The sequence below is a fragment of the Ornithorhynchus anatinus genome, chromosome X1 (assembly GCF_004115215.2).
Source record: "Ornithorhynchus anatinus isolate Pmale09 chromosome X1, mOrnAna1.pri.v4, whole genome shotgun sequence".
Lineage (NCBI taxonomy): Eukaryota > Metazoa > Chordata > Mammalia > Monotremata > Ornithorhynchidae > Ornithorhynchus > Ornithorhynchus anatinus.
Window position 1 is genome coordinate 116,744,920 of NC_041749.1, and position 138,276 is coordinate 116,883,195.

Sequence of the window (138,276 nt, forward strand, 5' to 3'; positions counted from 1 at the left end):
AGTCTTTAGCAAATTGGGAAGGGGAAGAAAACAGAACACTCCGGTGGAATAACAAAGGAGGCGAAACCAGCATGCGCTGTGTGGAAAGGCGACCGGTGAGTGTGTGTTGCTGTGATTGTGGGCCAAGGCGTCACTCCAAGAACACGTTTGCCAACTTTTCAGAAACCTAGAGTTGAGTTGCCTGGCTAGAGAGAGATCAGCTTTATAAAATGGAAAATAGGGTCATGTAGTTGCTCCTGAAGGAATTCTAAGGATACTGGCAGGGGAGGGGGATGCTTAAATATAAGTCGATCCCTAAGGAGTGGGAGGCACCTGATGTAAAGCAGGGAAATTTAACAGGAAAAAAAAATGCCTCGTCCCTCCGGACACACATTGGGTAGGCTCCTGGGCTGAACCGGACCAATCCTGGGGAGTTTTGCCTACCCAGTAATAGTGGTATTTGTTAAGTGCTTACTATGTGCCTAGCACTATTCTAGAAGCTGGAGTAGATACAGTGAGTGTCGATCGGACACAGTCCCCGTCCCACATGGGGTTCACAGTCTAACACACATGCCTTTCCACACAGTGCATCCTGGTTTCGCCTCCTTTGTTATTCCACCGGAGTGTTTTATTTTCTTCCCCTTCCCAATTTGCTAAAGAGTAATAGTTCTCCAATTAGTTTGTGTTGTGTTTTGGTTTGTTTCTTATCGAGCCTGGATAAGTAGTCTAAGTAGGAGGGAGAGGAGGTAATGAATCCCCATTTTACAGGTGAGGAAACTGAGTTCCAGAGAAGTGAAGTGGCTTGCCTAAGGTCACCCAACAGACTGGTGGCAGAGCAGGGATTAGAAGATGGTTTCTCTGACTCCCAGGCCTGTGCTCTTTCCACTAGACCACGCCGCTACCTGCATGCTCCCACTTGGAAAGAATATACAATTTGCTATCTTGAAATGATCTTTAAAAGAGGGGAATCCTTTTAAGAAGAGGACAACTGGTCACACTATCCATTTGCTCTCTTTCACCGAAGAAAGGCATCTTTACAAATGCCCCTGACAAACACAGCAACCAGGACTTGAGGTAGAAGGGTGGGAGATCTCAAAAGAGCTTCATAACTTCTTCTCTGGGGTGAGTTTTCTGTTAGGATTTAACCTAGCCAAATGATGTCCCCAACCTTAACTTGAAGGGGCTGATTTTCAGTGGTTTGGGAAAGTTATTGATCATGTTTTATGAGAGGGCAAGGTGAAATTTTAGCTGGCTGGGCTGCCTCCTCCCCCGCAGGGGAATTTAATATTTTAAAACCTCATTTTTCGCTCCTGCATCTGGCACAGAGAGACCTGGGGCCGAGGCCTCTGAAGTGACCGAGGCGTTCACGTGAGGGAGGAGATTGTTTTTTGTGGGGTCTTTTCCTTTTTGTTCTGAGACCCTCCTAAACCTTGGGTCACTTCTGGCCGTCCAACCAGCCGACTGTTGGGGATTCATCTTTTTAAAAACTCTTCTCCTTTCTCTTCTTCAGCAAACCAACTGTGCCCTTTTCTGAGGGGCAACGGAGGGATGGGGACCCCCCAGCCCTACTTTCAGGCATTTTGGGCTGAGGTAATGTGGTACACTGGGAAGGGGTCTGAGGCGTTGGAGGGCCCAGGTTCTAATATCCTCCTTTGTAAAATGGGGAAAATAATGCCCATCTGTCCCCATTACATCACAGGGATATTGTGAGGACAGAAAACGAGCTAAGGAATGTGAAATTCCCTTTCCTCTCCACCCAAACGGCTACCTTACTGCTACAGGCTCTTGTTATATCCCGGCTAGACTACCGTGTCAGCCTTCTCTCTAACCTTCCTTCCTCCTCTCTCGCCCCGCTCCGGTCTATTCTTCACTCCGCTGCCCGGCTCATCTTCCTGCAGAAACGATCTGGGCGTGTCACTCCCCTTCTTAAACACCTCCGGTGGTTGCCTATCAACCTCCGCTCCAAACAAAAACTCCTCACTCTAGGCTTCGAGGCTGTCCATCACCTTGCCCCTTCCTACCTCTCCTCCCTTCTCTCTTTCTACCGCCCACCCCGTAGGCTCCGCTCCTCCGCCGCCCACCTCCTCACCGTCCCTCGGTCTCGCCCATCCCGCCGTCGACCCCTGGGCCACGCCCTCCCGAGGTCCTGGAACGCCCTCCCTCCTCACCTCAGACAATCTAATTCTCTTCCCCTCTTCAAATCCCTACTTAAAACTCACCTCCTCCAAGAGGCCTTCCCAGACTGAGCTCCCCCCTTTTTCCCTCTGCTCCCTCTACTCCCCCTTCACCTCTCCACAGCTGAACCCTCTTCTCCCCCCTCTCCCTCTCCTCCTCCCCCCTCCCGTCCCACCGCCTCAGCACTGTACTCGTCCGCTCGACCGTATATATCTCTATCACCCTATTTATTTTGTTTAATGAGATGTACATCACCCTGATTCTATTTAGTTGCCATTGTTTTTATGAGATGTTCTTCCCCTCGACTCTATTTATTGCCACTGTTCTTGTCTGCCCGTCTCCCCGGATTAGACTGTAAGCCCGTCAAAGGGCAGGGACCGTCTCTATCTGTTGCCGACTTGTTCATTCCAAGCGCTTAGTACAGTGCTCTGCACATAGTAAGCGCTCAATAAATACCATCGAATGAATGAATGAAAGGGCTTCGGGCATAAAAGCAATATGCGAAGAAAAGCAGTGTGGCCTAGCGGAAAGAGCCTGGGCCTGGGAGTCAGAGCACCTGAGTTTTAAATCCGGCTCTGCCCAGGGTCTGCTGGACCAATCTCTTAACTTCTCCATGCCTCAATTACCTCATCTCAAATGGGGATTAGGACTGTGAGCCCCATGCGGGCCACGGACTGTGCCCAACCCGATTATCTGCTATCCACCCCGGCATTTAATACAGTGCCTGGCACATAATCAGCACTTTACAAAGGCCATCAAGAGAAATCAAAGGATTATCGGGATCTTAAACTCGAAATGGTAGGTGCGGTTCCACAATGCGGAGTAAACCCTGACCCGCCACCGGCGCGTCGGGGAGAACAGGCGCGGGGCCAGAGGCTGCAATGAGTGTTAATCTATCACGTGATCCCGACCTCGCTTTGGGCCCCGCTCCCCCCCCCCCCACCCCGTCCGTCCCTGGTGGAGGCGGGTGCGTGCACGTACGCACGCGCACCCTTACGTCCCTCCCACCGCCTTGTGCGTGCTCGTTTCCGCCGCTCCGGTCAGTTGGTTCTTATATCGACGACGGAGGCGGGAGCGGGCTGAAACGGTCGGGGACCTGGCAAGATGGGGGCTGCGTTGTTGTGGTTGCTAGGGGCCGTTCTGCTCTGCCGGAGCGGTGCCCATGGAGCCGGTAAGGGGAAGTGGCCCCGGGCGGGATGGCGGTGGGGCAGGAGGGCGGCCGGAGGCCCCCTGCCGTTCGGGAGGCGGGGAGGGGTAGAAAGAAGTGGGAGGGGGGGCGCGAGGGAGAAGCAGGCTGGAGGGTTCGGTGGGTCGTGGGGGGCGTTTGTGGTAGGGGCGCCGGGGATGTGCGGGCCACCCGAGGCCTATCTGAGGGAAGGGCCTGCGTCCGGGGGGCGAGGGGGGCGGTGAATCCCGGCTGGCTGGGCGACAGTTTTGGAGAGCTGGGTTTGAGACTCGTTCGTGGGTCTCCCCGCCTCTCCGACTGGGCCCAGGCCGGGGGTTTGAAGTGCCGATGAGGGTCGGGGCGGCGCCTCGAACGGCCCCGTTTCCCTGGAAGAGGGGCACGGGGATCGGGGTTCAAGTACCCCTCCTTTCCATTACGCTCTCCCTCCGCCCTGAAGCCTGCTTCCTGCTTCACTATAAGCAAACGAAAGTCGGAGGCTCCTTTGAGCCCTTGCTCTTCTTTCGGGGGGGAGGGAGGACGAGAAGGGGATTGCATTTTAAAATAACTTTCAGTTGCATTTCAGCCGCCTGTCAAGTAAGTGGCCAACATTCTGGTTTTGATGTAGGATCCGGAGACCCCTAAGGGGAAAAAACAGCTTGGGTTTAATAAAATTTATCTTTCGGGGAATAGGTGGTTGGTCCCCCGCCCCCCACCGCCACTTTCCCTCTGTGTAAAAGAGAATTTCCATCCGTCTATCTAGAGCGTGCTCGTTCGGTTCGGAGTTAAAGATTCATGGCAACTGAAATGTTAAACATTGCACAGACCCGAATGTGTTCTGAGGTCTGCCTTCAGCGTTTGGAGGCACTTCGGGGACTGAGCCCTGGTAAAATGGTATCGTTTAACTCCAACACTGAGGGATCCCGATTAGCGTTTTTGACTAACATTTGTGGGGTCTGTGGGGAGAGGAGTGCCTTGTTTTGTGAGGTGTGGGGTTCTCTTTCTTCAAGTGTGGAAATAAAAACGAATTAGTAATACAGAAATAAAATGAGAAGTAACCAGCAATGCGTGTTGGGATGGTTCCACAACAAGAGAGCATTTATTGATGTAAAATGGTTTGTGACCTGACAGTATCTTAGATCTGTGGTTTTGAATGCAATCCACTTTACTGCTTTATTCCTTTCTTCCTCATCATCAGATATTTATTCATTCCTCCTTAAGGAGATGTCACAGTCCTAGGCATTCTGCTTCTTCTTCTAAGAATTAGTAGGTTAAATTCATAGAGTAAACACATTTGCTTCTCCCTACAAAGACATTCTTCATTCATCTCCCTAAGATAGTTTGATCTCTTCAAGGATATACGTGATCCAGTGACTAACCTATCTGACTAATCTATAACTTTTTCAAGCACTCTAAATTTCCTTACTTGAGCCAATTTGGGAGCTGAAAATGCAAAGTGAGGACTTCAGTTCCGATTTTGGGAAAGGGCTCAAAATCAATCGTGCACTTGTTTTAGGGAACATGGGTGGCCCTGACCCTCTGGTTTTCTCACTCATATGCCCCAAGGGAAGGGCCTTTTGCTTTTGTCTATTGTACATTTTACTTCTGGGTTTATTTGACATGATCCGTTATGAAATTTTCCCGTCGGGATAGATCAAGGGAAGAGTCAGCCTGTCATAAACGACGGCTTGACCCCTGGTATTTTCTAAATTCTCCTTGAAGAGCATCACTGCTTTGGATTTGCCGAAATGGAGGCCCCATGTCATTTTCCAACCGGCTTGTTGGCTGATTTAGGGGCAGCACGGGAGGATTACAAGGAGCATTCCTCCTGGATTTTTTCATTAGGATGGTATCTGCTTTCCCGTCGCTGACTGATTCGGTGGCAGATAAAGTTTCTTTATAATGGTATCGGGATGTGAGAAGAAAGGATGGCAGTGGGCCATCTTTCACTGAACCAGCAGCACGGCCTAGTGGAAAGAGCACGGGCCTGGGAGTCAGAGGACCTGGGTTCTAATCCCGGCTCTGCCACTGGTCCGCCGTGTCACCTTGAACAAGTCACTCAACTTCTCTGTGCCTCAGTTACCTCACCTGTAAAATGGTGATTAAAGCTGTGAGCCCCCATGTGGGACTTGGACTGCGTCTAACCTGGTTATCTTGTATCTATCCCAGCACTTAGTATGGTGCCTGGCACATAGTAAGAGTTTAACAAATATCATTTAAAAAAAACCCCAACAAAACAGGTGGCTATCTCTGGTAAACACTGTTTACAGTGCAGTGGCCCTCTGGCCCCCTCTGCCTCCGCTCAGGGGAGGCCGTCTGTTTTTAGATGAAGGTGACTTTACTTGAGAGAACATTGCTTGGTCAATCACGTGGCTTTCTTGGGGCGGAAGGGCCTGCTGGCCCTAATGGAGTTCTAACTGCTCCAAGGCCGCAGCTCAGGAGAGGTATTTTACAAGTTCTCGAGCCCTCTCGGCCCTGTCGCCACACCGGTTTGTTGGATTGGGGCCCCCGGTTGTCTGGGTTGGCATCGGAGGCGCACCCTGGGTGGCACCTGCAAAGCCAGGCTTGAATCGGTGTGAATTCCTGCTTAGCGCTGAAGGCTCCAGTGTGCTTGTGGGCCGCTGTCTCTGGTTGCCTTGGGTTTTGATCCGTTCTTAATCTTCCAGTTCAAGGATGATTTTTATTTAACTGGTGCTAGGCGTGCATTTGTCTGCGATGCTGGGGGAAGCTATTTTGTGAGCGACAGCAGGCTTTTTGGACTTAGGGAATGAAGCCGACCGATTGGCTTAGCCTGGGCGGAGAGCGAATGAGGGGGTCTAAGGACTTCCCGCAAATGGACTGTACTGGGCTTTTAAAGTCCCTCTGCCCCGACCCCCACCGGAACTCGCCACTCTCAGTCCCCACCTCGGACAAGAGAAGACTTCGACAGAGCGGTCCGTTGTGTTTTTGACTTGCTGCACTTTCTTCAGACCAAAGAGGCTGAGAATGTTCAGAGCCAGTCCATCGGTGGTATTTATTGAGTGCTTACTTTGTGCAGAGCACTGTACTAAGTGCTTGGGGGAGTACAGTACAGTTGGTAGACATGATCCTTGCCCACCCGGAAGAGGTGTTTTGAGTCTTCCCCACTGCCTTTACCCGGGGTAGGGGGAGGAGGGCTTTTCGACCTAGAAGAAGCTTAAATGGTAGATTATCTTGCCCTCTTGGGAATTAGTCTTCCAGAAATGCAGTCTATATGCCACCCCTCATTCCTCCATGAGCATCTAGGATTTCTGTCCTTTCCTGCCTTGGCTCAGTCTCTATAAGGGTGAATGTCACGGACATTTTGCCGCTTGAATTTGATCTCTCTTCTAGTTCACAGAGGGTCAATGGAGCCATAGGCCAAATCAGCAAAGATCAGTTTGCAGGGCTGAAGCCTGGGAGAACTCCGTTTTTATAGGAATTGCTTGCCTTTTCGGGGCCTGAGGGGAAGGCTGCTGAAATGCTGTTCAGTCCAGATGACGAATCATTCACTTGAAAGTAGAACTTATGATTTTCTACCACATTGAAGGGAGCAGGCCTCGGGGCAGCCGGGTTGCAGGGGATCGATTGGCCGACCGCGTGAGTGGGTAAAGCGAGCGAGCCGGTCGTGTGGGCGGAAGGCGGCTCGCTCTCCATCAGCGGCTGGGAAGACGGCACCTTCTTCGGTGACTCACGCCACCGGGGTGTGGGCCGTGTCCGCCCCTGGTCTGACGATCTCTTCCCATCCTAGCTGGTGAGGCTTTCGGCTTTTAAGGTGCCAGCAGCAGCCCAGATCTCCACCACCGCAGTCGCTCTCTGGCGTTCGTTCAGCAATATTGGCTCCAGAGCCACTCGGCCTGCTTCTGAATTAAGGTCGGCTCCCGACCACAAATAGCTTGCTGCCGTTTGGAGCCGTTGGAAGGCCTACTGATCTTGGCGGGGAAGTGGCAGGCGGTGATGCTTTTCATTTATCATTAAGCAGGCACAGTTGGTTAGGATCTGGCCGGCTCATATCCCGTAAGTAGGTGTGAGACTTCTGAGGACTCTTCCACCCATGCTGGGCCATCTCTCCCCATGCCAGGACACTGGCCTACTGGACTGCGTTCCTTCTCCTTCTCCCTGAGCGCACCCCCCCCCCCCCGACTTTGTAAAGTTCAGCCAAACCATGCCCGGCTTAGGCCTCACCTTGCCCTTTGGGTGCTAAAGTTCCAGTGGGGCCCGAGATGGGATGCCTGGAGTCGTCATCTTTTTCTTTTTCTTTTTTTTCCTTTTCCGGGGTGGGGGCGCGAGGGGGCGGGACACACCTAGGATTCACAGTAGTTCTAGATCCACAGTAGTTTACAGGAAGAAGTTTTTCATCAATTTTTAACCGCCATTTTGGGAGGATTATTTGGCAATTCCAGGCTGTAGGATAATGTGCTGAAGTTGCTAAATACCTCAGGGGTAAAAAGGGAAAGGACAGCCTGGAAGGTTATGAAATTTAAAAGGGGGGGAAAAAACTGTTTCATGCCCTTTCCCCTTGTCTGAAGTTGGTTCTCTTCATCCTCCTCCCTTCCCCCCACCCCTCCCTCTCAGAGAGGGAGGTGGGGGAAGAGAGAATGAGAGAATATGAATCTGCACTAATCCAAAGGAAGCCTGGCTGGCCTCTTCTGAGCAGTGTTCTCATACTTCAGTGTGGAAGTCCCTGGTGCCAGCCTGTCATCCTGTTGAACAAAATGGTGGCCACCCTGAACATGACTGCAGCATATGGCTAGGGAAAGGGAATTTGGGATGACTCGCTAAGTAGCAGTGGCAGCTGTGTAACCTGCCTAGGAGATGATCCGGGGGAGAAACCAGTCTTCGGGGCTTCCACTGCCTCCATCTTACAAACCAGAGTCATTCGGGAGAGAAGGGTCATCGCTCCTGAAGCCCTTATGAGCTTTGAGATGGGGAAATCTGGGAGCGCAGAGTCCGGTTAACTCGGACTTTGAGGGTATCGCCGGGGTGGGGCGGGAGCAAGTGTGACTCCCATCCGTGGGGCCGAGGGTGAGTGGGACGCCAGGCCCACGACCGGTCTCAACTCCGCTCCGGCCCCTGCGGGGGACTGACTATTTGGGGCCAGGCGGCCCTCTGCCGCGAGTTGCCACCCGCTCCTGGACCCCTGGCTTTGAAGAGGCCGCACTGCGGTGTTGGGTGGGGAGAGAGCAGGCACTCTCTTCTCTTGCGTGGTCGTGTTTCATTTAAACACTAACATTTGCACTGATACCTCTCCGACTCCTAGCTGGCTTTATCAAATCACCACTGTCCAAAAAGAAATTGGTGGAGGACAGTGTGGATTTGCACTGCGAAGCAGTTGGCAATCCCATCCCAGAGATTCAGTGGTGGTTTGAAGGCGTCGACCCCAACGAGACCTACTCCCAGCTCTGGGATGGCGCCCGGCAGGCCCGGGTCCAAATCAACGCCACGTACAAGCAGCATTCCACCAGCACCATCTCCATCTCCCGCCTGGAGCTCCTCGACTCTGGCACCTACGAGTGCCGGGCCAGCAACGACCCCGACCGCAATCACTTGTCGAAGCGTCCCAAGGTCAAGTGGGTCCGGTCCCAGGCTAACGTTATTGTCATCGAACGTGAGTGGCCAGGCCGGAGCCTCGGGCACCGAGCGGTGTCTGGATGTCCTCCCCCACCTGTGTCCCGTGGCTTTCCGACAGCTCACCGCTCCTCTCCCCTCCCCTCCACCCGGCCGTTAGTCCCGAGAGACTCCTTCCCGCCTGTGAGCCCGCCCTCTGCTCCCTCACCCCCTGTGAGTGCTTCACCACAGCCGGCCCCGCTCAAAAAGGGTTGTGTGACTGACCGACCGGCCAGAATGCCGTCTGACTGTCCCGCGGCTCTCTATCCCAAGGCCCCAGTGTGGGCCTCTTGGCTCGAGAGGGTATGGGGTGCCGTGCTCGTCTGGGGACTTTCTGCCGCGCTCCAGCCGGCGACTCCCCTCTTAGCGCTGCTGGAGAGGCCCGGCCCTTTCCTGCGATCCCCTCCCCCTGGGAACCCGCTCTGCCTGGGGCTTTTCCAGGCCAGCAGCCCAAGCTGTGTTGGGATCAAATTCAGGGTTCCAGGCGATACAACCGTTTTTGAAATGGCCGCATGTGTGTGTTGCCGTTCGTAGACCCTAGCGCTCTGTGTTTTCGCAAAGCAACAACCTTGCATACAGAGCTGAAAGGTCAGGATTTGAGTGGGCCCCCAGTGTCTTAGAAATCGGTGGGCTGGAAGCTTTGGCCCACCCCCCGAATTGTCAACCGATCGTGTGAGCGGGAATTTTGACACTTGAAGCCATTGGAAGGACCCGGGCATTCTCCAATTGGATCGGACGTAGACCGGTACGCTCATCACAGTGATGAAGTGCTTCTGGCCTCTTCCTGGGATGGCCCAAACCAAGAGCATCTTTCAGCCCTGTATGAAAAGTTCCTCAATCGGTCTAGCGAGCCCTGGCTGCCTTGGTGATACAAGAGGGTGGTCGTGGTTTCGGCGATGGCGCCAGTTTCTCGTGGGCTGGGGAGGGAAGCTTTTAGGTCTGGTGGTTTAGGCTCCTAGAGGAGCTGGCGTGGGGTGGGACATCTCTTCCTCAGGGGGTTCTGTGGGTTTCTCTGTCGCTGTCAAACAGCCAGACGAGCCTTTTGCTTGGCCACCGCCACCATCCAACCAGGTGGGTCCGGCCTGCAGCTCTGCAGCCTGGCATTCTTCAGGACCCAGCTCCTGATTTGGGCCATGGCGGCCCTCCGGGACCTCGTCTCGCCCCATGGCCGACTAGGCGGCCCGGGGCAGCCAGCGTACCAGGGCCTAGTTGGGAAGTCGGGGGTGCCGGGCTTTCAGACCAGAGATGGTTTCTGGTTCGTCCCAGGGATTGGAAGTGGGGGCAGGTGAAATCCTTCAAGGGCGACGTGACCTTCTCAGGCTATCTTGGTACGGGGCCGGTTTTCTCCACTTTTTTTTTTTTGTCTTCTCTTCCACCTCCTCATTCTATATGTTCAGGGTAATTTCAAAACTTCACAGATTCAAATGAGCAGGGTGCGGGGGGGCGGATCTCTAACGGGGAAAATATCCGGTCCTTTTAATGCTGGTGAGAGTGTGTTTCTGCCTGCGGCAAGGACCCGAATGCCACCTGTCCGGTTGCTTCTCTCCCAGAGGCTTTAAGAGGTGATGAGGAATTCTCTCCCAGAGGCTTTAGGAGTTGACAAGGAATGGGTTCCGGCTACTCTCTTGACTCCCTACAGCCGACTTCTCACCTCCTGCTGCCGGGGATCGGGGTGTGGAAGTGAGGGTGGGCGTCTGGGTCATCGAAGATTTTGCTCGTAAGTGGGAAGCTGCAAAGGAGCCCACCTCAGATTTGGGAAAGGAATGGTGGAATTCGTGTGGATTTTATTGCTTGGACATTGGATTACTATGGTTTAATTTTCCAACCCACCCACTGCGCATGTTCTATACTAATCTCTGTGTCTTCTTTTGTGACGATTCAGGGGGTGTAGTCATACACCACATAGTACCTGCTGGCACCAAGATGCAACTGATCTGTAACGTGACCCAGCCTTCGATCTCCATTGAAGGCCACCGTTGGATGAAGGAAGGCAAAGTGCTGAAGGAGGATTCTAGCAATTCTCTTTTCACCCAATTTGAGTAGGTTTTGGGGGTGGGGTTTTGTGTGTGTGTGTGTGTGTGTGTGTGTGTGTGTTTTCATCCCTTACACTTCTCCAGTTCCTTGCGCTACCGTGCACACAGTCGTAGAACGAGTGAACCGCACAGATGCGAAAGCAAGCTGTCACGGAGTAGGGAAAAGAACCCCAAACAACCCAAATCTCCTGTCAAATGAATCATCCACTCTAAACAGAGGTTGGGGAGAGAGCCAGCCCCCTGACTCGAGGGGATAGGGCGGTTCCTTCCAAATCAGAAAGAGCAAGGCCGAGGTCAGGGGTAGCCTCATTCCATCCAAAAGCAGGCCTGGCCGTCAAGCCATTGCCCATCGATTCCGTAGAGTGGCGGTGGTAGCATTTTATTCGTGCGGGGCACTGTGCTAGGTGCTTGGGAAGTTCAGAATCCCAAAGTGACCCTTTCCCTGCTCACAAGGAGCTTCCAGTCTTAACTGGGGAGACAGGCAGAAAGGGTATTGGCAGCCAGAGTGGCCTTGTCTGAGCAGGAAAGTTTAGCCAGCCATTCCTGGAGTTTCCCCACTGGATATTGCGGTGGAGTGGATTTTGGGAAGAGCTGGAAGCAATCCCTTATTGCCAGTGTCCTGGAAAGAGGACATGTGACTGTCAGCGGGTCCCCACAGAGGGCGACGTGCTCTTGGGGACGCCCAGACTGTTTGGATTCCGCTCCACTAGCGAGTGCTTAATGAGTGTCATAATTATTCATTATTCTTACACTATGGGAACCTGTGAGGGGGTTTTGTCTCTGTGTCTCTCCCAAGAGGCCCGCAGCCTCTCCTCTGCCAGACCTACATGGCTGTCCATCGAACTGGAACAACGCAGACCCCCTTCCCACTTTCTTCCCAATCCTCAGTTGGCGCCCAGCCCCCCGGGGTCGGGAAGACGAGGCCTCTGTAATGGTGCAGTGAGCTTTCTGTTTTCATTCTCCTCAGTGCAGGCTGGCGCTAGCCCAGCCAGCCTCTGAGGCATCACGTCCTTTGTGTAGAGGAGCCAACGTGCCTCTCTCCCCATAGCAACGGGGGCCTGATTGAGGATTAACGTATTTATAACCCAGCGCGCTCTTGTGTGACCTCAATTCCTTAGCCTGGTGGCTTTTGGGGGGGGGGGGGGGGAAGCAATATCAGACCCGTCCCGTCGCCCTAACGAACGAGTCGTCGTTGCCGGGGAGGATCTGGGAGTTTGCCTCCGACACCGGTCACGAAGTAGAAAACGACGGGATGGCTTTTCCGTTTGACTGCAGACTGGATAACCCGCCCCGACTTCCGGGCTTGTTAAATTCTGCACGGCACGTGCCGAAGCCACTGGTTTTCCGGGCATCGGGGAGCAGCCCCCTACCCCCGTCTGGCCATCTGCTTGAATATTAATAATGATGGTAGTGGTATTTAAGAGCTTGCTGTGTCCAAAGCACTGTACTAAGCGCTGGGGTGGAGACGATAATCAGGTCAGAAATAGTCCCCGTCCCACGTGGGGCCTGGGGGCCTAAGGAGAGAGAACGGGTATTGCATCCCCATTTTACAGATGAGGAAACTGAGGGCCAAAGAAGTGACTTGCCCCAGGTCGTGCAGCAGGCAAGTGGTAGAGCCAGGATTAGAACCCGGCTCCTCTGACTCCCAGGCCCGGGCTCTTTCCGTTAAGCCCCACTGTTTCTCGATGGGAGTTGTGCCTTCCAGAAAGTACGGAGACTCACAGCCCTGGAAATTTCCCCTGGGTTTAAGCCTCCAGCAAGGGCAGCGTAGTATTTACTGAGCGCATGCCGTGTGCCGAGTGCAGTACTGGCCTCTCGGGAGGGAATGATACGGTAGAGTTCCTTGAACTTCGGATGGTGGGTTGGCCACGGCCCACTCTTCCCCTCCCTCGGAAAAGAGGTGAAAGCGCCAAGCGGTGCTTCGCACCGATCATGTGGCTCGACTTAATGTTTAATCCGGCTCAGGGTTTAAAGGAATTGCTCTTCCCGGATAATGGGGCAGCCCCGCTCCCAGACCGGTCCCACTGGCCAACGGCATCGACTGGGCATCCGTCGCGGCCAGAGCCCCGGCAGTACTGAGCGTCGAAATCCCCTGGCTCTAAGTCTGGAGCCTGTCTGTTGGTCGAACTGCTCGTGTGGCTGACCGCATTGCTTTGTGCTTCTTGCTGCAGGGTCAGTTTAGAGGACGCCCCCGGAGAATACCACTGCATCTTCCTCCCAGAGGTGGTCGGGAGGGCCGTGGTCCAAGTGAAAGGTAACATTTGGCCTTTGGGTCCTCGCCCAGAGGGTGGCGTGGTGGAGCACGGTGCAAGTAGAGATGATGATGATGGTGGTGGTATCTCTTAAATGCTTACTGTGTGCCAAGCACTGTACTAACCGCTGGGGTAGATACAGAATCACCAGGTCAGACACAGTCCTTGTCCCACCTGGGGCTCGCGGTCTCAAGTAGGAGGGGGAGCATTTATCGAATCCCCTCTTTGCAGATGAGGAAACTGAGGCCCAGAGAAATTCAGTGACCTATCCAAGGTCACACAGGAGGTCGGTGGCAGGGCCGGGACTCGAACCCAGGTCCCGTGGCTCTCAGGCCAGGGATCTTTCCGCTAATCATCCCACTGATCATCATCGCTGGTATTTACTGAGTGCTTACTATGTGTAGAGCCCTGTACTAAGCGGTTGGGAGAACACGATACAGAGGTCGGTAGACACGTTCCCTGCCCACAACGGGCTTACGGGCTCTAGAGAGCTGGTCTCAGCCTTTGCTCATTCGGGCCGCCCCCGAAGCCCATTCCCTAGGGCAAACCTCCCGGCAAGGCCGTGGGCCACCGGAGACCCCTAGCCCGGCTCTCCAAAGTATAGGACCGAGTCTAGGAGAGTCTGCGGCCGTCATTGTGATTGACCGAGCACTCACTCTGGGCAGGAGGCTTTCCTCGGGGCATCAGGGAGTTCAAGGAAGCTGAAGACTCTCCTTCCCCCGGACAAGCTTCCCACCTCCATGCTCCAAGGGGAGCCGCTTTTGGGGGCCGGGGGGGCACCGACTTTTACTCGGGCCTCTTGATGCCGTTCCCGGCGGAAAGGGCACCTCGAGTCAGTCGTCTTTGTTGAGCGCTTACCGTGTGCAGAGCGCTATACTAAGCACTTGGGAGAGTACGATATAACAATCAACAGACATACGCTCTGCCCACAACGAGCTTACGCTCTGGACGGGGAGGTAGACGTTAGTGTCGATAAATTACAGATATGTACATGAGTACTGTGGGGCTGGGAGGGGGGGATGAGTAAAGGGAGCGAGTCAGGGCGAGGATGCAGAAGGGAGCGGGAGAAGAGGAAAGGAGGGAAGAGTGTGCCCTGCTCTTCTGGAGCCATTTTCAGGCCTTTTGTTTGTCCTGCCCCCTCCTCCTCCCCTCTCTCCTCCTGAGCAAAGTTGGCTCCAAAAGTGAGATGAGGTGGCAGGTGAGCGCTCTTGCTTGCTTGGCCAGCTCCCTCTCTGGACAGTCATTTTAGGGAACCCATCGATCCATCAGGGGTATTTATTGAACACTTACTGGGTACAGAGCAGTGTGTACTAAGCGCTTGGAAGAATACAGTGCAACAGAGTTGGTAGGCCCAATTTCTGCCCACCAGGAGCTTCCCGTCTAAAGGGGGAGACAAATGAAAATAATTATGGATATGGACACTAGGGCCGTGGGTCTGAGTGTGGGGTGAATATCAAGTGCTTCAAGGGGACAGATCCAAGTGCATGGGTGACACAGAAGGGAGAGGGAGAAGGGCAAGTGAAAGCCCTCTTGAAAGAGATGTGATTTGAAAAAGGACTTGTAAAGAGGACTGCCAGAATATAATAATAATGGTACTTAAGCATTGTGCCAGGCACTGGGGTGGATACAAGCAAATCGAGTTGGACAGAGTCCCTGTCCCACGTGGGCTCACAGTCTCAATCCTCATTTTCCAGATGAGGTAACTTGAGGTCCAGAGAAGTGAAGTGACTTGCCCGAGGTCACACGGCAGACAAGTGGCAGAGCCAGGATTAGAACTCATGACCTTCTGACTCCCGGGCCCATGATCTCTCCATTCCGCCATGCTGCTTCAGTCATTTCTAATGGAGCCTGGAGGCCAACGTCGCCTCGACTAGAGAAGCAGCGTGGCTTAGCGGAAAGAGTTCGGGCTTGGGAGTCAGAGGTTGTGGGTTCTAATCCCGGCTGCGCCGCTTGTCAGCTGTGTGACCTTGGGCGAGTCACTTAACTTCTCGGTGCCTCAGTTACCGCACCTGTAAAATGGGGATTAAGACTGTGAGTCCCACGTGGGACGACCTGATGACCCTATATCTACCCCAGCCCTTACAACAGGGCTCAGCACATAGTAAGCGCTTAATACCAACATTATCATTAGACTGAAGTCCGGAGTTCTGCAGAATAATAATAATTATGGTACTTGTTAAGCGCTTACTACGCGCCAGGCGCTGGGGTAGATACGAGTTAATCAGAATTGGACTCCTCCGGGGCTTTTGACCGGGCTTCCGCTCGGCCTCTCGGCTGACTTCTCTCGCCCTCCCCAGGTTCTCCGCGGGTGATGACTGTAAAGAAATCCGAGCATGGGAACGAGGGGGACTCGATTACTCTCATGTGCAAGAGCAGCTTGTATCCCCCTGTAGAAGAGTGGAACTGGTACAAGGAGACCAAGGAGGGGATTCAGGTGAGTGCCTTAGCCGACTCTTTCTTTCACACTTGGTGGGGCGGGAGGGGTGGCGACAAGGCTTGAGGTGGCTCCAGCGTGACGGGCAGCAAACCCCGATCCCCTCAACTGAGTGCCACCCCCGGCTCTCTCTTCAGTCCATCGTGAACGGCACCGAAGATAGAATCTTCATGCAGCACATGGTGAACAAGTCGGAGCTGCATATCCTCAAGCTGGACCTCGAGTTAGACCCCGGGAAGTACTACTGCAACGCTAGCAACACCGAAGGGACCTCGGGCCTCATCCTGACTCTGCGGGTCCGCAGCCGCCTGGCCGCCCTCTGGCCCTTCCTGGGCATCGTGGCCGAGGTGCTCATTCTGGTCACCATCATCTTCATCTATGAAAAGAGGAGAAAGCCGGACGAGGTCCTGGACGGTAAGAGTTGGGCTCGGGCGCGTTCTGCCAGGAACAGAGCCGTTGCTCGGTTCGGGTCTTCGTCGCAGTACCCGTGTCTCCCCTTTCCCCCTCCAACCGCCGTTCCCAGGCCTTCTTTCCAGAGGCCTCTCCTCTCTCTCCCACCCCAAGGGATGTTGCTTCCCGTCTCTTCTCTCCGGTCTCCCGTCGACTCAGAACATCGTTCTAAACCCTGGATAGATGCAAGTTGATCAGATTGGACACAGTCCCTCTCCCACATGGGGCTCACAGTCTGTGGAGGAGCGTAGGATTTAATCCCCGTTTTTACAGATGAGGTAACCGAAGCACAGAGAAGTTAAGCGACCTGCCCAGGCATTCAGGAGACACGTACCGGAGCTGGGATTGGAACCCAGATCCTCTGACCCGCTGGCCTCTTTCCCTGGACCACATTGCTCCCCGCATGTACTTAAATTGCTTTTCTGGACATTTTGATGGGAAACAGTGAGCCATCCTGCCTGACCCCACTGTGACTATCAACCTTCCTTGTGAGACAGCTGGGTCCTTCTCACCCAGACGCAGGGAATAGCAAAACCGAAGGGTGAATACAGCGAATTGGTAGTGCATCTTTGGAAGCTAGAAATAGTTTGTCTACCACTTGTCTGCTGTGTGACCTTGGGCAAGTCACCTCACTTCTTTGTGCCTCAGTTCCCTCATCTGTAAAATGGGGATTGAGACTACGAGCCCCACGTGTGACAGGGATTATGTCCAACCGAGTTTGCTTGTCTCCACCCCAGTGCTTAGTACATTGCCTGGCACAGAAGTGCTTAATACATACCATTATTATTATAAATATCAAGAATTTGTCACGCTCTTACTCTAGGCCGAGAAACGTGCTGAACCTTGTGGTTAAATCAGCTCAGACACAGTCCCTGTTTCACATAGGGCACACAGTCTGAGAGAGGGGGAGAACAGGTATTCAGTCCCCTTTTACAGAAGAGGAAACTTAAGCACAGAGAGGTTAACTGACTTGCCCAAGGTCATTTCGCAGGCCAGGCGCAGAGCTGGGCCTAGAGCCCAGGTCTCCCGGCTCCCAGGCCCATGCACTCTCCACTAGGCCGTGCTGCCTCTAGTTTCCGGTTTGGCTTCCGGCCAAGAGGTACTGAGGTCTACTGGCAGGTAGGGTTTGAAGCCATGGGGGCAAGGTACCTCTGTGGTGGCTGGAGAAACGTTTCATCTGCCCACGTTGCTTCATCTTTTCTTTTTCTCCTCCCCCTCCTCCCCTCTTCTGCTGCTAACGGGTACCTCACGTGGTAAGTGGATGCCCCTTCCAGCTGTCATTCTCCTTCAGCCTTTTCGTCAGCTGCTCGCCCCCCGTCCCAGCACGGCCCCCTGAGGTTTGCGGCTCGACTGGCGGGGAGGCCTTGCCTTCTCTTCTCCCTCGGGGTCCGAGCCGAGGCAGTGGTTGCTGGCCTGCTTCTCTGCTTGGCCCCCTGAAACTGTGATGATCTTGGGGCCTGAAGGAGATCACGGTTGGCTGCTTCCCGCGATCGAGCCCCGGGTGGGCAACTCGCATTCTCCGTTGGCACCTCCCCACTTGTGCTGGCCTGATGGAGTGTGCACCAGCTGGATCGAGGTCTCTCCCTCTTCTCCCCCCGCACCTCCAACCAGAGATCTCTGTCGTAAGCAGCCGCCTGCGTTGGGCCATCCTCCAGCTTGGCAGTGGCACCCTTGAGCGACCAGCTTACCGCTCTGGGGTAGACGCCAGGTTATCGCATTGAGCACAGTCCCTGCCTCAGGCTGGGCTCACGGTCCACCTCCCCCCCCCCCCCCCCCATTTTACTGCTGAGGCAACTGAGGCCCAGTGAGGTGAAAGGACTTGCCCAAGGTAACACAATAGGCCAGTGGCAAAACTGGAACTAGACCCCAGGGCTCCGGGCCGGGGGGGGTGGTTGAAGAGACACTTCAGCCCTGTAACAGGGACAGCCACCCCGACCTGGCTCCTAGGGGGGGAGTACCAGTCGGGCACAGGCTTTAGAAGTAAAAGGGCTCACTCAAGCTACAACAAAAGCTAAGCTGCCGCAGGGGCGTGCAGAGGCCAGAGGAGAGATTCCCGAGAACCAGAGCGCATCCAGGGCTGGACCTGGGCAGTCAGGCTGACCCCCACGGGAGCCGGTGGGCGTTTTAAGAACCAAACTGGGAGCCTGGGGACCGTTCCAGACCGCTGCCCCCCCCGCCCCCCGCCCACTCCAGCTCCTAAGGCATCTCACAGTCGAACCCTCATCCAAAAGCATTTGCCACTGGGGGGCCAGGCCATACACCGAGCATGCTCCATGCCTTTGGGGCCCTGCCCGTCGCAGCCTTTCCCTGGGCCGAGCACCAGCTCACTCTGCTTACTGGCCCGGGGGCTCCCATGCCTGTCTTCTGAGCTATCCTGGGTCATAGTTGTTGAAAGAGGACACAGACCTCTGCAGGAATTTCTTCTGATGTGTCTTGTCTCTGTCTCTTTCCATGTCCACCTGTGCTTGAAGATGATGATGGAGGATCTGCCCCGCTGTAAGTATTTTGTTGGCCCGAACCACCTCCCAAGCAGCTGGGGTGCACCATGGAAGGCCCTGGGGGTCGGCTGCGACCCTGAGACAGACAGGGATGAGCTAAGAAGCTGTGGGCTCGTTGTTTTCCCTTAACCTCGAGCTGGAGCCCTCGAGGAGTAATCCGCCTCAGGGATCCTGTCCCAGGGGTTGGGGGCTGAGCGGGGAGGGAGTCCAACCAGTTTCATCAGGTTCCTGGGCCTGATTGACTTGGCCAGCCCAAATCCCCTGGGGCCTTGGGTTTAGAGACCCCCAGAACCACCCCCAGAACCAGTCCCTTTTCTGATCCCTCGAACCGGCCAGAGCGGCTTCGGCTACCTCTTGCCACCTCCCGGGGCAGGGAATGGGGCTTGATCCAATTGAGCTCCTCTGGGAAGGGACTAAACTGGTGGACGGTGGCATGGGCGGGCACACGTGCACCTCGCTACGACTGTCAGATGGCTTTTTCTGGGCCCTGTCTTTGTGGGGGAGCGTCCTGGCTTGCGCCAGTCATAATGGCCCTGGGGGACGGCCTGGCCTCGAGGGGCTGTCTCGGACCCCCACGGTGTGGGGTGGGGAGCCTGTTGCCTGCCTGCACTTCCCGCTTTTCCCCCAGTCCGTAGCCTCCTGACGGTGCCTAGGAGATCTCCTCATGCCTTGTGAATTTCTCCTCCCAGGAAAAGCAGCGTGTCTGCAAATGACAAGGACAAAAGCGTACGTCAGAGAAATGCCACCTAGGCAAGAGGTGAGAGACAAGCCTCCCCCTCGTCTCCCCAACCCACTTCTTCCTCAGAGACCGGGATTGGCTGGACCTGCTCTCCAGCCAACTTGGGTCCAGAGGGAAATGGGGCCGGAGCTCCAGCTGCTGCTCCCTCTTGGCATCCCGTCTTGTCCTCCTCCTCCTTCTCCTCCTCCTCGTGGCCATCAAAGTGCCAAGTCCCCGCATGTGGCCCATTGCCGCTCGGATGTCATTCGAAGGCAGTCGAACTCCCGTTTGGAGCTTCCGGCTGAAAACCCTCTCTCCCCCCACGTGACGTCGGTTGGAGGCAGAGAACGACTCCATTTATGCTGCATTGCCTGGGCCTGGGTGGAAGTGTTTGGCGGGGAGCGTGGACCCCAAAACTTGCTTTCCAAATCCTGAAGCGTTCCTTCCCGGCCGACTGGGAAGAAGTGGAGCCACAGCTGGTCTGAAAGGCCTCTTCCACCTGACCTCTTGACCCATGAGGTCGTTGGGCTCCAGGACTGACCCATCCTGGGCTTCACCCAATCCCTCTCTCCCTCCCGAAGAGGAGGAGGAGGAGGAATCGGTGAGCCTAGGGGAGGCGGAAAGAACATAAACCACACAGGTTCCGCGCCTCCGCCCAGGCGTTGCGTGTGGATGGTCGGAGCGTTCCTTCGTGTCCATCGGGCGCCTCCTGCTTCCCGACTGAGTTGCAGGCCCCTCCGGGACCGGGACCCGAGTCTTTAGGCGGTACGACCGCCCTCTGCGACTCCCCACGAGGCTCAGGACCATAGAGCGGCCCCGAGGGCCCCAGAAGTTCACCGCAAGTCGATGGAGTTGGACGGCTCTTCCCGCTCTTCACTGCTGTCCCCTCTTTCTTTCCAGGTGACTTCAGCTGAAGAGCTCACCCAGAGGGATGCGTATGTGTGTGTGGGTCTGTGTGTTTGGGTGTTGGTTTGCAATGTAGCACAGAAAATACACCAGTGTACCTTGCGAAATGTGAGTTCTCTTCACCTTTTTAAGAAAGACAAAAGCAAAATAAGTCGAATTCAAATGATACTTTTTTCCTTGTTTTTTAAGCTTTGGGAGGGAGTTTTCTATATGCAGATTTCCACCCCTTGGCTGCCATTTTTGGTCTTTGTGTATCTTTTATATTTAAGAGATCCTCAGTGATGTGGGCTAAGAGGAACGTGCTCTGCTTGTCCTCTTCTGGATTTGCACCACTCCACGTTCTTGGCAGGGAGGCTCCGAGCCAGGGCGGGAGACGCCTCTGCTGGTGACACGTTCCTTTTTTTAGCTGGCGTCCCCCCCACCTCCAATTCCCCCCCAGGTTCTTCCCCTCACCCGCTGCTCCTCAGTGGCAGCACATCCTGAAAGCAAAACCAACTGCTGGGTGTAACCAACCCATTCTCACTTTCCCCAGCTTAAATCTTGTGAAAAGGGGTGCTCTCATTTGCCCTGTGAGCCTGCCTGTCCAAAGCAAATGATGCTGTGTCTTTCTCTCTGTCCCTCTCCCCCTGTCTGTGTGTGTGCCGGCCATGAGTGTGGTTCAAGTGACCTCTTGATGTGATCTGAACGAGAAAGTGGGGGCTCAGCTAGTAAAGAAAGGATATGCAGGCAGCATGTGGGTCCCCGCTCTCCCTTTTGCTGACTGTGTGCCGTAATTACCACCCCTGACTGCCCCAACTCACTCTGCCGTGGTCTTTCTCCCTGGGAATGTTTTTCTGCCACAGACCCTTCCAGCGGGCCTGGGCTTGATTGTAGTGTTAACTTATTGCGCAGGTAATTTTTCTTCTCAAGTGTCACTGTAATACCATTGTTCACTGGGAGTTGTGTATTAGATGACAGAACTCTGTTCTTTTTTCCCCCCCGACCGCGTGTGTACGTCTGTCCAGCAGTGAGTCTCTGACACCTACCCCGGGAGCCGCGGAACCTCTTTACTCCTCTCTCCCCGTGAGATGGAGGCGCTTGTGGGTGGCCAGTATTGTTCCAATCATCTGTGATACCCCACCTATCGACACTTTGCAAATAAAGGCTTCTCCCTCCCAGTTTTCTGTTTGTTGTCAATTCCCAGTCCCCGTGCGCCGGCGCCTGCTGGTGAAGATGGGGCTCAGCGGTGACCTGCTTGTGCTTTCTGGAGGATGGGCTGAGCCAATATCCACTCGATTGGGCCCGAGAAGTGTCATCTTTCTCCCCCACCTCTCCCGCGGAGCATCTGCTGCAAGCAGAAGCTCAGCTGCTCCCACCTTTCTGCGATCACTCCATCAATAGTATTTATTGAGCTCTTACTCTACGCAGCTGGACTGGACCAAGCAGAGACGAGTATGAGAGCATCAGTGGACATGATACCTGTCCTTTAGGAGCTTACAGTCTAGCAAAGGGAAACAAATGGGTGCTAAAATAAATTGTACATTAGGGAGGTTACGGTTTAAATACATGCCGTGGAAGTTGGGGGGAGGACTCCTGTGTAGAGGTGTTGCCTGAGTGCTCTGTCCTAGCAGAGATGAAGCCGCTTTAGAAGCGGGGTAGGCCGAGGCCTTCCTGCCGCGCTCCTTCCCCAAGCGTCGGTGTTTGGAAGCCATCTGCAATTTTGGGGGGGATGGGGGGGGGGTTAATGCTGGTATTTAAGAAGAATGCGTCAAACAGTGTACTAAGAGCAGGGATAGACACGAGATTATCACATCAGGCACAATCTCTGTCCCACAGGGAGCTCCCAGAATAAGGAGAACGGAACAGTTGCCGTCGTCGTTTACTGTGGGTCAAGCACAGTTCTAAGCATTGGGGCGGATAGAAGTCAATCAGATTGGGCAAAGTCTAAGTAGGAGAGAGAACAGGCAGCAAGTCCCCACTTTACAGGCGAGGTACCTGAAGCACAGAGGAAGTGAAGCGACTTGCCCAAGGTCACATGGCAGGCAAGTGGCAGAGCAGGGATTAGAACCCGGGTCCTCCGACTCCTAGCTCTTTCCACTAGGCCGCACTGCTTCTCAAAGGAGAAAGACTTGTGGGTAGCATCGCAGCTGGTTCCCTCGACACCAGGGAATGTGTGTGGCCAGTTCTCGGAGGACAGCCACATCTACCGTTTCCAGCTGTGATGCAAAGGGACGGTGAATACATCCATGATAAGGAACCAAATGGGGCCTGGAGTTGGGATAGCTGGGCAGGGACGGAGCCGTAGCCTTGCTTGGGAAATCCGGGCTCTGAGCGGCGAAAGAAGGCGTGGGATGCACGGTGCCCACCCCCTGCTCTTTTCCAAGAATTCAGCCCCTTCCTCTCTGGCTGTTTTTCCTAGGAAGTTAAAAAATAAGGTGGGGCGGGCAAGGGAAGAAAACAGTCCCAGGCTTCCTCTCAGTTCCCTGCCTGCAGCCCGCTGAGCCTCTCCTCCGTCACCCATCCCCTCCAAGCCTTTGGCCGAGCCGCCCCTCCTCCCGTCAGCCTCGCCCCCGTGGTCGCCCGCCGCGGCCGACAATGGCCCTTTAACAAAGCCAGGAAACCCCCGCCGGGAAGCGGGGTAGGCCGAGGCCTTCCTGCCGCGCTCACTTCCCGAGCGCCGGTGTTTGGAAAACATTCCTCCCACGGAGGCGTTTTGCCTATTTACGGAGAAGCAGCACGGCTTTGGCTCCGAAAACTCGTCTCTCTGTGTGACTACAAACAAACCCCTTCCTTCTAGGCCTGGCAAGGGACGGGGAGGGGGAGGTGAAAGTGGAGGGGATTTGGTGGAACCGGAATAGACTGGGTGGAACTGAGTCGTGACTCTTATCCCGCTAATGGATGCCTGCTGCCTCCTCGGCGCCAGGTGAGTCCCATCTGCAGAAAGCCATTGCCGTTTGAATGGGACATGTGCGGAGGGGAGAGCCGGCCTCACCCAAAAGCTCCTGGCACTGGTTAGGGGCTTCATGTTCACATCCCACCCCCGCAACTGCCCGGACTGAATCCCAGGGATCCCCCCCTCCTGCCACCTTCTGTGCCCCCTTCAACGGCCCCTCCTCTAGAGCCGCGGTGGGCCGGTGAGAAAGCTTGAAAGCTTGAAGCGGCGTGGTCTGGTGGATAGAGCACGGGCCGGGGAGTAAGAGGGACCAGGGTTCTAATCCCAGCTCTGCCACTTGTCTGCTGTGTGGCCTTGGGCAAGTCACTGTGCTTCTCTGGGCCTCAGTTCCCTCATCTGTAAAATGGGGATGAATAATGTGAGCCCCACGTGGGACATGGATTGGGTCCAACCTGATTTCCTTGTATCTACCCCAGCGCTCAGTACGGTGCCTGGCGCATACTTAGAGCTTAACAGATACCATTTAAAAAAAAAAAAGCCAATCAGGAGGCCTCTGCTCCTTTCTGGTTCCCTGGCCAACATGCAGTGTGACCATGATCAATCAACCGTATTTATTGAGGGCTTACATTATCAATTATTTATATTAACGTCCGTCTCCCCCTCTAGGCGGTCAGGTCCGGGGGTGGGGGGTGGGGGCAGAAAAGTCTACCAGCTTTGTTGTATTGTCCTCTCTCAAGTGCTTAGCAAGTGCTCTGCACACAGTAAGTGCTCAGTAAATACCACTGACTGATAAAGAGTTTACAGTTTGGTGGGGGAGACAGACATTAAAATAAATTATGGATATGGGCATAAGTGCCGTGGGGCTGAGGGTGGGGTGAATTCATTCAATAGTATTTATTGAGCGCTTACTAATAATAATGTTGGTATTTGTTAAGCGCTCACTATGTGCCGAGCGCCGTTCTAAGCGCTGGGGTAGACACAGGGGAATCAGGTTGTCCCACGTGGGGCTCACAGTCTTAATCCCCATTTTACAGATGAGGGAACTGAGGCACCGAGAAGTTAAGTGACTTGCCCAAAGTCACACAGCTGACAAGTGGCCGAGCCGGGATTTGAATCCATGACCTCTGACTCCAAAGCCCGTGCTCTTTCCACTGAGCCACGCTGCTTCTCATGTGCTTACTATGTGCACAGCACTGTATTAAAGGCTTGGAATGTACAATTCGGCAACAGATAGAGACAATCCCCACTGAATAAAGGGTACAAATCCAAGGGCAAGGGTGGCTCGAGAGAGGGAGTAGGGGACATGAGGGATTAGTCGGGAAAGGTCTCTGGGAGGAGATGTGATTTTTAATAAAGCTTTGAAGGTGGGGAGAGTGGTGGTCTATCAGACGTGGAGGGAAGGGAGTTCCAGGCCAAAGGGAGGAGGTGGGTGAGGGGTCAGCGGAGCGATAGACCAGATCAAAGTACAGCGAGTAGGTTGGTGTCAGAGGAGCAGCGTCAGTGGACTGGTTTGTAGTAGGAAATCAACAAGGTAAGACAAGAGGGGATGAGCGATTTGAGTACGTTAAAGCCAATGGTGAGGGGTTTCTGTTTGATGCGGAGGTGGATGGACAGCCTCTGGGTGGTGTGGACTGAATTTTTTTTAAGGACGACGATCCGGGCAGCAGAGTGAAGTAGGGGCTGAAGTGGGGAAAAGACCACGAGTGAGCCACTTAACATCTCTAGGCTTTGGTTCCTTGTCTACAAAACGATGTCTCCAAAGGGTCACCTCCCTTAGGTCACTCATAGTGGGAGGATAGCAGAGATCAATACTATTTTTTATGGTATTTGTTAAGTGCTTACTATGTGTCCAGCACTGTTCTAAGCGCTGGGGCGAGTTGATCGGGCCAGATGCGGTCAGTGTGCCCCATGGGGCTCACAGTCTAAGTAGAAAGGAGAACAGGTATTGAATCTCCATTTTGCTGTTGAGGAAACTGAGGCACAGAGAAATTAAGTGACTTGCCCAAGGTCGCACAGCAGGCAAGTGGCGGATCTGGATTAGAACCCAGGTCCTCTAGCTCCCAGGGCCATGCTCCATCCTCCAGGCCACGTTGCTTCACCCACTCTGTGCAGAGCACTACACTACTGAGCACCTGGGAGAGTACAATAGAGTTGGTAGACACTGTTCCTGCTTTGAAGGCCTGGCCGAGTGGAAGGAGCCCAGGCCTGGGAGTCAGAAGACCCGGGTTTTAATCCCAGCTCAGCCACTTGACTGCTGCATGACCTTAGGCAAGTCACTTAACTTCTCTGTGTCTCAGTTCCCAATGCTCTCTCTTCTCCCTCCCTCAGTCTGAAAAACCCCAAGCGGGACAGGGATTGTGGATCCGGATTACCTCGAGCCTACTCCATTGAGAAGCAGCATGGCATAATGGATAGAGCTTGGGCCTAGGAGTCAGAAGCTCATGGGTTCTAATCCTGGCTCTGCCAACTTGCCTGCCGTGTGAACTTGGGCAAATCACTTCACTTCTCTCTGCCTCAGTTACCTCATCTGTAAAATGGGGATTGAGACCATGAGCCCCACAAGGACTGTCCAACTCGATTTGCTTGTATCCACCCCAGCGCTTAGTAAAGTTCCTGGCACATAGTAAGTGCTTAACAAATAGCATCATCATCATCATCAGTGCTCAGAATAATGTTTGGTATATAGTAAGTGCTGAATAAATACCATCACAGTTATTACCATTATTATTAGAATCTTGCTTCTCTCCTTCTACAACCCAGCCCACATACTTCTCTCCTCGGTGCTAACCTTCTCACTGTGCCTCCATCTCGCCTGTCTCGCCTGGCCCACATCCTGCCTCTGGTCTGGAACACCCTCCCTCCTCAGATGCGCCAGGCAATTATTCTCTCCCCCAGCCCCTTCAAAGCCTTATTGAAGGCCCATCTCCTCCAAGAGGCCTTCCCAGACTAAAGCCCGCTTTTCCTCATCTCCCACTCCCTTCTGTGTCATCCTGACTTGCTCCCTTTGCTCTCCCCCGCCCAAGCCCCACGGCACTTATGTACATATCTGTTATTTTATTTGTTGTACTGATGTCTGTTCATTTGTATTTATGTCTCTCTTCACCGCTTTTTGGGGGCATTCATTCAGTCGTATTTATTGAACGCTTACTGTGTGCAGAGCACTGTGCACTGTGGGCAGGGATTGTCACTGTTCATTGTTGTATTGTACTTTCCCAAGCGCTTAGTACAGTGCTCTGCATGCAGTAAGCACTCAATAAATACGATTGAATGAAAGAATAAATGCTTTGTCCTCTCCTAACTGCCCCCCCACCGGGCTTCCCAAACAGAGAGGAGGGGTTCCCCGTTAATCCTCTGAGGGACTCAGCCTTTGACAAATTCTCAACTGGCAAAGGTGTAGAGAGTTCCAAGTGAGACAATATTGCCTGTTCTGCTCTTCATCTTTGGGAAATTTCCCTTCAGTTCCCCTGGATAACCCAACTAGCAAGGAACCCGATTTTTGACAGTGGAGTTGCGAGCCGTGCTCAGTAACAGTGGACCAGGAGGACGCAGGGGGATTTGCAGCCAAGGAAAGCGCGTGGAGATATACATGAGATGCAGCATGACTTAGTGGATAGGGCACGGGCCTGCAGGTCAGAGGGACCTGGGTACCAATCCCGGCTCTGCCTCATGTCTGCTGTGTGACCTTGGGCAAGTCACTTCTCTGGGCCTCCTCTATAAACCTCATCTATAAAATGGGGATTAAGAGTGTGAAGCCCCACGTGGGAAAGGGACTATGTCCAACCTGATCAACCTGTATCTACCCTGGTGCTTAGAAGAGTGCTTGGCACATAGGAAGCGCTTAATAAGTACCATTATTATTATCATTATTATTATTATTATTCTGTTCCTCCACCACAGAAGGCGCCCCTCTCTCCAGCCAGCCACAGGGTAACCTGTGGAAAGAACAGGGGCCTGAGAGTCAGGAGACAGGGTTTCTAAACCCAGATCCACCACTGGCCTGCTGGGTGGCTTTGGACAAGTCACAACCTCTCTGGGCCTCAGCATCATCACCTGCAAAAAAATGGGATAACAATATGAGCTCTTCCTCCCTCCTAGATTGTGAGCCCCCGGGGGGCAGGAACTGTGCCTAATCCGATTACCCGTTTTTAACACATAGTAAGTGCTTAATAAATACCACCATTCTTAAATCCAACGGGGGGGGGAGGGGGGTGGGGGTGGGGGGTGGTCTGGGTTCATGGTCCCCGGTTGCTGAAGACACAAGCGACACCTTTCAGCATCTGACCAGCCCTATCAGGGAACGGAGTTGGAAAAGATAGGGGTTTCTAAAACGCCCCGATTTACTTAAGGACCGTGGTTTGTAGGCCTAAAGCAAAAACAAGCAGAAACCTCAACCACACGGGTAAAATCTCTCTCAGTGGCGTCATCACGGAGCCCCAGAGGACAGCTATATAACTAAAGCCTAATCAGAGCAGTAAATTCCTATGTTAATGAGCCTCGAGGGCCCCTGCCTGTGGGTTAATCTGAAAATTGGTTATACTGGAATGAATGGCTTTGTTTAGGAGAGCATACCCACAGACCTAGAGCATCGCTCTGAAGGTGATGGTCGATCTACCATCAACCTAAACCAATCGATCCGAACAGGGATTAAGTGCTGTCAACGTGTGGGACGGAAATGGGAAGGAAAGCATGTTCCCTAAGCGTTGGGAAAGATATGCTCCCTGGACCACAAGGGCCACAATCTCGAAGTGGGGGTGGGGGGAGGGGGCAGACAAAATTAGCCCTGAAGAGAAACAACAGCAATAAAGGGGAATATTTCATTCTTCGCTCCCTGCGCTCCAAACAGATCCAATCGCCTCAAGGTTCTATATGGTGTTTGACTCTCCCCTGCGTTGAGCAGGAGAATGGGGTGGCCCCAAGTCATAGGTTGCCCTCCCCGACGGGAACCCCATTACCCCGTTCCCCTGGAAAGACAGAAGGAGGGACCCCCAACCCCCTTGCCCTCTGAGCATGTGCACCGACTGTTCTTTAGTTTGTGGCGGCGGCTGCTCTTGCCAGCGAGGGGATTGGCTTCGCCTCCGGCTTGAACCTTCTAGATCTTCCTGAAGCTCAAATCCATCCCTCCATCCCGCTCCTGGCTGCCGCCTGGCCAAGCCGGTCCGTCCGCCGTCGTGACCGGCAACGTAGAACTGACCGTCCCGATGGAGCAATTTCCCCCCATGGTCGCGAGGCATGATCTCATCGGGGTAGGGGAGACCGTGGGGCCTCGGGAAGTTACTTTTCGGGGTTTCATAGGTCAGCGGAGAGAACGGGAACCAGAGAGGGGAAGAAAGAACCCATGGGGAAGCTGGGCCTAGAGCCTCTCGGGGATCTTGTGCTGAGAAGGGGCCGGGGAGGGAGGGGGGTTTCTTCCCAAGCCTTTCCCCTGAAGGGGGGATCTCCCCCAGATGTATGTGTGTTGGGGGGGGGGGATCCCCGACATTTTGAAGGGGCCTCGAAGTCCACCGATCTGGGCGGGGGGGGGGGGGGGGGTAAACAGCCATTACGGTGCTGTGCTGCCGCCTGCTGGCCCAATGCGGAATCGCCACCACGGGGTTCTGAACTTCCCTTGAGTGGCAGGTCGTCTGGACTGGAGTCAGTGGGATGGGAAGAGGGATGCTGGTGGGGAGAACCCAAGCCAGTTGGCCCACTGCCTCTCCTGGAGAAGAATAAAAACTGGCCGGGCTTGCCTGTCGTCTCCCAGCACCTTCCCGGGCAAGGCCTCCCAAACCGGATTTTCCCCTTTTGAGGAATCATCGGGGAGGGCCCCACAGGGGTTTAGATGGGATTCAGTCAAGCGGTAGTATTTATCGAGCGCTTGCTTTTGGGGGACTATAACAGAGGTGGAGATACGATCCCCGCCCACAGGAGTTTACCATCTAGCAGCGGGCCGGGGGCAGGGGAGGCAGCCACAAGAAGAAATTGCAGCTAGGAGGAAGAAGTGCTTAGGAATGTGTCCAACTCTGTTGTATTGTATTCATTCATTCATTCCATTCATTCAATCGTATTTATTGAGCACTTCCTCTGTGCAGAGTACCGCAGTGAGCGCTTGGGAGAGTACAATATAATAATGAACAAGACACCTTCCCTGCTCACGGTGAGCTCTCGAGTGCTCAGTCCAGTGCTCTGTACATAGTAAGTGCTCAATAAATGCCACCGACCGATTAAAGAATAGACTACGTAAAGCAGTGTAAAGCTATGTAAAGGCTAAATAGACTACGTAAAGCAAAAGTGCGGTGAGATTGAGTGAGAGCATAAGCGGTAAATGGTACGGGAGGGCTGAGATGCTAGCAGGGAAATTGTGACCTGGGGAGAAGCAGTGGGACCTAGGGGAAAGCTCTCATCCTGGCTCTGCCACTCGCCCATTGTGTGACCTTGGCATTTCTCTGGGCTTCAGTTTCCTCATCTGTAAAATGGGGTTAAAATACCTTTGCTCCTCCCACTTAGACTGGGAGCCTCATATGAGGCATATCGCCCCATGTCTTCCCCAGCACTTAGCACAGTGCTTGGATATTTGTACATCGCCTCGATTCTATTTAGTTGCCATTGTTTTTACGAGATGTTCTTCCCCTCGACTCTATTTATTGCCATTGTTCTCGTCTGTCCGTCTCCCCCGATTAGACTGTAAGTCCGTCAAACGGCAGGGACTGTCTCTATCTGTTGCCGACTTGTTCATCCCAAGCGCTTAGTACAGTGCTCTGCACATAGTAAGCGCCCAATAAATACTATTGAATGAATACATACAGTCGAATGAATGAATGAATGCACAGTTGGCACTTAACAGATACCACAGTATTTAAAAAAAATAAGAAAACGATCCCTTTTCACTCTCACTATTTCTCGTCCCTTGTCCCTGGGAAGTGGGTTCTCCTTTCCTCCATCCATTAGATCTCATAAAGGTACAGGATGGGGATGTCCGCTAGACTGTAAGCTCGTCGGGGGCAGGAAATGTGTCAGTTTATTGTTGTATTGTACTCTCCCAAGAGTTTAGTACAGTGCTCTGCGCCCAGTAAGTGTTCAATAAATACGATTGAATGAATGAATAAATGAATGAAAGCTAAGAGGGAAGGCAATGGTCAGGGGGAAGAGGAGGGGAAGGTGAGAAACAGGAAATCAAGTGGAATAGGGAGGAAGATGACAGAAAGGAAGTGACTAGCAGGAATACTATTGACACCTATCTGGGACCCACTGGGATTTGTGCATTCTGCCCTGGGATCAGGGGACTGTTCCGTAAGAGGAGCGCCTCCACGCCCCCAACCTGAGGCCTTGGATTCTCCTATCCAGCCATAGCTCACGGTCTCACAATCATTTCTCCTCATGCTGCAGGAAGGCCTCGATCCCCAACGCTTGAATTCAAGAGGCAGTTGTCAGAGATGGGGTTCAGTCAGGTGGATTTATCAGCTCATTTGACTATATTTTTATTACCCTATTTATTTTGCTAATGAGGTGTACATCCCCTTGATTCTATTTATCGTGATTATGTTGTCTTGCTTTTGTCCGTCTGTCTCCCCCGATTAGACTGTGAGCCCGTCACTGGGCAGGGATTGTCTGTTGCCCAATTGTACATTCCAAGCGCTTAGTACAGTGCTCTGCACATAGTAAGCGCTCAATAAATACTAATGAATGAATGGTGAGCCTGGTGGTTAAGAAGATAGCAGCTCATCCCAGAGGACCTCCCTTGGACAGGCTTCCTTGAGCTTAGACCGAGAGTCGCACAACCTCCTGCCTCTGATGCTCTCTGCCCTTGGTCTTACAAACACTTCACCCATGGGAGATGGTCCCGAGCCTTTCTCCCATGGGCTGGGTCAGATTCTCCTCTTGCTGCCTCCCGTTAAATCCCTAAAAGGACCGCAACATCAGTCTTCCCCACCTTGTATCTCCACTCCAGGGCCAGCGTGGCCTAGTGGAAAGAGCCTGGGCCTGGGAGTCAGGGGACCTGGGTTCTAATCCCAGCTCTGCCGCTTGTCTGCTGTGTGACCTTAGGAAAGTCACTTCACTTCTCTGTGCTTCAGTTCCCTCATCTGCAAAATGGGAATTCACTGCCTGTTCTCCCTCCTACTTTCTCTGTGAGCCCCAGATTACCTGACTACCTTATATCTGCCCCACAACTTAGTACAGTACTTGGCACATAGTAAGAGTTTAACAAATGCCACAATTCTTATTATTATCAGTTGTACAGTCAGTCCTGGCCTTTTCTCTCTGTGCTCTAGGCCACGCAGCAGAAAAGGGGCAGAGCTGGGATGAGAACCCAGTCTCGAGGTCTTTTTATGGTATTTGTTAAGTGCTTACTGTGCACCAAGCACCATACTAAGCGCTGGGGTAGGTACATGCTAATCAGATCGGATACAATCCCTGTCCCACAGGGGAATCACCATCTAACTAGGAGGGACAACATGGATCGAAACCCCATTTTACAGATGGGGAAACTGAGGCCCAGAGACGTGCCCGAGGTCACTCAGCAGGCAAGTGAGGGAGCTGCGATTAGAAGCCCTGACTCCCAGGTCTGTGCTCTTTCAACTAGGCCATGCTGCTTCCAGAGATGATTGAGCCATCAGTCTATCAATCAATCAATCAATCAGTGGTATTAATTGAGTATTTTTCTGTGTGCAGAGCATGTTATTAACTGCTTGGGTGAAAACGATAGAGTTGGTAGGAGCTTACATTTTAGTGAGGGAGACAGGCGTTAAGATAAATTACAGATAGGGGAAATTCATTCATTCAGTCATATTTATTGAGCACTTTCATTCATTCATTCATTAGTATTTATTGAGCGCTTACTATGCGCAGAGCACTGTACTAAGCGCTTGGAATGTACAATTCGGCAACAGATGGAGACAATCCCTGCCCGATGACGGGCTCACAGTCTAAACGGGGGAGAGCAGAACACTGTACTAAATGCTTAGAAATGGCAGAGTCTAAAGAGTGGACATAGATGCGGTGAGACTGGGGCGAGTATCAAAGTGCTTAAGGGGGACAGAGCCAAGTACGATGCAGAAGGGAGAGTAAATAGGGTGGGGAAATGGGAAGTGAGGGAAGTCTTCCTGGGGGATGGGAGATTTTAGCAGGGTTTCGAAGGAGCGTGGCCTGGTGGAAAGAGTCCGGGCCTGGGAGTCAGATGTCCGGGGTTCGAAACCCAGCTCCACCACTTGCCTGCTCTGTAACCTTGGGTAAGTCACGGAATTTGCCTGAGCCTCAATAAAATGGGGGTTAAATCCTATTCCATCGCACTTAGACCCGTGAGCCCCCGGGCGGGATAGGGATAATGCCCAACGCGACGGTCTAGTATCTACCCCAGTGCCGAGTACAGTGCTTGGCGCATAGTAAGTGCTTAACAAATATCCTCATTATCGTCATCATCGCTGTCAATATTATTGAAGTCATCAACATCCCGATGACTCCCAGCCCTTGACAGAGCCCCTCCTGGGACTCCGGGCTGGCCTGGAAGAGCTTCCCAGGTGTTCATGGGAGCTCTTCTGGGTGTGCGCGTGCGTGTGTGTCCAGTTTGGGGGTCTCCACCGGATCATCAACAGTCCATCTTCTCTTCTGATAGGGCGGAGAGCCTCCCACATCTCCACAGTCACGCCCCCATCCTCCTCGGGGGCAGTCTACACCGCAGATGGGGACTCTGAGGCCCAGAGAGATCAGTGGGCCTGCCCAAGGCCACACAACACATCTGTGGAAGAGCAGGCACTAGAACCCCATTCCTCTGTCCTCTGGCCAGGGCTCCCAGATCAGGGAGCTCCCCCGGGGAACTCGGATCTCCAAGGAGCTGTCTGTAACCAGGCAGCGCGGCGCTCTGAGCCGGCTGAGCCCCGGGGAAGACGGAAAGCAGACTTCGGTCTGGCTCGGCCGCTTCCTTCCCTGGAGACCACGAGCAGAGGGCCTGGGAGGGTTTGGATTGGTCATTTCAGGGACCGTGGAGCCCCACCCCCGGAGGAGCCTCACGGAGCTGGAGGGACCCGACCCCCTTCTGGGCCCTTGGAGCCCAAACGTGCCAAACGTCCTTGCTCGATAGATGGGCCCCCTACGGAAGTGCTTCCCCTGGCCAGCAGAGGGCACTGCGCACTAGGAGAGCCGCTGATTGCGGCGGGGGGCGGGGAAGCGGTTGAGGGCAGGGAGGGAGGGAGGGAGGGAGGGAGGAGGCTGAATCTCAATGAAAAGAAACTTCCCGAAGCCCAGAGCAAGAGGTCTTTTGTTCCAGCGCTGGCTGGAGACCTCCTGCCCTCCCTCGGGTGCCTGTGCCTGGATTAAATCCCTCCAACGATCAGCAAGTTCCTCCTCCTGTCCAACCCAACTTCCTCAGGCTTCTGATGAGGCCGAGAGCCGTATTAAGGGTCCCTGCCCTTTCCCAAAGGCAACTGGGCAGATTGGGAGGAGGGGAGGGGGAGGGGGGCACCGGGAGGTCATAGTTCCTTCTCCCTATTGGACCCATAGGGTGGAAGGTAGATTGCCCAGAGTCACCCAGGGAGGGAGGAAGGGAGGGGAGGAGCAGGACTGAGGTCTCCACTCCCGGGTCTGGCCCGGCCGGGTCAGACCCGCGATCCATCCGACCCAGGATGCCTGGAGGAACCACCTGCCGGTCGCCCTCTCAGATAGCCACCTTCATGGGACCCAGGAGTTCCCGTCCCCTCTGGAGAAGCCCAAGGAGCGGGGGGAAGCAGCGTGGTCCATGTACCTATCTTGCCCCGGGAGAGGGGAGGGGAAGACAGGGGAAGAGAGCTCAAGAGCAGAGGATAAGAAGTTCATTCATTCCAGCACTGTGAAATCGCCTAGTTCGTGGGCCAAGCAGATTGGCTCTCTGTGGTCCCGTCGCCCAGGCCAGCCGTGGCCGCTGAACTTGGCGGGGCTTAAACTCAAACTCCAGAGTGTATCTGAAGCCTCTCCGGGCTCCAAACCCACATCGGCCTCCCCCTCCTCTTCTCGGGATTCCTCCTGCGGTATCCTTACTGTGTTGGGGGGGGGCGGGTTCGCTGCTCTCCCCCCACATTCCCTAACCCCCCGGGGTTTGGGGGTCCCGGGTTTGCATCCTGCACGCTTCCGCCTTCCCCTTGCCTCTGCCCAGGCGCCCGGCCCGGCCCTAGGGGCTAAACAAGGAAACGGTAGCAGGCTATTTTAAAAGTTGGCTGGAGTCCGGCAGCCAAAGAGAAGGGGCCGAGGGGGCAGGCGTGCCAACGGTGCTCCGGGGCCGCGGCCGCTGGTTTAAAAATAACCTGGGTGTATAAACGGATCCCTGGCCCCCAGCTCCTCCTCAAAAGGAGGCTGAGGGAGAAGCTGTGACTGTCCTGGGGCCTCCTCAGGGATGACCCTCCTCCTACTCAGCTGTCCTTTGAAGGGGGAGGGTCAGCTAACTCTGAGTGGGCGAACCGGCGTCCTGGAGGGGTAAGGGCCAGCTCTGAGTGGGCAGGCTGGGGTCCTGGAGGGGGAAGGGTCAGCTCTGATGGGCAGGCTGGAGGGGAAGGAGGCTTTTTACCCCCAAACCACAAGAGAATTTGGGCCATGTGAGAAGAGGCTGAGTGGGCGGATGAAGGCAAGCACCTGTGTTGCCAAGAGCTTGTGTAAGCCTGTGAAGGAGGTTACACGGATGACACGATAGGTGTACACGGGTCTGGGCACATGGATGCACATGGGAGCGTGGGGGTGATTCTGTGCATGAATGCAGAGGAGGCTTTCTAGATGGGCCTGTGCAGGGAGAAGACCAAGAGGTAGAACCGAGCCCGGAGGGGATCGGACCCCCTCCCCCCCCCCCGGGTCAGTACCTGGCTCTGACTTTCGGCTTCAGCCAGAGTTTCCCCAGCCCTTCCAGCGGACGGGGCCACCTGGCCCCCGACTGACCAGACCTATGGGACCCAGGCGGCCGAAAGAGGAGAGAGAGTCACTGACCACTTAGACATTCAGCGGACAGAGCTCAGGACCTCCTTGTGGGCAGGGAATGTGTCCATCAAGTTTGTTATGTGGTACTCTCCCAAGCTCTCAGTACAGTGCTCTGCACACAGTAAGAGCTCAATAAATACCATTCATCGCTTGATCGAACCAGATGCAGGAGGCCCAGGTGTGAGAGCAGACACGATCCCTGCCCCCGGGGAGCTACCAATCCTATCCCGATCGCCTCCCTCCACATGGGCGGGCCGGCTGACAGGCAGGCAGGCAGACCCAATCAGACGGGGATAAGCTGAGGAGGAGGGTTAGGGCACAGGTAGAGGTTGGGGTGATCAGGGAAGGCTTCCTGGAAGACAGAGCCTGGAGCTACGACTTAGAGGAAGGAAAGGTGTGGGAGGGAGGGGCCAACAGTAGGACAGGCTGCCTAGGAACCAGGGTGGTCCACCAAGCCGACGGGGTGGTTCAGGTGACCCCTCAGTGCAGGCCCATGGGCACGATGGAGAGTGGGGGATGCTGTTAATCTTCTGGTGCAGGGGACCGGGGAGGGGGGGTTGTGGGTGGCACAGTACAGGGGGCATTGAGCTGGATAAGGGTGGGATGCTTGTTGCCATAGTGATATTGAGGCGCCACACCAGCTTTCCTCCACATCAGCCAGGAGATTCCATCCCATTCCCCCACCCAGGCTGGGAAGAGAGGAGCAGCTGCAGCATAAGACCCCCACAAGAACTCGGTGGCTGGTGGCTGCTGGAGCAAACCCTGTGGCTATGGCTGGGTTTGGGGCTCTGAGCCATGAAGAGTTTGGAATTTTTCTTCCCTAGTCACAGCACCCTATTGACTTTTGTTTTTATTCTGTGTACTTTCTATATCTGTCCTTGTCTTTTATCCTGTTTTAGTGTTAAATTGTTTCATCACTCCAGCTGTGTCTGTCTCTAGTCCCCTCCCTCCTACTTACATATTTAGATTATGAGCCCCTTGAGGGACAGGAACTCTGTCTAATTCTCACCTGTGTATTCTCTCCCAACACCTAGTACTGTGTTCTGCACATAATAAGCACTTAATAAGTGTGATTACTACAGCCACACGGCCAGATGGGACAAGGGAGGGTCGAAGCTCAACCCCAGGGGGCCCGGCATCATACATGACATCGTGAGCGATTCCAGGAATGTTGTGTTGCAGTAGAAAGAGAACCCTAGAGATGGGGCTGGTTGGGGCGGGTTGGGGGGGGGGGGGGGCGCCTTCTCTCTTGGACAGACCGCCACCGCCCCCCTCCCCCCGCCGCCACCGAGGTATTGGATGCTGAGCTATGGGGGTCCCTGGCAGGGGGGATGCTGGAAGATGCCAGAGTCCCGGATGGAATCAGGCCCAAGGGCCTGGACTTCAGAAAGCCACCCCGAGGTGAGCTCCTTCCCCACAGGGTTCTCCACTCCAAAGGCCTGGCCATGCTCTCTCTGGTCCCTCACTCTCCTCTGTTGGGTCTTGGGCCTTGGGCCCTTGAAGGCCACCAAGGGAGAGGGAGGAGGAGGGAGGGAGACAGTCACAGAAATAAATTACAGGGAGGAAGCCACCCGAGTTTAAGCTTATGGACCTGAGTGCTATTGCCGGTGGGTGGGTGGGGGATGACAGGGGAGTTAGGCGGAGTGCTGGAGGGACAGTAGTGGAAGACATAGGGTGAAAAGATAAGAGATTCATCAGGGAGGGTCCCTGAAGGAGACAAGATTTCAGAAGGGCCTTAAAGATGGGGGAGAGCAGTGGTCTGCCAGCTGAGAAGGAGGAAGGCGTTCCAGGCAGCAGGGAGGGCTTGAGTAAGGGGTCAGCGGTGAGAGAGAGGAGAGTGAGGCACAGCCGGTAGGTTGACTTAAAAGGAGTAGTGTGCGAGCTGTGGTATGGTGGGAGAAGAGTGAGGATAAGTAGTGGGGAGAGAGCTGATTGAGTGTCTTAAAGCCAAAGGGTAGGAGTTTCTCCTTGACGGAAAGAGGAATGGACAACCATTGGAGGATTTTGAGGACTGGGGAGACACGTACAGAATGATCATTTGGGAAAATGAGCCGGGCAGCAGAGTGGACTGGAGTGGGGAGAGCCAGCGAGGAGGCTGATACGGTAATCAAGACAGGGCGTGACAGATGCTCGGACTAACATGGTAGCCATTTGGATGGAGAGGAAGGGGAGGATTCTCGAGGTGTTGTCAAGGAAGAACCAAGAGGGCTTGATGACTGACTAACTATGGGGGTTGAAAGAGAGAGAGATGAGTCAAGGATAAAACCAAGGTTACGGGCTCGAGAGACGGGGAGGATGGCGGTGTTGTCAATAGTGATGAGAAATTCGGAGGGAGGAGATCATTTGGGAGGGAATATGAGGAGTTCTGTTCAGATCCGGACACGCGGAACTTGAGGTGATGGTGGGACAACCAAGTAGAGATGTCCTGAGGACAGGAGGCAATACGAGACTGCAGAGGAGAGAGGACAGGGCTGGAGAAGCCGATTTGGGAGTCATCAGTGTAGAAAAGGTAGTTGGAGCCGTGGGAGTGAATGAGGTCTCCAAGGGAGGGGGTGTAGATGAAGAATAGAAGGGGACCCAGAACTGAACCTTGAGGGACACCCACAGGAGGCGGAAGGCAGAGGAGGAGCCTGCGAAGGAGACCGAGAATGAGCGGCCGGAGAAACGGGAGGAGAACCAGCAGAGGACAGTGTGGGCGAAGCCCAGGTTAGGTAATGTTTTCAGGAGAAGGGGGTCATCCACAGTGCCGAAGGCAGCCGAGAGGTCAAGGAGGATTAGGACAGAGTATAGTCTGCTAGATTTCGTAAGTGGGAAACCACTGGTGAGCTTGGAGAGAGCAGTTTCAGTCGAGTGGAGGGAGCGAAAGCGAGATTGCAAGGGGTCGAGGAAGGAGTGGGAGGGGAGGAAGCGGTGGGAGCAGATATAAACAACCTGTTTGTGGAGATTGGAAAGGAATGGTAGGCGGGAGATGGTGTGACATCTTGAGGGTGCAGTGGGGTCCAGGGAAATTTTTTTAGGGAGAGGGATACATGGGTGTATTTGAAATCAGAGAGGAAAGAGCCACTGGAGAGTGAATGGTTGAAGATGGCAGTCAGGGAGGGAAGAAGGGTGGGCATAAGCGTTTTTATAAGGTGTGAAGGGATGGAGTCAGAGGCTCAGGGGCAAGGAAGTAGATTTTGCAAGCGGGAGATGTCTTGGGAGACGGCTGGGCAGGAGGTAGGAGGGAGCTGAGGAGGGGAGAGGGAGGCGTGGGGGAGTTCGTTCCTGATGGCTCTGATTTTGTCAACAAAGGGTCGGCAAGGTCAGCAGCGGTAAGAGAGGAAGGAGGTGGGGCCAGCTGGGGTTTAAAAAGGGAGATAGAGGTCTGGAGTACTTGTGGTGGACAGTGGGCATGGGATTCAGGAAGGGATCAGGAGTAGTTTTGCTGAGGAGAGGAGGGGCCAGAGTTGAGCAGGGGAGGATGTGGGACCAGCTTCTCCTTCCCCCCGCCCCCCGTTCCTTCCCCTCCTCACCACCCCGTCTGGGCTCTAGGTCTCTGGCTTCCTGCCCGGGTGACAGCCTCCCGAAGAGAGAATCAAAGGCCCCGGAACCAGACCTCCCCATCAGCCTGAACATTAAGCTGCCACCAGGGAGTGGTAGGGCTGGGGATGCCACGTGCAGACCAGATGCCACCTCTACTCCTTCATCCCTCTCAAATAAGCTGGCAGGGAAATCCCAGGTGGCAGGAACAAGGAATGGGAGGATCAACTCCCCCCCACCCCCGGGGCAATACATTGGCATCTGGGGGTGGGTGTGAGAGAGGAGGGGATTCCCGCCTGCCCCCCCCCCCAGCCCGCCCCCCATCTGCCTGCCTGGCAAGGTTAGAGCGACACAATCCTTGGACGTACAATGTGCCTGGGTTAGACCTCCTTCATTTAAGGAGATTTAGCAGGGGTCGAGCATCAGGACAGGGGCTTGCCCAGTTCCCGGAGCTGAAAAACAAAGAGGGTCTCAACCTGGGGGTGGGGGGGCCTGAGGGTCTGGATGGGGGTCTGGACGGAGGAAGAGGGGTGCTGCAGGGGAAGAGTCCAGGATCTGCTCTCCCAGCTTTGGGACCTTTGGTGCCAATCCCCAGATTCCCAGGGCAAAAGACAGAGGTTGAGAGGGGGAAAGGATAGAGGGGATCCAGGGTGGGGAAGGGTAGTTCCCTGGCTCATAAGCCCTGGGTTCAGATCCCATTGGCCGCCGCCCTGCTACGTGACCGTGGGCGAGACGCTCGACCTCACTGGGCCTCGGTTTCCTCAACCGCGTAACGGGAGAAGAATCTTCCCTGCCTTCCCTTTCCCTCCGCGAGGCCTTGAGAGGATCGATACACCAAGGGTATTTATTGAGTGTTTACTGTACGCAGAGCGCTGTACTGAGTGCTCGGGAGAGTACGGCACAATAGAGTAGGTAGACCCGGTCCCTGCCCGCCGTAAGCTTATGGTCTAGAGGAGAAAGGGAATCGTGTCAGGGATGGGCGTGGAGCTCTCTGAAAGAGAAATTCAGCAAAGGTCGTATCGACCCTGATGGCGATCTCTAAGTCGAAGAGTGGTGCTCGTCCTTCGGGCCTAGGTGGAGTGCGGTGCTGCCGGGAAGCAGGGGGGCCGGACCGGTTGACCCCTTGAGGTCCCTTCCCGCCATAGGAGACAGCGACTCCATGCAGGGAACGGCCGCATCCCGCTCCCCATTTCTCCCCGCCCCAACGCTGGAACTGTCCGTTTCCCAGGTTTCTGGCCCACATATTTTCCAGGGCGAGAAGAGAGATCCCACCTAAGAAGCCCCCCGAAGAAGACCCACAGAGCTGGAAGTCCCCAGCTGGGCCCCCCTCCAATGACAGGTGAAGGTGACGGGGCTCAGCTGGACTCTCCCATCGCGGAAGGCCCGGGCTACGGTGCCTGCCGGATGAATTTTCCTGCTAATCCTTCCAGTCTCGCAGGGGAATTGAAAACTGGGAGCGCCGCCCCCTCAGGCCCCCAGAGGGCCCGTCGAGGGGGTCTCGGGGTATGTGCGTGCCCAGAGCCCTCTGGTGACCTGAAGGAGCAGCCGGGCGCCTTTCCTTCCTCCCAACTTCCTCAGAAGTCCGTCCCTTCCAGGGAGCCTTCTCAGATCAGCCCCGCCCGACGACTCCTTGCCCTCCGCTCACTCCACAGATCTCCTTGGCACTTAGGTTCCTACATTCAAGAGCGAGTGGCGCTATTCACCTCCGGGTGCGGGTGAAGCCGCAAAGGCAGACGCGGGGCCCGACGGTCTCGTCCACCTCGCCTACGGCCGCTTCGGTAAACAATGCCTATCAGTCAATCGGATTTCGATCAATCGGTGGTGTTCACCGAGCGCTTGCCTCGGGCAGGGCACCGCGCTGAGCACCGGGGAAAGTACCGATACGACAGAGTCGGGAGGCGCGTTCCCTCAGAGGACTACCTGCTCCCTAATTCGGTTTCCACGGGGACCCTGCTAGTTCTGTTTTCCCTTGCCCCGCTTCTCCTTTCCTGCTCTCCACGTTCTGTCCTCTTCTTCCACCCCACCGCCCCGCTCTCCTCCACCTGTCTTCTTCCCTGTCCCCTTCTCGTTCTCTAACCCTCCTGTCCCCCACCCTCCTGCCCGTCCGTCTCTCATTCATTCGTTCGATCGTATTTACGGAGCGCTGACTACGTGCAGAGCACGGTACTAAGCGCTCGGAATGGACATCCGTCTCTCTGCTCCGCGCCCCCGCCCCCCGCTGCGCCAGGGCCCCTAGCGCTTCTCCTCCTCGTGTGTCCCCCGAGCCCCCGGACTCCTTTGTCTCCCCGACCCCTCCCTCTACGCTTCTTGCTCCACTTCGGTCCCCGGCCCCGTCCTCGCCGTGGCAGTCTCCCGGTTCCCGGCTCCGGGTTTTGGCTCCTTCCGCCCAAGTCGGGCCCCTCCCCCGCGGCCGCGTCCCCGCCCCGCCGCCCCCCCCCTCCCCTCCCCGCCCCCCCGCCCGCCCGGCTCCTCCTGCCGGTCGCGCCGGGCTCCGCACTCGCCTGCTCCGCGCTGCCATGGACGGGCGGGCAGGTGGCGCGCGGCCCGGGGAGGGGCAGGGGCTGCAGCAGCAGCAGCAGCAGCAGCAGCAGCAGCAGCAGCAGCAACAGCAGCAGCAGCAGCAGCAGCAGCAGAAGCCACAGTCACAGGCTCCGCAGCAGCAGGCTCCGCAACAGCAGCAGCAGCAGCAGCAGCCGCAGCCGCCGCCTAAGCAGCAGCAGCAGCAGCAACAGCAGCAGCAACAGCAGCCGCCGCCGCCGCCGCCGCCGCCGCCGCCGCCGCCACCGGGGCTGGGAGCGGGGCTGCAGCAGCCCCAGCCACCCCAACAACCCCAGCAGCAGCCCCAGCCGCCGCCGCCGCAACCGCCGCCGCCGCCGCCGCCGCAGCCTCTGAGCCGGGCGGCGAGCGGAGGGGACGAGTCCGAGGCGCAGGGGGAGGCGGAGGCGGAGGCGGAGGAGGAGGGCGGCGGCGGCAAGAGGGGCCGGCTGCGGAGCCGGGGCAGCATGGGCGGCAGGACTAGCAAGACCTCTCCCGGCACCCCGGGCGGGGGCGGGAGCACCCCGGTGGGGAAAGGCAGCTCCAACGGGGAATGCCGCCGGGGGGAGCTGCAGTGCAGCCCGGCCGGGCCCGAGGCCGCGGGGCCCGCGGGGGACGGAGCGGGCGGCCCCCCGCGGGAGCCCAAGGTCTCCTTCTCGTGCGGGGCCGGGGCGGCGGCCGGCTCCATGGGCACGCTCAAGGCGGCGGGCGACGAGGGCGGCGGCGGCGGCGGCGAGGAGGCCGGGGCCAGCGGCGAGACGCGCGGCAGCCAGGCCAGCTTCATGCAGCGCCAGTTCGGGGCCATGCTCCAGCCCGGGGTCAACAAGTTCTCGCTGCGGATGTTCGGCAGCCAGAAGGCCGTGGAGAGGGAGCAGGAACGGGTCAAGTCGGCCGGAGCCTGGATCATCCATCCCTACAGCGACTTCAGGTGCCCGGGGGGTGGGGGTGGGGGTGGGGGGCGCGGCGGGGCGCGGCGGGGCTCTGGGTCTGGGGGTGGGGGGAGAGGGAGGGGCGCAGGGTCGACAGGTGAGAGAGCGTAGCGGAAACGGGGGGGGGGGCGGGTCGAAGGTTTTCAGAGGGGGCAGAGCCGGTAGAAAGGGGAGAAGAGAGGCTGTAGAACGGAGGGAGAGCCGGAGGATGGGGAGCTGAATAAAGGGGGGAGAGAGGGACGAAAAGGGGCGGGGGGCTGCAGGGATGAGAAGTGGTAGATAGGAAACGTGGGGGCCACAAAGCGGCAGTCGGGGAGCGGTCGAGCGGGGGGTGGGGGCGGGGAACGGACGGGGCCGGAGTGCAGAGAGGACAAATAGAGGGGAAAGCGCGGGGAGCGGGCGAAGACGAGATGGAAAGGAGGGGCCGGGGCGGGAGCCGGGGCAGCGGAGGGCAAAGCGGGCACCGCGGAAAGACCGGGCGCGGGCAGCCCAGTGGGCATCTCCTCCGACTCGGAGCCCGGGTCGGTTGGGGTCCGGGTATAAAGGGGCCTATTCCCCCAGGACTCGGCGTTCGCCGAAGAATGGGGGCGGGGCGGTGGGGGGGAGAGACGACAAAAAGGTGAAGGGGGGGAGCGGGGTCTCAAGGACACGGGCCGAGACGGCGGCTGGGCCGGGGGGACCGTCGCTCTTGCCGCGTGGGAACCGGGGACGCGTGTGGAGGAGGGGAGCGAGGAAGAGGGGGACGGAGGAAGGGAAGGGGTAGGATTCTGTGCGGGTTGAGTGAAGGAGTGTCTGCCTGTTTATGCGTGTGTGTGTGTGTGTGTGAGAGAGAGAGAGAGAGAGACAGAGAGAGAGAGAGAGAGCGGGAGGGAGAGGGAGGGAGGGAGAGAGGGAGCTGCCGGATCCCCGGGACTCCCGCAGGTTCCTACTCTCCCCTTAACGTGGGCTTCGGCGCGGTCGAGATTTCAGCACTGTGGACAGCGACAGGACGGGACCCGCGCTCTCTCTTGGGTCCGGCCGGCCCCTCCGCAGCGGCGAGCAACAAGCTGTCTCTCCCTTATCTTCCTCTTCCAAACCATTTCCTCTCTCCTTCTCCTCCTCCTCCTCCTCCTCCTCCTCCTCCTCCTCTCCCCCCCCCCTCCGGAGGGAAAGGGGAGGCCGAGGGCAGGGAGAGAGAGACTAGCTCGGTCTGAAGGTTAGATAGAGCTCGGGACCTGGATCCTTGGGTTCTGTTCTTTTCTGCCTCATTTCCCCCGTGGCGTGGCAGAAGAGCGGATGGGGACGAGAAAGAGAGGTGGTCTAGAAATCGCTCCGAGACCCTCAGGGTGAGGGGGCGAGGTTTCTATCTGCCGCAGGCCAGAGAAGAAGCTGAATGAGTCTGCCTCGCGTGTGTGTGTGTGTGTGTCTGTGTGTGGTGGGGGGGGGGGGAGAGGGGAGGGGGACACTTCACTCCCGACTGGTTCCCAGTCAAGTGTCCTCTAGAAGGGTCTCCACAAGAGACGGCAAGGTCTGGAAGAGAGGGCACGGGCTTGAGAGACAAGGATCCTTGAGATCTAATCCGGGCTCCTCCTCGACGGTCAGTGGCATATCGTTCGAGATCTCTTTGGACCTCAGTTTCCCCATCTACAAATGGCCAGCTCTCTGCTTCTCCCCAGCCATCTCTCCGGCTCCCGTCACCATCCGTCGCGTGGGTGGGGCACAGACAGTCACGGACCCATCTCCTTGTCGGATGGGTTTGTAGGTTAAAGCGGGCCGGGATCGAGGGGAGGGGGCTTTTGCGAATCTGTGTGTCCAGGCTGGGCTCTCCTCCGCAGGACGGGTCCCTCCCCACTATGCTCGGTGCCCTCCAGGGCCCCTAATTGTCTCAGCCTTCCTACCCAGGGCTGGCGCACATCCTTCCTTCACATGAATGGGGTTGTTTTTAACCTGTCATGTGAGAGCAGAGGAAAACTGGCTCTGTTGTCCTGAAGCCTCTAATCACACCGAGACTGTTGACCCTTGCAAAGCTGCTTCTGCTCCCGAGTCAGCACTTCTAACCCTCCTCTCCCAATTCTCCGGGCCTGACCTTTCCCTCTTCACTGGAGGTGAGGGAAGGAGTGAGGGAGAAAGGAGAGCCGAGGCCTCGATCGGCGGCAAAGCGTCCGGCTTCACGTTCGAGCCTGTTCTCCCTGACGTGTTGGGTGACCTTGGGCAAGTTGTTGCATCTCCCTGGGCCTCATTTATTCCCTCGGTAAAATGGAGAGCCCGATCTCTGCTACTTACCGGATGGCGTGGGAGGGGAGGGCAGGGAGGCGTGAGCAAGGAGATTATGTCAGGCTGAGTCGGGGGGCAGGGGGAAACAGAGAGGAAAAGGTTCTGGATGGGAATTGGGCTGCAACTCTGGACCCTACAGACAGGGTCCGGCCCCACCCTGCCCTTCTCCACCAGTGTTCTCTCTCCTTGCGCTACTTGATGAGAGAGCAGATCGGTCCACCCAGCAGACTGTGGTAACGGCATTATTAAACACAATTAGTAATAATAGAATTTCAAATGGCAGTGCCGTTTGTCAAAGTATTGCCAAGGTCACCCAGGGTTCACCTTCATGTAAAACTCTGGCGTCTGGCCGGCCAGCATCACGGCCCCTCCTGTTGCTTGTCCACCCTCGGCCCCTCTCCCCTCCCATTTCTCACTCTCTTTCTCTCCCTCCAGGGTGGCTCACCTGGGATCTCGGTCTCAAGGGGGCAACTCAGCAAGATGCCTTGCTCCATCTGCGGCCTACCCCCTCGGTCCCAAATAGGTCCTTTAAGGGCGAGAGCTATTTCCGCGGCATCCTGGAGGGCCGTGCCTAGACGGCCGCCGTCCAGAGGGGGACGGGCTTGGGCCGAAGACGCCGGCCCTCTGGTTCCTTCTGAACCAACCGGCCTCTGTGATGCCAGCTTCCGATAGCCACACCGCCGCCCCGAAGCAGACATCCCTCAAACGGGTCCAGCGTTCGGTCATCTAATAATAACATGTTTTAAAAGCGTCCACTGTGGGCCAAGCCCCGTGTGCTAAGCACTGGGGTGGATGAATCCATCAATCAGTGGTATTTTTGAGCACTTACTCTCTGCCGAGAACTGGACTAAGTTCTTGGGAGAATCCACCTGGGATCTCGGTCTCAAGGGGGCAACTCACCAAGATACCTTGCTCCATCTGCAGCCTACCCCCTCGGTCCCAAATAGCTCCATTAAGGGCGAGAGCTATTTCCGGGGCATCCTGGAGGGCTGTGCCTAGACGGCTGCCGTCCAGATGGAGACGGGCTTGAGCTGAAGACGCCGGCCCTCTGGTTCCTTCTGAACCAACCGGCCTCTGTGATGCCGGCTTTCCGTAGCCACAGCGCCGCCCCGAAGCAGACATCCCTCAAACTGGCCCAGCATTCCAGTCATCTAATCATAACATATTTAAAAAGCATCCACCGTGGGCCAAGCCCCGTGGGCTAAGCACTGGGGTGGATGAATCCATCCATCAGTGGTATTTATTGAGCGCTTACTCTGTGCAGAGAACCGGACTAAGCTCTTGGGAGAATCCAATACAACTGAGTTGATAGATGTGATCCCTGTCCACGAGGAGCTTACGGCCTCCAGGCGAAGCTGACCGTCTACGTGGGTAGTAGACTGTAAAGTAGTAGACCGATGAAGGTTGTGGGATGGGACACAGCCCCTATTCCTCCTGGGGTTCAGAGGCGAAGATGGAGAGAGAGCAGGTTATCCGATCCCAAGTTTACAGATGAGGAGACGGAGGCCCAGAGAGGTTAAGGGACTTGCCCCGGGTTCCCCAGCAGGCTTCCTCTGGAGCTTGCCGAGCACCCCGTGGCCCCATGACCGCTGGCCTGCCAGTGGGAGCTCAGTTGTGCCCTCTGCTCTCCACCTCCCCTCTGGGACGGGGCGTTTTAGAGGGGGCAGAAAGAGATGAGTCCCCCAGGGCACTGGGAGCGGACTAGCCCTGCCTGCTGCAAATTGCATCTTGGCTCCCAAATGCCACCTGCCGAAATGGGGTTTGGGGGTGGAGCTTTCTCAGAAGTAGGTAGGTGGCTCCGCTGGCTGGGCGAAGGGCAGGCCTGCATGGAGACAGGGGGATGGATGGGATGCTGATCTCTCCTTAACGCCTGGCTTGGGGCCTTAGCTACCTCTACACAGCTCAGAGGATGATATCCCTGCCAGGTATGTCCTAGGTGATCCTTGGCTCCCTGGGTTGGCAAGGTTCTTGATAGGTCATCCCGTCCATTCCCCCTGTCTCCACCTAGCACCTCCCTTGAGCCAACCAGCTAGGCAAGAGCAAGCCCCCTGACTACTTGTCTCAAAAAAGATCTCTGGGCCCGAAAGACTTCTGACTGTTTAACCTAGATCCTGGTGGCTGCAGTTTAGCTCCATTTCCTCTTGTTCTACTTTTAGGTGGTGGAGAGCAGGAGGGAAACCGGGGGGGGAGAGACGTGGGAGGACGCGGCCCCAGTGCCCCTGAACGTATTGCATTTCGAGCATTCGAGCATGGGCTTGGCGGGGCTGATCTTGGCCAGCTAATCCCCCCCCCCCCCCCCAGATGGCTCAGCGTTCGGGAGATCAGGGGTCGAATCAGGGGTCTTAGAGCAAATCCGGGGGGAATGAATCCCGCTGGCTTCGTTCTGATAAACTGGGTTGGACAACAGGTATTAGGGATTTAATTCCCCTCCCCTTCTGTTCAGGGTGACCAGGGAGAGAGAGATGATTGCAGGAGAGATGGAGCCAGAGCGATTTTTCTCTCAAAGCTCTTGCGCCACGAAACATCCCTGGAAAGTAGCTAGAGGGAGAGATTAGTCTCCCCGTTTTACAGCCGGAGAAGCCGAGGTTCAGAGAGGTTAAGTGGTTTTCCCAAGGGCACACAGCCGTTGGCAGAACCACAGCGAGAGCGCTCCCCGGTCCCTTTTCGGCTTCCTCCTTCCTCCTCGGTTGGCTTGTGGTAGGTGGGGCTGTGGTGCCAAGAAGGCTCCTGCCTCGGGTTTGGGGGTGAGGGGCGAGGAAGGGAGCCTCTGTTGAGGTCCCATGGGGGCAGCAGCAGTCCCTTTCCATGAACCTCGCCCCTGGCCTCAGCCCGTTTGCCTGCTGCCTGCTGCCAGTCTCCGGATGATCCCTGTAAAAGGCTCGGGTCTGCCTTTGATTCCCGGATCCTGCCGATCACGGCACCCAGAGCTATCAAAGCCTCCTCAGTCCTGGCCCAGGGGCAAAATCCCCAGCGTTCCGGGCCTGAGCAACCCGCTCCCCCCGCCCCCGCTTCCCCCCCCCCCCCCCAACCTCCGCAGGCACGTTGCACCTCAAATAGGTGCTTGGGACTGGAATGCGTTGCCAGGTGGATTGCTGCCTGTTGCTGGGGCTGGAAGGAGATTCTAGCTAGGCTTTGGGAGGGAGGAGGGGGGAGGACGGAAGGCAGAATTCCTGGGGTCGGGGGCGGGAGGGGGGTCAGACAGGGTTCTCCAAGCCGTGGAAGCTCCCGGAGCACGGGCCGCTCAGCGGGATTCCTGGGTCCTTTCCTTTCCCCTGAGCCACTGTCGTCCCCATCCCAAGTGTGTTAGAGAATAGATCTGGTTCTTCCCCTCAGGGAGCTCCCGGTCGGATAGGGGAGACAGGACAGATGACTGTCCCCGTCCGTCCATCCATCCATCCAGGCGGACAGACAGACAGACAGACAGACACAGTCGTGACCGGTATGGGCCGAGAGGGGTGGAGAAGCTTCTGTGTGTGTGGAGACCCTGACAGGGTCGAGGCTCTTCCATCTGGAAAACACTCTTTCACCAAGTGGGCTGAACAGTCAGAATTCATTCCTAGAGCGAACGCCAGCAGGCTCAAAAGGGGTTCAGATCAATTCGTGGGCTAGCGGTCCATAATGGATCATTAGGGAGAAAGTTAAGGGTGTTGGATGTTCCATTCCTCACCCTGAAGATGGATGTCCAGGAGGGCAACTATCACATGGTTCCTCCAAGCATCTCGTTACCACGGAGATGAAATCCTGGATGTTCTTATGCTGGCAGGTTGGAGAGTGGGTGGGGTGAGTCAGGGAAGGCTTCCTAGAAGAGGCAGCCTGGAGCAACAGTGGAAAGGCGGGGAGGGAGGAGGAAGATCAGAGAGGGAGGATCTTAATTCAGAGTCGACCCCAGGCATCCTGTAATAATAATAATAATAATAGTGATAATAATGGTATCTGTTAAGCGCTTACTATGTGCCAAGCACTGTTCTAAGCACTGCAGACTGTAAGTTCCCTGTAAGCAGGGAACGGGTCTACCCACTCCGTTGTATTGTACTCTCCCGAGCGTTTAGTACAATGCTCTGCGCACGGCAAACGCTCAATAAATACCACTGATGGATCCGAGGAGCGGGAACTGCATCGGTCTCCAGGGTGAGGACGGCCACCTGTCAGGGGGCCCGGTGAGCTGGCATCTGGAAAGGTGACTCGTGGTGCTCTCTGGGGCAACCGTGACTGTGGTGCCAGTGCCCGTGACCGGGGCGGGAATGGCGGAGAGGGAGGGCCTATTCCGTTTATGGCGTGGAGGAGACTTGGGGGCAGCAGAGCCAATCAGTCAATCAATCAATCAATCAGTCAGTCAGCGGTATTTATTGAGCCCTTACTATGTGCATGTACTAGTGCTGTGTACTAAGTACTTGCGAGAGTACACTATCGCAGAGATGGTGGACACGTCCCCTGCCCACAAGAAGCTTCCAGCCTAGGGGACAGTAAACTCATGTGGCTCTCCATGGGCTGGGGACTGTGGCCAGTGATGACCTGGTCTCGGAATCACCCGGATGACAAGAGCCCCGATAACAACCTCGTGTGTCCTCGAGAGGGGCAGAGATGTCCTCCTCCATAGGAGGAACCTAAGGCCCAGAGAGGGGGGCCAACCCGTCCAAGATAACATAGCTGGTCAGGGGCTAAACCAGGCCCAGAATGCAGGTGCCTGACTCCCAGCCCTAGATAATACCCAATCCCCACCCTCCCCTACCTCCCCCAGACTGGCGTGGGGAGGGGAGAAAAGTAAAATATTTCCCTCTTTCTCAATCAGAGGCCTGTTGGGGTGGAAGGGGCAGAGCCGGGTGGTGATGCGGAGACTATCCGGGCGGGCGGGCACGGAGACAGGCAGGAAAGGAGTAGCCTGGAGTGAATGACTGTCCCTCCACGGGGATAAACTCCGTGATGGTTTATGTGTGATCCTGCTTGGAGGCAGGGGGATGAGTGGATTGCTCCCCGAAGAAGCAGCACAGCCTAGTGGAAAGAGTACTCGCTTGCTATGTGACCTTGGGCAAATCACCTAACTTCTCTGGGCCTCAGTTTCATCTTCTGTAAAATGGGGATGATATACCTCTTCTCCCTCCCCCTTAGACTGTGATCCCCCTGATGGGATGGGGACTGTGATCTGATTGTACTCTATCCACCCCAGTGCTCAGCCCAGTGTTTGGCCCATAGTAAGCACTGAACATAATTCCACAATTATCATAACTAGGAGGTTAGGACTCGATGGTTTCTGTGTGCTGCCTCTCTCCTGTTGCTGTCTCGTAGTCCCATAAGCATTCCGCTCTCTCTGCTGGAGAGGCAGGCAAGGAGGGAGAGGAACGGGGGGGTGGGGGTGGGGGTAAGGGAGGGGTAGAACAGAGCAGGGCAGGCCAGCTTTCCCTGGGGTGGCCGGCCCTGGGGATCCAATGCCAATTCCTGGGTACGATCTTCCTCATGATTTTCCCTGGCAGGCACCCCACCTCCCGCCAATTCCGTCCCTGACTGTCAGGCAGTGGCCACGCCATCTGGCCTCAGAGGGAAACTTGGGCTGGGAATGGGGGAGCTGGAGTTCTCTGGCCTCTGAGAGGACAGACAGACGAACGAAGAGATGGAGATGGGCAGGGCCAAGTCTGTGCTCCTTTCCAGCCCTGGTGGGACGCTCTGTCTGAGCAGGAGGAGGAGGAGGAGGAGGAGGAGGAGGAGGAGGAAGCGGAAGGGCGCCGGGGGCCCGTTCCCTCAGCAGGGACCACCGCCGCCGGCTGCCAGAGGCCCAAAGACGCTGATGTCTCTATAGGCTGGTCCCGCTGTCTTGCTCCCCGCCGACTCGGACGAATTGAAACTGGGCAGAGAAGTTAGTGATAACACCCGGGATAACTGGTGCACTGGGCGATCCTGGCCAAAGATGGCGAGACCGTGGGGCCGTGAGCCGTGCAGCCGGGGCCCTCGCTGGGATTCTGCCAACTGGCGGGGGCGTGGAAAGAAGGCAGGGCCGTACCCGATGGAAATCCTTCATCCGTTCCCACTCCATCCCCTGGGACGGTACCCCCCTGCAGGGGTTTCCTGTGGCAGTTGCCACCGTGGCCCCACCTTTCCCGCAACTCTGCCAAGAGGCTCTGCCAGCTACATCCAGAGGAGGGTGGGTGGGCAGTGCGTCAGGCCCAGGGAGGGGTTCTCAGATTACCGGGCCACGGGGAGAAGATGGAGAAGCATCGGGAGGTCACTGTGGGCAGGGAATGTGTTTTCCCATTTGGTTCTATTATACTCTCCCAAGAGCTTAGCACAGTGCTCTGCCCCCAGTAAGCGCTCAATAAATACGAATGACTGATCGATTGATTGAGGTGCCCGGTCCCACTCTACCCGCCTCGGCCCCTCGGCAAGAGGAGGGTTTGGCAGAATGGGCCAAGCGTCTGGGTCCCCGCTGGCCCCGGACCTCCACCTCACCCTCCCCATCCCCCACCAGAGGCAGAGGTTGGGGCCTGCTCCCTTCAGGACACGCGGGTAACTCTAAGCAGTTGGATTTCTGGGAGGTCAGCCGGCCACACCCCCGGTTCCTCTCCCGGTTGGGGGACCGAGCCCCGGACTGGGGAAGGGGGACCCCCCCCCGGGCTCGCATCTCAGATCAGCCTGTTGCTTCTCTGTGACTCAGTTTCTCTGGTGGGAGTTGGGAATTGTGGCAGGGTTTCCCTGGGGGTAGATTGAAGGCCACTTGCCTGGAGGCAGAAGGATAGATGAGATGACCTCTCAAGGTCTCTTCCGGCCTACTGATTCCATGATGTCGATCTGGTGCTCTGCGCTGCTAAGATGGACACCAGGTCTCTCTCCCCACCCCCACCCACCCTTCCCTTCCCAGCTCGGTTCCGCCAGGAGCCCGGGGGGGGGGGGCAACCGACTGCCCCGTCGAGCATGCCCATGGGGAGGTTGAGGCATTAAGATTGGCAGAGGCACTCCCCTCGGTCCGAGCGGGTCCCAGCTAGGAGCTTTCCGCCCCCCCCCCCCCGGGGACCCCTGTGTCTGATAGGTTCAGGACCCAAGCCCTGGCTCCCAGATCTGTTTCCCCACAGGAATGGGGCCTCCTTGCCCTTCCCCGGGGTGAGGGCGGGGAGGGGACGGGAAGACGGGGTGGCCACTGAGGGGCAGCTCTGGGCATCTGAGCGATCTCCAGGGGAGGGGCCCCCGCCTGGGGATGCCCAAGCCAGCCGGCCCCTCGTGAACCGTTGCCACAGCAACGTCTCAGGTACCGACTTGTCATTGGAGGAAGGTCAGGGGGAAGCGGGCCTGGATGGTGGGGGCCGGAGGATCTGGGGTTTCTTAAAGTGACACCTCCCTGCCCCAGGACCTCTTCTCGCCCCTGAAGGGGGAGACACGTCCCCGAGACTCGCAGGCGTCCTCGCTGAGCGAGAAAAGGAGGAGGAGGAGGAGGAGAAGGAGGAGGAGGAGGAGGAGGAGGAAGATTGCGAGTTCCTTGGGGCCTGTCCCTCCCGCCGCAGTCTATTGCCTCTCTCTCCCGCTCTGCAGCGGCTCCAGCGGCGGGAGGGGAGGAGGGGGACAGACTCTGACAGCGAGGGGGGCGGTGACGCGGGCGACACCCTCCATTGCAGGATCTCTCTCGGGATCCTTGCCTTCGACCTTTGGTGGGAGTCAGGGAGGTCAGGGATTTCTCATCACGGGGTCTCCGCCCAAGGCTCCATTCTTTCGGTTGGGACCGGGGAGGGGGGGGATGCTGCTAAGAGAGCCCAAGCGGTGGGCATGGGGTGGGGGAGACGGGGACGTGGAGGCGTGACTTTGCAGGGTTAAATCAAGGTCGTGAGCGGCTCCCAATTGCGAGGAAGAGGCAGGAGGAGGTAGGAAGAAGAGTTAGCAGGGGAGATTTTGATCCCCAGTCGCCCCCTCCCCTCTTCCTTCCTCCCCCCACCGTCCCGCCTGCTAAAGGTTAATGCTGCAGTTGTACGTGATTGGTGCAGCTGTCTCCTCCACCGCCTCCTCCCGCCCCTCCTCCACCTCCTCCTCCTCCTCCTCCTCCTCCTCCTCCTCCTCCTCCTCCTCCTCCTCCCTGCAGCCTCTCTCTGACATGCACCTGAATCACTGTCTGCTGCATGCAACAAGCTTCTTGCCCTCTCCGTCTCTGACCGGATCCCCGCCCCCGTCGCCCGCCGAGAATTGCTTTCTCCTCCCCTGCTATCTCCCACTCTCAGTCTCCCTACCCCTGTTTATCCCCGCCCCAGAGGACTGAGAGGACCGATTGCCACTCTCTCAGGAATGGTTCCCTCCCCACCTAGCCTGTCCCCTCCCAACTCAGATCTAGGAGATGTTCCCAGAGAAGAGAAGGCGGTAGGGTCCCCCGGGGGAGGGACTGGTGGTAGTGATGGAGCTGGGGGTCTGTGAGAAGCAGCGTGGCTCAGTGGAAAGAGCACGGGCTTGGGAGTCAGAGGTCGTGGGTTCTGATCCCGGCTCTGCCACTTATCAGCTGCGTGACTTAGGGCAAGTCACTTAACTTCTCTGGGCCTCAGTTACCTCATCCGGAAAATGGGGATTAAGACTGTGAGCCCCACGTGGGACAACCTAAAGACCTTGTATCTACCCAGCGCTTAGAACAGTGCTCGGCACCTAGTAAGGGCTTAACAAATACCAACGTTATTGAAATTATTAACTGTGGGCTTTATGGGCTGGGATCTGTGGGCTTTATGGCGAACGACCCCGCCAGCTTAGGTCAGGGTTTTAGTCTTTCCCTTTTGTAACACGGAGACGAGACTCCCCATCCTCCCCATCTCCCCTCCTCACCCCAAGGCGGAAGGGAATCCTGTCTGGGAAGTGCTTGGGGCTCCATTAGATGACACGAGGGAGTCCGAGCTCGGAGCTGTCACTTTAAGGGGCGTGATCACGGCAACCAACCAAATTCACTCCCCCTGGCCCACCTTGGGGGGAGAACGTAGAAAGGGGTGAAGAGTTCTGCCCTGTGGGGGGCGAGGGTTTTTTTTTTTTTTAATCGTACTTGGTAAGAGTTTACTATGTGACAAGCACTGTTCTCAAGGCTGGGGCAGATACAAGGTTATCAGGTTGGACCCAGTCTCTGTTCCACATGGGGCTCACCGTCTAAGGAGGAGGAAGTAGGATTTAATCCCCATTTTACAGTGGAGGAAACTGAGGCATAGAGAAGTTAAGTGACTTGCCCGAGGTCACACTGCCAACATTCAGTTCTCCTGTTCTCCCTCCTACTTAGACTGTGATCCCCATGCGGGACAGGGACTACGTCCAACCTAAGTTATACCCACCCCGGCGCTTAGTACAGCGTTTGACCCACGGTAAGCCTTTAACAAATACGACAAAAAAAAAAAACAAACGAACAAAAAATACTTGGCCGAGGTAGGATTAGAATCCAGGTCCTCTGACTCCCAGGCCCATACTCTTTTCAGTAGGTCATGCTGCTTCCCCATAAAGGAGTCACAGAGGGGAACAGAGGTCCAGGGAAGGGATAAAGCCATTTCCCAGAAAGCTGTCCGGGGGTGGGAGGCTTCTAGACCCTGCTCTGGCCAGGCCCTTGTTAAGCTTCTGAACCCAGACCCCAAAGAGGGCGTGCGGGACGGTTCCGAGAAGAGCCCCAGACGGTGAAGGGAATAAAAGTGGGTCTCACGGGGAGAAGGTGGAGAGTTATCCTGAAGAAGAGAAGCCTGAGGATTCGGCCCCTGTTCTGAGGACCGGGGGGGGGGGGGCGCCCTGGGGGGAGAGGTGGCCTGGAATCCCTTCCTCTCACCAGTCCTGCCCACCCGTTTTCTTTCGGCGACAATCGGTTCCGATGCGGGAGGGAACCGCCGAACCTGGGGCCGGAGCCAAATGCCTGCGACTACGCCTTCGATTGGGCCTCTCCAGCTCTGTTCAGCCGCAAAACCTGTGTGCGGGCGTCCAGCAGCCCCTCCCCCGCGCCCTTGACTGGCCAATACGGGCCCTTTCGAGGTGTTCACGCTATTGAAATGGCTCCTAATCGGAGAAGAAGAAGGTGTGGGGTTACTCACCGCAAAATCAGAGTCACGCCCACTGCTGGGGTTTGAGGGCGGGGGGGTGACGGGACCGGGAGGCACTGAGTTGGGAGAGGAGGCTTTCGAGTCCTTGAAGGAGGATCGTGACCAGCTTTTTTCCGAGACCACAAAAAGCGACCAAGGGGAAATGGGCTTACATTGCAGTAGGAGAAAGTGATCGGTTAAACGTAAGCCAGAACTTTCTGACGGTCCGGGGAGTCGACACTAGGACGGACGATCGAGGGAGGTTGGGGGGGATACTCCATTTTTTTAAAAGATGGTACTTGTTAAGAGCTTACTCTATTCTAGGCAATAAGCTCCGGGGTAAATACGAAATAATCGGGTTGGATACGGTAAGGGGCTCACAGTCTCAATTTGAGGGAGGAGGATTAAACCTCCGTTTTACAGATGAGGTAACTGAGGCACAGAGAAGTAAAGCGACTTGCCCAAGGTCACGCAGCAGACAAGTGGCAGAGGCAGGATCGGAATCTAGGTCCTCTGACTCCCAGACCCTGGCGTTGGAAGATTGGTGACTGCCCATCTGTCCTTGAAGGCCATAGGGTCAGGGGGAAGCTGAAAGAGTCCCTGGGAGACCGGGGAGGTTCCGGAGTACTGGTTATCCATCAGCCCAGCTCTGAAACAGAGAAGAGGTTTGAGTGGTTCCACCTTCCTCTCCCCCCTATCAAAAAATCAATGGTATTTATCCAGCGCTTACTGTGTACGGAGCACCGTGCCGAGCGCTTGGGAGAGTGCCATCCGACAGTTGGTAGACACGATCCCGGCCTACAAGGAGCTTACAGTCTAGAGCCCCTCCCCGTTTCCCCCTGCAGGTTCTACTGGGACTTCACGATGCTTCTGTTCATGGTGGGAAACCTCATCATCATCCCCGTGGGCATCACCTTCTTCAAGGACGAGACCACGGCCCCCTGGATCGTGTTCAACGTGGTGTCTGACACCTTCTTCCTCATGGACCTGGTGCTCAACTTCCGGACGGGCATTGTCATCGAGGACAACACCGAGATCATCCTGGACCCAGAGAAGATCAAGAAGAAGTACCTGCGGACGTGGTTTGTGGTAGACTTCGTGTCTTCCATCCCCGTGGACTACATCTTCCTCATCGTGGAGAAAGGCATCGACTCCGAGGTCTACAAAACAGCCCGCGCCCTCCGCATTGTCCGCTTCACCAAGATCCTCAGCCTCCTTCGCTTGCTACGCCTCTCCCGCCTCATCCGCTACATCCACCAGTGGGAAGAGGTAAGTAAGGGGTGGGAGGTAGGAAGGAACGGAGGGTTGGTCCCTGGAAGATGCCGGATGTCGGGGGGGGGGGGTTGGAATTGAGGGATGGTCCCTCCAAACTCCTAGAGGGTAGGGATGGTGTCTACCAACTCTACTGTATTAGCCCAAGAGTTTAGTACAGTGCTCTACACCCATCGATTGGAGGGAGCTGGGGGGCTGGAATTGAGGGACAGTCCCTGGAGGGCTCAGGTGAGGGGGGGGGGGGATTGGAATTGGGTGTGAGAGGGAACCGAGGGGAGAGGAGGTAGGGTGTAGAGAGAGACTTGGAATTGGGTGGTGGGCTGGAACACCCAGCTTTGAAATGGGAGGATGGTCCCTAGAAATGGTATGGTCGAGTTCTGGACTGGGGTAGAGGAGAGGGAAGATAAGGTCCCTGCCCTGGAGGGGCTGACAATCTGATGGGAGAGGCAGGGGAGACAGGGGAGACACACCCACACACCAGCAGACAACGCACCAAGAACAGAAACACAACGGTAACCCAGAATTGATGGAGGGATTTAGAAGTAGTCGGTGGGAGATGGAGTTACCGTAGTGACAGGCACAGATGGGGCTACTTAATCCGATCAGACTTCTTGGAGGGGGTGTGTTTTTAGTGGGGATTGGAAGGAGAGGGACATAATTGATAAGAAGAAAGAGGCGGGGGATCTGGCAACCACTCACTCACTAGCATCTGCTAGATTGTAAACTCCTTGACAGAAGGGATCGTGTCTCCTAATGCTATTGGACTCTCCCAAGTGCCCAGTACAGCGTTCTGCACACACAAGTAAGTGTTCGGCGAACGTTACTGGTTGATGGATTGGGCCGGAGACAAGCAGGACTCCATGCCGCTGCTCCCTCCCCTGCAGGGCAAGGGGCAGAGAGGGAGGGAGGAGAAGCCCCGAGGGGAGCAGAGTTGAGGAGACCGAGCCCTCGGGGCTGGGGGAGGGGAAGGGTTGGGTTTGAGCGGCCCCGGCAGGATGAAGAAGTAACCGAGGCAGCGTTAGAGGAGCAGAGGCAGTCTTGGGCCTCCCTTCTGGCCCAGCTCTCCTCCTTCTGTCTAACCCAGCCTACACCCTTCCCCTGCCACCCTCCTCCTAGTCTCTCCTCGGAAGCAGCTCAATGCCTCTGCTCAGGCCCTCCAGCCTCCCATCCGCTCTGGCTCCCCAAACAGTGAGAAGCCCGTTGTCTTCCCCGCGCCTTCCCTGGCCCTGAAGGGCTGGCCTCCTCCTCAGCCAGCCAGGGGAGAGACTGAGGAACGTCCATGCCAAGAGAGAACGCACGGGCACCTTCTCTCCCCAGGTTCAAGGCCAACCCCTTTGCCCTTCCAAGGTTGGCTTCCTGGGATAGGGGGTTGGGGGAGAGGAAAGAAGGGATGAGGGGACCAGATGAGCTCAGGGTCAATCTCAGTTTGAGTCCTGCCCTACGATGGGAGATAAGATTTTTCTCACCCTCTGCCTCTCCGTGGAAAAAGCACAGGGCCAGTCGGAGGCTGTGGGTTCTAGTCCCAGGCTTGCCACTTGCCTGTTCTGTGTCCTTGGGCAAGTCACTTCATTTCTCCGGGCCTCAGTTTCTTCAACTGTAAAATGGGGATTCAATCCCCGTTCCCCTTTCCCCATCAGACTGTGAGACCCATTTGGGACGGGAACTGTGTCTGAAATGTTTCTGTTATAACTACCCCGGCGCTTAGTACAATGCTTGGCACATAGTAAGCGCTTAACAAATACTATCATCATCATCACCATTCCCACATCCGTGGGGATCACCTCGACCTATCCCACTGCTGGGGATTAGCCCAGAGAGCAGTTCCTTGGGGACGAAGGGAATCTGGTCTCCCCGCCCAGCCCTCCCGACCCTGCCCAGCCTCTCTTCTCTCTGATGGGGTCCTGGGAGAAGGAATGGGAAGGAGCTGCCAGAGGCCTTGTGAACTGGCACCAGCTAGGGCTCAGGGAAAATCCAAAATCTCTACCCAGCGGTTCAGTGAGACCTTGAAAGACCGTCTTTAGTTCTTTCGGAGGTCTAACCTGAGTCCTTCTCGCTGCCCTGTCATACCCATGTCCTCTTTATCCGCCCGCCGTGGAGCTAAGCACTGACTCATCTCCCTGCCTCTGAGCGAGGAAGACCTCACCGGCTGAGGTCTGGCTGAGCCCTGCAGCCTTCCTGGATTCTCCTGGATCGGCAGGGCCAGCCAGCTCCTCTCCCCACCACTCCCACCGACCTGCCGCACTCCCCGTCCCCAGTGTGTTGACCCTTCACCTGAAGCTGCTAATCCCGGGTTTGGAGTGCCTCCTGGCCCCCCCCCCCCCCCCCCCCCGGCTTTGACTTCATCCTCTCCCGCTGGCACCTTCAGACCCCCACTGAGCTGGGTTCAGGGTAGGCGTGGCTTTGAGCAAGAATAGATTCACGGATGAGCCGTCCACGCTGGGTCACAGGAGGGAAAATCAGGATGGAGAGGGGAGGGTCTAGGATGTTGAATGGTCCGTCCTGGACTAACCATGAGGATGGGTGTCTAGGAGGGCAACCCGGCCCGTGGCCCCTCCATGCATCCTGTTACCACGGACACAGGATCCTGGACTGGATGGACCATGAGTGTGACCCAGGAAAAGCAGTGCCCGTGCTCCACCTTCAGGACCTACACAAAGAGGACCACCCACCCGAGTGGGTGGGGAGGGGGTGGTGGTGGTGTCTGGCCTCCAGCGTGAGGGAGCGGAGGAGGGGAGGGGAAAATAATAGTAATCACTGTGGCATTTGCTAAGCGCTCACTATGTGCCGAGCACTGGGGTAGACACGGGGTAATAGATGGGGCACAGTCCCTGTGCCACGTGGGGCTCACAGTCTAAGGAGACCAGGTATTTCATGTGCCCATTTTACAGATGAAGAAAACTGAGACCCAGAGAAGTGAATCGACTTGCCCGAGGTCACCCAGTGGGCAACTGGTGGAGCCGGGATGAGAACCCAGGTCTCTCTCCTGACTCCCAGACCTGTGCTCCATTCCACTGGGCCATACTGCTTCTCTGCCAACTAGAGGACAAGAGGCTGGAGCTTCCTCCTCTATCTCCCCGATAGGCTCCAAGGACTGTTCTCCAATTCCCAATCCCTCCCCCAGACCTCACCCACTCACCCACTTCAGGGACAAACCTTCAACTCTTGTCTGAGGAGGGAGGAGAAGAAGAGAAGATTCCACAGGGTTTCTCCTCTCTCTCTCTCTTTCTCTCTCTCTGCCTGTCTCCCTTCCTTTTTCTTTCTGTCTTGTTCTCTCTGTGTCTCTTTATCTGTGTGTCTCTTGTTCCATCTCTCTCTCTTTCTGTGTCTTTCTCTTTCTGTCTCTCTTGGTATCTGTGTTCTCTCTCGCGCCACCTCTCACTTTCTGTGTGTGTCTCTCCCTTTCTTTCTCTTTCTGTGTCTCCCTCGAACCATCTCTCCCTCTGTGTCTGTCCCTCCCTTTCTCTCTCTCTCTCTCTCTCTCTCTCACATAGATTTTTCACATGACCTATGACCTGGCCAGTGCCGTCATGCGTATCTTCAACCTCATCAGTATGATGCTGCTGCTGTGTCACTGGGATGGCTGCCTCCAGTTCCTGGTGCCCATGCTGCAGGACTTCCCCAGCAACTGCTGGGTCTCCATCAATGGCATGGTGGTGAGTCCCCAGAGAGCGCCCCCCCCAGCCATCTCTGCCCCCCGCTACCTGGCCTGCCCCTTTCCCTGGGTCTCTGTGTCCTCCCCTTCCCCTTCCGTAGGACATCCTGGCTCCACCCGGGTCCCCCCCCCCCCCACACTCTGCGACCCACTGATGAGTATGGGATTTGGCCCAATTCCTCTTGCCCTCTTGAAGGTGACCCCCGCCCCCCCCCCAGGCCCAAGGGCCCCCATCTGGGCAGGAGCCAGGCCACGCCAAGGTTGTGGTAGTGATGGTGATCTCCATGGGCCTAGGCGTCTGGGTGGGGTGAAGGACCTATGGTCTGGGTGGGAAAGGCTTTGAAATTAAGCGAGGGGACGCGGGGCTCGGGACATGGTGGGGCGTGGGGGGGAGGGGGGGTCAGGGGAGGGAAAGGAAATTACAGTTCTGCTCTTTCTGAGCCCCAGATGGCACCCGAATGGTCTGTATGTCTCCCCTGGCGTGACAGTCTGCCCATGCGTGGGCCTAGGTACCAGGAAGATCTCTGCCCAGGAAATGGTGCACACCGATTCCCACCCCCACCCCCGTCCCCATCCCTTGGGCCTGTCTTTGGACTTGGACGATGCCAGCCGGGAGTACGGAGGGCGGTGCTGGCCCCTGGGCCTAGCCCGCCCCTCCCCCCCCGCCCCCCCCGTTAACCCTTCGTGGTGGGGCCGGGCCGCCTGCCTGTTCAAAGACAGTGATGGGCCGGGCTCTGAGGCACCCCTGACCCTGCGCCAGGAACAGCTGCAGCTGCCGTGAGAGGCCGATTGTTTCCCGGGGCCCAGCCTGGCCGGCCGAGACAATGCCCCACACCACGGCAAGTTTTCCTGAATGGACTCCCCACCCCCCTCAGTCCCCATCTCCGACAGAGAAGAAAGGGTCAGCTGAGGTCCCCGGCCCCACCCCAGGGTGGGAGGGGAGGAGGGAGCCAGCTTGGGACGCTCTCTCTGTCTCACTACATTTCTTCTTCCCCCCAGACCTCTGTTTTGTTCTCCACCTGTTTCTGTCTCTCTGGGTCTCCGCCTCTCTGGGTCTCTGCCTCTCTGGGTCTCTGCCATCTCTGCCTGCCTGCCTGCCTGCCTGTCTGTCTGCGTCTCTGCGTCTGCCCGCCTCCTTTCCCTCCATCCCATAGGCTTCCAGCTCACCCCCTCTCCCTCTTCTGGGCTGCGGTCGTTCCCCCGCCCCCCCACCCCCACCCCGCCTTTCCCCTCCCCCGCGCCCCAGACAGCCTTTCCAGCCCCACACCTGAGACTTCAGTACCCGCGATGTCTTCCTTGGGGTTCTTCCTAGAGAACCACGTGTTGTGCTCAGAGAAGAGGAGGGAGGGATGGAGGGAGGGAGGGAGGGAGGGAGGGAGAGAGGGAGAAGAGGGGATCTGGTTGGGGAAGGGATTTGGCTAGAGGCCTCCGGGAAAACCCAGGAAACCGCCTAGCCCGGCCAGGGTCTCCTGCCTCTTCGGATCCCGTTGTCCTCCTCGGAAATCTCCCTAGTCCCCAGGGCCAGGGCGGGGGCTACCCCCAAGCGGCCTTCGGCCCCCGCTCCTATCTCAGGCTGTGGGCACAGCGGGCCAGGGGTTGGGCCCGCGAGGGAGCTGCCTGGCCACGGCTTGATTGTGTCCCAGGGAGATGGAAACGGTGAGTTTGGAAATCCATTTCCCTCCCTGGGGTTTCAGGTTGGCTCCGTCCCACCTGAACCCTTGGGGGTTGGAAGGAGACCAGCCAGAGACTGGTCGGTGGGCACTAGACCCGGGGCGTCTGCACGGCCCCCGGCAGACCTCTGCCCCCTGAGGACCCCCGGGAGCTCGGGTTCCTTCTGGAAAGGAACATCGTCCCGCTGATCATTGCCGAGCAAGTCAAGCCCCAGAGCGGCTTGTGGGGGCGGGGGGAGGGGGGAGGAGGAAGAGGGGGAGCCAGGGGACTGGTCTCTCTCTCTCTCTCGCTCTCTCTCTCTCCTCCACGGCCCCTTCCCACACCGCTGCCCCGGGAGTCCGGGGTAAACGCTGCCTCTAGCCCCGGCCCCCCCTTACCGTCCCCCGCCCCGCCGGCATCTCCTTACACCCCCTCCCCCCCGCCCCCCGCTGCTGTTGCAGAATAACTCATGGAGCGAGCTGTACTCCTTCGCCCTCTTCAAGGCCATGAGCCACATGCTGTGCATCGGCTACGGGCGCCAGGCCCCCGAAAGCATGACGGACATCTGGCTCACCATGCTCAGCATGATTGTGGGTGCCACGTGCTACGCCATGTTCATCGGCCACGCCACCGCCCTCATCCAGTCTCTCGACTCCTCCCGGCGCCAGTATCAGGAGAAGGTAGGGGAGGCCCGGGGTCTCTCTGGGGAGGGAGGAGATTCCCGTGCAGGCTTCAGGGGCGGGCTGCCTCAAATCCCTACCAGGGGCTCAACCCCCAGAGGTCGAACGTCCTAGAGGTCGGGCATCCTAAAAGTCAGGGGGGAGCAAAGGTCACAGGCCAAGGGAATACGTGAATGGGAGTCGGGACGGGGGAGGGGAGGCCCCACCTGCTCCGCGACTCACGGAGGAGAGGTCGTGGCCACCCGGGACACTCCGGGTCCTCTCTACCAGTGGGGGAGGCCAGGCAGGGATCGGAAGCGGGAGGGACGGCAGGGGGAATACCGTCCGGCGCTTGCTCCTCGGATCCCTGCCAGCATTCCATCCTGTTCATCAGAGGGTTTGGGGGACACCCGGGATCCGACCTCACCCCTTCCCGGAGAAACCTCATTTAGTCATGTTCTCGCCCCCGCACCGCCGCCATGTTCTCCCCCGTCCCCTCTCGAGCTTGTTTCCCAACGGCAGAGTGCTTTCAGGGGTTGAGGGGTCTGCAGAGAGTGGGGGACCCTAGGGGGGAGGCGGGGAAGCGGAGTGCCCGGACGGAGAGCCCCGCCCCTCCCGGGACCCCAACAGGGCTCAGCACCATGGAGAGGAGCACAGGGCTCTCTCCGCCGGGGGCGCGCCGAGCTTCCGGGGCCCAACGAGGGGCTTGGGGGCAAGAGGGTGGGTGTTCGGCTCCACTGTCCTATGAGCTCCTTCTCGTGCTGCCCCCCCCCCCAGTTCCAGGGGGGGAGGTACCATCTGGGAGAGGCTGAGGACTGAGCTACCTTCGCCCTCCCTCCCTCCCCTACTTCTTCTTCTTCCTATCACCCCGACTCCGTGCGGCAAAAGCCCCCGCCTGCCACTCGGATCTCCGCCCAGCCTCCTTCCGCTGGCTCCACCCAGCAGGAAGCCACGCGGCCCCGGCACCCAAACAATTAGCTGGCGGCACCATCCGCCCGGCCGTCACGAGTTCCGGGTGACCTCAGGGCAGCAGCTGGGCAGGGTGAGGACAGCTACAGCTGGTGCCGGGGTCTGGCCCCCGCGGGGACAGAGGCTGGGGGCGAGGGTGAACTTGGCTCCAGGCATCTCCCTCCCCGCCCCGGCAGGCGGCTGGGCCCGGCACTTCCCAGTCACTGGCAGGGAGAGCGTCCTGGCTGTTTCCGGTTCCCACTGGCCCCCCTTCTCGCCTGCTCCTCGGGGCAAGATCCCGAGCCCCTGGAACTGGCTCTGGGTGACGGACGCGTCTTTCATCCTCCGGCCAGTTATCTCCTAGAGGGACCCGTGGGCCGCATCCAGAAAGGGACAGTCTTTGGGGGTTCTGGATCAAGGTCGGGACGGTCCGCGAGCCCCGGGGGTCGCCCCCGTGGGGACTCGGGGGCGCAGACAGACCCGGTGGGTCTGGCCTCTTCGACCCTCCTCCTCCGACCACGCGAGGACGGGGTGGAGGTGGAGACTGATGGAGAGAGGCGGGGCTCCCGGTTTCTCCCTGCTCTTCATTCTGCAGACGATCGGGTGCGGGGACCAGGGCGTGTAGGCGTTGGGGGAGGAATGGGGTGCTGACCTCGGGTCGTGGCGGGGCCTGGCGGCCTAGAGGCGTCCGACGGGGGTCCCTCACTCCACTGTCCTCGGCCCACAGTACAAGCAGGTGGAGCAGTACATGTCCTTCCACAAACTGCCAGCTGATTTCCGCCAGAAGATCCATGACTACTACGAGCACCGTTACCAGGGCAAGATGTTCGACGAGGAGAGTATCCTCGGGGAGCTCAACGGGCCCCTTCGGGAGGTGAGAGGTCTACCGGCTCCCTTTCCCGCTCTGGAGGCTTCCTGAGGCTTGAAGGCCCGGACTGGTTTCTCGGGTGACCCGCGCTCCAGGCCAGAGCTCCCCTGGGGGCGGGAAGGGAGAGGGGTTCCCAGTCTGGTCTGGGTTTTTTTTTTTGGCGGGGGAGGGCGGCGAATCGCTGAGAAACGGGACCGGCTTCAGGTGGTTAACAGAGGCATCTGCCTCAGGGTGCACCATCAAGGGGGTGGTAGGTGGCGGTAATTTCTGGCCTCGGGGCAGCCAGATCAAACCATCAGTCACAGTGGTAATTCTGACTCGCTCACTATGTGCAGAGCACGGTACGAAGCGCTTGGGAGAGCGTGATTCCACAGAATTAGCGGACACGTTCCCGGCCCATAATGAGCAAGCGCTAGAGGCCGGACCGCGCTGGGCGACCCGGCAGTAGGCCTCGCTCCCTCGCCCTTCCCCCTCCCCGCCTCACTCTTCCCCGGTCCCTCTCCACCCCTGTCTTGTAGGAGATTGTGAACTTCAACTGCCGGAAGCTGGTAGCCTCCATGCCCCTCTTCGCCAACGCCGACCCCAATTTCGTCACGGCCATGCTAACTAAACTCAAGTTCGAGGTCTTCCAGCCGGGGGATTATATCATCCGGGAGGGCACAATCGGCAAGAAGATGTACTTCATCCAGCACGGGGTGGTCAGTGTCCTCACCAAGGGCAACAAGGAGATGAAACTCTCCGACGGCTCCTACTTTGGCGGTGAGTGGCTGGGGCGGGGATAGAGAGCCAGAGGAAGGAGGACAAGAGGCGGGGGTGGGGGCGCCTCCGAAACGAGACCCTGGGGCTGAGGCCCGGGGAGATCTGGAGATGGAGATGGTCGCCGCCGGCGGAAAAAAAGTCTCCTCCCGATGGTCTCCCCCCCACCCCCTCCCACCTCGCCTCCCCTCCAGCCCTGGTCGGTGACCCGAGGGAGGGAGCGGGGCGGAGGGGTAGGTTGTGGTGCCTGGGCATTGACGGGTGCCGGGCTCTCCTAGAAATCTGCCTGCTGACCCGGGGCCGGCGCACGGCCAGCGTGCGGGCCGACACCTATTGCCGTCTGTACTCGCTGAGCGTGGACAACTTCAACGAGGTGCTGGAGGAGTATCCCATGATGCGCCGCGCCTTTGAAACCGTGGCCATCGACCGGCTGGACCGCATCGGTGCGAAAAGGGGAGAGGATCCGGGGCCCCCTGAGGGTTGGAGCACAAGGAGACTCGAGGCGGTGGAAGGCTGAGGGGAGCGGGAAGCCCAGGATCAGGGGTTTGAATGGCACGGGGGGCCCCAGGCTCGGACAACCCCAAGGCAGCAGGGTTTTTTGTTGGTTTTTTTTTTTTTTTTAAAAAAAGTGTTTATTAAACGCTTACTGGGTGCCGGGCGCTGTACTGAGCGCTGGGGTAGGTGCGAGTTAATCCGATGGGAAACAATCCGGGTCCCACATGGGGCTCAGAGTCTTAATCCCCATTTTACAGAGGAGGGAACTGAGGCCCCAGGTCATCCAGCAGACAAGTTGGCGGAGCCGGGATTAGAACCCAAATCCTTCTGACTCCCAGACCCTGTCGGGCCGCTCTTTCCCTCCCCGGGGTCCTCCGCCCTGCCAGCTCCACCCAATCTCCCGGGGCATCTAGAATAATAATATCGGTATTTGTTAAGCGCTTACTATGTGCAGAGCACCGTTCTAAGCGCTGGGGTAGATACAGGGGAATCAGGTGGTCCCACGTGAGGCTCACAGTCTTTTTACAGATGAGGCACAGAGAGGTGAAGTGACTTGCCCGAGGTCACACAGCTGACAAGTGGCGGAGCCGGGATTTGAACCCATGACCTTTGCCTCCCAAGCCCGGGCTCTTTCCACTGAGCCACGCTGCTTCTCTGCCCGATCTGTGTCCCCAGGGGTCCCCTGCCGACCAGAGACCGAAGGGGGCGGGAAGTGGGAAATGGACATTTCCAAGAGTCCGGCTGAAGATTCCAGGGCCCCAGGGGTGCGCGGGTGTTTGTGCGCGGGGTGTTTCGGGAGGAGGTCCTGGCCTCCTTCCCCTCACATCCCCGCAAGACTCACCTCCTCCCTCCCTCCCTCCCAGGCAAAAAGAACTCCATCCTCCTCCACAAAGTCCAGCATGACCTCAACTCGGGGGTCTTCAACAATCAGGAGAATGAAATCATCCAGGAGATCGTCAAGTATGACCGGGAAATGGTACAGCAGGCGGAGCACGCAGCCCTGTACCCGCCCCCCCAGCCCCAGGTCACCTCGGCTATTGCCACGCTGCAGCAGGCCGTGGCCATGAGCTTCTGCCCCCAGATGGCCAGCCCCCTGGTGGGGCCCTTGGCCCTCAGCTCGCCCCGCATGATGCGCCGCCTGCAGTATGCCCAGGCCATGCCCAGCCCCTTCTCCGTCTCACCCGTCCTGCTCCAGCAGCAGCAGCAGCAGCCGCCGCCGCCGCAGCAGCCGCCGCCGCCGCCGTCGCAGTCGCAGCAGCCGCCGTCGCAGCAGCCGCCGCCTCCGCCCGCCGTGCCCACCCCCCAGGGCCTCCCGGCCTCCACCAGCGCCTTCACCTCAGTGGTGTCCAGCCCCCCGTCCCAGAGCCCCATGGCCAGCCGGACCTTCCCCTACGGGGCCAGAGGGGAGGCCGGCTCGCAGTTGTCTCTGTCGCAGGCCCGGGGCCCCGGCTCGCCCCAGCGCCCGGCCGTCCACAAGAGCACACAGGCTCTGCACACCAGCTGCTTGAGCCAGGAGTCCCGGCCCCTGTCGGCCTCTCAGCCCTCCCTCCCCCACGGGGCCTCCCAGCCGGCGGTCCCCAGCCCCCCTCCCTCGGCCCGGGAGTCCAGCAGCTCCGTCGGTGGGCCCTCCCGGCTGGGCCCCGGGCCCCCCCGCCTGGCCCTGCCCCACCAGCTGTCCAGCGGCTCGGTGTACGTGCCGGGCCTGGCTCAGGACTCTGGGGTCCCCCGCAAGGATTCGGTGGTGAGCGTGCCTGACACGGACTCAGCCAGATCCCGCCTCTCCTCCAACTTGTGACCTTCGCAGCGGCCTAGGATGGGAATGGGGGCCGGGGCGGGGGGGGGGGGGGGAGGGAGGAAGGCCGGGGGAGGGGGGGCGCGGGGGGGGGGACGGGGGCCGAGGTCCAAAGAGAGCATGTCCAGACCCTTCTTCTCTGGTCAGGGGGAGGGGGACGCCGCCGCCCGCCCCTCTTCCCAGGACTGACTTGAAGCCCACCCCAGCCGCCGTTCCCTTCGACTCCCCGGGGGGAGCCGCCCCCTCCCTGCCCCCGACCGCCCCCCCCCCCCACCCCCGGGCTCCAGGACCCAATCGGGCCTCCCCGCGCCCAAACACCCACCCACCCGCCCCCGCTCTCTCCACCCCCGCCCCCACCAGAGCGGTCGACTGTCTGAGACCAAAGCCTGGTCTCATCGCTGCTGACATTTCTGGTGGGGGGGAGGAGGGGGGGGAGAGGGGGCACCAGCCATCCCGCCGCACCATAGAAGCCATATAGAAGATAAAGATACAATGTATAGGGGATCTATAGCGTAATATATTTGGGTGTGAGTGGGGGGAGGGACGGCGAGACTCCCGCTCTAAAGGGGGGTCTGGGCCTGCGGGGTGGGGGGTGGGGGGGAGGGAGACACCTGGGGATGGGGGGTGGGGGTGGGGCCGAGCTTTGTATATAGGGGTTCGGGGGAGAATGGGGGACCTGAATCTTCTACCGCCTCCCCGCCCCGGCTCGCTGCCCCAACCTGGAAGTTTTCGGGAGCCCTCGGTCCATGGGGCGGTGGCGCGGGGAAGCCGTCTTCCTCTTTCCCCCTCCATCACCCAGGCCAGGCTGTCCCGCACTTAGGCCCGGGCGGGGTTAGGATCCCTGCCCCCCTCCCCCTCCCCCCAGCTCCCTTTCCCGCCCAGCGGGCGTCACTTCACCTCTGTGCCTGTTTTCCCCACCTAAATGGGGAGCATCTCACTGCCCTGCCTCCTGACGGGGAGGGGTGCTCGGAGACTTTTGGGCGGAGGGCGCTGTAAATCGGGGCGGTCCCTCTCGCTGGCAGACTCTTCCCCCCCTTTAGGCCCGAGCTGGGGACCGTTGTGAAGTCTGCACCGGTGGCCCCCGGACCCGGAGGGGAGGAAGTGGAAAGCGTCTCGTGGGAGGGGGAGGGGAGGTAGGGTGCGTGTGCGGGAAGGGGTCGGGGGTTGCGGGGGGGGGGGCGGTGGGGGTGAAGCGACAGAAGGGAAGGGATAGGGGTAAGATAAGTAGGTAGAGGGCAGGTCGGGGAGATGAGCGAGAAGCAGGCAGGTCTGCTGCTGCATTCCCGACTGGAGTCCCACGTGTATCCTGTGTGCATGTGCGTGCGCGTGTAAGTGTGCATGTGTGTGCGTGCGTGTGTGGTCGGTCAGTGTTTTTCGTTTGGGTTTTTGGTTTTTTTTTTTCGGTACAATAGCCAAGCCAACCACCCCACCAGCTGGCTCTGTGCTGCTCCCCTCATGGCAATAACCTGGCATGTCCTGGAGCCCTGAAAGCCGTCACCCTCTCCCCACACCCATCGCTCCAGGGCCCGACGGGCCCCCGGGCGTGTGCATGCGTGTGGATGAGTGTGTGTGCGTGTGTGTGCGCGCGTGTGGCGTCCCGCTGCTGCCGTCCCCACGTCCGCCCGTGTGTGCGTGTCTCCGTTGGCGTGCCGTGTCGTCTGTTCCCCGTGTGCTCGTCTCCGCATGTGTCTCGCGCCCGGTTTTGGCGTCCACCCCCTCCTCTTCCCTCCCGGGCCCCGCTGGACCTCGGGGGTCGGGGACAGGCTGGCGGGAACGGGGCTGCCCGTTCAGACGGGATGAGTCCCCGGGCCGGACGGGACGGCTGGCTCCGGCCCCCCCCCCCCCCCCCCCCCCCCCCCCAACTCCCTCCGCTTGGGAGGGATGGCTCGCCTTCCCGGGAGCCCTGGGGGTTTTGTCGGAGTGGGGGGTGGGAAAGGAGCCCGGGGAGGAGGGGCAACGGCGCTGATCGAGGAGGGGAGAAAGGGAGGGCCTGCCCCCTCCCCCCCAGATCAGCTCTTCGGCCCCGGGGCGCCGAGCCCCCAGCCGGGGCCGAACCGCCGAAGAGCCCCATCTGCTCCCCACCGGGCAGAGCGCATCGCCAGAATTTGGGGTCCCCGTGACCGACCGGGCTCCTTCCCATCTCCCTGGGGCCGCGGGATCTCTGATCGGTGACCGGGGAGGTGGTGAGGCGGGGGGGGGGGGGGGAGAGAGAGGGGGAGAGAGAAGTCCGGGGCCGGCTGGGTTATCGAAGACCTCCCGGGGCCCTGCGGAGCAGAGCAGGCTGGAGGACCCAGGGGAAACGGCCCGGGCCCCTCCTTGCTCCAAGGTTTGGGAGGCCTCCCTCGGGCAGCGCCCCCCTTGCTCGGTTTCCGCTGGGTTTTTTTTAATCAACGCCCTCCCTCCGGCCGCGTAACCGCACTAACGACCGCCCGCCTCTGTGCCCGTCCCTGCTGCACTGCAGTCCCCAACCCCCTGCCAAGCCCCTTCCCCCTCCAGCCCGCCGCCGCCGCCGCCGCCGCCACCACCGTTCTGTTGAATGTATAACTGATAACGGAGCTAAAAAGGCAGCAGTTTCCCTGGCCCGGCAGCGAGAATCCAGACTAACCCGAGACTGCAGGGCCTGCCCCTCACCGCTCCTCCTCCCCCCTCAACCTCCCATCCCGTGCAATAAACATGAAAGCATTGGCAGACGACTGCTGTGTCTGGCTTCTGTCTCTGCCCCACACCGCCCAGCCCTTCCTCTGCGCCTCCTGTTGCCCCAGCGCCGGACTCCGGCTTCGGGGGGGGGGGGGGTGTCTCCCCCACCCTCCTTAGCCTGAGCTCCGGGCGGATGACCCGCTGGTACGTAGGCAACTCCTTCCCGAAACCCTCTCACCCTGGCGGGCAGCCCCTCTCTGGATCGACCGGCCCGGGAAGAAAGTAGAAGGGCCCAAAGCGACGGCGAACCACTACCGGGGAGGGGTGGTAAGCGTTGGAGTTGTAGGCAGCGACCGGTGGGGACTCCTGCCTCTCCACCCCACCCCACCCCGGGAAGGACTTGAGAGCCCGCGCGAAGCAGCGGCGGTGGGGCGAGAGAAGGGCAGCGGCAGATTACGGCTCCTTTCCCTTCCAGGCAGCCGGGGGACGCGGTGCGGTCTCCCCGTCCCCACCCATCGGGGCAGGGGGCCGGGGGCCGGGGACCTTCTGACCCCCAAGGGCCCCGCCAGCCAAGGAAGGAGGGGACCCAGCAGATCCCAGAGATGGATTCATCTCTCTGCCTTTCCCAAGCTTCCAGTTGCGATCCTCCCCCCTACCCTGGGGTAGAGATCTCACCAAGGACAGAGGAGGTCAAAGGTCAATGGTCAACCCCCCCCCCCCCCAACCCGGCACCCAACTCCCAACCACAGCTGCGTTTCAACATCCAGCCCGCGTCACGACGGGGCCGGGCGGCCGGCCCCGCGCCTCGGCGGAGGGCGGGCCTCCGCCGGGAAGCCGGCCTGGGCTCCGAGGGCCCGAGCTGGCAATCTACTGTCACGGTCGGGGACGGGGAGGACGGCCACGGGGTGCGGGAGGAAGGACTCAAGTGTCACCTCGCTACGGCCCCGGTCACCGTGCCCGCGCATCCGTCGTCGTGGGAGGGCGCGGGGTGGCGGGGGATGGGGAGGCGCACCCATCTCCAGTAGTCCCACGGAACCCAGCGCTCGGATCTCGGCGCGTCTCGGCAAGACGTCGGCTGGCCGGCCAGCTTACCGCCCACCGCCCCAGCCCCGGGGCCCCGGGGCGGGAGCCGGGGCAGGATGGAGTCAGGGGAGACCGAGTGCGGCGGGGAAGCCGGCGAGCCTGCGGCACCGGGCCCAGAGTGCCGAAACCGCCCCGCGCCCGGCTCGTCCAACCAGCTTGGGAAGCCAGGACAGAACCCGGGAGCCCCGATGCCCGGGACCCGTTAGGGCACCGCCAGGAGAAATGGGGGAGGGGGCGGCGAGGTGCTACCCTGGCCTGCTCCAGCCACTCCTAACCCCGAGAAACAAAGTCCTCCGGTAGGCCCCCGCCTCCTCCAGGAGGCCTTCCCAGACTTGTCCTTCATCGTACTCGTTAAATGCTCTCTCTGGGCTGGGCACCGTACTAAGCGCTGGGGCAGAGGCCAGATAATTAGGTCGGATACGGTCCCTGTCCCACGTGGGACGCGCCGCCGAGACCGAGGCACGGAGCGGTCACCTGACTTGCCGGAGGTCAAACGGCAGACGTCTGCGGCAGAGCCGGGGCTCCCTGTCTTATTTCTCCCCAACTGCCATCTCAGCACTTCCGCCTCACCTCGGGCCCACCCTGCCCCCACGGCACGTCCCCCCACCTCTCTATACCTTATTTCTTCTTCCTACCTAGAATTTATTTTGGTGACTTCCTCTCTCTCTAGTCTGTCAGCTGCTCGAGAGTCGAGATCACGTCTTCTGACCCTTGCCCTCGGCCAAGCACCCGGCACGGTGCCGGGGCCCGGGAGGCACGCTCTACCTCTCGGATCGACCGATTGAAACCACCCGCCTCCTGTCCCTTCACGGTACGCTGGAGCTGTTTTATTTACGTCCTCGTACTCTTTGGTGAGCTGGCTCACCCTTGCCCGCTGGACAAAGGCTGAGGACTCGGCCTCCCTTCCCGGACAGGGGGAGCGGCAGGGAGGCTCCTGGGAGCCAGGCCCGTCCCCCGCCCGGCTGGGCTCGGGGCGGTCTTTGCTCGGGGCCCCGGTTCGGTCCCAAGACTCGGGCTGGGCGGGCCCCGCGGGACGGCGCCACTCCCGACCAGCCCACCCACACGTCCCCCGCGGCAGATCTGGGCAGGGAGGACGGATGGAGGCCCCGGCGCCTGTCGCCGTTCGTGGCCCGACAACAACGGGTCCCCGGTGCCCCGAGGCGGAGGGCGGGGCCGATCCTCGGCCCGGGTCCGCCAAGTCCACGCTGGGGGAAGGCCACGGAGAGACGGCTTTCGGCGCTGGTTTCAGCTGAAGAAATAGACGGACTCCTTCACCTTCTGCAGGTCAAAGTCTCCTGGCGGGGGGAAGAACAGAGAGATCACCGGGAGCCGTTGCCAGCTTCACTGGGGAAATCAGCCGCAGGGGAGGGGCAGTGAGGGAAATGATGACTGAGGAAGGCAGGGTGCTCCGGTCCAGGATTCCTGGGTCCCCGTTACCCGTTCCGCCGGCCTCCCCTCCCCCACCCGCACAGAGCAAGGTGTTGGGTATGACTCACTGCCCTGGGGCTGGGCCGAGGCCAGGCCCGGGCCAGCCTCCGCCCTGGCGGGGCTACTCCGCTCCAGGTTTTCCAGTTGGCTGCTTGGATGGAGAGCCCCGCCCCGCCCGCCCGCCCGCCCTGCCAGCCAGCACAGAGGGGATGGGACCTAGGCCAGGATGTAGGAGGCAACAGGCTGGTGCCGGAGGGAGAGGAATTCATTCCAGGCTCTGGGCTAGTGGGGGAAGGAGGAGCCGGGCGGGGGGGGGGGGGGGGAAGGGGAGGAGGGCAGGGAGATGGGGGGCAGGAGGTGGGGTGGGGAGAGAAGAAGAAGAATAATGCTATTTGTCAAGCGCTCACTATGTGCCAGAAACGTCCCTCTCCTCCACCCTGCCCTCACATAGCCAGCCACAACTGGGAGCCAGTGGAGCACCCTTAGGGAGTCTGACTAGAGGAAGGGGGAGTGGGTGGCAGAGCGGGGCTGGTGCGGGAGCGATCCCGAGAGAGGTGGACCGGAGGGGCGGGGAGATTCCGAGCGGACATCCGCCGCCAGCTGGACGAGGCCCCCGGGGACCCCACCCCACCCCACCCACCTGTTGCAGGAACACGAGCCAGCACCTTCAGCATCTCCGGGCCCAGCTTGTCCTTGCTGTGGGGCTTGAGGCTAAATCACAGGAGGCGGCGACAGCTTTACTAACTGCCCCCTTTCAACGGCTGGGAAAGGGGGTCCCGGGCCAGAAGAGGGCAGACCTGGGGGGGGGGGGGAGGACGAGGGCAAGTGGGAGAAGGGAAGCCTCCGCTCTCGACAAAGGACAGAGGACAATGGCGGGGAGGGAGAGGGGATCTCAGGGAGGAAGTCTCAGTTGGCGGAGGGCAAGGGGATTGGAGGCGCCGGCTACTCACGGGATCTTGGAGCAGTATTTCTGCACCAGGAAGTCGGACAGGTTCTGAAGGATGGGCTGGCTGTGCAGGTTCACAAACTGTTCACGACAGACCTGGAGGGAGAGAGATGGCAGGGAGGTGAGGGGCTGTGGGAATCGTTTCTGATGGCTTTTTTTTGGGGGGGGGGGGGGGGCGGGGAGGGAAGCAGATTTCGAGGACCGAGGGCCACGGGCAGCCCTGGGGGCTGGATCCCGGGTGTGTGGGGGCGGGGGGGGAGAGGGGCAGGCAGTCAATCGCAGGTCAGTTTTCCTCATTCGTGACATCCAGCGTGGAATGTGCGTGGGTGTGGGTGTGGAGGGGGGTGGGGGGCCCAGGCAGACAATCGCAGGTCAGTTTGCCTTGTTCATGACGTCCAGCGTGGAGGCGTGAGTCCAGAAGCAGTCGTGCACGGACACGAAGGTCAGCCCCTCGCTGGGAAGTCAAGGAGAGCCGGATCAGCGTCTGCCCAGCTCGCTCTCCACCCACCTGACCCCCGACGAGGCACCGCCACGCCCACCTGTAGCAGTGGAGAGCCGTCAGCATCATGTGGGTGGAGTCGAGCGAGTGGATGAAGTTGGGGGGGAAGGCATTCTTCTGCTTCATGGTGTTGGGCTTCCTGTTCCGGGAACGGCAGTGGGTCACGAGGAAGGGAGGGAGGGAACGGGCCCAGCCGGGTCAGGCTGCCCCCCCACCCCACCCCACCCCAAGATGGACCGGCAGGTCCCGCCCAGAACCCAAGCGGGTCACCCAATACCCGCCTCGGGGATGAGGACGAGGAGGGGTGGTCCAGCACACCCCCTCCCCCCGACCCCAAACACCCACGGCCCAGGCACGCACTGGCCCGTATCCGAGTTGACCCGCAGGCTCACTCTCTGCAAGTTGCTGTTTACCTGGGGCGAGAAGAACAGAGCCGGGGTCACCCCGGGGCCCGCCCGGGGAGGGGAGGCCCGGGGGAAGGACGGTAGGACGGACAGACTTACGACGACCATCCTGTCCCGGTGATAGGGCTGGATGAGGGGGAGGCCCAGGGGCGTGACCCACTCCACCGTCTGACCCGACCTGGAGATCAACCGGGCGCTTTCCGTCAGCCAGAGCTGCAAAAGGCCGAGACGACAATAACGATACTACGGTCGGTCTCCGGTTAAGCGCTTACTACGTGCCGAGCGCCGTTCTGAGCGCCCGGGTAGATACGGGGTACTCGGGTTGTCCCGCCTGAGGCTCGCGGTCTTCAACCCCGTTTTCCAGATGAGGTGACCGAGGCACCGAGAAGTCAAGTGACCTGCCCGAAGTCACACAGCTGACAGGTGGCGGGGCCGGGATCCGAACCCATGACCCCGGAGTCCCCGACCCGGGCTCTCCCCACCGAGCCGTGCCGCGAGGTGGCGGGCCGGTCTCCGTGAGACGCGGATGGGCTAGGAGCCCGGGAGCCGCCCCCGGGAGCGGGAAGGGGGTCGGAGTCTTCCGATCCCCAGGAGCCGCCAAGAAGGGGGAGGAGAAGGCGGTCGGGGCGGGGGCGGGCCACGGGCGCGGGCGCTCCCTCTCATACTCTCTCTCTCCCCAATTTAGGAAAGACCAGAGCAGGCGGGCCCCGAGCTGGCACCCTGGCCTTCGGCACGCAGAGCCTCCCTCCCTCCCTCCCTCCCTCCCTCCGGGCGGGCCGGGCCCTAGGGCGAGCCGGGGCCCCGGGTGGGGCTCGGCACCCCCTGCTGGCTCGGACAACAACTGCACCCCCGTTCCCTCATCTCCTCAGAAGGGTCGGCGGCGGCATCGGGGCCTTTACCTGGATCTCCCTGGTTCCCGTAAACATCTCCTTGAGGCTGTTGAAGACCTGGTGGACGAGGTAGTGCGAGGCCTCCCATATATAAGCCTGGAAAGAGGCAAGCGGCAGGTCACGGGGTGAGGAACCCGGGGGGGGGGGGGGGGGAGAGAGAGGGAGGACCGTCTGCGGTGACCTCCCCCGGGGGCTGAGGCGCGAGGGAAGGGAGAGGAGGTGGAGACCTCGGCCCCCCTCCGATCCCGAAGGTCTCCCGGTGCTTAAGACAGGCGGAGAACGAGTCATCGGCCGGCGGCCCCTCCGCCGCGGGGAAAGCGGAAAGCGGCAGGCGAGACTCTTCGGCGGCTGCGGCTCCCCGAAGGCACGGTCTCTCCGTTGGGGGGCGGGGGGGTTAGCTGGGGTGACGAGCACCCGGGGGGAAGGAGGGGCGCTCCGAACGGGGCCTAGTTTCGGGGGAGCTGACGGACCCAGGAGGCTCTGCCGAGCGACTGGCCTGGCATCCCCACGGGCCCAAACGGAACGGGGGCAGAGGATGCCAGACTGTAATTCAGTCGGGCCCAACGGGCCGGGGGCGGGGTGGGAGGGAGACGGTGCGTGCGGAGAGGGGGTGCCGATCTGTCGAGGCAGCTCTAGGGGGGCGGGGAGGGACGAATGACGTGCCGGCCGAGCACGGTCGGGGAGGCGGATCGCCACCCGTCGTTCATTTGGACCGGGAGCGTCACACGGGTCAGGGACTGTGTCTGACCCCGATCGACCTGCATCCACCCCAGCCCTTAGAACAGTGCTCGACGCACAGTAAGCACCTAACGGATACCAGAATGACGGTAACGGAACTCAGAACCCGAATGGGGCCGACGGCGTCTCCGGAGCCGAAACCCCGTGCGTCCGGATTCGGCAGATTCCGAAAATTCACCTTCTCTGGGCTCTGCCGGGATAACCGCCTCTTTCGGGGTGGAGTTAGGAATGAAGGTAAAACCTTACATGAGGGAGGGATGGACACGTTAGCTATTCATATGAGTGGCGATAAAATCAAGAAGGCCCTGCAATATCGTGCCAGCGGGGGAGGGGGGGGGAACAGGACGGGACGACGAGGCGACCAGAGAACGGCTCTTACCCGATCCCACCCTGCCAGGATGAGGGGCACCGGGGAAAACGGCGTGGCCTAGTAAGGAGCAGCATGGCCTAGTGGCAAGAGCACGGGCATGGGAGTCGGAGGACGTGGGTTCTAATCCCGGTTCCGCCACTTGTCTGCTGGGTGACCTCGGGCAAGTCACTTCACTTCTCTGGGCCTCAGTTAGGACCTCATCTGTAAAACGGGGATTATGCCCGTGAGCCCCACGTGGGACAACCCGATTGCCCTGTATCTAACCCGGCCCTTAGAAAAGTGCCTGGCACATAGAAAGCGCTTAACAAATACCGTCATCATTATCACTCAGCGCTTAGAACGGTGTTCGGCACAAAGTGCTAAACAGATAGCACAATTATTACTGGGGGGTAAATACATGGAGGGGGAGCAGGAGGGGAAAAAAAATCAATAGGTTCAGGAGGGATATAAGTTCGGGGCCGAGAACTGGGAAGGTGGGGGGAAATCTCAGGGATGAACGGCAAAGGAGGGGAAAATGGGACAGGCCTGCCCCTGCCCTCGTTGTGGGAAAGGATGGAATCCTGCAGAAGTGGCAACGGGACCCCTTCCACCTAATGATTATAATAACTGTAGTATTTGTTAAGTGCTTACTACGTGCCAGGCACTGTAGTAAGCGCTGGGGTGGATACAAGCAAATCGGGTTGGATACAGTCCCTGACCCACGTGGTCTCAGAGTCTCAATCCTCATTCTACGGATGAGGTATCTGAGGCCCAGGAAAGTGAAGTGACTTACCCGAGGTCACACGGCAGACATGTGGCGGAGCCCGGATTAGAACCCAGGACCTTCTGACTCGCAGACCTGCGCTCTATCCACTGCAGCGACGACGAGGCCCTACCAAGCACCGAGGGCCGAGCCCCAGCGGCCGGAGCCCCAGCCCGGCTCCAACTGGGGAGGCCACCCGCAGTTACCACAGCCAGGCAAGATGACCAACCGCCGGGCCCCGATGGCTTACGTCTGCTAACTTCTAACTGTCCCGTGCTGGCAACTCTCGCACCACCCCATCGCTCCCGTGTCTCTCCCCGAGCCCGGGACACGCTCTCCGCACCCAGAACCCACTTAGCTCCTGCAAACCACGTCCCTCCTCGAAAGTCTCCTCCAGTGTGGCCGCTTCCTCCCAGAGGCCTCCCCCGATCGCACGTCCCCCCTAAATGATGGTACCCGTTAAGCGCTTACTATATTCCCCGCCTGGCCCCATCCCCATCCTCCTCAGCCTTCACCGAGTGAATCCGGTTACTTGTGTCTCCCTGTACGTATTCTCTCATTCCGCTGGGATCTGCTCAATTTGTCTACTGTCTCTGCCAGAAGAGCAAAAGCTCCCCCAGGGCAGGGCCTGGGGCTTTTCCTTCTCTCGCAAGTGCCCCCAGGGCTCCAGGGAGGACTCTGCCTGCAGCTGTGGCTCAGTAAACACCCGGTAGGCGACTGGGGGAATCGGGGAAGGCTTCTGGGAGGGGGCGGATCCCAGGGTGGGTCCAGGCCCGGAGGGAGAGGGAAGCCCCCGCGGCCCACCCCGGCTCACCTTTGGGAACTCAATCTCCTTCAGGCGCTTCTCGATCTGCAGCCGCCCGCCGTAGCGGGTCACCCCATACACCACCGTCATGACCGTCTGCTTCACCAGCTTGCGGTTGACGTAGCCCTCCAGGACCTGGGCCGAGTGCACCCCCTTCTCGGCATCTTTCTTCCGGTACTGCTCCACCTGGCGAGACGGGTGGGGTCAGCTCCGCGGGGAAGGGAGGACGGACGGCCCCGGCCCTCTCCCCGCGGGAGCCCGGGATCCGGGAGACGGTGGGGCCGGGAGGGCGCCGAGCCCGCCTTACCTGCTGCGCCACGCCTTCGTACACGTCCTGGGGGGTATCGCAGGGCATGAGGTTGACGGAGGTGGCGCCGATGACGTCCCGGCCCAGAGCCGCGTAGTGCTGCAGCCCGTTGCAGGAACCGTCCTGGAGGGAGAGAGCGACGGGCGCGTGGAACCTCGGCTATTAAAAAGGTGCCACTGGGGAGCCGGGGGACCCGGCGAAACTCCAACGGCCCACTGACCCAGACCGGAAACGCCAGGCAGCTGGGGGGAGAGGACGGTCCGGCCCCGGCCACTGGGGGGGGGGGTGTCCGGCCCGATACGGCACGCGGGACGGCCGGAGAAGGGGCCGGGCAAACCCGGGAAAGCTTCTCGGGGGTGACGGCTTTGACCGGCAAAGGTGCCAGGAGAGAGGGAGGCGTGGGGGCGGGGAAGCTGCCCCGTACAGAAGGGACAGGCTGGGGGAAAGGCCGGGCGCTGAAGAGCACCAGAAAGAGGAGGAGCTGCACTGAGGCAAGCTGGGCCGGTGGGAGGGTGGGACCAGCTGACCGGAGCTTCGAGGGCTGTAGTGTAACGCCACCGCCCGTTGGCCACAATGCCCACCTTGGGTGGCGCCGAACGGTACTTTACTACCCAGATCCGCCGTCTCCTACGCAGGAGGAGGGAAGCTGCGGCCTGGAAAGCTGATTCGACCCGGGCCGGGGGAGGGGACGCGCGGGGTGGGGCGCGCGGGGTGTGGTCAGCTCCGCCCTCCAGGCCCTCCTTTGGCTCGGATCAGATCAGAGCCATTTGGCCGAGGCAGGTCTCGCCCTCACTCCGGGCCTAGCCGCACGCAACCCTCACCACCCTCTGCCCCACTCCTTCCCCGCCCCCCCACACCCTGAAAAGTCTCTTGCTGAGACCATCCGATCATATAACGGGATGAGGAAAATCCTCTGAAATGGCCTCGTAAGCCCAGGCTGGAGGAGGAGATGTGAGCAGGGGTTTGGGGGGTGGGGGGGTGGGGAGGAGAACGGAAAGGGAGGGAAAGGGTTTCGGGGGCCTGAGCTGAAAGGAGGCTGAAAGGGACCCGAAGTCCTCGCCTCACCACCCCCGCTCCCCAAACCCACCTGGTGGACGGGGAAATGCGAGATGTACGCCGCAGGGTCTGGGGAGCGGATGGCCCGGGCGATCTCCATGCAGCACGCCAGGACCTGCCAGGGATCTTCCATGTCCATCCACCACTTCTTTCCCTGGAGAGACGGGGACAGACGCAGACCACACACACACACACACGCACAGTCCCAAGGCCGTCACTCACCAGCGCTTAGTACAGTGCGTTTCCCGGATGCCATCAGACACCCCCCGCCCCCCCCCCCCCCCAAAAAACCCACCCGCCCCCTCGGTGGACGTGACCTACCGTCATGGGGCGGTCGGCCGAGTCCAGGATGTCCTCCAGGATCTCGTTGGCGTAAGCCAGCCGGTCCCGCAGGGACTGCTTCTTCTTCAGCCCCGTCAGGTTGACGAGGTGGATCTTGAGCCAGTCTAGGCCGTGGGGCCCCAGGGGCTTGCCCTCGGCAAAGAGCAGGAGGGCCCGGGTGTAGTCGCCGCCCAGATGGTTGAAGTGGGGCGGGCAGGGGTAGGTGCGGCCCCGGAAGTCCATGTTGTGGGGGAACCAGAAGACCCGGTTCCGCAGGTGGTGGGCGATGGAGAGCTTGTAGAGGGCGTCCACGCGCAAGCTGTACATCTCGGCGGCCACCTTGCGGCTCTCGGCGATCTCCCGCAGCAGCGCCGTCTTCTTGGACGGGGGGTCGCCCGGGGCCAGCTGGAAGACGGGGACCGGCGGGGCTTCCGAGAGGGGCGGGGGCACGCCCAGCTTTTTGCTGCCTTTGGCGTTGAAGACCGAGATGATGAGGTCGAGCACGGGCCGGTTCACCTTCCAGGCACAGTTCCCTAGCTGGTTCAGGGCATCTAACATCGAGTGCAGGTTGGTCCTGGGGCAGCGGTCCAGCAGCTGCTGGTGCTGGACCGTCCCTTCCAAGCTCCGCATCAGCTTGGTGGGGCTCAGGATGTAGGCCCCGAAGTGGGGCGAGGTCCAGGGCACGGGAGGGCAGAGCATGGGCATCACGGTGGCGTCGAAGGTCAGGCTCGTCTCCCGCGCGTCGACGAGGAGCTGGTTGTACGTCGGGTGGGGCCTGATGAAGCCGATCTGGCGGGGCCGGTGGAAACGGGTCCCTTGAAGCACTTGCTATCCACCCCAACCACGGCCCCACGGCACCGACGGGCACGTCCCTAATTTCTTTTCACGTGTGTCTCCCCCCTCTAGACTGGAGGTTCCCTGTGGACGGGGAACAGGTCTACCAACTCGGCTTTATTGGACTCTCCCAAGCGCTCAGTCCAGTGCTCTGTAAGCTCGTGTGGGCGGGGAATGTCTCCGTTAGATTGTTATACTGCCTCCCAAGCGCTCAGTCCAGTGCTCTGCACATAGTAAGCGCTCAAGAAATACGACTGACTGAACCCAGTCAGCGCTCAATGAACGTCTCCGACTGTTCGAATAATACGGGCAGAAGGTCACGGTGGAAGCCGGGAGGGCCCCGAGACGGCGGCTGGGTGGGGGGCGAGGAGCCCAGTTGGCCCCAGGCCACGGGAGGATTGGGCTGGCATCCCAGTTCTGCCGACGACCCGCTGGGGGATTTGGAGGCCATGGAATGGGGCTGTTAATCCTCGCCTCCCAGGGACTTCGGCAGGACACGGGTAACCGAGGTGGATAATAAAAAGCCGGACGGAAACTGTGACCCCTAACGGCACTTAGGCACAAGCCTTTAGACTCGGTTGCTTCCCCTCCCTGTCATTCACTTCAGTGTCTTTTACTCTCCCGCTCAAGTGAAAAGCCCCCTGAGGGCCGGGGTGGTGTCCACCACCTCTATTGTACGCTCCACGCGTTTAGCACGGGGCTCTGCCCCCGGGAAGCCCTCCCTACATATCACCGATTGACCGATCGATCGACGGATACCCTAAAGACCCAGTTAGCGCTCTTGAATGGTCTCACGAAAATGGGGCTAGAAGCAAAAGGGCCCGAACCAAAGTCCGGGTGCCCACGGGAAATACCGTTCCCGAGGTCCAAAACATTGACCAGAACCCTATGACGGCATTTCGAAAAAGCAGTGAGACACCTAAACAGCCCAACTGTCCTCCCCACGAGCTGAGTGGACACTGATTTGCTGCTTGCCTCAGTCCCGACCTTTCAGCGCACCTAGCTGAACTGCCCGGACAGAAGCACTCAACGCTCTTCTTTGCAACCCTCGACTCCAAGAGCCATCTGATTGCGCGCTCTCCTTCTCTCTCCCCCTCTCCCCCCGCCAGCCAAGGGCTACTTGCATTTTGAGGTTTGCCTTGAGCTCATGATGTCTTATAATGCATCTGTCTGAGGGCTCGCTAGCTGCTTCAACACAAGGCTACGGCCTCCATCCGCCACCGGTCCCGGTCCCCTCCGCTCCCTGGGAATGGTGGGGAACACCGGCCCCTCGGGGTCCCGGCTCTCTGCCGGGACTCGAGAGGTCTGGGCAGGGCAGGAGAGACCGCGGAACGGGGGGGGCCGACCTGTCTGTCAACCAAACGTCCTTATTACTGCATTGGGGTAGACAGAAGCTGATCAGATTGGACGCAGTCCCTGCCCTACATGGGGCTTGCAGTCTAAGCAGGAGGGAGAACAGGTATTGCATTCCCCTTTCACAGATAATGAAACTGAGGCCCAGAGAGGTGAAGTTACTCTCCCAAGGTCACACACACAGCAGGCAACTGGCAGAGCGGGGAGGAGAACCTTCTGACTCCCAGGCCTGGGCTTTTCCCACTAGGCCACGCCGCTCCTCGTGAGCTTACTGGGTGACGGGCCCTGCGCTAACCGCTGGAGAGTGCACGACCCAACCGGGAGTCCCGCCTGCCCCTCCAAACCCCCTCCCCTCAGAGTCTCAGTGCCTCCCACCCGCCGGTACCTGCCGGTTGCTGCGGAAGGAGTAGACGTGGTACAGGATGGGGATGAGCTTCTTCTCCCTCTGGGAGGTGAGGAGGTTGCTTGGCATCTTGATGGACTGCACCAGGATCTCCACCAGCTGGATCCCCAGCTGCAACACCACCGTGTGGGGCCAAGACATGTTCCAGGGGCTGGAGGAGAGGCTGGAGGCCGCCTTCGACTCGAGGGCCTCCCAGTATTCCCGGGGGAGGTAGTGGTTCGGCTGGGGGACAAGGAGAGAAGCCGTTGGGGTGGAGGTGGGGGCCGGGGGTGGGCTCGGAGGGCCAGCCTCCCTCCCCGTCTCTTCACCGGAGCTGCCCGATCCCGTCGAGGGGGCCCAAGACACCCTTCCGGGGACCATGCGCTGCGTTTTTCTTTTTGAGAGTATTTCTCGAGGGCTTCCTGTGTGTCGAACACTACGTCCGACCTGTTTAACTTGTATCTACCCTAGCGCTTAGAACAGTGCCTGGCACGTAGTGAGCGCTTAACAAGTACCGATATTATCATTATTACCATTATTATTACCGTGCCAAATGCTGGGGCAGATACAAGTTAATTAGGTTGGACCCAGTCCCCGTCCCGCGTGGAGCTCACAGTCTAAGTAGGAAGGTGAACGTGCATCGCGTCCCCATTTTGGAGGTGAGGAAACGGAGGCACAAAGGAGTGATGCGACCTGCCCAAGGTCACACAGCAAGCATCTGGCAGAGCCGGGGTTAGAACCCGGGTCCTCCGACTCCCAGGCCCGTGCTCTTTTCACTAGAACACGCTGCTTCTGCTGGGTTCCCTCGACTTCCCTCTCCACTGATCCTAATCCCCTCCGGAGAGGTCCAGGAGGGTGGAGGGGGTGGGTGGGGGTGCGTTGGGGCAGGGGGACGGGACACGTGACACAAAAGGCGGAAACCCACCTGGGTATCCTTGGCCAGCAGGTGGACGTACTGCTTGTAGATCGCCTGGATTTCGTCTACCACGTGGCTCTGAATCTGCTTCTGGATCTTGTACAGTCTGTGCACTTTCGCGCCCAGGTTGCAGGCTAAGGCAAACAGCGTGTCTCCGTGCGGAGGTAAGGTGGAGAGGGCCTAGTGCGGAGACACAGACCCAGAGAGAGAAGAAATGTGTCCATCATTTATTGTTGTACTGTACTCTCCCGGGCGCTCAGTCCAGTGCTCTGCACACAGTAAGCGCTCAATGAATACGACTGCATCAAGTGAACACGGTGAGCCGCTGGCAGGCTTTACAAGCTCCTCCCCGCCAATCCCTGGTCCTGCTGTTACCCCAGGACTGGGCCCCGGCTAATAATGATAATTATGGTACTTGTTAAGCACTTACTATGTGCCAAGCCCTGTTTCTCAGCTCTGATTTAATCAGGTTGGACAGAGTCCCTGTCCCACAAGGGGCTCCCAGGCTTAAACCCCCATTTTACAGATGAGAGAACGGTGGTCCAGAGAAGTGAAGTGACTCGCTCAAGGTCGAACGGCCGACATGCTGATCCCGGCTCTGCCACTCGTCTGATGTGACCTTGGGCGAGTCACTTCACTTCTTTGGTCCTCGGTTACCTCATCTGTAAACAAGCAAATTCGTGAAGCATTCCATATTTTTACGCTCTGGGCATGTCACTCCGCTCCTCAAAAACCTCCAGCGGTTGCCTATCAACCTTCGCACGAAACAGAAACTCCTCATTCTTGGCCTCAAAGCTCTCCATCCCCTTGCCCCCTCCTACCTCACCTCCCTTCTGTCCTTCTACTGCCCATCCCGTACACTCCGCTCCTCTGCCGCTCACCTCCTCACGGTCCCCCGTCCGCGCCTGTCCCGCCGTCGACCCCTGGCCCACGTCCTACCGCTGTCCCGGAATGCCCTCCCTCCTCACCTCCGCCAAACTCACTCTCTTCCCCTCTTCGAAGCCCTACTGAGAGCTCACCTCCTCCAGGAGGCCTTCCCAGACTGAGCCCTCCTTTCCCCCTGCTCCCCCTTCCCCCCCGCTCTTCCCCCTTCCCCTCCGCACTGTGCTCATTTGTATATATTATTTATTACCCTATTTATTTTGTTAACGAGGTGTATATCTCCTTGATTCTATTTATCTTGATGATGTTGTCTGGTTTTGTTTCGTTCTGTTTTGCTCTGCTGTCTGTCTCCCCCGTTTTGACTGTGAGCCCATCACTGGGCAGGGACCGTCTCCATCTGTTGCCAAATTGTACGTTCCAAGCGCTTAGTACAGTGCTCTGCACGTAGTAAGCGCTCAATAAATACTATTGAAAGAATGAATGAATGTAAAAACGGGGACTAAAACTGTGAGCCCTATGTGGGACGGGGACTCTGTCCACACTGATGATCTTGTATCTACGCCAGCACTTAGAACAGCGCTTGACACATAATAAGCGCGTAACAAATACCATCATTATTACGTGGCAGAGCCGGGATTAGAACCCAAGTCCTTCTGACTCCCAGGCCCGTGCTCTATCCACCCAGGCTCGCTGCTTCTCAGATGTAGCTGGGTTTGGGCCCCTGCCCCAGGGGTCCCGGCCAGGGCCCAGTGGACCCAGTGGCCAAGGAGAGGACGGCCACCACTGCCAAACGGCAGGGCCCCCATGGACCTCAGCCTGGCTCCCCTGCTACTTGGGATGGACGAGGCAGGCTCTGCCCCGCAGGCTCCAAATGGCCTGGACCTAGGCCGTTTGGCTAGCTTAGGATCTGAAAGGTCTGATTTCATAACTGTGCTATCGATCTGTTAAGCACTTACTTTGTGCCAAGCACCGTAGTAAGCGCTGGGGTGGATACGAGATAATCAGGGCCGGCATGGGGCTCACAGTCTAAGTAGGAGGGAGCACAGGTATCCAATCCCCATTTGGCGGATGAGGGAACTGAGGCACCGAGAAGTGAAGTGACTTGCCTAAGGTCACACAGCAGGTAAGTGGCGGAGCCGGGATTAGAATCCAGGACCGCTGACTCCCAGGCCACTTTCCCAGTGGCTCTTTCCACCAGGCCACGCTGCGATTCTTCTTAACACTGGGACCTCCTTCCGAACCAGCCTGGGCCACCTTTCCCAGTCCTTTTCCCAAAGGATTCCCGAGCAGACACACGGTGAGGCCCCCGGGGAGGAACGGCCTGTGCGTTCCTGACCTTTCTGTACCTACGGGGATGTTTCCGGAAGCCCTGAGGACAAGTAACTGTGACCTACTCCCAAGACCCCTCGCAGGGGAAAAGAAGATGTCAAATCACTCAACTGATGACATCGGCTGGAGCACAGCCAATTTCAGGGGGAGGAAGTGGGCAGGTCAATCAATCCTATTTATTGAGCACTTATTGTTTGCAGAGCAGTGTACTAAGCGCTTGGGAGAGGACAGTATAAAAGAGTCGGTAGATGTGTTCCCTGCCCACAAAGAGCCTGCAGTCTAGAGGCAAAGAGGAGGGAGCTAGAGAACCTGTAAACATCCCGGCGGCAGGAAGTGAGGGGGCTTTTCCACCAGGGGATTGGAGGTCCGCAGGGGGAGTTATAAAGGATGTCCGGAATGGAAGACCCTGTTTTGCTTTCGAGGTGCCCCCTCCCCGGCTGGCTGAGGCCAAGGAGGGCCCTGTGGATGGCGTGACCCTTTAAAGCCCTCTATCAGCTCGCCCCCTCCTACCTCACCTCACTGATTTCCTATCACAACCCAGCCCGCACACTTCGCTCCTCTAGCGCCAGCTTACTCACTGGGCCCCGATCTCCTCTATCTTGCCGCCGACCCCTTTCCCAGATCCTCCTTCTGGCCTGGAACTCCTCCCCACCCATATATGCCAGACCACTGTCCTCCCCATTTCAAAGCCTTATTAAGGTCACATACCCCCCAGAACATCTCCTCTAAGAGACCTTCCCAGATTAAAGCCCTCTTTTCCCTGGCTCCCTCTCCCTCTGCGTCATCTACGCACTTGGACCTGTATCCTTTGGCCATTCTCTAGTCGCCCGCCCTCAACCCTGCAGCACTTATGTACGTATCTTTAAATTCTATATTACAAATCGTTTATATTAATGTCTGTCTCCCCTTCTAGCCCGCAAGCTTGTTGTGGGCAGGGAACGTGTCCGCGAACTCTGTTGTACTGTAACCTCTCAAGCACTTAGTACAGTGCTCCGCACGTAGTAAGTGTCCAATCCCATTGATGACGATGACGACGGCCGGAGGGGAAACTGCTAAGGGGAGTAGACCGGTGTCTCGGGGGAGGGGGCGGCGGTGGGGATGTCTGCATTTATTCAAGGATCTGATTGGGGAGTTTGCTGCTTGCGTGCTCTATACCGAGTAAATACACAAGTTAAGAGAGAGTACCTGAAGATTCTGAATGTGGTGAACCTCCCCAATGCAACGACCCCGGTCACGGGAGGGAGGGAGCTGGGCTTTAGGCATCTCTCCCAGTGGCAGCTGGCAACCGTATCTACTGAACCCTCACTGTTTCCCGTGCGGGACGGGACGGCAAGCTAAACTGGCAGCAACCTACCCGGGCACGCTTAGGAGGCACCAGCAGGAAGCCCTAGGAGTGTCCCCATTATGGAAGGAAAAGGCTGTTTAATGTCACAGCCTCTGTGGCTCCTGGTCCATGGTGGTCAGTGGGGGAAGGGGAGCGAGCGGTGGAGAGGGAGAAAGTCTCAGACGGGACTGGCCACTGGGCCCGACCCAAGGCAGGCCCTACTAGGGAGTTCGGTTGGCCCAGACAGAACGGCATTTCACCTAAAACTGCACGGATCCTACACGGCTGCTTAGATGTACCCATCACGCTGTAAGCTCCTTGAGGGCAGGCTTCACACAGGTCTACTAATTCTACAGCGCTCTCCCACTAGGCTTCGAACAATGCTCTGCACACAGTAAGTGCTCCATAAATCAACTGAGCAAGTAATCAATCAATCCATGGTATTTGTGGAGCACTTATTCATTCATTCATTCAATAGTATTTATTGAGCACTTACTATGTGCAGAGCACTGTACTAAGCGCTTGGAATGTACAATTCGGCAACAGATAGAGACAATCCCTGCCCACTGACGGGCTTACAGTCTAATCGGGGGAGACAGACAAAACAATAGCAGTAAACAGAATCAAGGGGATGTACATCTCATTAACAAAATAAATAGGGTAATAAAAATATATACAAATGAGCAGATGAGCAGTGCTGAGGGGAAGTGAGAGGGGGAGGAGCAGAGGGAAACGGGGGGGGGGGGGGGAAGGGGGCTTAGCTGAGGGGAGGTGAAGGGCGGGGTAGAGAGGGAGCAGAGGGAAAAGGGGAAGCTCAGTCTGGGAAGGCCTCTCGGAGGAGGTGAGCTCTCAGGAGGGCTTTGAAGAGGGGAAGAGAGTTAGTTTGACGGAGGTGAGGAGGGAGGGCGTTCCAGGACAGTGGGAGGACGCAGGCCAGGGGTTGCCGGCGGGATAGGCGAGAACGGGGGACGGTGAGGAAGTGGGCGGCAGAGGAGCGGAGCCTACGGGGTGGGCAGTAGAAACAGAGTAGGGAGGAGAGGTAGGAGGGGGGCAAGGTGATGGAGAGCCTTGAAGCCTAGAGTGAGAAGTTTTTGTTTCGTGTGGAGGTCGATGGGCAACCACTGGAGGTTTTTAAGAAGGGGAGTGACACGCCCAGAGCGTTTCTGCAGGAAGATGAGCTGGGCAGCGGAATGAAGAATAGACTGGAGCGGGGAGAGACGGGAGGAAGGGAGATCAGAGAGGAGGCTGACACAGTAATCTAGCCGGGATATTACGAGAGCCTGTAGCAGTAAGGTAGCCGTTGGGGTGGAGAGGAAAGGGCGGATCTTGGCGATATTATAAAGGTGAGACTGACAGGTCTTGGTAATGGATTGGATGTGCGGGGTGAACGAGAGAGACGAGTCAAGGATGACACCGAGGTTGCGGGCTTGAGAGACGGGAAGGATGGTCATACCATCCACGGTGATAGGAAAGTCAGGAAGAGGACCGGGCTTGGGAGGGAAGATGAGGAGCTCAGTTTTGGACAAATTGAGTTTTAGGTGGCGGGCAGACATCCTGGTAGAGACGTCTTGGAGTCAGGAGGAGATACGAGCCTGAAGGGAGGGGACGAGGACAGGGGCAGAGATGTAGATCTGTGTGTCATCTGCATAGAGATGACAGTTGAAGCCGTGAAAGCGAATGAGTTCACCGAGGGAGTGAGTGTAGACGGAGGACAGAAGAGGGCCAAGAACTGACCCTTGAGGAGAACCAGGAGAGGACGGAGTCCATGAAGCCAAGGTGAGATAAGGTGTGGAGGAGAAGGGGATGGTCGACAGTGTCAAAGGCAGCTGAGAGGTCAAGGAGGATTAGGATAGAGTAGGAGCCACTGGATTTGGCAAGAAGGAGGTCACGGATGACCTCTGAGAGAGCAGTCTCGGTAGAGTGGAGGGGACGGAAGCCAGATCGGAGGGGGTCCAGGAGAGAATGGGAGTTAAGGAATTCTAGGCAGCGAGTGTAGACGACTCGTTCTAGGAGCTTGGAAAGGAAGGGTAGTAGGGAGATAGGGTGATACCTGGAAGGGGAAGTAGGGTCGAGAGAGGGGTTTTTTTTAGGATGGAGGAGACATGGGCATGTTTGAAGGCAGAGGGGAAGAGGCCATTGGAGAGTGAGCGGTTAAAGATAGAAGCTAAGGACACTTAACTGTGTGCAGAACACTGCACTAAGCACTTGGGAGATTACCAAACAACAGAGCTGGAAGACACGTTCCCTACCCTCAGGGAGTTTCCAGTCTAGAGGAGGGAGCTCTCAGTGACAGGGACATTGAAGCCTAGAGCAGGAAGAGAGCTCAGAATCAATCGATGGTATTCACGGAGAGCTTACTGTGTGCACAGCACTGTACCAAATGCTTGGGAGAGTACAGAACAACAGAGTTGGTAGACACGTTCCCTGCCCACAGTGAGCTTTACAGTCTGGAGGGGGAGACAGACATTAACAGAAATAAACAGGTTATAGAAAACGCCCAAAGGGCACAGCCCAAAGTGGATAGACGATGCAGACGGGAGAGGGGGTTGGGGAAAATATGTTTTAAGAGGGGAAGGCCTCTGGGAGGAGATGTGACCTTAATAAGGTTTTGAAGGTGGGGAAAGTGGTGGTCCGGTGTATATGGAGGGGGAGGGTGTTCCAGGGAGGATACGGGAAAGGGGTCGGCTGCGAGATCGATGAGATCGGGGCACAGAGATCAGGCTGGCGCTAGAGGAGCGAAGTGTGTGGGCTGGGCTGTATTGGGAGATCAGTGAGGTGAGGTAGGAGGGGGCAAGCTGATTGAGGGCTTGGAAGCTGACGGTGAGGAGTTTCAGGTGGCCACCAGGCCTAGTTCCCCTGGCTCCCTCCCCACCGCCATTATCCACGAAAAATGGGTATCCGTCCTCTAGACCGCAAGTTCAATGCGGGCAGGGAACGTGACTGCCAACTCTGTAGTACTGTACTGTCCCAAACACTCAGTACAGTGCTCTGCACATGTTAAGTGCTCAATAAATACCCCCGATGATGACGCTGTCGCTTTGTAACGTTCTCCGGGGATGTGCCGGGGGATCGACCCCAGTAGACAGTAAGCTCCCTGTGGGCAGCGTCTGCCTCTACCAATTCTAATACACGGCACTTTCCCAAGCGCTTAGTCCAGTGCTCTGCACCCAGTCAGCCCTCGATAGATATCACCGACTGATCGATAACCCCCGCACCGCCCGACAATCAGGAAGTTCTCCGCCAGGGATTCGAGAGTCGGCCGAGCCCCTCGGCTTCTTACCTCCATCATGGTGTCCACATACTGGGTGTCCTTCAGCAGACACAGGTAGGGAAACAGGTTGAACCGGTTGGCCTGGCTCGTGCTGGCCAAGTAGGTTTTTGTCTGTCGCAGGGTCGTGCGCAGGGACTTCTTCCACTCCTGGCGCAGGGCCGTCAGGAGCTCCCGCTGCACGGGGGCAAAGCTCCGGGTCACCCCACGGACGCCCGCCCCCCACGCTACCACCCCCGCCTGCCAGAGCGATCCAAAACCCAGGCCTCTCGTCCCAACTCGCTCCTGCCGTGATTGCGTTGGTCACTCCGGGTGGATGTGGACCGGACGCGTGTCCTGCTCCTCCCCGTCCCCGGTCAGACCGGGAGCTCCCCGAGGTCAAGGTTCTATCTTGGACCTCGAACACCCAGGACAGTGCTGTGCTCGCTAGGATGCCACCCCGGGCGGGGTGTGGGTTTGGCCTGCGTGCCCCCATTTTGGACCTCCTCCGGCCTCGGGGCACAATCAGGCCCTCTGCCAGTGCGAGGCGAGGCTGCTGTGCTTGGAGGGAACCGTCTGTGAGGCACTGGGACTACAAGCCCCACAAGCCCACAGGAGACAGCTGCGCATGCAATGCTCGCGAAGCATCCGGGAACGCCCTGTCCCGCACCTGCGACACCCGCCCTCCTTCTCTCCTCCCTCCCTCCTGTCCTGCTTAACAGGATGAGGCTGGAGCCCGATCTCGGTGAGGGGTGGAGCAGCTTGGGTGGGGGATGACTCCGGAGGGGAAAAAAAGACGGTCTCCCTCCGGGGATTTCTGGAAACAGGCCTTCTTCGGATCATCGAACTGCCTAAGGACTTTGGGGCGAATAGGGGGCCCGCCAGGGTCCTTACCGCCTGGACGGTCCGATCTGTCAGAGGTTTGGCCTCTTCCACGGAACTGATGGTGAGGGTGGTGGCCCGCTCCACTTTCAGTTGCTCCTGGAAGCCCTTCTGCAGCTCGTTCACGGATAAGGGCAGCTTCGGGTAGGACACCGGTCCCTTCTGCGCAACGACCGGCACAACAGGGGAAGGGGGAGAAAAGAGGGAGCCTTATACTTGGGCGGGGCCAATCCGTCAGGGAGCCCCAACCCCATTCGCATCCATTACCTCCTTAAAAATAAGGGGGCACAGAGGCCTAGAGAAGTTTCTGTTCTAAGTCGCAAAGACCGAGGCCCCCACTCCAACCTCCAGGAAGCGTTCCCCGATTCACCCACATCGACTCACTCCCAACACGACCGTCTGCCAGGCTACGTGGATGTGGGGAGAGTCTCCCTCTCCTCTTTCTCTCCTGTCAGGCTGGGGGCACCCTGAAGGCAAGGACCAGGTCCACTCTCCGGCGTGGATCCCTCGGTGCCTTATAGAGGGCTCAGTTCTAACGGGGGCTCATGCAAGAGAATCATTATTAATGCATTATTAATGATACTAATGATATCGATGATGATGACAAGAACAAGAGTGGCACTTGTTAAGCACTTGCTCTGTGCCAAGCGCTGGGGTAGACACAGGCGATGCAGATCGGACGCAGTTTAGGGGAAAGGGGGGGCAGGTAGCGAATCCCCATTTTACGGAAGGGGAGACCGAGGTCCAGAGCAGTAAAGCGACCAGTCCACGGTCACACAGCAGGCAAGCGGCAGGGACCGGGACGAGAACCCGGGTCCTCTGACTCCCGGGCCGGTGCTCTTTCCACCGCCAATCCCAGCCCGGGGCGCTCCGCACTAGATCGCACCGCCCCGGCACCGATTCTCCATCTGGCTGGATCCCCCCGGTGCCGACGAGCTCACGTGACCCCGGCATCTGTCACGCCCGGGGGCTCGAGGACCCGGAAGGAGGGAATCTCGTCTCCCTTACACCCTGCGACTCGGCCGCCCGTGTCGGCGCCACGGCAACCCAGTCCTTGGTTTCTCCCGGCCTCCCAGAAGCAGGCAAGCACCCACCCGCTGACAGCCCGGGCTCTGAGTCCTGGATCGGAGCCGATTCCTCCGAAGCGGCTCTGCTCAAGGGGGCCCCTCGCTCCCCCGGAGGGGCGGGAGGGGTTGGGCAGCGCGGCCCGGAGAGCTGCAGGGCCGCCCAACTCTTCGGGCATGTTGCGGGCCTTGGTTTCCCCAGGAGAGAAGGGGAGGCAGCAGGGCTGCTCTGAGCCCAGGAACTGGGTTGCAAAACCTGAAGAACGCGGAGGAAAAACCAGACGAACTATGAAACCTCTCCAGAGGGGCCCGGGGCTAGCAGCCGAGCGCGGGCCGGGAAGGGAGGGCGGCGGGAGGGTCGGTGCCAGCTCCGGGCCCCACCCCGGGCCGTGAGTCGAACGATGCGATATCCCTGGGACCCTAGAGTGAAGGGTGCTTTCAGGGCTGTCCCAAGAGGGGAAGGGGGGGTAGGACCCGCCCGGCTACAATCAAATCAAATCAACGGCAACCCGTCCGTTCGACCTTCCGCAACATCCCTGAAATCCGTCCCTTCCTCTCCATCCGAACTGCTACCACGCTGATCCGAGCGCTCGTCCTACCCGGCCCCGATAACCGCATCTACCTCCTCGCTGACCTCCCAGCCTCCCGTCTCTCCCGACTCCAGTTCAAACTTCACTCTGCTGCCCGGATCATTTTTCTACAGAGAAGCAGCGCGGCTCAGGGGAAAGAGCCCGGGCTTGGGAGTCGGCGGTCACGGGTTCTAATCCCGGCTCCGCCGTTTGTCAGCTGTGTGACTCTGGGCCAGTCGCTTAACTTCTCTGTGCCTCAGTTACCTCATCTGTAAAATGGGGACGAAGACCGTGAGCCCCATGTGGGACGACCTGATTACCCTGTATCCCCCCCCCCCCCCCGCGCTTAGAACGGTGCTTGGCACGTAGTAAGTGCTTAACAAATGCCATTATTATTATTATTATCGTCACTACAAAGACATTCAGACCACGTCTCCCCACTCCTCAAGAACCTCCAATGGTCACCCATCTGCTCCACATCAAACGGAAACTCCTCATCATTGGCTTTAAAGCAGTCGATCACCTTGCCCCCTCCTATCTCACCTTGCTACTCTCCTACTACAATCCAGCCCGCACACTTCGCTCCACTAATGCCAACCTTCTCGCCGTGCCTCGATCTCGTCTATCTCACCGCCGACCTCTCGCCCACGTCCCGCCTCTGACCTGGAACGTCCTCCCTCCTCAAATCCGTCAGAAAATTACTCTCCCCCACTTCAAAGCCTTATTGAAGGCACAACTCCTCCGAGAGGCCTTCCCCGACTGAGCCCTCCTTTCCTCTTCTCCCACTCTGTGTCGCCCTGACTTGCTCTATTTACCATCGCCGCCCCCCCAGCCCCCAGCCCTTATGCACAGACCTGTAAGTTATTTATTTTTATGAATATCTGTCTCTCTTTCTGGACTTTTAGCTTGTTGCGGGCAGGGAATGTGTCTGTTTTATTGTTGTACTGTCCTCTCCCAAGTGCTTAGTACAGTGCTCTGCACACAGTAAACGCTCAATAGTTACGACTGACTGGCCAAGGGCCAGGGATCAGAAACGGCACTTTCCCCGTAACTTCCCCGGCACCGAGCCTGCTGCTCTGCCCAAGTGGACGCCTGGTCGATACTGCTCACGGCGATGCCGTGGTGAGGCTGGGTGGCCACTCTCAACTGGGGCAGGCAGAGGTGGAAGGAGCGCCCCGAGGAAGGTTCTGGGGGGTGGCGGATTACCTTAGCGTAGAAATCTCTGAGCAGAGGAGACGTGCACAACTCTGGCGGGGGAGGAGGGGGTGGGGCAAAGTTGGGGTCCACCTTCCTGATGGCTGTCAGCACCATTTTCTTTTGGTCCTGGAAGTACCGCACATCTTGGAAGAGGTCCTTCAATTGGTAGCCTCTATCTTTCATCTGCTGCAAGCAGCTGCGGAAAAGGAGGGGAAACGACTTAATTTGGGGGGTGGGTCGGGGGGAGAGGAAGACAAGAAGAAAGAGTAGAAAAAGGAGGAGGAAGAGGAAAAGGAGAGGACGGTTGTCAGCCAGCATTTGGGGCCTCAATTTCCTCATCTGCCAAATGGGGATTCAACACCTGTTCGCCCTCCCCCTTAGACCGTGAGTCCCATGTGGGACAGGGTCTGTGTCCGACCTGATCATCTTGGATCTTCCCCATCGCCGCGTATAGTGCTTGGCCCATAATGAGTGCTTAACACAAATCCCGCCATTATCATCGCTGCTCCAGGTTCAATCTATCATCAAATCCTGTTGGTTCTACTTTCAGGACATCGCTAAAATCCGCCCTTTCCTCTCCATCCAAACGGCTACCAAGTACGTCCCTGGCCTTGACTACTGCATCAGCTTGCTTGCTGACCTCCCTGCCTCCTGTCTCTCCACCCCTTCCAGTCCATACTTCACTCTGCTGCCTGGACCAATTTCTACCAAAATGTTCAGGCCATGTTTCCCCACTCCTCAAGAACCTCCAGCAACTGCCCATCCACCTCCGCATCAAACCGAAACTCCTTACCCTCGGCTTTGAAGCGCTCAATCACCTTGCCCCCTCCTACCTCACTTCACTGCTTTCCCACTGCGGCCCACACCGCACACTTGGCTCCTCTGATGCCAACCTACTCACTGTACTTCGACCGCGTCTATGTGGCCGCTGACCTCTCGCTCATGTCCTCCCTCTGGAACTCCCTCCCCCTTCAGATCCAACAGGCCAACGGTCTCCTCACCTACAGAGCCTTATTAACATCACATCTCCTCCAAGAGGCCTTCCCTAAGCCCTCATTTCCCTACTCCCTCTGCGTTGCCCTTGCACTTATACCCTTCATTCACCCCACCCTCGGTCATACAGCACTTAATAATAATAATGGCATTTGTTAAGCGCTATGTGCCAAGCACTGTTCTAAGCGCTGGGGAGGATACAAGGTGATCAGGTTGTCCCACGTACGGCTCACAGTCTTAATCCCCATTTTACAGATGGGGTAACTGAGACCCAGAGGAGTTAAGTGACTTGCCCAAAGTCACACAGCTGACAAGCGGGGCTCTTTACACTTATGTCGGTACCTGTAATTTACTTTAATGTCCGTCTTCCCCTCTAGGCTAAGCTCTTTGTGGGCAGGGAACATGTCTACGAAATCCGTTACACTGTACTCCCAAGCGCGTAGTACAGCGCTTTGCACACAGAGTGAGCATGGCCACCAGAAGCAGTGTGGCCTACTGGAAAGAGCATGGGCCCGGGATCTCGGAAGACCCGGGTACTAATCTCGGCTCCGCCGCTTCTCTGCTGTGTGACTTCGGGCAAGTCACTTAACTTCTCTGCGCTGCAGTTACCTAACCTGTAAAATGGGGATTAAAGCCGTGAGCCCCATGTGGGACACGGACTGCGTCCAACCTGATTACCCTGTATCGACCCCAGCGCCTAGTACAGTTCCTGACGCTTAATAAGTCCTTAAATACCGTAAAAAACTAAATAAATACAATTGATAGATTACATTTCCCAGCCTGAGGGTCTGTTTGTTTTCCCCCTGGTGGACCCTGGAGTGAATGAAAACCCATAAGTTGGGGTCCTCTTTGCCCACGGGGGTGACTAGGGAAGCACAGAGAAGTTGAGTGACTTGCCTGAGGTTACACAGCAGACAAGGTAGGAATGTAGCAGAGGGGCAGGGGAGGGAAGAACGGCAGATGGAGAAGGGAGATGGGAAAGGAAGAATCTCACAGAAGACTCTATGCTGTTATGACAAGACAGGCTGAGACTACCAGAAGCAGGGCACGGTTCTAAGTACTCGAAGAGCATATGGAAGAAATATAAGGCAAAGAGCTCAGTCCTCGAAGATTCCCTCCCTAAGCCTCACCTTTCCTCGCATACCTCTCTAGACTGTAAGCTTGTAGCGGGCAGGAAATGTGTCTGCTATATTGTGCGAAGCGCTGAGCACAGTGCTCCGCACACAGTAAGCCCTCAGTAAATACAACTGACCGACCGACTTCCCCGTCAGCCACATTTCAGTTTAATCCTTTGTTTCTGTGACTTTTTTGGGCATCTAAAGCTCCAAACACTTACTCTTCTGTCTACTGTACAATCGACAACGTGTATCTGGCTTCCTCCAACTGTAAACGCCCCAATGGCGGGGCCCGTGTCTTCATCTTCTGTTGCTAGGCTACCCAGGTGTCCAGCACGGAGCTCGCCGGGTGCTGCGGCTGACGCGTTTCCTATCTTAGCGGTCGAGGGAACGGCTTCCCGGTCATCACCCTGTCCCTAGGCCATCTGGGGCTCAGTGCTCTGTCCGCGACCCCCCCCCGGCCCCCACCCCTGACGTTACCTCGCGATGAAACTGGCGTCGGAGTCCCTTCGTCCCAGGCACTCAAGGGCAGCGGCGTAGGATTCAAGGTTAGGGGTCAGGCTTGCCTCCCACAGCATGGAGAAGACTTTGCGGATCTGAGGCAAGGAGCCCTGCAGAACAGGCAAAAGAGCTCAAACGTTCTCCCGACCCTCTCCCCCCGCGTACCTCCATGCTTCACCTTCAGAACCCGGGGACCCCACAGATCGGAACGGTGGAAAGAGCCTGGGCCCGGGAGTCAGAGGACCTGGGTTCTAGTCCCAGCTCCTGTCATTAGCCTGTGCTGTGACCTCGGGCAGGTCGCTTCACCTCTCTATGCCTCAGTTACCTCAACTGTAAAATGGGGATTCGATACCCGTTCCCCCTCCTACTTAGACTGTGTACTCTGTGTGGGACAGGCACTGTGTCTGACCTGCTTATCATGTATCTTCCCCTGGGCTTAGAACAGTGCTTGGCACAGAGCAAGTACTTAACAAATACCGCTATTATTATTACTATTAATAATAATATTAAATTGTGACCAAAAAGAACTTTCCAAGGAAGAGGCGGGCCCCCTTGCTGCCATGGCCAGACGGGCCACCTTTTTCCCTGGAAGGAGAGGAGCCACCGGACACCACCTCCCTCTAGGAGGGTGGACGGTCCAGGCCGGGAGAGGAGGTGGGGCGGCCCTGTGTTCCCGTCAGCACAGTAGACGACAGGCAGGAGGACCCTGAGCAATGGCCGACAAGCAAGTCCGCACCGACCGAGAGAGAGCTTTGTACAAAACTGAACACCGCAGACCAACCAAGCCTCTTGGTTGCAGCGTGGCTCAGTGGAAAGAGCACGGGTTTAGGAGTCAGCGGTCACGGGTTCTAATTCCGACTCCGCCACCTGTCAGCTGTGTGACTTTGGGCCAGCCACTTCACTTCTCGGTGCCTCAGTGACCTCATCTGTAAAATGGGGATCAAGAGTGGGCGCCTCACGTGGGACCACCCGACTACCCCAGCGCTTAGAACAGTGCTCGGCACAGAGTAGGCGCTTAATGGATACCGTTATTATCACTACTATTATTGCAAACCAAAGTCCCAAAGAGACGGGGGGGGGGGGGGGGGGAGCGGCGGAACGTAGCCCAGCTAACTTCCAGGGAAGGAGAGGCGAGGGGGGCGGGGAGGTCCCAGTTGGGCCGCAGGGCCTCCAGGCAGGGGCGAAAGGCCCACAGCCGACTTCCACGTTTGCCGGAAGGGAACGGTCTCCTCGGGGCCTGCCAGCAGGAGGCTTGAAATGAGGGAGCGGAGGAGATGGGGCAGGCGGGCAGCCCGGACCTCCGCGCCGGGGCTCCGGCTCCCGGGAGGGCCGGGGAGACGTTACCTTCTTGGCCCAGCCCCGCAGGAGGGTGTTATACATGGGGAGGGTGAGCAGCTTCTGGCGGCTCTGCCTGCAGTGCTGCTGGTGCAGGATGATCTGGGCCTGCTCCAGCTGGCCCGTGAAGACGCAACACTCTAGGTAGGCCAGGAAGTTCTTCTGGAAATTGGTGCAGCGCTCCTGCTGGGCCGGCCCCCCGTGGCTGGCCTCCGCCTCGGCGGACTGCTCGGGGAGGAGTCTATCCACGAACTCCTCCCGAAGCTGGTCGCGGGATACTGGCGGCTGGACGTGGGCCAACTCGGCAGCGTCAGGAGACACCCCTTCCAGGTCCCCGGAGGGTCTGGGGAGATCCAGCGAAATGTCTCTGGGGGGAGCCAAAAAAATGTCTTGGGGGGGTCTGCGAAACTTCTTGATCACTTTTATGTTTCTCACCGGGCCCAGCTGGTGCTGGGCCCTTAGCTTGGCTTCCAGTTTCTGCTGTCTCTTCTGCATGACCGTCTTATCTCTGTTGAGCTTCTTTTCCCAGCGACCGGGGAGACCGGAGCCCGCCTGGGCCGTGCCTCCTCCGCCCACCTCTCCTTTGTCTCCTCTGGCAGCCAGGCCCGCAAGGTGGAAGTTGCTCTCTCTGCTGCCCCTCAGCGGGGCCAGCTCCACTCGATTCACCGTCACCTCTGACACGAACTCTGCCTGCAGCTGTTTCACCCGGGCCTCCAAGACTGGGAGGGGAAGGCAGAGTGAAAACCCCTCACCCCGCCACACCTAGCCACGTGCGGTTCGGCCAGCTTCCCACCCTACATCCTCCCCACCCGCGTATCTGACGCGGGAGAGGATCCGGGGAAGCCCCGGGAACAACCAGCGCTCCCTAGAGGGGGCCTCGAGTCAGGTCAAGGGCTCAGGAGGGTCCCGGTTCAAATCCGGGGGTCTGGCCTGATCCCGGTCTCCACTAACCTTGAGGTCGAGGAGTTGCCGCTCGGTCATCATCTTGGGCCAGAGACCGAGCAGTCCGGTCTCTTTCGGGACCCGGGAGGGGAAGCCTTTGGAGCCGTCACCCACGTTCTCCGGCGGGGGGGACGGCGGTGGCTGTTTCCCCTACTGACCCCAACCCTGCATCGGACTCACCCTCCAGCAGTTCCACTCGCCCCCCGTCTCTCCTCCTGTCCCGCTCTCTGGTGCTCGCCGACGAGGACCTCCTGACCCAGGCCCATACCCTTCCTGCTGAAAGAGGCAGACGGCTTAAACGGCGCCAGGCCGTGATCAGCTACTTCACTCTCCCGGAACCCGCGGGGTGCTAGGCGAAGGGGCCGGGGGTAAGACGCTCACGACCAAAGGAGGCCGGGTAAAATTCCGCTTGACGGGCTGGGATCCTGTCGGTGTGGAGCCCCCGCCTTGCCCTCTGCTCCTCCTCCCCTCCCCGCCCCCCTCTGCTCTTCCCCCTGCCCCTCAGCACTGTGCTTATTTGTATATATTATTTACCACCCTATTTATTTTGTTAACGAGGTGGCTATCTCCACGATTCTATTTATCTCGATGACGATGTCTTCTTTTGTTCTGTTTTGCTTTGCTGTCTCCCCGGTTTAGACTGCGAGCCCGTCACTGGGCAGGGATCGTCTCTATCTGTTGCCGAATTGTACAGTCCGAGCGCTCAGGACAGGGCTCTGCACACAGTAAGCGCTCAATAAATACGATCGAACGAATGAACTCAACTGCCGGCGAGTCCTCTGACCCACAGAGGGCTCGGGGCCGGTCGGCGGAGACCTGAGGAAGAATCACGGGTCTCCGGGGGCTGAGGGCCAACTGGCGTAACGGATCGAGCAAGAGGCCTGGGTGTCAGAAGATCATGGGTCTCATCCCGGCTCCGCCACTTGTCTGCTGTGTGACCTGGGGCAAGTCACTTCGCTTCTCTGGGCCTCCGTTCCCTCATCGGTAAAATGGGGATTCGGATCGTGAGCCCGATGGGGGAGAGGGGCGGGGTCCAACCCGATCATCTTGTCTCCACCCCGGCATTTAGAAGAGGGCCTGGCACGTAGCGAGCGCTTAACGAATACCATCGTTATCATCATTACTGTTATTTTAGGACTCAAAGGTCTGCGGGACCCCCGAACGCTATGGGTACCTGACGGGAGGGGCGGGGGTGGAAAGAAGCAGCGTGGCTCAGTGGAAAGAGCCCGGGCTTAGGAGTAAGCTTGCCGGCTGCGTGACTGGGGGCAAGTCGCTTCACTTCTCTGGGCTTCTCCTCCGGAGAAGGGGGATGAAGACTGTGAGGCCCGCGTGGGACAAGCCGATCCCCCTGTATCCACCCCGGCGCTAAGAACAGTGCTCGGCCCATAGTAGGAGCTTAACAAATACCAACATCATCATTATTATTATTATTATTAATAAAGGACAGAGGTCTTTGAGCCGGGGAGGCTACAGGGGGAGTGGAAGGCCAGACGGCCTCGGCGGGGTGGAATCTGCGGGGCCTCCGGGTCAAGGATCCCCCAGGCCCGGGCGAGCTCCCTCCCCTCCTCGTTACCTTCTCGGGTGACGGGGCGGCGGCAGCAGGGGCAGCTCTCGATCCGCGGGATCCAGCCGAGCCCCGCCGCCCCTCGGCTCAGCGCCGCGTTGAGCCGTAGGACCGACATTCCCCCCCCCGCCCTCCCACCTCCACGAGGCTCCCTAGGCCGCCATCCCGCGGGTGACCCCGGCGCAGGCGCAGTCGCGCTCGCCTTCGCGAGAGCCGCCGGGAAATGTAGTTTGGCGGGCGGAGGCGCCCCCCGGGCGGGGGACTTCAATTCCCATGGGGCCCCGCGCCGCCGCAACGCCGACTTCCGGAGTGCCCCGGGCGGGCCGAGTCGCCTCGGCAACGAGAGCATCACCACCTCGGCGAGGAGGAAAGGGGAAGGACCGGCCCGGGTGTTGTCGAGGGGAGGGGGCACGACGCCCCAAACCCCCTTTCCCCCACGGGCCCCTTAGATCCCGGGAGTTTCCCGGACAGGGTGCTCTCAAGGTTGGGGCGACGGGATCAGATCGCCTTTATCCCCTCCCTATCGTCCCTGCTGCCTCTGCAGGTGGTCTCCGAGAAGACCGTCCCCTTGTCCGTTTCCTTCCCCCGTCCCCTGGGCGGAGGAGGGAGGGGGAGGTCCCAGGTGGCCCAGCAGAGGGCGCTCGCCTCCCACGCCGCGGCCCCGGCGGCCATCCGGGGAGCCGGACCGCTCTCCCTCGTCCTCTCCCCTCCGGGGGTGGCGGGGGGCTCGGGCTGAACCCTCCCTGCCGACCTCCCCGCCCCGCCCCGTCCCGCCCCAGTGTTCCTGTCATGATAAAACGGGCGAAGGGCACGAGTCCCAGGGATGCTGGACTTTTTGCCACTCGTCAGCTGTGTGACGGTGGGCAAGTCACTTCACTTCTCTGGGCCTCAGTGACCTCATCTGGAAAAGGGGGATGAAGACCGGGAGCCTCACGTGGGACCACCCCGATGAGCCTGTATCCACCCCAGCGCTTAGAACGGTGCTCGGCACGTAGTGAGCGCTTAACAAATACCGACATTATTAGCGTTAGAGGAGATGAGGAAATTCTGAGTGGGAGAATTACGGGCTCTGCCAGGAAAGTCTTCGGGTTCCTGTCACCTTTCCTTTCTTCACCCTAATGGTTCCTCGAAGCCCTCTCGCCACCCATCAGAGACCGAGAAACAGAGCCATCACCCAAGGAATCCCCCGTACCTGGGGGTTTGAGTTCGTCACTCAACTTCTCTGTGCCTCAGTTCTCCTGTTGGCCCTCCTATTTAAACTGTGAGCCCCGTGCGGGACAGGGACTGTGTCCAACCTGATCAATTCAGAATAATAATAATTATAATATTATCACTATTATTATGGTACTAACTAAATGCTTGCTACGTGTCGAGCACTGTTCTTTGTACATATTTTTATTTTTGTATATATTTTTATTACCCTATTTATTTTGTTAATGAGATGTACATCCCCTGGATTCTATTCATTGCTATTGTTTTTGTCCGTCTCCCCCGATTAGACTGTAAACCCGTCAATGGGCAGGGATTGTCCCTATCTGTTGACGAATTGTACATTCCAAGCGCTTAGTACGGTGCTCTGCACATAGTAAGCGCTCAATAAATACTATCGAATGAATGAATGAATGAATCCCCATCCTCAGGCTCATCGGGCTGCAATAAGCCTCCCTCTCCCTAATGGGTCGCATGTCGTAGAGGGCCGCACGGTTTCTACTTCTCCATCTCAAGGCCCCTCCTTCCATCGCTGGCCCTGCTTATTGTTTCTCTCCCACCGATCCCCTCAAGCCTCTCCCTAGCTCTTTCCCAACTCTAACCCTCCAAAAACCAACACCCATGCAGATAGGACTGGACCTAAACCAGTCCAGGTGCATTTTGTTTTCATCTGCACACCCCCCCCCCTTCCTCTCCGTCCTGCACGCAGTAAGCACTCGGTAAACGTGATCGATCCACCACATGAAGCGGCGTGGCTCAGTGGCAAGAGCCTGGGCTCTGGAGTCAGAGGTCATGGGTTCTAATCCCAGCTCTGCCGCTTGCCAGCTGTGTGACTGTGGGCAAGTCACTTCACTTCTCTGGGCCTCAGTTCCCTCATCTGTCAAATGGGGATGAAGACTGTGAGCCCCATGTGGGACAATCCGATCACCTTGTACCCCCCTTCCCCCGGTATTTAGAACGGTGCTTGGCACATAGTAAGCGCTTAACAAATACCGCCATTATTATCCCCGATTAGGCTGTAAGCCCGTCAATGGGCAGGGATTGTCTCTTTCTGTTGCCGAATTGTACATTCCAAGCGCTTGGTACGGTGCCCTGCACATAGTAAGCGCTCAATAAATACTATTGAATGAATGAACACACGATTGAATTCTTCAAGGTTTGTTTAGCAGAAAGCATTGCCCACATGAATGAATGGGCAAGGGGCAATTTCCATGGCAGAACAAAGCAGAGTAAATCTATCTGAAAGTTGCCCAGTTTACAATAAAGAATAGAGAGAATCCGTCCCCGCCACCCCCCTCCCCCAACCCCCACCGTCTAAATCTGGATTGCCCTCCCCTTCCTCTTGGAAAAACCATGACCCTTCTTGCCTTTTCTCATGCCGTGGAGTCGTCTCCGACCCATAGCGGCTCCACGGACACGTCTCTCCCAGAACGCTCCACTTGCCATCTGCAGTCGTCTGGTAGTGTATCCGTAGAGTTTTCTTGGTAAAAATATGGCAGGGGTTTACCATTGCCTTCTTCCGCGCAGTAAATTTGAGTCTCTGCCTTCAACTCTCTCCCATGCTTCTGTTGCCCAGCATAGGTGAGTTTTCACTTGTATCACATTGTCTTCCACACGCTAGGAATGGAATGGGTAGGCCTTTGCTCCTGGAGCCGAGACTGGTAGAGTACCGGAAACTCTCCAGGTGAGATCTTGAGAGGGGCCTCCTTGACTGGCCTTTGCAAAAAAATTAAAAAATAAAAATAAAAAATCCCTTCCTCTCCACGTAGCACGTGTATATCTCTGGGAATTACATTTAAGATCTTACCTTCTGTTGAGGTTTCTTATTTTATGTTTTTATGCTTTTGTTCCTTGCATTTTATGTCTTTTTGACTTTGTGCATCTCTGTGCCTGTCCTCTCTCCCCCATCGGACCGTCAGCAACTTGAGGGCGGGGACCAGGTCTTCTCCTTCCTTTGACCCTCCCTGCAGCCCCTGGTCAAGAGTGTGTGTTTGTAGGTTTGTGTGTATGTGCGTGTCCCGTCTCCACCAACACGCTGTCAGTCCCTGGAGGGTAGGGACTGTGTCTTCTCCACCACCCCCATATACACCAGCTGACCGTCCTCCCCACCTTCGTCGCCTTATTAAGGTCACAGAAGCGGAAGCAGCGTGGTTTAATGGCTAGAGTTTGGGCCTGGGTTCTAATCCCAGCTCCACCACTTGTCTGCTGCATGACCTTGGGCAGTCACTTCACTTCTCTGTGCCTCAGTTACCTCATTAGTAAAATGGGGATTAAGAGTGACAGCCCCAGTGTTGGACTGTGTCCGACCTGATTAACTTGAATCTACCCCAGTGCTTAGAAGTGCTTGGCATATAGTAAGTGCTTGCTAAACCCTCTTTTCCCCCCTTTCCCTCTGCTCCTCCCCCTCTCCCTTCCCATCCCCTCAGCACTGTACTCGCCTGCTCAACTGTATACATTTTCTTTACCCTATTTATTTTGCTAATGAGATGTACATCACCTTGATTCTATTTATTTGCTATTGTTTTAATGAGATGTTCATTCCCTTGATTCTCTTTATTGCTATTGGTCTTGTCTGTCCGTCTCCCCCGATTAGACTGTAAGCCCGTCAAAGGGCAGGGCCTGTCTCTATCTGTTACCGATTTGTACATTCCAAGTGCTTAGTACAGTGCTCTGCACCTAGTAAGCGCTCAATAAATACTATTGAATGAATGAATGAATGAATGAACAAGTATCATTATTATTATCTCCTCCAAGAGGCCTTCCCCAATTGAGCCCTCTTTTCCCTGACCCCTTCTCCCTTCTGTGTCATCTGTGCACTTGGATCTGTCCCCTTTATTCACACCACCCTCAGCCCCACAACGCTCGGATGTGCATATCCATAGTAAATATCAATGTCTGTCTCCCTGTCTAGACTGAGAGCTAGGCATTTGGTATTCACTCCACCCTCAGCCCCACGGCACTCGTGTGACGATCCATAATTTATTTATAGTAATGTCTGTCTCCCCATCTAGGTTGTAAGATCACTGTGGGCAGGGAACGTGTCTACCAACGCTGCTGTATTGTACTCTCCCATGTGCTTATTACGGTTCTCTGCCCACAGCAAGTGCTCAATAGAAGCCATTAATGGATGGATTCTCCTCCTGACATTCACACGGCGCCAGGTACTGTTGACTGACAGACTGACTAGTGGGTTATCGACGAAGAAGTACCACAGGGGGAGGGATTTCTTTTGCCCCTCAAATGCGACATCCTGGGCCTGCCCATCTGACTCCCCTATAACTAGTGGTTACCGGACCATCACCAATCAATCGTATCTATTGAGTGTTCACTGCGTGCAGAGCACTGTACTAAGCACTTGGGAGAGTACAAAGTAACAGAGTCAGTAGACATGTTCCCTGCCCACAGTGATCTTACAACCTAGATGGGGAGGCAGACATTACTATAAATAAATTATGGATAGGTACGTAAGTGCCGTGGGGCTGAGGGTGGGGTGAATACTAAATGCCCAGCTCTCAGCCTAGACGGGGAGTCAGACATTGATATTTATTACGGATATGCACATAAGCGTTGTGGGGCTGAGGGTGGTGTGAATAAAGGGGACAGATCCAAATAGAAGGGCAATACAGAAGGGAGAGGGAGTAGGGGGAATGAGTGCTTAGTCGGGGAAGGCCTCTTGGAGGAGATGTGCTTCGAATAGGGCTTCGAAGGCAGGGAGAGTTATCGTCTGTCCGATATGAAGAGGGAGGGTGTTCCAGGACAGAGGCAGATTGAGGACGAGGGGCGGCGGCGAGATAGACGAGACGGAGGTACGGTGAGTAGGTTGGCATTAGAAGAGTGAAGAGTGCCGTCTGGGTTGTAGTAGGAGAGCAGTGAGGTAGGTAGGAGGAAGCAAGGTGAATGAGTGCTTTTAAGCCGACGGGAAGGAGTTTCTGTTTGATGCAGAGGTGGATGGGCAATCGCTGGAGGTTCTTGAGGAGTGGGGAAACATGGCATGAACGTTTTTGTAGAAAAATGATCCGGGCAGCGGAGTGAAGTATGAACTAGAGTGGGGAGAAACAGGAGGCAGAGAGGGCAGTGAGGAGGCTGATGCAGTAGTCAAGGCGGGATAGGATAAGTGCTCGCATCCCAGAAATGCTTGGGGTTTATGGTCTTGCGTTCCCGAATGTTGGGATATGGGGCCGGGGGCGGGGTGGGGGGGTGGGGTGGGGTGGGGGTGGGGGTGTGCGTGCCCTGGCTGTGTTAGGGCTGGCAGATTGGTGGGTCAGGGCGGAGGGAGTTTGCCATGGGCTTGAGGCTACAGGTGTGTGGATGAGAGTTCACGAGAGGGTCTGAGGCCCAGTAGATAGAGCCCGGGCCTGGGAGTCAGAAAGACTTGGGTTCTAATTCCGGCTCCACCACTTGTCTGCTGTGTGACCTTGAGCGAGACGCCTCACTTGCCTGTGCCTCAGTTACCTCGTCCGTAAAATGGGGATTAAGACTGTGAGCCCTCTGTGGGACAGGGACTGTGTCCAGCCTGATGGCCTTGTATTTCCCCGGTGCTTAGTACAGTGCCTGGCACATAGTAAGAGCTTAACAGATACCATTATCATCATCATTCATTCGTTCGTTCTATCGTATTTATTGAGCGCTTTCGATGTGCGGAGCACTGGACTGAATGCTTGGAACGTACAATTTGGCAACAGATAGAGACAATCCCTGCCCCACGACGGGCTCACACTCTAAACGGGGGAGACAGACAACAGAACGAGATTAAAAGAGGGGCCACGTGATACTTATCTGGGATCCCAGCGGGGAAAAAACTTCATCTTCCACTCCCTGATGGGAAAGAGACCCTCTCTTCTGTCCAAGGAGGCACAGTCGGGCCTGGGGTGGAGAAGCACGGCATGCCCCCTCCACTGCTCCCGGCAAGTCCTCCTGCTCCCAGCTCGGCCCACGTAGGGCAAGCTGGCTGGGCGCCCCGCCCCGACCCCCCCGACCCCCAACAGGCCGCCCGCCGTTCCAACATCATCCCTTTAAAGCCTCAGCACCTCTTCCGGCCCCGCCCTCCCTCCTCCTCTTCCTTCCCAGAATCCAGGATCGCCGGTCCCAGCGGTGACTGTGGGCCCCACCCCCTGGAGACTGGACTAACCAGGTTGGTACTGCCCTTGTCATTAAGAGGCCTGCCACCTGGGGGCTGGCCTGGCTATTTATACCACATACTTGGAGCCACACGCCACCGCCCGCCCCAGCTGGGGTGATGCCATCGGTGGGGTATGTATAAACAAGAGGTGACAGATGAATCCTCCCTGGGGAGCCCGTGGCCAGAGGTGGTTGGCTTTGCCGAGCTACAACCGTGCTACTTCTCCCCGTTCATTCATTCATTCACTCATCCATCCATCCAGTCGTACTTATTGAGCGCTTACTGGGTGGAGAGCACCGTACTAAGCATTTGGGATGTACAGTTCAGCAACAGAGACAATCCCTGCCCACAGTGGGCTCACGGTCTAGAACCATTCTCGGTGTCCCAGACCCAACCCTCCCCCGCCCCCCATCCCCCTACTGGCCTGGGCACAACTGCCCAGGAAATGCCAATCTAGATGCCAGCTGTGAGCTCATGGCTGAATCCGACCAACCTCCGCTCGCTTGATTTTCCTCCTCCTCTGCCTCGGGGTGGGGAGATTTTCCTCCTCCCCTGCCCCGGGCGGGGCGGGGGGGGGGGGAGTGCATTAGTGGTGCTGACTCAGCTCCCGAAGGGTCAGTCCTGTGCTTGGCACATAGTAAGTGCTTAACAAATACCATTATTATTATTATTATTATTATTAAAGGCGGGGTGACAGACGGCTGTGGTGGGCATCTCTGACTCTCACATCCACTTTCCCGAACCCTCCCCGACCACCCAGTCCAGTCGCCCCCTTCTCTCTGCACTGGCTCTTGCAGAGAGAAGAAACGTCAACCGGCAAGACCGGGGGGCGGGGGGGGTGGGGGTGGACTACCTCAAAGCTGTGGCTCCCGGTGAGGCTTCCTGGAGTGTGGTGTGGCCAACGACTCCACCTTCACGTCGGTCAGGGTGGAAAGACAGGGGCCGGGGGTAGAGGGAAGGGCGTCGGTCCACGTAGCCACTGCTCAAAGCAATAAGTCTCACAACCGCAAAAGAGAAACGGCGTGGGAATCGAGCCCAGCCGCCAACCCCCGACTTGGAGGAGGAAAGTTCGGTGGGTTCGGTTCAGGCTCCAGTGTCAAGTTCAAATCTCGTTTCCATCTCCCTCCCAGGCCGTGACCCAGGCCACCCTTGCCCAGCCCTCTGCCTCAGTCTCCCCACCTGGGAGAGCAGCCGGTCATGGGTCCGTATTAAGCAGCCTCTGAAATGGGCCGAGGGGGAGGTTACGGGAGGAGTCGACGCGGTGGATCGTGGGAGTGGAGGGACACACGCATATCCACGCGCACAGTACTGGGTACCGGGAGAAGAGACAGAGGGAAGAGAAGACACAGTTCCTAGCCTCAAGGGGATGACAGTTTGATGAGGAAAACTGGATAGACAAGTAGACGTGAAAAATCAAAGATCGGGTGGAGATTGGAGAGGATACATGAGCAGAAAAATAATAGCAGTGCATAAACATAGTCATAGTTCTTCATAAGTGCCTGAGTCAATTGTGTTAATCTAGGAAGGCTTCCTGGAGGAATTTTTTTTAGATATAGTGTTTCATGGGGTGGGAGCTAACCTCTTCCTCTGCCCAGCCCACGGTGTGAAAACCCAGGCCATACCCACCGGGGGCAAACCTAACAGCAGACAAAACCTGCTCCTGCCTTGAATTGCGTTCACCATCCTGGACTTGTTAGCTGACACAGGGCAAATATTTTTGCTGGGAGAGCCTGCTCTCAAACGAGTCTCCTAATTGGCCTGGCAGTCTATCTGATTGATAGCTGTTGCCCGAGAGGGCTGTGGTCCCATGATATTCCCCCTCCCTCTGCTCCTGGGCTGCTTGAACTCTGAGGCAGGGCAGCAGTAGGATGAGGGTGGGGCAGGGCAACCCAGGAGGGAATATGGAAAAAGCCGAGAGGCTGACAATCGCGGCGATGGGCAGGGAAGCAGTAGCGTGGCCCGGTGGAAAGAGCCCGGGCCTGGGAGTTAGAGGATCTGGGTTCCACTCCCGGCTCCGCCACCGGCCTGCTGTGTGACCTCGGGCGAGTCACTCAGCTGCTCTGGGCTTCAGTTTCCTCATCTGTCAAATGGGGATTCAATTCCTGTTCTACCACCCCCTTAAACTGAGAGCCCCGTGTGGGACAGGGCCCGTTTCCCACCTGATGATCTTCTATCAACCCCCAGGGCTTGGCTCTATGCTCGGCCCATAGTAGGTGCTTAACAAATACCCCCATGATGATTTTTAGGCATTTAGACAGGACCCTCCCCTTGGGGCCCCAAATTTGGTGTAGCCGGGTCCTGACCCTGGACTCCGAGGGAACCCCGAGCCGCAGAGGTCAGGACCGGAGGTTGAGTGCCGAGATCGGGGTCCGGGGTCAGGAGCAGAAGTCAGAGGCGGCAGCCGGGGGCAGAGACTGGGGTGGGGATGGGTGGTGGAGAGGGACAAGAAGGGGGCAGAACAGCATCAGTCAGATTCAGCTCCCAAAGGGTGCCCGAGGTGGAGGGTTCCCTTTACAGCACCCTGCCAAGCACCCCCCGGCCCCCGGATTAGATTAAATCCAGCGAGTCGGACACAGATGGCTGCTGAGTTGTTTACGAGCTTGGAATGCCAGGAGTTTTGGGGGAACTAGGGGGACAGCATTCTCTGGAACTGGGGACCCGACCCAGAGTGACTTTCCCTGTCTTGTTTCCTGACGTCCCTCTCCTTCCCGCTATCCCCGTCCAGAGGCTCCATGCTCCCTTCCGGGGGGAACAGGGAACCTAGGACTCAAGGGCACAAGGAGAAGGCGTCAGAGTCCTGCCCCCCGCCATCTCCAGCCCTAGTCTGTGACCTCTCCGTATAGCAGGGGGTCAGGGAGCCGGTGAAGACGGCGGTTGCCGGGGGCAGTTTAGAGATCCCCGGTCGGTCCACGGCCACCTGATGGGGTCCCGGGCACTGGGTGCGATCTGCTGGCCGCTGGCTGTCTCCTACCATCCCATCCGACCGGTTGGGCTGCCCATGGGTGTCGCCAGTGCTATTGCCCGGGTGTCACCATGCCTTCACTTCATTGCTATTTAAAAGGCCGCCCCGGGCACTGCCCTTTCATCCCCCCCGTGACTGCCCGCAAAGGCACGGGGGGGAGGAAAGGAAGCTGGGAGGCGGGAGGGACCTCTTGCAGCCCTGGAGCCCGTGGAGTGGGGGGGGGGGGGATGGCAGATCTGGAGCGGGCTTGGGGTTCGGGCCGGAGGTTTGGGGCTCCAGGCTCCAGACTAGACTGTCAGCTCCTTGAGGGCAGGGACCGTGAAGGGACCGACTCTGCTCGGCACCTCATACAGTGCTCAGCACACAGTAGGAGCTCGTTACATACTAGCGACGGTTTGATAGGGGAAATGGATGGAGGGGTGTGCACCCCCTCTTTTTCTCAGGGGTTCCCGGGAACGAACACACGTTAAGCGCACGTTAAGCGGAGAAGCGGCGTTGCCTAGTGGATAGAGCACGGGCCCGGGAGTCAGAAGGACCTGGGTCCTAATCCCGGCTCCGCCACTTGTCTGCTCTGGGACCTTGGGCAAGTCACTTCGCTTTCTCTGGGCCTCAGTTACTGTAAAATGAGGATTGAGACTGTGAACCCCGTGAGGGACGGGTGCTGCGGCGAACCTAATTAGCTTGTACCTACTGTAGCACTTAGTACAGTGCCTGGCACGTAGTAAGCACTTAGCAAATATCATTAATAAAAAGTGCTTGGAGAGCCGTGCTTTGCCGCTGGGTGTGGAAGGGGCGTGGGGGGAACCTGTGTATGCGGGGAGGGGAGGGGGTGCTGCAGGGCAGAGGGGGAAGGGATGAGAAGGGGTGGGAGGGGACAAGAAGGGGGGCTGAGGTCCCTCCTCAGCAGGACAGACAGTGCTGCCTTTTGTCAGCCGGTGGCGGAGTGTGACTCAGGGTGATGCTAAGGCTGCACGAAGCAGGCCGCTCCGTAGTATTCGCCGCTTCCCTCCCAGCTGCTAATTAAGGACCAGGCGTGTTTGTAAACACAGGAGCCGTCCATCCCCTGACTTTCCATCCATCCCTTGACTTCCCGGCACCCCCGTGCTTCCCTCTATCCCAGGACACTCCCAGGAGCAGAGGAGACACGTATCTCCTTTTATTGCCATTGTTCTCGTCTGTCCGTCTCCCCCGATTAGACCGTAAGCCCGTCAAAGGGCAGGGACCGTCTCTATCTGCTGCCGACTTGTTCATTCCAAGCGCTTAGTACAGTGCTCTGCACATAGTAAGCGCTCAATAAATACTACTGAATGAATGAATGAGTATCTGGGCCGGGGTGTGGGAAGGGGAGGCATGGAGAGGTGGGGCGGGGAGGGGGGGGCAGTGTAGAGGAAGGTGGGCTATAAGCAGAAAGGTGGAGAAGCAGCGTGGCCTAGTGGAGAGAGCCCGGACCTGGGAGTCAGAGGATCTGGGTTCTAATCCCGGCTCCACCGCCTTGCTGGTGATCTTGGGCGAGTCACTTTGCTTCTCCGTGCCTCAGTTACCTCATCTGTAAAATGGGGATTAAGACGGTAAAACCCATGTGGGGCTTGGACTGTGTCCAACCTGACCGGTTTGTATCTAATCCAGTGCTTAGTATAGCGTCTGGCACATAGTAAGCGCTTAGTACCTTTTTTTTTTTTAAAAAAAAATAAGGGTCAGCTCTAGGCTGGTTGGCTAGCTGGGTGGTGCTGACTCCAGTCCTCTAGGGCTAGGATTTTTAACTCACACAGACTCCTCGCCCTTTCCCCCAGACCCAAATCACTCTCCCACCCCATGCACATGCAGAAACATGCGCCCGCGTGCACACGCACACACATGCACGTGCAAACAGGCACCTTTCTGACAACCGCTCCCTCTGTCCCATGTCCTCTGCCCATGCTGAAGTGAGCAAAGACCAACATGTATCCACCCGGAAGCTCTGGCCCTCCTGCCCCCCCATCCCCACCTCAGCCCGCCATCTGCCGAGCCACAAACCCACTCCTCTACTACCCTCCCCTGCCACCGCCACCCAAATATCCGGACACGCCAACACCCAGACCGAGAGTCACACCCAAACCCACACACACGTGCGTGCCCACGGACGCTTACCCTCCCCGGCCCCCGGGCCCAGTCGTACGCCCCCGTAGACAGCGGTGCACCCATGCGGACGTGGCCCCCGACCCCAACGCGGGCCTGCCTTCAGAGGCAGCCTGCCAGATTTCAGCCTGCAGGCCAGTGGGCACCGCCTGCCATCCAACTTCGCCCATCCTTCGCTCCGGTGGAGAGGCGAGGTTCCCGTCGCTGCAATCTGGGACAGTTACGCGTCCTCTCCCAACAGACCTTTCCGGGGAAACGGGACAGTCTCACGGAGTCGGGTCGCCTGGCCGGCCCGTTCCCCCAACGACGGAGGTGGGCGACCAAGAGGGCGACCATCTCGGTTCCCCCGAGCATCCTGCCGGGCCCGGCGACAGAACGCTGATCTGGACGGACCCGGCGTCCGATCTGGGAGTGGCCTGGATCGCGGTCTAATCTTTTTATCGCCCATGCATATCCATACGACGGCAGCACAGATACTCACACAGATGCGCACACACATCCGCACACGCGTGCACACGCACGCACACACTCACCGCCGCCCCCCCCCCCCACCCCGGCACCCATACAGAGGCAATGACACACACAAACACAGTGATTCACACATCCATATGCGGAGACACACGCATGTACAAACACACTGACTCACTCGCGTGCACACACACGCACACACACACACACACACCCCATTCCCCCTCTGCACCCCCCTTTCCTATCTCCACCCCTCTGCTGCCAGCCAGCTGACCCGCGGGGAGAAAATTACTAAAACAAATAAACTTAGGAAGTCAAGAAATTTATGAATGGGGGCAGGAACCAACGGGCCCGCCCCCCACCCTTCCACCCGGCCATTGGCCCAGAGCAGGGAAGGCCTCTCCGGTGGGAGGGGCAAGGGCCAGAGAACTCCAGGCTGGGGCTGTCAGTCAATGGCAGGAGCAGCCTTCAGGGAAGGCAGGACGGGCCTCGGTGGCTCCAACCCCCTGGGAGTCTCTGCTCCTCAGCTCCCCAGCCGCCCTGGGCCTCCTGAGACGGCAGCAGCTGGCCCTCTGTCGAGGGGGGACTCGCGGGGCGGGGGAGATCCCTCTGGGGTGAGGGGGCACCCGGCAGCCGGGTGGAAAACCAAACTCCAGGATCCAGGACAGAGGAGTGGGCTATGCCCCGGAATAAAGAGAGGAGGCGGTGATCTCTTCGGTCTTGGGCTGGCAGGGGTCAGCTCCTCTCCACCCGCATCTCCCGGGCCCCCCCGCGCCGCCGGGCCCGTGGGTATAGGAGGGGCCCGGCCCGGTGGGCGAGACGTCATGGATCGAGTCTGAGCCCGGGCATCCTCCCATGCTTCCCGCGGCCTCGCCTGCCCCCCCCGAGCCATGCCCGCCGGCCTTCAGCTCTGCCTGGCGCTCCTGCTGCTGGCCCGGGCGCATGGCTCCCCCGGGGGCGACTTCTCGTGGCTCGGCGGTGCCCGCCGTGCCCGCAGTTATCACCACCTGGAGGGCGACGTACGCTGGCGGCGCCTCTACTCCTCCACCCATTTCTTCCTGCACATCGACCCCAGCGGCAAGGTGGAGGGTACCCGCTGGAAAGAGTGCCCCAACAGTGAGTGCCAACTCCCAGGATGGGGGTCAGGGTCGGGGGTGTGAGCGGTGGGGCAGGAGGGGAGCTGGGATGCCGGCCTGCCGGCGGCCGCGTGGGCATCTCGGAGGCAGAAGCCGATGCCGGGGAGGGCGGGAGATCGGAGGATGGGGTCGAGGGAGAGGGACGAGGGGTGACAGAGTGGGGAGGAGCCTGGGCTGGCCATGGGGCAGAAAGGAGAGGAAAGGATGCACGGGGACTGGAGAGAACATGAGCCGGGGGAGAAGGGCCATTGGGGACAAATATGGAGAGGGAAGGGATGCTGCCCCTCTAGGTGGTTCACGTTCTGTGTGTGTACGTGTGTGTGTGTGCACGCATATGTGCGTAGGGAGGCCGGGAGTTGGGAGACCCTTGGAGGGTGACTGGTTAGGGTTTAGGGATAACTGTTGGAGCCAAGCTGGGGATGGGGGGAGGATCCTGGACTCCACTCTTGGCCTTGCTGCTGGGTTCAGCTCCCCTGACCTTGGTTTCCCCATCGGGCCAGGCTCTGGATTATGGGGAAAGGGGGTCACAGGATTCCCCTCCCCTCCCCACCACTGCCCATTCCTTCCCTCGTCCGGCTCTGCCAGACCCTCGGAATGCGAGGAACCTTCCAGGGGAAATGGGTGGGGCCACCTCCCCCCAAATTTCTCCAACCTCCCGCGGTAGGGGGGTGGGAGGGTTCTCTGCCTGAGAGGGACATCACCCACGGAGCCCCTGGGCCTCGCAGGAGCGAGAGGGGATGCCGGGGAAGTGGAGGAAGCAAGAAGGGGATGCTGGGGGCGGGGGGACAAGAAGGGTGTCAGGAAGGTGGAGGAGAGGGAAGGGAGAAGAAAGAAGAAGGGATCGAATGGCTGGCAGGAGGGCCACCGGGCAACAGTGTGAGGAAGGACAGGGAGAGCCCCTTTGTCTCGCTGCTTGGCTGAAGCTGCTAGGGATTCTGTTTCCAAATGGAAAAGGTCGCTTGGAATTTGACCTCGTGCCAGGGGGATCCCCGTCGAATGGGTGCTACAAAGATCCTCCCTCCGGGGACGGCCGTCGCTCGTCCAGCTCGTCGGTCAGTCGACTGATGGATCGGTCAATGGATCGCTGTTCCTCCCCACTCCTCACCGCCCCCCACGCTGCCCCCTCCCCCCGGCAGATTCACCCCACTGCCTATTATCGCCCCATCGCTAATAAAGGGGGGAAGTTCCAAACCCCTCCGCTACACCTCACATCCAGGTCAAGGCCAAAGGTCAGGAAAGGAGGCCAGAGCCCTCCTTGCCCGCCCCCCACCCCCCAGGGCCTGAGCCAGAGAACCCCGGGGGAGGAGGGTGCCTGGGCCACCACGCACAGCTTGGGGACACTGGGGCCCAATTCGGGAGCCCGGGACTCCGGGGTAATCACCTCCTGCATCCTTAATGAGAACCCAAATAATAATCTCCGTAATTAACGAGGATAATAACCCTCTGCCCTTCCCCGGCCCCTTTCATCTGGAGATCTCAAAGCACTCATTAGCCCGGGTGAGGACAGAGGACAGGGGGGACCTGCTCACCCGGTGAGTCAGTGAGACCCAGTTCGGCTGGGACCCGGGACGCTTCCGGGGACCCCGGAACCCGAGGTCGGAACTCTCTTCCCGCCCTCCTCTCCCCACCCCCGGCTCTTCGCCCTTCTGGCCGGGGAGCCGTCCCCGGGCTCCCCCCCCCCCCCCCGGATCCCCCACCCCGGGCACGGAGACCCTTCCAGTTGGGAAGGCAGGTCCTCTGCACCCTGCTCATCTCCCAGTTCCCTGCTGAGATGCAGGCCCCGGGGATCTGAGCGACCCTATCCCCCCTCTCCCCGGCTCATCCCCGCAATCGGGGCCTTCCTGCTCCTGCCCCTGGAACCTGGGGCCTCCTCGTGTTCCCCCAGGTTGAGCCCCCTGACCGCCCCCCGTGACCTGCCACCCCTCCTAGGAGGCTCGGGCACGTCACAGCCCGGCAACGCGCACGTCAGCAGGGGGCACTGGGGTCCAGTAGTCACGCGGTGGACCGTGAAGTCTTCCCACCCACCGTCTTGAGTTTGCTGTGTCCCTTTATCGCTCCTCTTCCCGCTCAACCCCTCTTGGGACGGGAGGGGGAGAGCCCAGAGGCCGGGAAGGCTGGGGGACGGCGGGGCGGGGGGCGCGGGGGCAGGGAGGGGAATGGGCCCCGGCCTGGCTGGGCTCAGTTCCCGCTGCTACGGTGTGAGGGACTACTTCTTTCGAACGGTCCCAAAGCCCGATCCCACACCGCGACGGTCATTTTCCCCACCCGTGCTCAGCCCTCCTCCCTTTTCTCCTCCCTCCTGCCAGTCCAGGTGGCCGCCCTCGCTATCGGTAGCTGAGTGAGCGGGGCGGGGGGGAGGGGAGGGGGTTGAGGGACCCACTACCCCATCTCCACATGGAGCCCCAGGACGTAACCTCCCCTCTGCCAATCCTCAGCCCACGGACACCCCCCAACCACCTCCTGTGATAACCTGCTCCACTTTCTTCTCTCGCGCTCTACACCCCCACCTCTGGCCCCCTCCCGTGGAGCCAGGTGAGATGAGTCAAGGTCACGGGGGGCTTGAGGAAGCAGTAGCACAGGGCAGGGCCGGTGGGGGCCGGGAGGTGGGGAGCGGGTCCTAGGAGAGGCCTTCAGGGGTGCCGGCTGACGGGGCTCCAGGCCGAGGGTTGTGGGCGAGGTGGGGTGAAGGGCCCGTCCTGGCCTTCCCCCATGCTCTGATCGACCGGGGCTGCAGCCCCCTGATGTCCCGTGGACGGGTACCACGGAAACGGACAGAGAGGGATGGACAGACGGAAGGGCCCGCCTAGCGGCGGGGGCCGCGGGGGCGCGCTCGTGGCAGGCGGTGGTCTGGCCTCACCCTCCGTGTGGTCGTGGTTGTGGTTGGTGCCTTTCCTCCTCCTTGCCCTCTTGACCTTCTTCCTCCCTTTGAGGGTTGCGAGGGGGTCGGGGGAGGCCGAGCCTATCGTCCCTATCTTGTTCTCTCTCCCCACTCCCCTCACGCTGCCCTGATGGGCCCCCCGCGTCTAACCTAAAGCCCTCTTGCTGGAGCGGGCGGTCCGCAAGAGGCTTCCCCGATCTCCCGGTTTTCCCACCCACCCCCAGAGGCCTCTCGGGCTGGGTGACGCCCTTCCCCGTGCCTCCCAGAGACCCAGGAGGTGGGGGAGCCTGGGCTGTCGGGAAGGCAATCTGTGCTCCCGCTGTCTCTGCTTTTCCCACCTCTGGATTCGAGTCCCGTCTCTCTCCCGCTTGCTCCTCCGGGCACCGGGCAACAGGAGGATGAGTCAGAACAGATGGGCCTGGGAGCTACAGGCTCTGACACCTCTCGCTGGGCCTCACTCACCCCAGCCACCGGGCTCCACTGGCCAAAACTTTCCAGCTCTCTGGTGGGCTCCCGGGGAGGGAGACGGCCCCGTGGGTTATTCGTCTGCAGCTGAGCAAGAGGAGAGACAGCCGTGGACAGTCACCCCCGGGGTGAGGGCTGCACATGTGGGAGACATGTGTGAATAATAACAATAATGAATAATAATGGTTCTTGTTAAGCACTTACTGTGTGCCAAGCACTGGTCTAAGCACGGGGGTAGATACAAGCTAATCAGGTTGGACACAGTCCCTGACCCACATGGGGCTCACACGCTTAATCCCCATTTTACCGAAGAGGTGACTGAGGCCCGGAGAAGGTAAATGACCTGCCCAAGGTCACACGGCAGACACGTGGCAGAGCCGGTTTTAGAAGCCAGGTCCCTCTGACTCCCAGGCCCACGGTCTAGCCCCTAAGCCACGCTGCGTTTAACAGTTCCCGTGCAATTCTCATGCGGGGTCAGCCGGTGGACAGGTCAGGCAGCCTTGCGGGCGGGAACCCAAATCTACCAGCCTGTAGTCTTGACCAGCCAGCTCCCTTATTGTGTCAGCCTTCTCTCCGATCTCCCTTCCTCCCGTCTCTCCCCGCTCCAGCCTATTCTTCATTCCGCTGCCCGGCTCATCTTCCTGCAGAAACGTTCTGGGCGTGTCACTCCCCTTCTTAAAAACCTCCAGTGGTTGCCCACCGACCTCCGCACGAAACAAAAACTTCTCACTCTAGGCTTCGAGGCTCTCCATCACCTCGCCCCCTCCTACCTCTCCTCCCTTCTCTCTTTCTACCGCCCACCCCGTAGGCTCCGCTCCTCTGCCGCCCACCTCCTCACCCTCCCCCGTTCTCGCCCAACCCGCCGTCGACCCCTGGCCGGCGTCCTCCCGCTGTGCCGGAACGCCCTCCCTCCTCACCTCCGCCAAACTCTCTTCCCCTCTTCAAAACGCTACTGAGATCTCACCTCCTCCAAGAGGCCTTCCCAGACTGAGCTTCCCCCTTTCCCTCTGCTACCTCTACTGCCTCTCTGCCCCTCCTTCACCTCCCCTCAGCTAAGCCCCTTTCCCCCCCCTTTCCCTCTGCTCCTCCCCCTCTCCCTTCCCCTCCCCTCGGCACTGTGCTCGTCCGCTCATTTGTATATATTTTTATTACCCTATTTATTTTGTTAATGAGATGTCCATCACCTTGATTCTATTTATTGCTATTGCTTTTATCTGTCTGTCTCCCCTGATTAGACTGTGAGCCCATCAGTGGGCAGGGATTGTCTCTATCTGTTGCCGAATTGTACATTCCAAGCGCTTAGTACAGTGCTCTGCACATAGTAAGCGCTCAATAAATACTGTTGAATGAATGAATGAATTTTGATTATTATGATGGTATCGGTTAAGTGCTTACTATGTGCCAAGCATTGTTCTCAGCACTGAGGTAGACACAAGGTAATCAGATGGGATGCGGTCCGGTCCCACAGAGGGTTCACAGTCTAATCGGGAGGGAGAACAGCCATCAACTCCTCATTGTACGGATGAGGAAACGGAGGCCCAGAGACATTAAGTGACTTGCCCAGGGTCACACAGCAGGCAAGTGGCAAAGCTGGGATTAGAACCCAGGTCCTCTGACTCCCAGGCCTGGCCTCTTTCCACGAGGGTCCCTGCTTCTCCCTTTCCCAGGAGCCTACCCAGGCAGGGCCAGTGCAAGACTGTGAGCCCGTCAGTGGGCAGGGATCGTCTCTATCCGTTACCGAAATGTACATTCCGAGCGCTTAGTACAGTGCTCTGCACATAGTAAGCGCTCAATAAATACTATTGAATGAACTGCAGTGGGGGAAGAGGGGGTGGATTGGCCCTAGTCCTAAATTTCAGGGAGAAGGACTCACAAAAATGTGTTCCGATCATCTTATCCCACCTCTGCCACTTGGCAGCTGTGTGACTGTGAGCAAGTCACTTCACTTCTCTGAGCCTCAGTTACCTCGTCTGTAAAATGGGGATGAAGACTGTGAGCCTCCTGTGGGACAACCTGATTACCCCAGCGCTTAGAACAGTGCTCTGCACATAGTAAGCGCTTAACAAACACCAACCTTCTTCTTCTTCTTCTTATCACCGGCCGGCAAGGCACCTCAAAAGGGCATTTCGTCTCCCCACATCCGGGAGACTGCCCCTCCCACCCCCAACCTTCCCGAGAAGTGGCTTGTTTGCCCTATAAGGGCTGAGCTTCTCCAGGGAGGCTGTGTGAGCTAGTGGAAGAGGAAGTCAGAAGACTTGAGTAGGAGTCCTAGTTCAACTATCGACCTCCTGTGCGATCTTAGGTAAGTCACTCAACCTCCCGTCGGGCAACCAGTCAGTCGATCAGTCGATCGCATTTACTGAGCACCTCCTGTTAGAGGAGCAGCGCGGTGCAGTGGATAGAGCACGGGCCTGGGAGTCTGAAGGTCATGGGTTCTAATCCTGGCTCTACCGCTGGTCTGCTCTGTGACCTTGGGCAAGTTGCTTCACTTCTCTGGGCCTCAGTTCCCTCTTCTGTAAATTGGAGGTTGAGACTGTGAGTCCCACGTGGGACTGTGTCCAACCAGATTTGCTGGTATCCACCCCAGAGCTTAGTACAGTACCTTGCACATAGTAAGCTCTTAACAGATACCATTATTATTATTGTTGTTGTTGTTGTTGTTGTTGCAGAGCACTGTATTAAGCACTTGGGAATATTCAATACAATTAATAGACAACGTTCCCTGCCCTCAAGGAACTTATACTCTAGCGAGGGAGACAGACACTGCAATAAATTATGGGCAAGAGGAAGTAATCAAGTATACAAAAGAAGCAGTGTGACCTAGTGGCAAAAGCATGAGCCTGGGAGTCAGAGGACTTGGGTTCTAAATCTGACTGTGCCACATGTCTGCTGTCTGACCTTGGGCAAGTCATTTAACTTTTCTGTGCCTCAGTTACCTCATCTGCAAAAGGGGGATTAAATTCCTGTTCTCCCTTCTAGTTAGGCCGTGAGCCCCCTGTGGGACGGGGGCTACGTCCAACCCCATTAGTTTGTATCTAACCCAGTGCTCAGAGCAGTGCTTGGCACACAGGAAGCGCTTAAAACGTATTATTATTCTTATATATGCACCAAAGCACAACAGGGGATTGGAAGTACTTAGGGTCGTTTTTTTGGGGGGTTTTTTTAATGGTATTCATTAAGCACTCACTTACGTGCCAGGCATTGTCCCAGATCCTGGGGGAGATACAAGTTACTCAGGTTGGACACAGTCCATGTCCCACACGGGGCTCACGGTCTTCATCCCCATTTCACAGATGAGGTAACTGAGGCCCAGAGAAGTGAAGTGACTTGCCCAAGGTCACACAGCAGACACGCGGTGGAGGTGGGATTAGAACCCAGCTCCTTCCGACTCCCAGGCCCATGCTCTAGCCACTAGACCACGTTGCCTCTCGTGGCACGGAAGGACCGAGGTAGAAGTTGGGGGATATAAGGTGGGAAGATTGAAAATTAATCAGGGAAGGCCTCCTGGAGGAGGTGTGATTTCAATCAATCAACCGATGGTGTTTATTGAGTAGTAGCAATATTATTTATTAATACTATTAGTATGCACTTACTGGGGGCAGGGCACTGTACTAAGTTCTGGGAGAGAATACAAGGCGGGGAGTTAGGCAAGGTCCCCGTCCTTTCACAAGGATGCTGGGAGGATAAACTGAACTGATTAATACCAGCTCCTTGCGGTCTGGGATTGACTCTACTGACTCTGTTGTATTCTCCCAAGCGCTTAGTCCAGGACACTGCACGCAGTAAGCGCTCGCTAAATACCGATGACTGATAGATTGCTTGAAAGCACTTTGGAAAAACATGAGGCACGAAACAAATCAAGGTATTATTTTTATTAACCCCCCCCGCCCCCCCCGGTCACCCGAACCCTCTAGACTCTAAGCTCACTGTGGGTAGGGAATGTGTCTAGCAGTCAATTCTGTTGTATTGTACTCTCCCAAGTGCTTAGTACAGTGTTTTGCACAAAGTAAGTGCTGTACTCCATAAATTCGACTGACTGACTGTTCCAACTCTGAACAAGCCTTCAGATCCAAGAGTTCTTGCTTACGCCTCACCTGATCTCATTGGCTGATAGGCTGTTAGATGCCGAAGCAGCGTGGCTCAGTGGAACGAGCCCGGGCTTGGGAGTCAGAGGTCACGGGTTCAAATCCCCACTCTGCCGCTTAGCCGTGTGACTGTGGACAAGTCACTTCACTTCTCTGGGCTTCAGTTCCCTCATCTGTAAAATGGGGATTAAGACTGTGAGCCTCACGTGGGACAACCTGATTACCCTGCATCTACCCCAGCGCTTAGAACAGTGCTCTGCACATAATAAGTGCTTAACAAATACCGGCATTATTATTATTATTATTATGTTCCTCGGCCTCCCCCGTCTCCAAGTGAAGAGAGGGAGAGAGAGAGAGGTGGTCCCAGAGCCTCATGGGGGCTCTTGGGGTCAAAGGTCAGACTGCAAATTTCTGCCCTCCAAGGTTCTGAGAGGCAAAGCAAGCAGCCGGGCTGCTGATAGGATTGTTAGGCCTCTGGACCCATGGAGGGCAAACCCCAGAGCAACTGGGTTAACCTTTTGGGTAGAGTCACAGAGTGGAAAGATGGACTTGAGCTAGGAAGAACTGCTAGGCAGTGGGTTGGGGAGGTAAGGCCGTGAACGGGAGCAACGTGGCCTAGTGGAGAGAGCCCGCCTGGGCCTGCGAGTCAGAGGACCTGGGCTAATCCCAGCTCTGCCACTTGTCGTCTGTGTGACCCTGGACAAGTCATTTCGCTTTTCTGCGCCTCAGTTCCCTCACCTGCAAAATGGGGATTCAAAACCCGTTCTCCCTCCTACTTGAACTGTGAACCCCATTTAGGACCTGATCACCTTGTATCTACTATGTGCTTGGCACGTAGTAAGCGCTTAACAAATATAGCAATTATTGATTATTATTATTATTATTAGGTAGACTGTGGAATCCTCTCTGGAGGTCTTTCAAAATAGGACAGTTAAGGCCACTCTCCTGGTGGTGGCCTAATGCTCACCCTTGGCCCCAAATCCATGGAGATTGGGAATGAAAGAGATAATAGTAATAATAATAATGGTATTTGTTAAGCACATACTGTGTGCCAAGCACTGTTCTAAGCACTGGGGTAGATACAAGCTAATCAGTCCCTGTCCCACATGGGGCTCACATGCTTAATCCCCATTTTACAGATGAGGTGACTGAGGCCCAGAGAGGTTAAGTTCAATCATTCATTCATTCAATCATAGTTATTGAGCATTTACTATGTGCAGAGCACTGTACTGAGTGCTTTGAAAGTACAGTTCGGCAACGGAGACAATCCCTACCCAAAACGGGCTCCCAGTCTAGAAGGGGGAGACAGACAACAAAATAAAACAGAACAAGTAGACAGGCGTCAATACCATCAAAATAAATAGAATCATAGATATATACACATCATTAATAAAATAGAGTAATGAATATGTGCAAATATTCCCAAGTGCTGTGGGGAGGGGGTAGAGCAGAGGGAGGGCGTAGGGGCAATGGGGAGGGGAGGAGGAGCAGAGGGAAAGGGAAGGCTCAGTCTGGGAAGGCCTCCTGGAGGAGGTGAGCTCTCAGTAGGACTTCGAAGAGGGGAAGAGAGTTAGTTTGGCGGCCGTGAGGAGGGAGGGCATTCCAGGTGAGGGGTAGGACGTGGGCCGGGGGCCGAAGGCGGGACAGGAGAGAACGAGACACCGTGAGTAGGTGAGCGGCAGGGGAGCGGAGTGTGCGGGTTGGGCTGTAGAAGGAGAGAAGGGAGGTGAGGTAGGAGGGGGCCAGGCGATGGAGAGCTTTGAAGCCAAGAGTGAGGAGTTTTGGCTTCATGGGAAGATTGAGAGTCAACCACTGGAGGTTTTTGAGGAGGGGAGTGACGTGCCCAGAGCGTTTCTGTAGAAAGATAATCCGGGCAGCAGAGTGAAGAATAGACTGAAGCTGGGAGAGACAGGAGGATGGGAGATCAGAAAGGATTGCCCAAGGTCATACAGCAGACATGTGACAGAACTGGGATTAGACCCAGGTCCTTCTGACTCCCAGGGCCCCGCTCTATCAACAACTAAGCCACACTGCTTCTCAAACACTCATGGCCTTCTCCAACCCAAGGGCGAGCGCTCGGCTGCCGCGAGGAGAGTGGTCTCGGCGTCCCTGCCCCACCACGCCTCCCGGGCCAGGGAAAATCACCGCTCCAGATGAAAGAGCGAGAGGACCTACTGAACATGTCCCTGGAACCTCTTTCCCCAAGGAGGTCCCAGCACAGTCTCATCCATTCTCTTTCTACTCTAATGCACGGGCAGAGAAACTGGGGCCCAGAGAGGTTAAGTGACTTGCCTGAGGACACACAGCACCTCAGGGCAGAGTCAGTTCCCAGAACCCACATCTCCTGTGTCACCCCCTACCGCTACCAACAGGTGGAGAGGGCCAGGGAGACCCGGCCCTATTCGCCTGCCACTTCGGTTCTCCTCCTGGATGTGTCTGAGAAAGTCCCTTCTCCGATGCTGAGCTTTCCCCTCTGGAGAGCAAGATTCCAGTAGAGCTTAAAGCGTACTTTGAGATCATCTGCCGAGAGGGGCCAGTGAGAACCAACCCGGGTGCTCGAGCTCATCTTCCCCCCACCACCCCTCGATGGGGACCTCACCTTCCTGGGGTCCCTGGGTTGGCAAGGGGAGTCCAGGTCGGGCCGGGCGGGGGAGACGGCCTAGAAATAGAGTGGGCGTTCCCCGGCTGGTTTTCCCACATGCCTGTCCAATGAGAGCTGTAGAGCAGGCGGAAAGCCAACGAGAGACCTGTAGAAGGACCCATCCGCCACCGGGGTTGGGGTGAAGTCAGCGCCGTGAGACTCCAACTCGCTCCAGTGCAATGGGTCTGTCACCCTCCTCCTCCCCAGTAGCTCTCCTCTGTTCCATCACCCATCACCCTGCTGGTCACAAGGCGCCCCCTTGGGTTCTGGCACAGTCACCCCTAAACCTCCCTGGCTCCCCGTTGGCCCTCCTGAACTCCTCTCCCTCACCCCCCACCCCACCCCACTCACTCCCGTCCATCCGCCTCCTGCTGCTGTTCACACTGCCTGCTGCCTGGCCCCCACCCGCAAGTTCCATTCTCTTACCCTCCCAGTCAGAGCTACAGCCACCAGCGCACATTCCTCTCTCTCGCTCGCTTTCTCTCTCTCTCTCTGCCAGATACGCTTACTCTTACCTGGCTGCATTCCTACTCCTGTCACCTCCCCTTTCCCCCTGCCTTATCTCCTTAGGACGCAACATCTCCGGCCCCCTTAGCCCTCCACACCACAACCCAAATGTGTCACCCCACTCCCACCCTCTGGTCTGGCTGGCTGTTCGTCGGCTCCCACCCACTGGATTTTTCTCCTCCCAGGACCTCCTTCCCTCTAGGCCTCATACCTGTTCCCCACTTTTCGGACCCGGGTCATCGACGCCCCCTGCCTTCCCCCGCTACATCCTCTTCCCCTTCTGCTTCACCGGGCCTAAGGTCAGACTCCTAGAGAAGAGGAGGTGAGGGGGGAGAATGGGGTCCTAGTCTCTGGACCTTACTGGATGCCCCGGCTCTCAGGGGAAGTACAGGGATGGAGAGGATGGAGAGGCAGCTCGGCGGGTGGGGCAGGAGAGCGCTTGACAAGCGGAGCCCGGCAAGATCTTGCCCTCCTGGGGAGTCCTGGTACACCAGTGTCTGACTGACATCCCACTGCAGGAGGTCACGGCCTTCTGGCTTCACGTTCTAAGCCTGTCCTCTAGCTCCTGGTTCATACAATCCGTGTGCATTTATTACCGCAGGCGGCTGCTGGAACCTGTTACATGCGTCGCCTCTGGGTGGTTCACGGTACGGCCGTTGCTGGGTCAGGCCCGTGATCCATCTGGTCCAGAGTCTGGTCTCCATGGCAACGGGACGTTTGGAGGAACGGGGGCCGGTCGTTTCCCGGACGGCCATCCTCATGGCTTCGGTCCATAGCGAAGCAGCAAGGCCCAGTGGCAAGAGCACGGGTTTGGGAGTCAGAGGTCGTGGGTTCTAATCCCTGCTTCGCCACTTATCAGCTGTGTGACTTTGGGCAAGTCACTTCACTTCTCTGTGCCTCAGTTACCTCATCTGTAAAATGGGGATTGTCTGTGAGCCCCACGTGGGACAACCTGATTACCTTGTATCTACCCCAGCGCTTAGAACAGTGCTTGGCACGTAGTAAGTGCTTAACAAACACCATCATTATTATTATTATCTAGCACCCTGAAATGATCCACTGTGGCTCGCTTGCCCATGATTTCGTTTCGACCTCTCTTGAACCTACTGACGTGTTTTAGCGGCACAACTCCCCAGGAAAACAAAATCCACCATCTCACGCTCCACCGAGTAGAGACAGGTTTCCTTCTATGTGTTTTAAACCCGCTACCCTCAAGCTTCAGTGGGTGCCCATTTGTGTGATGGGATTTGATGAACAGTTCTAGATTTGACCTGCCCACCTGCTTTATGACGCTTTCAACTTCAACCCTGTCCCCTCCTAGCCTGCGTCTTCCCAGCCCGAAGCATTTTCTCCTTGACCAGAAGCATCTCCATCCCCCTGCCCATCTTGGTTGGCCTCCTCTGTCCTTGTTCCGGCTCTGTTCTGTCCTTCGCGCGAGGCGGCGGCCAGAACTGCCGGCGGTTTTTCAGGTGGGGGTGGACCCTGGTTTCATCCGGGGGCCAAACTGTGGCCCTCCGCTTGGCCTTCACCTCCTCCTGGTGATGCCCAGCACCTTGTCGGCCTCTTTCGCCCCGGGGGCCGATAGTTTGAGCAGGCAGTCGGTGACGACTCCGAGGTCTCTCACCCAAGTCATGTCTGGTTCCCTCTACATGACGCCCATATCCCTTGTACATGCTTTACGTGTCCCCCACCCCACCAGGTGATCATATTTCCTCATGCCATCTGTACACTGCCCACTTGTAGGTAATAATCATGATGGCATTTCTTAAGCACTTACTCTGTGCCAAGAACTGTACTAAGCACTGGAGTAGATACAAGATAATCAGGTCGGACACGGTCCCTGTCCCACATGGGGCTCGTAGTCCAAGTAGGAGGGACGTATTGACTTGAATATGGGTACTGAATCCCCATTTGACAGAGGAGGAAACTGAGGGTCAGAGAAGTGAAGTGACTTTCTCAAGGTCACACAACAGGCAAGTGGTAGAGCCGGGATTAGAACCCAGGTCCTCTGACCCCTGTAAGCCTGTTATGGGCAGGGAATACATCTGCTCACTCTGTTGTACTGTACTCTCCCAAGTGCTTAGTACAGTGCTCTGCAATCAATCAGTCAATGGTATTTATTAAGTGGTTATTATGCACTTTCCATCTGCACATAGTAAGTGCTCAATAAATTCCATTGATCGAGTTGCTCTTTCCACTAGGCCCCGTTGCTATGGGAGAGGGGGGATAGATTGGGGCAGGGCTTAACTTGGAATTAAAGAAGGGCTGGGGACCAGCAATGAAGTAATTTTGCATTTTGAATTTGTAATGGCTTTGAATGCTATTGGCAACGAGTGGCCTTGTCATGATTACAAGGAAAATGATACCACGGTCATAAGACGTTCGTTGGAAAGACTAGCCCATGCTAAGAGTTTCCAAGATGCTTCCGAATCTAAAATTTAGATTCTTTTAAAACTTTCATAACTGAAGGGGCCACCCTAGAGGTGCCAGGGCTAGGACCTGCCAAGCCCATATCTTATTTGTTTGTTTTTATGGTATCTGTTAAGCGCTTACTATGGGTCAAACACTGCTCTGAGCGCTGGGTAGATACAAGTCAATGACCTTGAATGGTCATTGACTACCTTGGCCTGCGTCCTCCTGAAATCTCAGAGCAGTAGGCCCCTGCTGTCAGCTCCTGAAGTTCTATTTCTGTCCTGATACTCAAATAGTGACTGAGGGAAATTGTGGGCTTTCCCTGCTGGAGACCTATAAAGCCGGAGATTCTTTCCCTCTATTTGGGGTGATTTTGATGGGGGTCCGGCCTAGGGGCAGGACGATGGACTAAATGACTTGCCCATAACCCCTCCCTCAGCGTATGGCAGAGGAGAAAGCTGATTCTAGTCTTCTGTTCCCAGGAAAGAGTTAAAAACTTCAGATCGAATGGAAGCCTTAGAATCGATCAATTTACCGGGCACCTACTGTGTGAAGAGCACTGTACCAAGTGTGTGTACAAGATCATTAGAAACGTGATCCCTGCCCTCAAGGAGCTTAAAATCTAGTGGGGGGAGGATAGACCCCAAAAGAAATTACAGCAGGGAGGAGGAACCAGTAGATTCTAAAGATGGGGCCAGAAGTGCTGTGCAGAGAGAAGGGTGAATACTCAAATATCTGACCCTGGGCCCAGAAGCACGGAAGGTCAGCCCATCCATCCCTCTGCCTCCGAGCAGGTCCGTTCCTAAATCACTCCAAATCAGTGGACCAGTTATCCCTTCCCCAGGGAAGAAGATTCTACAGCCTTTCTTGATCACCTGGGAGATTGTGAACTACAAGGTGGGCACCCACCTGCCCCAGAGGGCTTAGGCATTCACCGGCCTGGAGGCAGGGGCCTGAACCTGCTATTGCCACTGGGGTCTTCCCAGGCCTTTTCTCCATCATCAGCTCTGCCTTCTAGGGGCTCTCCTCCTGGTTCCGTCCTCCAGGCCTCTCTCCCTGGAGGTCAAGAAACCCCAAGAACCCCATCCTGGCACCCTGGGTCTTGCTGGCGGACCAAGTAGCCGAAAGGATGTCGGTTGCTCACCTAGCAGTGCGTCAGCCCCTACGTGCCGCTATTTCTGGGTCAGAACCGTGGCGCATCCGGCTCCGGACTTCATCTCCATGACGACGGGAAGCAGCATGGCGTAGTGGATAGAGCACGGGCCTGCGAGTCGGAGGGTCATGGGTTCTAATCCTGGTTCTGTCCCTTGTCTGCTAGTCAAGTCACTTAACCTCTCTGTGCCTCAGTTACCTCATCTGTAAAAAGAGATTGTGACCGTGAGTCCCATGTGGGACAGGGACCGTGTCCGACTTGATTGGCTTGTATCGTCCCCAGGGCTTAGAACAGTGCTTGACAAATAGGAAACGTTTAAGAAATACCATTATTATTATTATTATTGTTATTAATGGGGTGCATGGAGGTGCAATGTGACGGCTGTCTTCCGGACACCCATCTCCGCGGCTAGGTTAACGCCCCTAGCTCTCCCCTCCGCACCCTAACCCTCTGGTAACCCAGAATGGGCTGCTCATCTATGACTTCATCCAAACCCTCCCTGAACCTACTTATCTCTCATTCCTTAGGCAGGAAATCATCTGGAGTCCAAGTGGGACTTGACATACTGTGTTACCCAAAGTAGGCATTCAATAAATAACCACTGGCAATGATGATGATGACGAGGTGGCACCGAGCCCGAGGGGAAGAGGTGAGAATGGGGCGGTAGAACGCCCCATGCCAGAGCTGCGGCTGAAATGACAGCAAGAGAGAGTTGGCTGAGAAATACAGAACTTTCCGAACACACACGTAAACGGGGGGAGGGAGGGGGAGGAAGAGAGACACAGAGAGAGAGAGAGAGAGAGAGAGAGAGAGTGAGAGATGTTGGACTGGGCTACAGGGAAACTCCAGGGCCTCTACCTTCTCGGAGTAGGGTAGTGGAGAGATAGTATTGCCCGAAGGCAGGAGAATGGCTGAAGTGACCTCACGTGTTCCCCTTAGGCCCTGGTGATCTATGATTCTGCAGAGTTCTCACTGAGTAGGTCAGCAGCAACGGCAGTGGCTGAGGAGGGATGGGGAAGAGAGAAATGGGGGAGGGAGCCAGGTTTAGGCTGACGGTGAAGGGGAGGAAGTGAGAGGAGGCGTGTTAGAGAAGGGCCGTCAAGTACGCTCTAATTCTCTTCGGTGATGGTGAGAGCAGAGATAACTGACACCCACGGATAATCCAAACCCCCATTTGAACCACTGCTTTCACCATCCTTACCGGTCAAGCCTTCACCAGCCTTGTTCTCCTCAATCAATCAATCAGTGGTATTTATTGAGTGCTTACTGTGTGCAGAGGACTGTACTAACTTCCTCGGAGTGTACGACAGAGTTGGTAGACACGTTCCCTGCCCACGAAGAGCTTCCAGTCTAGAGGGGCAGACAGACATTAAAATCAATTCCAGATATATACGTGAGTACTCTAGGGCCGAGGGTGGGGGTGAACTTGAGAAGCAGCATGCCATAGTGGATAGAGCACGGGCCTGGGAGTCGGAAGGTCATGGGTTCTAATCCCGGCCCAACCACTTGTCTACTGTGTGACCTTGGACAAGTCACTTCGCTTCTCCATGCCTCAGTTCCCTCATCTGTAAAATGGGGTTTGAGACTGTGAGCCCAACGTGCTTGTATCTACCCCAGTGCTTAGAACGGTGCTTGGCGCCTAGTACGGGCTTAAGAAATACCATAATTATTATTATCAGGTGAGATGCAGCGTGGCCTAGTGGAAAGAGCATGGGCCTGAGAGTCAGGAGACCTGGACTCTAATCCTGGCTCTGCCGCTTGTCTGCTGTGTGAGCCTAGGCAAATCACTTAACTTCTCCGTGCCTCGGTTACCTCGTCCAGAAGGTGGGGATTAAGACCGTGAGCCCTGTGTGGGACAGGGACTTAGTACATTGACTGACACAAAGTTGGCACTTAACTACCGGAAAAAAGGATCCATGTGCGTAGGTGACACCGCAGGTGCTGGGGGAAGGTAGGGTAAATGAGAGCTTAGTTGGGGAAGGCGTTTTGGAGAGGTGATGTTAATAAGGCTTTGGAGGTGGGGAGATTGGTGGTCTGCTGGATATGAAGGGGGAGGGAGCGCTAGGCCAGAGGGAGGACGTGGGCAAGGGGTCGGCGGTGAAATAGACAAGATCGAAGCACAGTGAGTAGGTTGGTATTGGAGGAGCTAAGCGGGCGGGCTGGGTCATAGTTGTAGATCAGCAAGGCGAGGTAGGATGGGGAGAGCTTATTGAGTGCTTTAAAACCGGTGGTAAAGAGTTTCCATCTGATGCGGAGGTGGAGGGGCAACAACTGCGAGCCCGTCACTGGGCAGGGATCGTCTCTATCTGTTGCCGTATTGTACATTCCAAGCGCTTAGTACAGTGCTCTGCACGTAGTAAGCGCTCAGTAAATACGATTGATTGAATGAATGAACTGGAGGTTCTTGAGGAGTGGGGATAAGTGGACTGAATGTTTTGTAGAAAAATGATCTGGGCAGCAGAGTGAAGTCAAGACTGGAGCGGGGAGAAAGAGAGGAGGCAGGGAGGTCAGCGAGGAGGTGGATGCGGTAATCAAGGCAGGATATGATAAGTGCTTGGGTGAGCATAGTAGCAGTTTGGATGGAGGACAGGGTGGATTTTAGCGGTTTCGTGAAGGCAGTACTGACAGGATTTGGGGACGTATTAAATATGAGGGGTGAATGAGAAGGAGTCAAGGTTATGCCACGGTTCCGTGGCTCAGTGGCAAGAGCCCGGGCTCGGGAGTCAGAGGTCATGGGTTCTAATCCCGGCTCCGCCGCTTGTCAGCTGTGTGACCGTGGGCAAGTCGCTTCGCTTCTCTGTGCCTCGGTTACCTCATCTGTAAAATGGGGATGAAGACTGTGAGCCCTACTTGGGACGACCTGATTACCTTGTATCCACCCCAGCGCTTAGAACAGTGCCTGGCACATGGTAAGCGTTTAACAAATACCGACGTCATTATCATCATTGGGAGATAGGGACGAACGTGGCGTTGCCTACGGTGATGGGAAAGACAAGGGAAGGACAGGGCTTGGATTGGAGGGTGAGGAGTTCTGTGTGGGACATGTTAGGTTTGAGGGGTGAGCTCCCTGAGGACAGGGCCTGGTCCCTTCTCTAAGGTGGATCCCAAGTGCCTGATACCAAATGGACGGGGGAGAAGGGGAGGTTCAGGGAAGGTGTGTTGATGACCGCTGGACTCAAAAAGGGTAGAAAGGTGGAGGAAAGGGAGGGAGGGGGCAGAGAAGAAAGCAGCCACGATAACCCACACGCTAGATTGGGAATCCCTAGTTCATGGAGTTCCTCGCCCCTCTGAACAGCAGGGTGGGCCACCAATTTCTCTAACTGTCTGTTCAATGCCCTGTGTTGTTTCTCCCTGCTCTCCTCCCACCCCCCAGGCATCGTTGAGATCCGTTCAGTCCGCGTGGGGGTCGTGGCCATTAAATCGGTACACACGGGCTTCTACTTGGCCATGAACAGGAAAGGGAAACTGTATGGGACGGTACGTATTCTCTCCATCACCCCCGCCCCCCCCCCCCCAACACACACAACTCACCCCCCCTTCTCTCCTCTCTGGGTGACCTCGAGGAGGAGGGTCTAGGGCTTGCTCTTCTCAGTTTGGGGAGAGGCAGGCTGGGCAGGTTGAGATCCAGGCCTGACCCCAGGGCCACAGCTGGGAGGGAACTGGAAGGGTGAGGGGGTGAAAGGGTGACTCGGCCAGGGCACTGCCAGAAGGAAGTTCACAGCGCCAAAGTCAGAGGGGTCAGAGGTCAACGGGTGAGGAAACCGTCAAACAGGAAGCCACGGAAGAGGGGAAGTGGGAGGGCCAGAGCAGCTGGTGGGGATCGGAGAGGAATGGGGGCTCTGGTCGCAGAGCCTCCTAGTGCCCAAAGATCCCCAACCCCACCCTACTCCTCCAAAGGGCCAATGCCTCTCATCTTGGTGTCTCCCCAAATCTGAGTTTGGCTTGCATCTATCCCTGGGATTTGGAGAGGGCAGGCAGGATTCAGAGGGACAGTCCCGGGGGTGGGCTGGGCCCGAGACAGTACACCCTCTGACGGAGGCTCCCGCCCATCAGGAATCCCTCCCCGTTTCCCCCTCCTCCCCACCCCCGCTAGTCCAAGTGAGTCCTGAAGCTGAGGGAAGGGAGGATGGTGGGGCCGGGGGGTCGGGGGTGGGTGGGTAACAGTCTGAGCCTTCTCCCGATCCTCTTTCTCACCACCTGTCCTTCTCCCTCCCTTGTCAGAGAGAGTACAACCCCAACTGCAAATTCAAAGAACGGATTGAGGAAAACGGCTACAACACCTACGCCTCCCTGCGCTGGCGGCATGAGGGGAGACAGATGTTCCTGGCCCTCAATGGCAAGGGAGCGCCCCGCCAGGGGGGCAAGACCCGCCGCCAGCACCTCTCCACCCACTTCCTGCCCATCCTGGTCTCCTGAACCCGGTTCCCAAAAGCCCAGGCTGTACTGGGCTTTTAAAGGTTCTCTTTCTCACTCCTTCTCTCACTCAGTCACATAGACACACCTACACACCCAATACACAGAGATATATTTTCCTATTTATTATAATAATAATTATTTTTTAAAAAAAAAGAGACAGGAGAAAGAGCTCCCTTTCTGCCCCAGGCCTTAGAGAGAACTCTTGGAACGAAGACTCGGGGAAGAGGCGGGTCGGGAGGGGAGGCGGTTTAGGGCGAAACGTGCCCGCCTGGGATTTCGAAATGCCCGGGGCATAACCTGCCCAGAAAAGGCAGACGGTGGGACGGGCAAGAGGACTGTTTTTCCTCTGTTGACGCACACGCTTATTTATTGTCCGGACATGAGAATAAAGGACGGCACTGTGCCTCCCGGGAGTTGGGGGAGTCGCGCGCATCTTGTCCAAGAACAGTGGCAGCGCTCGGTCTGGGGAAAGAAGCGGGTAGAGAGAGATCTAGATGCTCGCTCTGTTTCTGCCGGCCCCTCTCCCCCCAACTCCCTCCCCAGTTACCCACCACCCCCCTTAAATCCATCTTCCAGGCTCAGGTGGGCAAAATGAGAGACAGGTCATCATGGGTCTCCATTTGGTCCTTTTTCCATTTCGAGCAAATGGATGCTCCCCACTAGATTGTCTGCAACTGATTGGATGATTCTCACTAGCTAGGAGCCCCCCGGGACTCCGCCTCTAAGGCTCCACAGCTGACTTAAGGTCCCTACCCCTACACCCCTCAACAAGGTCCCGGGGCTGCTTCCTGACCTTCTCAACCCAGGGCCCTAAGCTATGGTTGCACTTTTGTGGGGGGTGGGATGAATTATTCGCAGCGAGACTCCGCTCTCTTTGTGGAACCGGGAGTCGACCGTGCCCTCCTCTAAGGAATGGAATTTCGTTCATTTTGGTTAAGTGGGAGAGAGGAGCAGTGGCACGGGAGGGCAGGCGGGCCAAGAACCAGGTTGTTGAGGAGGTAGACCAAAGTCAAGGGAGGAGAGGGAGTCGAGGACCGGATCTCGGGCCGTTCCTCGGTGCCACGAAAGTTCGAGGGAAGTCGTGGCCACGGGCAGAGAGCAGAGAGACAGATGGGTCTGCTCTCCACCTGGTGTGGCTGAAAAGCTGGAGTCGGCCAGCCGGGGTGTCCGAGAGGCCGGACTCATCCCTCCAGCCCACTTGGTCCTCCCCCGACAGACTACAGGAGTAGGGGGAGGCCGGAAGGGAAAGGGTGTCCAGTGGCCTGGGTGCCAGGGAGGACAGTGAATCCCTCAGCATCCCTCCAGGCCTTGGGGAAGGCCTGAATCTTGGGTCTTTGAGCAGACAACAGCTCGCCATGCGGCCCTTGACCTTGAGCCTTCCACGGCCCCTAGAGGGCCCGGGAATCTCCTCCCGGCCAGCTCTGGGTTCCCTGGGCCCCCGACTCCAAAGGGATCCTGGCTTGTGAGCTATAAGCCCCTCGAATATTTATCATCCTGGCAGCACTTCTCCAGAGTAAGAGAGGTAGGACAGGGGACCAGAGCAGGGCGGAAGAGGGAATTCCAGTGCCACGGGGTGAGTGAGCGGGATTGGTCAAAACCACTTCAGTCGAGCCTCTTCCTGGGCTTGTTCCTTCTTAAGGACCTCAGAACGCAGCCAGGGGAGGTCAGTGGCCAGTAAAATCAGAGAGAGCCTTGAGGGATGAGAGTCTCCAAACTTTTTTGCCCTCCCTCCTTGAGCTCCACTTTCCACTGCCTCAATAGCTGCAAGCTCCTTCTGTCCCCTCTGCACATAGTGTCTCATCCCGTACCATGCCTCTCTGCCCCCTTCACCTCCAGGCTCCTATTCCTTCCTGGACCTCATTCAGACCCACCTCCTTTCTCACCTTTGGGCTCGGAGTCTTGCCGCTCCTAGAACTACGGAGGATTCCCAGCTGCTGGGCTGAGCACGGGAAGCGAGAGCTTGGGCCACATCTTAATCTGTGCCAAGCCCAGAGCAGGATGAGGGAGAGGGAACCGGAGGAGGCAGGGTGGCGCAAGTTCAGTGCCCCGGAGCCACGTGGGATTTACGATCCCGGTGGCAGCATGCCGACTTCTGAGCATCGGCTGGGGCTCTCGCTAGGGGATGCCCCCGCCAATCGCCCGAGCCCACCCAGCAAAAGAACGGGGAGAAGCACGGGCCGCTCCGCTCTACCCTGCGCCGGTCCGGCCCAGCTCACAGCTCCGGGACCGGGCTTTAAGCTCCGAGCCCGAGGAGGGAGCGTTCCACGGGTAGCTCGGCCCGGCCCTCCGGGCCCACGGGAAACGGGGCCTCACGACGGGCCAGCTCGGGACTCGTAAAGCATTTGAGAGTTTGGCTATATAAATGCTTAACGAGTTCTTGGCCCAGAGAGGAGCAGAGCGTTCTCCACTGCTGCTCTGGGCCCCAAGCCTGACACCCCGGCCCCCTCGGAGAACAATGAAAGAGCCGGGGGGCCTCGGGGGAAGGGGGACGGCTGTGGCTTTTGCTGCTCTTTTCCCTCCCGGGGCCCCAGCCGGGCAGGGAGAGGCGCTTTCCTCATCCTCCCCCCGACGCCCGGCCCGGCAACGGCGGAGCTGTCATAGCCGCTGTCACGGGACGGAGAGGGCGAGATGCGGAGGCCCAGGCCCGGCTCCGCCTGGCATCCCTGCCTCTCCACACCCGAGAGATGGAGAAACAGAGAGACAAGAGCAAGGCGGGGCGAGAGAGGGGCTTGCGCCACCTCCTCCCCGAGGACGGGAGACGTGGGGTCGGGTCGGTTGCAGGGAGCCGACCTGCTCTTGACGGCTGGGAGCCGAAGAGCGGTGAGAGGAGGCAAGAACAGGTAGCGGACTCGCTTTTCTGGAAACTGTAGTGCACCGGGAAGTCAAGAGGCAAAGCAAGGCCCCATCTCCGGGCTCTCGCCACTTCCACGTTATCATCATCACTGTGGGGTGGGGGTAGGGCAACCGGCAGAGGGCAGAAGATGAAGTTGGATGCAAGAACAAGAGGCCAATCCATGGAGAAGAATGTGGTGGTCGAACAGATGCATTTAATTACAGCCGTTAAGGGACAGACACACACGCACGCACACGCGCACACCCACGTGCACACTCACACTTTGGCAGTCTAAACCTATCGGACGAAAGCACCCAATCCCAGCAGCGGCACCTCACCCCAAAAGCCAGAGTGCCAGCGGGGAGCCAAGGCAGGTGGCTGGCTTTCTTCCCCTCCCACCCCTTCAAGGAACTCAGCCAGCCACGGGAATGCTCGTTTGTTTGTTTTAATTTGCTTGCTGCCATACCCTGCAACGCGCACCGATGCCCGGAAACTCGTTCTCCCCCCCCCCCCCCCCAAAAAAACAAAAAAAACCCATAAACAGTAGGGCTCCACAGGAGCAACCTCTACCCTCGGTGCCCTGGTTCCAGGATGCAGCAGGACACTGGGAGTAGAGAAGATAATCGATACGACTCAAACCCACATCTCCTCGGGCCTCTGCCCCTCGGCCCGCAGACGGGCCACGCGGGAGGGCAGCCGGCGAGGACACGGGGCACGGACCAGGGCGGGGAGGATGGGCCGGAGCAGGATTCTCTCTCTACCCAGCCCGCCCCCACCATCTCAGAACCAAAGGGCGTCTGGAAACTCTTCTGAGGTCCCTGCCCTTCGGCCACGATCTGCAGTACACTCACTCGTCCAGTCAGAGAACAATCATTATTGAATTACTGCTGGGGTGGTGGGGGAGGAGTCCACCTTGAGTGAAGCCAATTCTGAAAGCTTCAATCTCTAGGTCCCTGGCTTGATAGGTCTACTTGGAGTCGTTTTTCAGCATTCCCACCGGGAGGAGGCCTAAAAGCTCCCCCTTGCTTCCCGGACCACCCTCCCTGCAGCCACCCAGACCGCTTCCAGACTTAGGAGCCATTCGGCAATATTGCCGGACAGAGCCCAAGTCTGGTGTGTTTCAGGAGAGACCCGACCCCGCGCACCAAGAAAGCAGGGTCCGGACCCCAGCCTTCTGGGAGTTGGAGCCTCGTGCATTGGCTTGCTTGATTCCTGGAGGAAAGAGGGAGAGTTAGCCGAGTTGATTCAGTTCCTGCCAAAAAGCCAACTGTTTCTCCCTTTAGGCTTACTCTATTAAACCCTTTCATCTCTAGTCTCAAAAGTCTAGACATTATCCGGAGATCCTCTTTCCCTCGAAAAACAGAGATGCTTTCTTTCCCCCCTCAGAGAAACAGGCTTTGGTTTAAAAAGGAACCCAAAAAAAAAAAAGAAAAAGTTCACCCAAATCAGCAACCCTAGAAAGACGGAGGGGGAAGGAGAACGATCGCTTCACCTCTCCGTTAAGGCTCGCCAGCTGTCTCGGCCTCGAGTCCCGGGTGGTGGCGGTTGGGGTGGGGGGTGTGAGCGTGTGTGCATGTGGGGGGGGGGGGGGGGGGGGTTCCCGGCTCTTTTGGGCTGGTGGATCGGCCCAGGTGGCAGGAGAAACGGAGCAGGAGCTTCGACGAGGGAACCGGTCCCCAGACCTCACGCCGATGGACTTTCCAAAAGGGTTTCGGGCGGGCGATTGAGTCAAAGGCTGAGTCTGTAACCTTGACGGAGAAGTCAAAATGGTTCTCTCCCATGTATTCATATTCTGTACGTTCAAAAAATTAGGAGTCCAGGGAAGTCTGTTCCCACGCTGTCTTCTGTCCTGCCCAAATATAAACGTGTTACTAGCCTCGGCTCAGAAATCTTCGTCAAGCATATTGATTGCGCGCCTCCTGGATGCTGAGCCAGCTGCCTCCTTCAAAAGGAGTGGCCACCGATGGGTGCAAGCTTGGCCGTTCTGAGGCCACTAGGCCCATCCACACTAGGCATCCACAAAGGCCGTGGCGTGGCAGCGTGTTTGCTAGCAGTTGTGCCCGGTGCCATTTTCGCTTCCTTCTTGGCCTCGCAACCCCCTCAGAGCTTCTGTTTGAGGAGAGGCGTTTCTTTGATCGCAAGGCCCCACGCGAGTCCGGCGGTCTCTGTGGTCGCCCAGCTTTCAGCTGGGACGCCGTGCAGTCTGAGTCAGCACTTCCCGGCATTTTTAAAACATGCCCTCTGTCCGCCTGGTTTTCGGTTGCCCAATTTCAGCTCACCGTCCAGCAGCCACCTGGATATCCCGCTCTTGTCCGTTCTCCTCACGTGCCCTCCCAGAGCAGTTGCCAGCAGACTGACTTGGTCACTGGTCAACCCGTCTTGTCACTCGACGTTGAACGAGTCCGACGGAACTTCTTGAAGAGCCGGATGTGGTGTCCGTGGCGGGTCCAGGCCTCTCAACCCAATAAAAGGGCTGGGGTAGCAGTACGCTTCCGGAAACCTTCAGTTTGGTCCGAAGTCCGATGTCACGCTCTATTCGACGCTCTCCGAAAGGATACGTTGGGCTTTCGTTTTGGCTTTCTACTTCCTGGTCTATCATTACATCGTTGGGCAGTGTGTTGCCTAGGTAACAGAATTCTATGGGACTCCATATTAGGTGCTGGGAGAACATACAGAATTGGATGTTGGGGACCCTGCCCTCAAAGAGCTTACAGTCTAATGGAAGAAAAGCTGCCAGAAATGGACAAGTGTACAGTGGTTAAGAGAGAGGGAGAGCACATAAATAAATTTGAAACAAATAAAGGGATACGCCTGCAAAGTAGTCCTGAGGCAGCTGACGAGCAGGGAGGCCCTCCTGGAGGAGGTGGCGTTTCAGAATGGCTTTGAAGGACCCGATAGTGCAGGGGGTAGGGGTGCAGGGGGAAGGTGTGAGCAGTCGGTTAGATCTGGGGAAGAGGAGGGTGAGGAACCGTTAAGTTTGCTTGGGTGGAGAAAAGGGGACGAGTGAGGGTGAATCAGGAGGAAAGAGCAAATAGAACAGCCAGGAGGGTGATAGAGGGCTTCCACTTCCCTAGCAGAAATTTGAAAACTGAAGAAACTCTGAAAGTAATCCCCCCGGGGTCTCGGGTAAGACGAACGCTACACAAGCGTGAAAAGTAGAATGGCATTTCTGAATTTAGGCAGTGTGATGCAATCAGGCAGCTTCCAAGGCCACTGGCCGGTTTGGGGTTGAAGCACCCATCGAGGCAGGCAGTCCAGTCCGGGCTCTCACGTCGGCGGTTATTTTATGAAGTGTCGCTGGAACAGAAAATTCCAGGCCAGGCTACGGGGGCAAGGCTGGTGGACACAAGAGGGATGGTCCCCGGGGATTGGGGACACAGCCACGTTCTGGTTACTGCCAAGTGGGCATCAGAGAAGCCCTTTCGGCCGGGCAGAGGTTGCCCTCAGTCTTGCCGCTCTGGGTTCGTGTGGATTTTACCACTACTTTGGGAGGGCTGAGTGCCCCCAAGCTTCCCGTTGCTCTCTTCTTGCCCCTTCTCGAACAATGGGGGCCCACCTGGGGCGGCATGAAAACCCAGTGCAGGATCCGGCATCTGACGCACAGGACACGCCACCTACTTCCAGCGATGGATGAGTGGGTTGGGGGTAGGACATCTCTGCAATGGAGGACTCAAAGCCACCTAAGCTCATCCTCGGGGAAACATTTATCGCTGTAGGAAGCCCTTGGCTCCTCCTGGGATCTGGGTGGCAGGGGGCGGGGGGGGCTGTCGGGAGAGGGGAGAGCCATTCCTTCCCAGGAGTTGTATCTTCCCCTTTCATGGTAGGGGGCTGCCTTCCTGGGTGACACGGAGGAAAGACCGGTTTGATTCCACTCAGGTTTCCACGGAATCCACAGAAACCCAGCCGAAGGTCCGGGTCCTGTTTCCAAACTTTCCCAGAGAGGGAGCTTGAAGCAGCGGCGGCAAAGATTTGCCCACTCCTGTGGGGCCTGAATCCCTCCAGCCACAGATGGTAATAAAAACCTAAGACCCAGGCTCAGGGAGCCGGGTGGGGCTGTGGATGTGGACGTGGGAGGGGGGCGGGGGGGGGGGGGGGGGGGGGGCTTGTGGCCCTCTGGCGCCACCTGCTGGCACCACAGTGACACCCAGGCCCAGTGACCAGCAGTGTAGGAGAAAAACGAGGTCTTGCCAGAGTGGGAACAACCCACTGGGCAAGGGTTCGGGGGAGAAGGAGCTTTGCCCTTTGCCCTCCCAGGGCCTGCTCTGTCCACCTCGTCCAGAGCTCTCCATCTCCACATGTCCCTGATAAACTACGGGAACGCAGAGAAATGCAGAGGAAATACCCTTTCTGGACGAGCAATCCCAGGCCTCCTGCCCCCTTATCCCCCTCGCGTCTAGGATCGACAAGACTCAGGATGCACAGGCATCCACTCCGTTGCAGCAGAAATCCACATCACCCCAGATTCTCTTGGAGCAAAGTCTCTGTCCGATGAGAAGACGGAGCTCTCCCACCAAGGCCGGCAGTTAGGAGCAGTCTCCCGAGCCCCGCTCGGTGCCATCTAATGCCCCGTGGGTTGGTGGCTTCGCACTAAACCTCCAGGTTTAGAAGCCCCACGTCACAGACCGGACAAGCCGCATCCGGGGCCGCCTCGACCCTGGGTATTCGTTCTCAAGAACTAGAGGTTCCGGCGGGCCCACGAGAGGGCTGGGTTTCTGCCAGCTCAAACCAGGTAGCCCGTCCTGAGCTATCTTGAAGTGCCTTCTCTCCCGCCTCGCGGAGGGAAAACGAGAGCCTAAGATGAGCCCGAACCACGTGACAACGCTAGCCAGCCTCCCCACTGGAGGAGCCAGAGGGACGATGCGCTCCGGCCCCAGGAATGCCAACCGGTCAAGAGGGGACAAATTGTAATGGA

At 57.7% G+C, this 138,276-nt stretch overlaps 4 protein-coding genes across 5 annotated transcripts; 3 read left to right on the plus strand and 1 right to left on the minus strand.

Annotated features, from left to right (window-relative positions):
- The first annotated feature begins 3,163 nt into the window (after positions 1-3,163).
- Positions 3,164-21,369, plus strand: BSG (basigin (Ok blood group)). Of its 2 annotated transcripts, XM_029050390.2 has the most exons (9): positions 3,164-3,325; positions 8,574-8,921; positions 10,803-10,959; positions 13,125-13,207; positions 15,503-15,639; positions 15,777-16,053; positions 18,561-18,585; positions 19,277-19,344; positions 20,206-21,369. In XM_029050390.2, exons 1-8 carry the CDS (start codon positions 3,259-3,261, stop codon positions 19,335-19,337), a joined length of 1,155 nt encoding a protein of 384 aa, XP_028906223.1. In that variant the 5' UTR covers positions 3,164-3,258; the 3' UTR covers positions 19,338-19,344; positions 20,206-21,369. The 2 variants fall into 2 exon arrangements, with proteins under 2 accessions (XP_028906223.1, XP_028906224.1); XM_029050391.2 differs by lacking the exon at positions 8,574-8,921 and having other exon boundaries at positions 3,172-3,325.
- A 20,105-nt stretch (positions 21,370-41,474) lies between these two features.
- Positions 41,475-69,972, plus strand: HCN2 (hyperpolarization activated cyclic nucleotide gated potassium and sodium channel 2). The gene is made up of 10 exons (XM_029051151.1): positions 41,475-41,972; positions 55,064-55,487; positions 58,982-59,143; positions 61,254-61,472; positions 63,127-63,273; positions 63,786-64,026; positions 64,302-64,466; positions 65,382-66,259; positions 69,125-69,274; positions 69,697-69,972. The coding sequence occupies exons 1-10, from the start codon at positions 41,512-41,514 to the stop codon at positions 69,970-69,972; spliced, it is 3,123 nt and encodes a 1,040-aa protein (XP_028906984.1). The 5' UTR covers positions 41,475-41,511.
- Positions 69,973-70,829: 857 nt separating this feature from the next.
- POLRMT (RNA polymerase mitochondrial) lies at positions 70,830-99,083 on the minus strand. Its single transcript, XM_029051152.2, has 21 exons — positions 98,975-99,083; positions 97,582-97,677; positions 96,469-97,178; positions 95,104-95,234; positions 92,525-92,711; positions 89,698-89,847; positions 88,837-89,001; positions 82,031-82,201; positions 81,109-81,348; positions 78,537-79,325; positions 78,247-78,369; positions 77,160-77,282; positions 76,862-77,038; positions 74,207-74,293; positions 73,407-73,520; positions 73,264-73,316; positions 72,944-73,042; positions 72,786-72,858; positions 72,409-72,500; positions 72,099-72,169; positions 70,830-71,325 (listed from the first exon to the last, which is right to left on the minus strand). Exons 1-21 carry the CDS (start codon positions 99,081-99,083, stop codon positions 71,276-71,278), a joined length of 3,810 nt encoding a protein of 1,269 aa, XP_028906985.1. The 3' UTR covers positions 70,830-71,275.
- A 12,645-nt stretch (positions 99,084-111,728) lies between these two features.
- FGF22 (fibroblast growth factor 22) lies at positions 111,729-130,797 on the plus strand. Its single transcript, XM_029052021.1, has 3 exons — positions 111,729-111,954; positions 129,489-129,592; positions 130,337-130,797. The coding sequence occupies exons 1-3, from the start codon at positions 111,729-111,731 to the stop codon at positions 130,529-130,531; spliced, it is 525 nt and encodes a 174-aa protein (XP_028907854.1). The 3' UTR covers positions 130,532-130,797.
- The last annotated feature ends 7,479 nt before the right edge of the window (positions 130,798-138,276 follow it).

Bases quoted from the DNA above. Each gene is read 5' to 3' on its own strand.
- BSG (XM_029050390.2), top strand. From the start codon at position 3,259: ATGGGGGCTGCGTTGTTGTGGTTGCTAGGGGCCGTTCTGCTCTGCCGG. The intron at 13,208-15,502 runs GTAACATTTGGC...CGCCCTCCCCAG, and splicing joins GGCCGTGGTCCAAGTGAAAG to GTTCTCCGCGGGTGATGACT. The intron at 15,640-15,776 runs GTGAGTGCCTTA...CTCTCTCTTCAG, and splicing joins AGACCAAGGAGGGGATTCAG to TCCATCGTGAACGGCACCGA.
- HCN2 (XM_029051151.1), top strand. From the start codon at position 41,512: ATGGGCGGCAGGACTAGCAAGACCTCTCCCGGCACCCCGGGCGGGGGC. The intron at 59,144-61,253 runs GTGAGTCCCCAG...CTGCTGTTGCAG, and splicing joins TCTCCATCAATGGCATGGTG to AATAACTCATGGAGCGAGCT. The intron at 64,027-64,301 runs GTGAGTGGCTGG...GGGCTCTCCTAG, and splicing joins CGACGGCTCCTACTTTGGCG to AAATCTGCCTGCTGACCCGG.
- POLRMT (XM_029051152.2), bottom strand. From the start codon at position 99,083: ATGTCGGTCCTACGGCTCAACGCGGCGCTGAGCCGAGGGGCGGCGGGG. The intron at 92,712-95,103 runs GTAACGTCAGGG...CCTTTTCCGCAG, and splicing joins GACGCCAGTTTCATCGCGAG to CTGCTTGCAGCAGATGAAAG. The intron at 72,170-72,408 runs GTGAGTAGCCGG...CCTGTGATTTAG, and splicing joins AAATACTGCTCCAAGATCCC to CCTCAAGCCCCACAGCAAGG.
- FGF22 (XM_029052021.1), top strand. From the start codon at position 111,729: ATGCCCGCCGGCCTTCAGCTCTGCCTGGCGCTCCTGCTGCTGGCCCGG. The intron at 111,955-129,488 runs GTGAGTGCCAAC...CCCACCCCCCAG, and splicing joins CTGGAAAGAGTGCCCCAACA to GCATCGTTGAGATCCGTTCA. The intron at 129,593-130,336 runs GTACGTATTCTC...CTCCCTTGTCAG, and splicing joins AAGGGAAACTGTATGGGACG to AGAGAGTACAACCCCAACTG.